Raw genomic sequence first — 144,179 nt, forward strand, 5'->3', positions numbered from 1 at the left:
ATTATTTTAAGGGGAAGTCCATTTATTCCTATACTCTCAGGTGTTTTTAATAGGAATGGATGTTGGATTTTATCAAATGCTTTTTCTGCATCTATTGAGGTGATCATATGGTTTTTTGCTAATTTGGTTATTAATATGGTCAATTATACTGATAGTTTTCCTAATATTGAACCAGCCCTGCATTCCTGGTATAAATCCTACTTGATCATGGTGTTTTATCCTGGGGGTGATTTTTTTGTAGTCTTTTTGCTAATATTTAAGATTTTAGTATCAATATTCATTAGGGAGATTGGTCTATAATTTTCTTTCTCTGTTTTCAACCTTCCTGGTGTAGGTGTCTGTGTCATAAAAGGAATTTGGTAAGACTCCTTCATTCCCTATATTTTCAAATAGTTTATGTAGCATTGGAGCTAATTGTTCTTTAAATGTTTGGTAGAATTCATATGTAAATGCATCTGGTCCTGGGGATTTTTTTTTTTATAGGGAGTTGATTAATAGATTGTTCTATTTCTTTATCTCAAAGCGGTTTATTTAAACAATTTACTTCCTCCTCTGTAAATCTGGGAAGCCTATATTTTTGGAGGTAGTCATCCATTTCACTTAGGTTACCAAATTTATTGGCATAAAGTTGGGCAAAGTAACTCCTTATTATTGCTCTAATTTCCTCTTCATTGGTGGAAACTTCTCCCTTTTGATTTTTAAGACTAACAATCTGATTTTCCTCTTTCCTTTTTCTAATCAGATTTACTAAAGGTTTATCAATTTTATTGTTTTTTTCATAAAACCAACTCCTAGTTTTATTTATTAATTCAATAGGTTTTTTTACTTTCAATATTATTAATTTCTCTTCATAATTTTAGAATTTCAAGTTTCATATTTGATTGAGGTTTTTTAATTTGATCTTTTTCTACCTTTTTAAGTTGCAAGCCTAATTCATTGATCTTCTCTTTCTTTATTTTATCCAAGTAAGCCTCTAAAGATATAAAATTTCCCCTTATTACCACATTGACTTCATCCCACAAATTTTGGTATGATGTTTCATTGTTGTCATTATCTTGAGTGAAATTATTAATTATGTCTATAATTTACTGTTTCACCCAATCATTCTTTAAGATGAGATTGTTTAGTTTCCAATTACTTTTTGGTCTATTTAACCCTAACTTTTTGTTGAATGTAGTTTTTATTGAATCATGGTCTGAAAAGAAAGCATTTACTATTTCTCCCTTCCTGCATTTAATTTTGATGTCCTAAAATATAGTCATTTTTTGTGTAAGTTCCATGAACTCCTGAAAAGAAAGTTTATTCCTTTCTGACACCATTCAGTTTTCTCCAAAGATCTATAATACCTTTTTTTTTTCTAATATTCTATTTACTTTTTTAATTTCTTTCTTATTTATTTTGTGGTTTGATTTATCTAATTCTGAGAGTTCAAGGCTGAACTCTCCCACTATTTTAGTTTTACTGTCTATTTCTTCTTGCAACTCTCTTAACTTCTCCTTTAGGAAGTTGGATGCTATACCACTTGGTGCATATGTGTTTAGTATTGATATTGCTTCATTGTCTATGCTACCCTTTAGCAAGATATAGTTTCCTTCCTTATCTCTTTTAATTGGATCAATTTTTGCTTTTGCTTGATCTGAGATAAGGATGGCTACCCCTGCTTTTTTGACTTCACCTGAAACATAATAGATTCTGCTGCAGCCTTTTACCTTTACTCTGTACGTTTCTCCCTGCTTTGAATATGTTTCCCGTAAACAGAATATTTTAGGTTTCTGACTTTTGATCCAGACTTCTATTCGCCTCTGCTTTATGCGAGAGTTCATCCCATTCACATTTACGGTTAAAATTACTAATTCTGTATTTCCTGCCATCTTATTATCCCTTTGGCATTCTTGTACCCTTCCCTAATTACTCTTTTCATTTTCCCTTTTCCTCTTCTACTTTTTAATGAGGTGAGAGAAGTTTCTCTGTAAACCAAATATGTCAATTATTTTCTCTTTGAGCCAACTCTGATGAGAGTAAGGTTTACACAATCTGCCTTCCCCTCTCTAAATTCCCTCAGATATTCTAGGTTTCCTTTGCTTCTTCGTGGGATGTAGTTTCCTTCTTTTTATCTCCCCTTTTCCCTTTTTCTGACATTATTCCCTTTCCATTTCTACTTCCCTTTTTTATGTTATATCAGCAAAATCAAATTATACATATACTCTTTATGTATATACACAACAGAAATACAGTTCTCAAGAGTTCTTTTTACCTTTTTCTACTTCTCTTGAGTTCTATGGTTGGAGATCATAGTTTTTTGCTTAGATCTGGTTTTTTCCTTAGAAACAAATGGAATTCATCTGTTTCATGAAATGTCCATCTTCTTCCATGGAAGAAAATGATCACCTTCCCTAGGTAGTTTATTCTTGGCTGCATTCCAAGTTCTTTTGCCTTTCAAAATATCAGATTCCAGGCCTTTTGATCTTTTAATGTGAAAGCAACTAGATATTGTGTGATCCTTACTGTGGCACCTCGGTATTTGAATTATTTTTTTCTGGCAGCTTGTAATATTTTTTCCTTAGTCTGATAGTTCTGAAAGTTAGCCTCAATATTCCTTGGAGTTTTTATTTTAGGGTCTTTTTCAGAAGCTGTTCGATGAATTCTTTCAATGCCTATTTTACCTTGTGATTCTATTATATCTATGCAGTTTTCTTTGATGTGTTCCTTTAAAATAGTATCTAGGCTGGGTTTTTTTCATCATAATTTTTGGAAAGTCCAATAATCCTCAGATTATCTCTCCTAGATCTATTTTCCAGGTCTGTTGTTTTTCCAAATAGATATTTAATATTTTTTTCTAATTTTTCTTTTTTTTGGTTTTGCTTGACTGATTCTTGAAGTCTCAATGAATCATTTCTATTTGTTCAGTTCTGATTTTTAATGAGCTATTTTCTTCATTAGGTTTTTAAACTTCTTTTTTTATATGTCCAATTGAGTTTTTAAATGAGTTGTTTTGCTCTATGGAATTTTTTCCATTTCCCTAGTTTTTTTTGAGTTATTTTCTTTGTCCATTTCACAAATCCTATTTTCTTAGGAGTCCTTCATCTTTTCCAATTCATAAATCCTACTTTTTTTGGGGGTTCTTTACCTTTTCCAATTCACAGATTCTGTTTCCCTGTACTTCCTGGGAGTTCTTTCCCTTTTCCAATTCACATTTCAGGAAGTTTTTACTCTCTTGCATCACTTCTCTTTCCTTTCCCATTTTTCTTTTAGCTCTCTTTTAAGATTTTTTATAGTTTCTTCTAGGAGATGCTTGTGATGGGGACCAGTTTACATCCCTCTTTATGGTTTTGTCTGGATATTGTCTGCTATTAGTCTCCTTGTGGTTGAAAACCTGCTCTCTTTCTGTAGAAGCTATCTATCATCCTTTTGATTTTTTTTACTCATTTTTAAAAAAGTCTTTAAGGTCTGCCTTCAGGGGAAGGATGTTACCAGTTTCCTCTGCAGAGTAGGTATAGGTACATGGACAGTAGCTATCCTGCCAATGGGCTGCAAAGAGGAGCTGAGCTGTGGGAGTGCTCTGGGAAAAGCTCTGCACTGTAAGTGACTCAAGCCTGCAAGGGCAAGCTGCAGAAGTGCCCTGCTAAGAGCCCCGCTGTGTGAATTAGTGACTTCCCTGGGGCTAGAGGCTGAGCAGCTAAAGTGTCACTATCCCAGGCCAAAGCCTGCTGTGGACCTGTGGATATTAGCAGTTGTCCAGAGAATAGCCCCACACAGTACTGGAAGTTTCTCTGCCCAGCAGAGCACAGTTGCACTGCACAAGTTCTATTGCCCCAGGCCAAGCCCCACACTGTGCAGATTAGTGGCTGCCCCGTGCTGCGCCCCCCCCCTGCCATGCAGATTTATGACTGCCTTGCTAGAGCCTTGTGCTGCAGCATGATGCTGCACAGCTGTGCCATGGTCTGTGCTGAGTTACTTCCAGTTTTGGCTAGGTATAGCTAGATCCTGTTAGGTTTTGGTGTTTTTTAGTATACCCTCTACCCTTGGCTTAATTTCTCTCCTGGTCTACTGCTTTGCAACTAAAGCAGAGCAGTTAGTATATGGCAGAGTTATCTCTGTAAATTTTCTAACCACAGAGGCCACCCCTGCCTGGTCTGCTCAATATGCTGGCCTCTTGTTCTATCCCTGTTTGTGCTGGTTTATTCCCAATGCTCAGGACAAACCTTTTCTGGTGATCTTCCAGGTTATCTTTGGCTGGGAAATTGTTGCACTTCTAATCTTTGTGAATTTTACCAGTTAAGTGCTGTTTTTAAGGCTGAATTTAATAATTGGTAGTGAGGGTATGAGAGAGGCTCAGAAAGTCATGTGTGCCTTTTCTCCCATCTTGGATCTGCCCCAAGACAGATGTCTTTAAGAAAATCAAGATATCTGGAGCACGGATCAAGAAGAGAAAACATAAAAATAATTGTACTTCCTGAAGAAAGCTCAACCAAAAAAATGATACAATAGTGCAAAAAATAATTAAAGAAAAATTTTGGAAGTCTAAGTTGGGGTCAAGATGTCAAAGCAATGTCAGAAAGTCTGTTTTAGCACTCCCAGTTTCCCTGTAAAACCATATGAAATAAAGCCTCTGAATAGAATCTGACAGAATGAAATCACTCTCCAGCTGAAGACAAGTTGAAAAAAAAAACTTCAAAAAGTATCACTGGGGTCAAAAGGGGTGAAAAGGTTATCTAACCCAAGTCAGATAGACTCTGGGAAAGCCAGTGAGATCTTAATCACAGCAAATCAGCAACTAAGACCTTAGTCCTGGCCCAGTAAAGGAGCAAATAAGAGGGGCAGTTTCCAATCCCAGCTCAGAAAGCAAACTCTGGTAAGCCAGGCTATTTCCTGAAAAAACAAAACAAAACAGGCAATGCTACCCATTTCAAACACAAAGGGCCCCTGTGCTCAAAGCCAAGGCTAAGAACTTCACAGCAAAATTGGTACATATCCCCTTTACCATAGGAGCAGAGCTCCATCTTAAAATAAAAAAAAATGGAAATGCCCAAAGAAAAGGGAAGAAAATGACCAAAAAAACAGAAAAAAAGCTTGACTAAAGAAAGCTACTATGGTGACAGGGCAGAACAAAACACAACTCAAAAGAGGACAAATGTCCAAATCTCAAACAGTGAAACAAATTGGTCTCAAGTCCAAAGAGGCTTCTTAGAAATCCTAATACAAGACTTCAAAAGGCAAATAAGAGAAGTATAAGAAAAAATGAGAAAACAAATAAGTGGTATGCATGAAAGAGGCAACAGTTTGGAAAAGAATGGAAAAAATAGTCTGAAGAAAACAACTCTTTAAACAATAGAATAAACCCAAGGGAAAAAGAGCTACAAAAGATAATTGAAGAAAATCACACATTAAAAACCAGAACAGGGCAAATGGAAGCTAATGACTGTCTGAGACAGCAAGAACCAGTCAAAAAAAAAAAAAAAAAAAACTAATAAGAATGAAAAAATGGGGAAAAAATAAACGAAAAATATCTCATTGGCAAAACAGCTGACTTAGAAAATTGATCCTGAGAAGGCAATTTAAAAATCATTGGCCTACCATGAAGGGCATGACCAAAAAAAAAAGAGCCTGGATAGTATTCTATAAGAGGTCTTTAAGGAAAACTGCCCCAGTATTCTAGAAACAAAGGGATAAACATTCATAGAAAGAATTCATCATTCTTCTCTAGAAAGAGATCCCTCAGGGAAAACCCTAAAGAACATTGTTGCAAAATTCCAAAACCATAATCACAAGGAAAAAAACTTCTGCAGGTTCCCAAACAAAACCATTTTAAATATCAAAGAGCAACAGTCAGGATTACCCAGGACCTGGCAGCTTCTACAATAAAGGATAGGAGAACCTGAAATACCATACTGTGAGAAGGTAAAGGACCTGGGATTACAACAAAGAATTAACTACCCAGCTAGATTCAGAATCATCTTTCAGGAGAGGAGATGGAGCTTCAATGAAGTAAGAGTCTTTCAATCATTTCTAATGAAAAAGCCAGAAGTAACCAGAAAATTTATTATACAAACACAAGAGAACCATGGAAAGACAAATAGCTTATACTCCCAGATGTGAAAACAATTTCAGTATATCTTGTGAATTGTTTGTTACTGGAGCAGACAGAGCGGGGCATCACATGGACTGAGGGTGTGGTTGTGAATGTTCCCTGATGCCATATATCAAAGAAAAAGACATTAAGGGGTGGGACTCTATTGGAAGGAGAGGAATGGGGAGTTATAATGGAACAATTAATTCACATGAAGAGCTGCAAAAGACCTGTTATAACAGAGGGAAAGAGAGGAAGGGGATGATCTTATCAGTTTGCACTCTAAGAGGGAATAACAATCACTTAGTTGGGTATAGAAATTTATCTAATCCTATAAAGAAATCAAAGAAAGACTAAAAAAAAGCTAGGGACAGCCCAGAAGGGATGGAAGAAACACTAGAAAAAGGTAAGAGAAGGGACAAAGCTTTGATAGAAGATAAAGTAGTTGGTGGAGTAGGTTAAAATTACTAGTAAAAGAAGGGGAAGGAGTTATAGGAGATAAATGGGGTGGACTAAAAAAATATGACTAAGAACTGGGTGGAAAGAGAGAACAAAATTATATACAAGAGAGAAAATAGGATGGAGAGAAATACAGAGCTGGTAATCATAACTGTGAATGTGAATGGGATGACTTTCCTATAAAATGGAAACATAGCAGAGTGGACTAAAAAATGGAATTCTACAATATATTGTTTACAAGAAACATATCTGACACAGAGAGACAAATAGAGAGTAAATATAAAAGGCTGGAACAGAATTTATTATGTTTCAGCTTAAATAAAAAAAGCAGAGGTAGCAATTCCGATCTCAGATAAAGCAAAAGTAAAAACAAAGATGATAAAGATTCACTACCATAAGTAGTGAATTAATAAATATACTAAATGTGTATGGACCAAGTGGTAGTGCACTAATTCCTAAAGAAGACTTTAAGCCAGTTACAGAAAGAAATAGACAGTAAAACTATTCTAGTGGGGGAGACCTCAATCTTTTCCTTTCAGAATCAGACACATAAAACCACAAAATAAATAAGAAACTAAGGAAATTAATGAGATCCTTTTTAAAAATCTAGATATATTAGACTTCTTGAAAAAAATTGAATAGAGACAGAAAGAAATATACCTTTTTTTTGGCAGTACATAACATCTACCCAAAAATTGACCATGTATTAAGGGCATGAAAACCTAACGATCAAATGCAAAAAAGCAGAAATAGTAAGTGCTTTATTTTCATACCACAATGTAATAAAAATATATTCAATAAATGGCTAAGGAAAGATAAATTAAAAAATTAATAGAAAAATAAATAATCTAATTCTAAAGAATGAGCAGGTTAGACAAAAAAAATCACAGAAATAATCTATAATATCATCCAAGAAAATGACAATAATGAGACAACATACGAAAACCTAAAGCTAAGGCAGTTCTTAAGGAAAATTTTATATCTTTAAATAGTTACATAAATGAAATAAAAAGATCAATGAATTAGACATGTAACTAAAAAAGCTAGAAAAAGAGCAAATTAAAAACCCTTAATTAAATATCAAATTAGACATTTTGAATCTCAAAGTAGAGATTAATAAAATAGAAACTAAGAAAACTATTGAACTAAAAAACAAAACTGTGTTATTCTTATGAAAAAAACTAATAGAACAGATAAACATTGATCTGATAAGAAAAAAGGAAAGGAAAAACCAAATTACCAATATCAAAAATAAAATGGTGAACTTGCCCACAATGAAAAATAAATAAAAGTAATAATTAGCAGCTATTTTGTTCAACTACATGGCAGCAAGTATGACAATATAACTGAAATGGAAAAAAATATTTATAAAAATATAAATTTCCCAGGTTAACAGAAGAGAAAAAAATTACAGACTAATCTCTCTAATTCTGCAAAAAATTAAATGAAATATTAGCAAAGTGGTTACAGCAATTTATCAGGAGGATAATACACTGGGACCAAGTGGAATTTAGACCACAAATGTAGGGCTAATTCAATATCAGGAAAACTATTACCATAACCAACTATATCAGTAACTAAACCAAAAGAAATTGTATGCTAATTTCAACAGATGCCAAAAATGCTTTATATATCTAAAAATGCAGTATCTATCTAAAATTTAGAGCAAGGACTATTTGTAATGGAGAGAAGCTGGACACATTCCCAATAAAATCAGGGTAAAACAAGAATGCCACTATTATTCAACTACTATCACCCCTATTATTCAACACTAGACTAGAAATTTGGCATTAGCAATAAGAAAAGAAAAAAAAATTAAAGCAATTACAATAGGCAATGAAAAAATAAAACTATCACTCTTTGAAGATTATATGATGATATACTTAGAGAATCCTAGAAAATCATCCAAGAACCTATTGGAAACAATTTACAGCTTTAGCAAAGCTGCAGAATATAAAATAAATCCACATACATCATCAGCATTTCTACCTATTACTGGCAAAGCCTATCAGCAAGAGATAGAGAAATTCCATTTAAAATTACTGTTGATGATAAAATATTTGGGGGTCTACCTGCCAAGAGAAACTCAAGAACTATATAAACACAATTTCAAAACACTTCTCACAAAAATAAAATCAGATCTCAATAATTGGGAAAATAGTAATTGCTTATGACTAGACTGAACTAATATAATAAAAATGACAGTTCTGCCTAAATTGGTGTACTTGTTCCATGTCTTACCAATCAAACTGCCAAAACATTATTTTATAGAACTAGAAAAAATAATAACAAAATTCATCTGGAAGAACAAAAAGTCACAACTATTAAGGGAATTAATAAAAAAATACAAAGCATGGTGGCTTAACAGATTCAAACCTAAAACTATATTATAAAACAGCAGTAATCAAAACCATTTGGTACTGGCTAAGAAATAGAGTAGTGGATCAGTGGATTAGATACACACAACACAATAATCAAAGCCTATAGCAATCAAGCATTTGGTAAATTCCCAAACAAAATGGATTATACCATAAACAAATTAGGAGAACAAAGGACAATTTACCTATCAGAACTTTGGAGAAAGGAGGAATTTATGACAAAAAAAAAAGAAAGAACTAGAGGAGAACATTATGAAAGGCAAAATGGACAATTTAATTACATTAAACTTAAAAAGGTTTTGCACAAACAAAACCAAAAAAAAAAAAAAAAAAAAAAGCAAGATTAACAGGGAAAAAATCTTTCTGATGACAAAATTAAAGGCATTTATAATTATATTAAATTGCTCTAAATTGCTGATTTAGACACTAACACATTGTTGGTGGAATTGTGAATGAATCCAGCCATTCTGGAGAACAATTTGGAACTATGCCCAAGGGTCTATGAAACTGTGCATACCCTTTGACCCAGCAGTGCCATTACTGGGTCTGTATTGCACAGAAATCATAAAGGAGGGGAAAGAACCCATATGTGCAAAAATGTTTGTAGTAACTCTTTTTATGGGAGCAAAAAATTGGAAAAGAATGGCTATCCATCAGTTGGGGAATGGCTAAACAAGTTGGGGTACATGAAGGTAATGGAATATTATTGTTTTATTTAAAAATGGTGAACAAGCTGATTGTATAGAAAGACCTGGAAATATTTACATGAACTGATGCTGAGTGAAACAAGTAGAACCATGAATACACTGTACAAAATAACAGCAAGAACGTGCAATGATCAGCTATGAAAGGGTTGGTTCTTCTCAGTGGTTCAGTGATCCAAAGCAATCCCAATAGATTTTGGATACAAAATGCTATCTGCATCCAGAAAAAGAACTAAGGGGACTGAATGTAAATCAACACATGCTATGTTCACTTCTTCTTCTTTTTCTTCCTTTTTTTTCTTGTAATCTCTCCCATGGTTTTTCCCTTTTGCTCTGATTTTTCTCTTCCAACATGATTCATAAAGCAGTGTGTTTAAAAAAAGTGAACTTACTACAAGAACAAAAAAAAAAAAAAAAAAAAAAAAAAGAAAATTGTCAAAGTCATAGGAGGAGAAAGTAGAAACAGAAAAAAATATACCAAATCCCCAACTAAGAGATCATACAAGGAAAACAGATAGAAGTAGCATTGATATATTTTAAAACTCTCAGATAAAAGAGAAATTTTTACAAGCAACAACAAAAAAAGCAATTCAAACATGCTGGAGCTATAATAAAGATTGCATCGAATATATAAGTAGTTATAATAAAAATACAAGTCCTGGTTTACTACATGTCATCAATCAAAACATTAGAATTGTGTTGAAAATATTTTGTTCGGCAAGATTAAGTATAATATTAAATGGAAAAAAGGGCAGATTTTCAGGATTTTATCTCAAACCAGAATTTAATAGGAAATTTAACATGTAAAAGCCAACATCAAAGTCTACTTTCAAGAGACTCAATATACATCCCCACACATGCAAATATATCTCTTCTAAATGCTAGTCTGTTTGTAGGGTGGGGAAAGGAAAGGGGGGAAAAAGAATAAAGTAAAAAATGCAGAACAAAGAAGAAAAGAAAACCTACAAAGAAGCAAAGATGGATAGTTAGGAATACAATATTTTCAGTCTTACATATGCTTACTTGAAATGGAAATTTGTTAACATATTTTAAATCTTCCCAGATGTTGTACTGGGAACATGATAATTTTTTTCTTTGCCTCTCTTTTTCTATTTTGTCTTTTCTTATTTGCATTTAAGTTTTAAATAAATACAGGAAAAAGTAAAAAAAGGTAAAATAAAAGTCTATGTCCATATAGAGGGATCAATGATACAAAATATTAAAATGAAACAAGTAGGATTTCATAAATCTTATACATGATAATTTTAGTTACAAAGAAGCATAAGGAGAACAGGATGTTTGCTGTTTTTTTAAGTGATAAATATTTGACTCATAACATAAGGCAGATTTAATCACTCTATGAGGAAATTATTTTCCTTGCATAAGTTAAAATGACATATTCTGTGATAAGTGCAATTAGGTACATAATTTTGTGCATAGATCTGAGTTATCAAAAAGCCAAGGCATAAAAGAAAAGAGATGCTCACCTCCTCCAGTATCATGAAGGATATATTCTGGAAAGAATTTTAAGAGAAAGATTTATGAACCTCCAAAAAGTAGAATATACTATTTTAGAATTTCAGAATACTATAAAATTTCCTTACTGGGTAATCAGGACAGTTTACCCATGTACACCAGAAAAGAAAATGTGAATGAAATCTCTTTGGATCAGATCTTGGCATGAAGTAGACAATCAGTCCATCAGGTTAGCTTATTTGTATAGTGCTTTAGAATTATAAAACTTTTTGTCATAATACACAAGGTAAGTAGTTCAAGCATAATCCTTTATATTTTATAGATGTTGAAACAAAAACTCTAAGAAATTAAGTGACTTGCTTATGCAAATTATTTTTAGCAAATCAATATGTAGTAATTAAATATTTTGTGTGTCCTGCATTTTTGATTTCCTTCACAAGCTAATTGTACAATATTTCAGAGTCTGATTCTTTTTGTACAGCAAAATAACGTTTTGGTCATGTATACTTATTGTGTATCTAATTTATATTTTAATATATTTAACATCTACTGGTCATCCTGCCATCTAGGGAGGGGTTGGGGGGGTAAGAGGTGAAAAATTGGAACAAGAGGTTTGGCAATTGTTAATGCTGTAAAGTTACCCATGCATATATCCTGTAAATAAAAGGCTATGAAATTAAAAATATATATATATATATATATATATATATATATATATATATATATATATATTTTGTGTGTGCAGGCATTGGGGAAGTGACAAAAACTAGTCTCCTCTCAAATACTATATTCCAGAAGAGAAAAAAAAAACCAAAAATAAAAACGGATACAAAACATAAACTAAACAAATCCAAATGTATGTGTAGGGATGTAGCAGGGGAGGAGGAGTGAAGACCACTAGCAGCTAGGAAGAATACATCATTATATCCTTTTTCACTGTTATATCAATATACATTTATCCTTATAAAAATAAAAGAGGATTATATGTCAACTTTAAATCTTATGCAACTTTTGCACATATACATTAAAGTTAATGAGGTAGTTGCAAACTGTCCATTTTGAACTTTTACTTTTCTGTGCCTTTTTGGCAGTATCCCATTCATATGCCTCGTAGTAGTAGTAGTAGTAGTAGTAGTAGTAGTAGTAGTAGTAGTAGTAGTGTGTTTGTGCATGCATGTGTATATTTATGTATATCTAGATATGTATATATCTGTCTATGTGTATGTGTGTGTATTTCAATCTCATGTCCAGTGAGGCTTCACATTTTGAAGGTCTTTAAAAACTAATAAGAAGAATTCTTATTTTATTCAAGAGGCCACGGTAGTGTGAGGAGACACTTGAGGTAGCAATTGGGATTTGGAAGTACAAACAAGAAGTAATAAAGACATAAATTAACATCATAGCTGTTGAGAGAGGCAGATATAGACATATCTATATCTACATAACTCCACTGGATTTCATTATTATTTCTAAGCTGATTATGTGATACAGGCATGAACTAAGATTGTAGGTGTTGAGAGGATATGTTTATGTATATATTTACACAAAGATACATATATTTATGTGTATGTGTGTGTGTGTTTGTGCATGTGTGTATGGGAAAGGGAGAGAACTTAGAAATGATCTGGATAACATACTAGGCAAAGTGAATTAAAGAGTTATTATGAAGATATCAAAAAATCCTCCATACAAAAACAAGCTCAAAACAATAAAATCCTAAAGGCTGAAAGAGAAAATGGTTATCTAGTGGTTAGTTAACAGTTGCAGTTGTAGTAAATAGTTCAATAAACATGAAAATGGGGGAAAGAAGGGAAGCATCAGATCTAGTAAGCATTTATGGATGGCTGTTTCTAGGAGGTTGGCTAAGAAAAGTTAAGATATAGAGAAAAAATGGATGGTAAAATTAGTAAAATATTTGTTATTGTTTTCTTATTTATTTATTTATTTTTGCTCTTTGTTTTCAGGAGGGAGAAAAACATTTCTGAAGTTAATAAGAACCATCAGATGAAGAAGAGATTGAATATTTGATAGACAAAAGAAAAGAAATGGTCAAGATTGCTATTTGCTGGAAAAGATGGGAAGGGAGGAAAAAAAATGCAATAAGTGTACATGAGTAGAGATTGGCTTTGACAAAGACTTTGTCAGGGAATGGGGGAAGCTGTAGAATATTGAAGAGGTAGTGAAAGAAGATTAAGATAAAGAGAATCGGAAGAAAAAGAACTCATGCCTAATATTCTTAGTAAAATATAAGATCTTCAGCCAGAAAATGGGCAAAATTTATTGCTCTGTCCCCCAAGAATTATTTTTAAAGTCATATATATATAGTGCTTCTTCATTTTTCAAATGCTGTGTATTGGAAAGATTTAAAGATTACACATCAACAGTAGGTATTTCCTTATGTTCTTTTTCCTTATGTTCATTTTAATGCATTTTATACCCATTCAAGAACTACAAATATTACTATACTAATTTATATTCCTAATCCAATCTCTTATTTAAGAAAATTTAGATCATGTTCACAATGTAAGACTTTTTGTCTTATGTGAAAACAGAGAAAAGAAAAATAGCTCACGTCAATACGTAAGGGTAGCAAAGAAATTAAACTCAGTCAAAACTGCCAACAACTCTAATAAATAATGAATATTTGGAAATGCTTTTATAGAGGAGGAGTTGAGGCATGCATCTCAAGAAAATATAAGTTTGGCATGCCGGATAATAATACTGATAGGTAGAAAACTACATGGCAAATAAAAGCTGGTAATTTAGTGTAGCCTGATTTACCAGTTTCATTCAAAATAGGCTAATGCTTAAAAGGAAAAAAATAATGCTAATAAGATTTTGAGTCTCCTTTATTCCTGCTGGAAATGAAACAACTTCTCAACAAGTTTGTCTGCTTAATGAAGTTCTAACTCACCAATGCAAATGCCAGCTAATTTTCACAGCAGCATTTGGGAAATGAATAGTTTATTCTTTTATATTAACACTGATCTGGAGTTTTAATAGAAGATTGTAGAAATCATGAGTTATTCCTTGTTGAGAGTTTTTTCTGTGAAGAGGTTGGCTGGGTTCAATTTATTTCACTATAGGAAATTAAGATTTACATAAGACATATGAAATATTTCTTGGAAAAATGGAAGCTATTAAAATATCTGGTGCTCTATACAAGGAAAAAAAAACCAAAAAAAAAAAAATCAGAAAGCAAACTGCAGGTTTAAGCAATGAATAAATTCTTAAAGGGATAGGTAAGTCTTACAGTAGATTGAAAGAAAAAAAAAGATTTGTAAAAATAGTTTTGAAAAACCTATTAAGACTGCAACATATTCTGAATTCAAAGTAATATATGGAACCAACAAAATGGATTGTAAAATTTTAAAAATCTTAAATTTATTAGGCTTTATTAGAATTACACAGAATTACAGAGAATAAAGTTCAGGTCCTCATCAGCAATGGCTCACCGGTACGTCTTTCTTGTTTTGTTTTGTGTTTTCCCTTCAACCACAGTTCCCATGATGAAAATTTCTTCATAGTATAATCTCATTTTATTTTCATCTTCATATTATGGATATATGTAGCCATTCTACCATCAATAAATTCAATGAAAAACATTTTTCAGAAAAGGCACATAAAGAATTTAGACCAACAAAGTTAAAAAAAAATTTGATAATTTCCAATTATTTCCAATTATTTTTAAAAAGCTCTTATACTTGAGACTGACATAAATGCAAGTCATGTGAAAGTACTTTAAAGAACACAGGCACACAAACTGATGGACAATCACTATTAGAGTAAAATGAAATAAGCTAAACACCATTAACTTGCTTACAGGCAAAAAACTATAGTAACAATTTTTCTGGGATGAGCAGATGACCTTTGTAATTTTGCTTGGAATGGCTCAAACAGATACATGGGAGACAAGCCTAAATAATGGGACAATATATTTTTTTTTAATCAAAGTGCAACATTTCAATGATATGTAACACTTATGAGTATAGATTATTATTTACTTCAAATAAGCATTTGTGTTCTTTGAAAATATAATTCTTCATATTTAAAAGAAATGAAACATTTTAAAATGAAATAAAACAGACTCAAGACACTTGAAGGAAATATGAATACCCTAAAATAAGAAAAAAGGGCAATTTCAGCATAGCAAGATAATAAAATCTGAATCTAGTTATATAGCTAAATTTAAAGCTTTTGCTGAATCAGTAGTAGACTATTCAAACTATCATGTATGCTAGATACAAGGAGTTTCCCAAAGGAAATACACAAATGAATGTCTCTAAATTTTTTACACTCACATTTTAGCCCACAAAAATGCTCTCAACATCTACTTCAATTTACGTATAAATAAAAGCTTATTCATTTAAAATGTATAAAAATTAATCTTGGCACCACCATTAAGGCAATGCATATATGCCAATCAGCAAATTTTAAGAGTGAAAACAGGTTGAATGAAAAAAAAAATCAGGTGTAATACTAAGTATAAGGCTTTCTACAACATATCAAAATATAGGAAATACATTTTAGTTTTGCAACTGAAACCTAAAAGAGAAGGCAGCATGCACCTTTAAAAAGAAAGAAAAAAGCTAAAATGTACAAGATTCATTTAAATAATCAATCCAAAGGCAAGTATATTCATCCTCTTTTAAGAGCATTTCAATAAAACAACAAATTTAGAGGACAAACCAAGTTATTAAAATATTTTGTTCAATATTTGTACAAATAACATTCCTACAATTACAAGTATACATACAATCAAGGTAGTTTTTCAATGTTTCTTAATATTACTATACTTAAAAATTTACAAGACATGAACATAAATAAAGCTGTTTAAAACTGGCAAATACAGTACTGGTCTATCATTCAGCACAAGTTACTTTATATTTGTCACCTTGAAAACCATCAGATTAGATTTTTGTGAAGTCATTCTTCAAATCTAAAGAATCAACAGTTAAACTTATAAATATAGGTATGCACAGAATAATTTCCATATTTGCAAATATGCAAATATCATACACTGGAGCCTCACTATAACTTTGTCCTAGGTTCCATGCTTAAGGAGTCTGTTATAGGCTTAATGGTGTTACAAAAAGGTCCTTCTGATATTTCCAGTGAGGGAGAGAGGGGAACAATCTTCAATTTAGGTCCCTGATGGACCTGCTTTGTGAATTTCATGCTACAATTGGTCATACTATAGAGAGGCTCCTGTGTATACAGCTCCAGATTTAATTACATTTGGCTTAAGAAACTTGATTTACCATTAAATTTAAAAATCTTAAAAGAGACCACAATCCTTTAGATTATTTTTTATGATGACATCTGTTACAGCATCAAACACAAACTGAACATTCTTAGTATCTGTGGCACATGTGAAGTGGGTATATATTTCCTTTGTGTCCTTTCTTTTGTTGAGGTCTTCAAATTGACACTGAATATATGCTGCTGCTTCTTCATATGTATTGGAACCTTAAAAGGGAAAAATAGAGGAAAAAAAATAAAAAAAAATCAAGTTAAAAAAAAAGTGTACTGCTCAGTAATGCTAATCCATGGCAGTCTTTCATAGTTGATCATTATACAATATTGCTATTGCTGTTACTATGTAGAATTTTCTATTAGTTCTGATTGCTTCACTTTGTATCATTCTAAAAATCTCATTTTGTAAAACCATAATCCTGTCAATTCTTATAACATGATACCATTTCACTACCCAAATTCAACCTGACTTTAAAAAATATTACAATATGTTTTTTACAAACAAAGCAAAATTTATTTCACCTTAGTATTATTAAGAGAATTTTATGCAGTGATATCTATATAGTGATGCACACTTATTCTCTCTCTGTTTCTTTCTCTCCTTCTCCCTCTACTTCTTTCCCTTCCCCCTCTCTTTCTATCTCATTCTAAATTGCTCTATGAGATCAGTAAGGAAATTTACATCCTTTCTTATAGATCAGGAAACTGAGGGCAAAAAATAAAGTTATTGAGTGTGTTTATGTATGTAGTGGAGGTAGAAAGTATGAAATGATCAGACCCACACTAAAAGAAAACTATTTATATATTTGCAACAGCAAGGAAGATGGGTTGCAATGATAAGAGTGGAATCAGGGAACCAATTAAAAGGCTATTACAATAGTCCAGATCAGAAGTTATAAGGGCCTCAATTAATATAATCACTATGAGTAGAGAGAAGGGAATATATTCTAGACATGTTCTGAAGGTAGAAATAAGGTTTGGCAATAGATTGAATATGTGGAATGTATTAAAGTAGATACTATGGCTATAAGCCTAAATGGCTGGAAAGTAAGTGGCAGCTCTCAAAAGAAATGGGGAAATTGGGAAAGAAAGGGTATGGGAGGAAATAATGAATTCTAATTTGAACATATTAAGTTTGAGATGCCTATGAAACAACAAAATTGAGATGTCTAAAAGGCAGCTGCTGATATGGGACTGTAGCTCAGTCAAGAGACAGGAGCTGGATACAGAGAAATGGGAGAGTTTATCATTGAATTCATGGAAGGGGAAACGTGTGTATGTGTGCACGTGTGCGTGAACGCATGCAAAGTACAAACTGAAAATAATTTTCTGAAAAAAGCCAATTTCATTATCCATGATACTTATAAGTGATTTATATACTAAAGACACTAATAAATCACTGATAAGTAATGTTACATACACCTTATTTTATGAGTTAAATCCATAAAACAGAAAATATTTCTAGCAATTTAATTTCTCTATCTTTCTAAACCTCTCTTTTGCTATGCCCCAATATATGTTCTATATTTCAGCTACTCACTTTCTGCTGTATACCTCCAGCACCTTTGATTACTACCTACTCAAATTTTACTCACTTTTCAAGATAATTTTAAAAATAGCACCCTGTCCCTGAAACCTTCCTTAATTTCCAGGGGAATACCCATTTAAAAATGACTTTTTCTTTTTGTGACTTTAACAAAATTATTTGTACTCTTAAAAACTCACTTTGGATAAGAAGGAACAAGGAAGACCTGAATTAAAGTCTACAGTATAGCTATGTAATCCAAAGCTAGAAACTCAGCCTTTCAATCAGTGGTCTAGGAAAACAGTTCAGGGAGATAAATGTTGGTAGAACATCACTGGTGGAAGAAATTTGTAAATTTTCACCTAAAGTGAGCTACAGTAGTGATGAAATCATAGGTCTAGATCAAAAATAATAATAAAAAAAAATAGACCAAGTAATGTGTTAAATCATAGGATGGTCAACTTCTTCCATTGCAGATTTGCAAGTATTATGCATTTTACAATCCTAAATAGTTATTTGGGCCCTGACTGAGAGACTAATTAGCCAGCTTGGAGCTACACAAACCAACCTTTTCAGAAAGTGCATTTGGACCTAGATTTTCTCAACTCAGAAGCTAACAAACAAATTTTAATCCACTATGTGACATGGATTTTCATCCAATACAAAAAAAAAATTCCTTAACAAATATTGGTTTTATCTGAATGGATTAAAAGTAGGAGTTTTTGTAAGAACAATATCATGTAAAAGTGTGACTTTCCATTGAGGGACTTTTCAGTTATACATAAAGACTAAGGCAATTGACAGGTTTTCCAAAGAAAGTAAAATACCTGAATATTCAGGATAGCAGATAGTAAGAGGACTCCTTTTAATTTTTTCTTCAAAGAGATCCTTCTTGTTCAGAAAAAGAATAATAGATGTGTCTGTAAACCATTTGTTGTTGCAGATGCTGTCAAACAATTTCATACTTTCATGCATCCGATTCTATTGTAAAAATAATATAAATGTAATTATATCAAGAGTAACAACAATTTCATAAATGTATTAGTTTCTAACATTTAGCGCTTCATTATGTGATTAACAGAAATTCTTGTTAATATATATTACTGCCACTCAAAACTAGCATCTTCTCATTACCTATTTGAGATGAAAGTAATGAAAATGTGTTAAAATTGAAAATGCTCAACTTATAGGCTTTACTTGAACTATAATATATTTTTGAAAATTATGGTTTGGTAGGTTAAATATACATAAATAAAAACAAATTTTCTTGACCTCTATAATCTGCATAATGCAGGTAGCTCCACAATATTCCTTATGTTGGTGAAAAATTTATCACACACCTATTTTTTTTACCTACTTCCTAAATTCATCCTTATTTCCAAAAAAACCTATGTGATGGCTTCTGGGGGAATATCCATTTTGCCCATGTTATTTCAATATGAACAATTAAAATTTTCTAATTTAACATTATGTTGCTAATATATATTGATTTTTTATGCTACTTTGAAGTAAAAGATAAGAAATAGGACCTTTGCTCTATGAAAAAGTTACATCTTAATGCGTTGCCATCTTTTGTACCACAGATCTGGTGTGTTTACAGATATGAATGCAGAATCTTTTTTGTCTTAAGTTACCTTGTAGTTAGAAAGGGGAAAGATAGAGGGAACAAACTAGACTTTCTTCCACCTGTGGGAGTTGTAAATATGTCTGGCTTGTAGGAGGTCATCATGTTGGATCACTAAAGATATTTAACCTGTCAAAACTATATCATGCAACCAATATTCCTTCTGTGGTAGATCTTTTAAAAGATATACTAAAGATACAGCAAGATCTCTTAATGCTTATCTTTCAGTCATCAAGTAAAAAAGTAAAAATTTTCTTTTAAAAGCAATATTGGGTAAAATAACAATACTATTTACTTTGATATTTAACTCCTAAAAATGATTATACTTGCCATTTCTTCATCTTCAGCCAGAACCAAGTCATAATCACTTAGTGCTACACAAAATATGATAGCAGTTACTCCTTCAAAGCAATGGATCCACTTCTTCCTTTCTGATCTCTGTCCTCCCACATCAAACATTCTTCAAAAGGAATAACAGTTTGTTGACATGGTTTCAAAATATTCAGTAATCTCAGAAATACTGAATTGTTAACAAAATAGCTACAAGGAATCCTGATATAAATGTAAATTTTAAAAAATAGTACATTTTGTATTTTTTTAAAAGCTGAAATCATATCTTGTGCTGAAAGTGTGCAAGGAAAATTATATCACTTAAAAAAACTGTTTAAAATTAATTCTACTCATAGTTAAGTATTAGTGAACTCCCATTAATGACACATAACTATAGGAAAATAAAAAATATAATCTATGTCCAAAAAGATATTATAAACTAATTGATTAGATAAGACATCTTTAAAAAAGTCAAAACATTTAGAAAGGAACATAAAAAATTGTACAAACTATACATAATTCAAAATACCTTGCTTGATGTGACATTATTTATACAACAGAAATATAAAGACTTAATTAAGTTCACAATATCAATTAACAGACTTGGGCCTACAAAAAGAAATAGTTTTCTTGATACATCAGAGGATACAGGATGTAGTCTTTTCATGAAGTAAATGATTTTAGGTTAGGGCTCAATCTCATCTTTTTAGTTTATATAAATTATAATGTAATAAATTTCATAACTCTTTTTACATGGCAGACTGATTTATTATTTGGTAATAATATCAGATATGAATGCAGAATCTTTTTGTAGCCAAATCATTTGACATCTTTGGGTTTCATTTTTATCATCTATAAATGTGAAGGGGAATATAAACCACTGCTTAATTGATGAATGGTCAAAAATGTGAACAAGCAGTTTTCTGAGAAATAAATCAGAGTAATCATTGATTATATAAAAATGCTTTAAATCACTCCTGATTAAAGAAAAGTTAAAATAACTCTGGGGATACTTTACAAATATTATTTCATTTTATCCTCACCATAATCCTGAGAGATAGGTGCTAATTTTCTACCCATTTTACAGATTAAGAAACTGAAGCAAAGGTTAAAACTGGCCCATGATTAAGTGTCTGAAGATAAATTTGAAAATGAGTCTTCCTGACTCCAGGTCCAATGCTCTATTACTTTTCCACTTAGATGTCTCTGATTATATCAAACAGATAAAATCTCAAAAGTATAAATATGCATTTATATTTACACATACAGAGAGAGAGAGAGAGAGAGAGAGAGAGAGAGAAGTATTTAAATATCCATCCACTCAACTCCTAAGAGAAAAAAAAAATAAAAACTTTTACAAAAAAATTACTGGCATTCAATGAATTACAAAAAAGATTTATTTTAGCAACTGGATAAAGGTAGCTGTTCAAAGGCTGCCAACAAACAACCCAGTTGTTATGTTTAAATTTTATCTACCAATTAGTATAGTGTATAGTATTTCAATGTACTATATAAAATAATTCTATGTTTCATTAAAGCCTCAACTGGTAATTAGAGCTAATGAGAATTTTATGATGGAAGCATCTTACATTTTTCACTAGTTGATGAAGAGGAAAAAATCTAGGACAAAGATGACGTAAGTGATATTCCTTCAGCCCATAGGTCAAAGAACATAATGACTGAGAATAGGATATTAACCTTGGCCAGAAGGTGGTAAACAATTACATAAGTGAGAACAGTTTTTAGTGACTTGCATAGAGTAAAAGCTAGTTGGCTGAGGAATAAAGAAATTTCAAAGTAGAAAGACTGATTGTTATTTTGGTCTTGGCTCAGTGTGACTGCATAATAGGTACAAAATACAACCCAGAAATCTAAAATTATATGATATGTTTTATATGACATTATGCTTAAGCATAAGTACTTTCATCTGAAAATGAATCAAAGACATAAAGTTATTTTTTTTCCTTTTTAAAAAGAAGATGATACTTAAAGATGTTCAATCCTTTTGAGATTTTTTCCCAGTAATGGGGAAGGTCTGTGTTAAATCATATCTATTTTCTCATGTCCTTTATGACTTAAGGAATAAATATATTACACTTGGATTTAAACTTCTTACACAGAGATCAAATCCATAACTGTGTATAACCATTACAATGTGGTTATTTAAAGAGAATCAAGGTAATGTTACCACCTGCACTATTAGGTCAGAAAACAACAACTAGAATTATTCATATATGGATTTTCTATTGATTCAGGGAAGGAATGAAGTAATCACGATTCTATGGCCAACTTTTTTGAAATCTTGATATTTAGAAAATTCATTATTTTCATATTTTAATAAGGAAATAATTTTTATGTTTTCATATTGAGTATTTGCAATATAATAATCAAGTACCTATCTAAGGCTCTATGTTCCATTACTAATACCTAGAAAAAAATTAAGGAGTGAACTAGCATTCAGTAAATTTTATTATGGATAAACACTGGGGATACAAAGAAATCCTAAAACAGGGTCACACATTATAAGGGAGAGATAACATGCAAACAGTTGCATATGGACAAAATATATACTGAATAAACTGAAGATAATATCTGTTGAGATTTATTATTAGTTTAGGGAGGTAGAGGTGAGAAGGGAAGACTCTGGTGGTATGGGAATAATAAGTGATTGGGGGGGGGGAATGACATATTGCATATGAGGGACAGCAAATATGCCACTGTAGCTGGAATGTAGAATAAGCTTTTTGAGAGAAAGACTGTCTTTTGAATTTCTTTTTGTAATAAGTACTTAGCACAATGTCTGACACCGAGAGGAGCATAAAGTCTGGCAAAAGAACAAGGAGCCAAAAATTTCAAATGTAGAGAATGGTATAGAGTTAAAATGATTCACCAAGAAGTTGAGTTAGGAAAGGAAGGATGATGTAGCCATTGCAGGGATCATAAACTGCAAAAGGCCCAAGGGGTAGAGAATAACTAAAGGCCTAAGGTAAAAGTGAGGGACAGGATTAGGAATAGTAAGGCACAGAGAAAGACGACCTAGGTGTTCTTTTGCTATTTTCTTATTAATCTTTGATATCAACTTCCCATTGATCATTTCTGTTCTGTCATTTCCAATTAAAAGGTCATTCTCCTTGATAAACAAAACAGAAAAGACAGGAATTGCATAGCTCTAATTATTTTTGTTATCAATTATCATTCTGTCTACTGCAAGGAAAGAAGAGAGCCCTTCTTTGATTTTCTTTTTCTTCCAATATAATTCTTTTTTTCTCTTGTCCTTAGTCTCTCCCAGCCCTAGTCTCAATTCTTTCTGAGTTAGTATCTCTAAGACAATTTTAGGGGTATAAAACTATACTAGGAATTTGGTCTTGCTTCTGAGTTTTGTACATTCTTTTAACAATGTTAAGTTTTTTTTTTTTTTTTTTGTTGTTGTTGTTGTTGTTGTTGAGATGCCTCTGCCACTACATGGAACCTTTCGAATAAATCTCATTTTTCTTCCCTGGAAAAATGATTCTCTTTACAACTTCAGAATTTCACTCTTTGATGGCTCCATTCATTCCTGGATTGATTGATACTAAAGCACTTCAATCCCTGAGTATGTTTACAATAAAATATTCTTTTCCAAATCTAGAGTGCCTGTTAGCCTGTGCCTAATTGTCCTCTTCCCAATCATTAACTTTAGGATGGCATCAAAACTTCCTGCCAATTTTTTCCCCTCCCATTCCAACAATCATTCCCTGTTACTTTAAATTAAAGAATAAAGTAATTGATGTTTGTGTTCTGACCTTCTTCAAGCAGACAGACATTTTGACTTTTTAAGTCAATATGAATTTACTAAGTACTGAGGGGGACAAGATCAGATTTAGAGGCATTAAGAACTTTAACAATTATCATACTAAAGTACAATAAAGCTTACTGAGGTCATCCAAGAATTTTAATATTAATTTTTTTTTTAAATGACAGCCTGACTACCAATTTCTAAGTTATTGTCAAAATAATCTCCTAGTCTAGAAAATCCAGAAAACTACAGACTTCAACAGTTTTTGAGAAAGACAATTTTAAATACAGATTGAATAGTTATATGTATATATATCTTAAGAGATGGAAATACTTTAGAAAACATTTCATTCAATTCATCATGTAAAATATGAGGAAACTGAAGTTTGACAGGGTAAACTGTTTTTACAAAGTCTCGGAGTCATTTTCACCACCAGGACTGGAAGCCATATCTTCCAAGGGTATTCTTTAATATTGTCATCAAAGTCCAGCACTTAAATCAATAAAGAAAGGCTCTTAAAAACATATAAGAAAAATATTATCTATGAAAGTATGCCTGTCTGAATTATGCAGAACACAGAGGAAAAAAACCCGATAATTTGAACAAAGAAAAATCAAACCTGATTTCAGAATATGTAACCTAGCCATTTAGGAATACAAAAAGTTCATAATAAATTATTATTGTTATTATTTAATTATGCTCCATAAATTTTATGAGCATTTTACAAGTAAAAAAAAAAAAAAAAAAAAAAACCTTCTCTCAAGTCTATCATATAACAAAGCTGTCCAGGAAACCAAACAAACAAACAAAAATAAATTGACAAATAAATCAGGGGTAAATACAGAATAAGACTTTAAATCTGAATTGTCACATCAATAACAAGTAATATCTTATATACTTTATTTTAAAAAGAAAGGATTATCAAAAAAAAGGAAATGTTTAAATTGTGATGGTGAATATAAAAGAAGTTAGTGATGAATGAAAGTCTAGTTGGGGAGAATGGAACATTTTAATTGCCACCTAGAAAAAAAGAAAAAAAGATTAAATATATTTTTAAAAATACAAGGAAAAGTGAAATCACAAAGACTCAGTACCATTCTCATTTCTTCATTTGCATGCAAAGATAATGGAAAGAGGTGAGGCTCTAAACACTTAAGGAAAATCTGTGTTTTTAATAACTATTCATTTAGAGGTATGAATGGGTGGGGTAACATTTTTATGTTGGCAAAGATCAGGGTTGTGGGTGAATGTCTAAGCAAGTTCCTGTGTATATATACATGGCTAGGGTAGATATTTCCTTAGGTTTAGCTACAAGATTGACCTAAACAGAAATAAAATAGATCTAATGTTTGTATATTAAATGTCTATCAGGTACACTAATGAGTACAAAGCCACTGTTTTAAAGTCTACTACTAAGGATAGGATAGGGGGCTGGGAGTAAGACAACAAAACATATACACAAATGAGTAAATGTAAAGTAGGAAAAAGTAATTTGTATGACTGAGGGACAATAATTAGAATATCAAGAAAAAATATTGAAGGCAAGAATTTCAGAGGAATAGGGGGAGAACCAAAAGTTAATAACTTGACTAGTCAAAGAAATGGATCAGTACCCTAAATTTCTTTGTTATAGATACTTAAAGGTTTAAATTAAGAAGTAGGCAGATCTCAGACTCAAGAGGACCTTAGGTCAATGCCTGCTACCACAGATTGATTATATGATCCTCATTATATCACAATCTCTCATTACCTTCAGGTTGTCAGTATACAAGAAGTTGGTAGAGTTGACATTTCTCTGAGAATGGTCTATAAAAGAGTATGAACTCTTTGCCAGCCAAAACTATGGATTAAATAAAACCATCCTAAATAAATATTTCAAATGATTTATTTTTTATTCTTAATATTTCCTACATTTCTATGGTCAGTATTTCTTATATATAATTAGAAGACTTATTTAATTCAGAAATAATCTTATATGTAGACAGATATATATATATATATATATATATATATATATATGCTTTATATGTATATACATGCATGCATATATACACACATGTACACATGTATAATCATGTTTGTCCTGGATGACTCTGGGCAAGTCTTAACTTAACTCTGTTTGTCTCAGTTTCCTCATCTGTAAAAAGAGCTGGAAAAGGAAATGGAAAATGACTCTAGTATCTTTGTTATGAAAATCCTAATCATGAAGTATGGGACATGCCTGAAATGACTGAAGAGAATTAAAGAGAACTGTCATCAAATTCAATTAACACCAGATACTGATAAGTATTTTGTTCAACTTAAATATACTGAGTCTTTCCATTGAGGACATCCAAAATATACTTTCATTTTTTTTCTTCTTCTCAGATCTACATGATACTTATGGAAAACTGACACCATTACTTAGTCAAAAATAATAATTTATTATTACCAGTTCAAAAATAAGACTCAAAATAATTCAAGAATTCCTAAATAACCCAAAATTATCCTTAAGGCATTAAATTACCCTAAATACATAATATAAGATGCTATCTCATCTGAAATACATATTTTGTCTACAAAAAATGAATTATCATTTAATATAGCAGGTTAGTTTGTAGTTGCCTGGTAGACATGACAGAACTTTAGAAACTCAGCCTGGCTATAAAAATGATGACTCAAATGTGAATTTACAAAACTTAAACAAATCAAAATTTAAAGCAAATGTTACATAACAGATTTGCTTTATGTTCCAATATTTGAGTCAATAATTTCTCAAAGTTAACAAGTGATTAATTTTTTTCAATACATGTAGTAATCAACATTTTAGATATCTTAAAATTATGAGAAAAATAATTGGGGATGTTTATCTTTGTTTGGTATTAAAGAACCAAAGACAAAGAATCCCAGAGATACTTAGTGGCATATAATGAGTGAAAGTCTTAGGTTTTCTGACCATAAACTATAAATTGACAGCAATAAGTGAAAGTGATATTCTACACAAATCTGCATCAATAGTTTCTTCCTTACTTTAATGGACCTGTGATTATTGTTATTCTCTCTATCTGCAAAGAACACGATCCATCTATAACACATTTTTATCTGTTTTTTTTTTCATTTCCAACATTTTTTATTTATTCTTGAAGTTAGTAAACAATGATTTTTAGAAGGCTAGGAAATATTCTGGAGCCTCATAACAATTCTAACACTTTGGGGTCTGTGCCAAAGAACTCCATAATGGAAATCACTTGTAGTGATTACTAAAAGAAAAAAAAAATCTGGCAATAATCCATTTTTTATCTAGAGGCCAGATACCTGCAACTTCAATCTTGTTTAACAAGCTCTTAGTAACAAATAAGTGAAAAAATGATTTTTGAATCTTGAATAAATTATTTTTTCAAATGGTGAACTTTTCCAATAGTGTTGATTTCAGCTCACTCGTGCATTTACAATTTATTTAAGATATCTCCTTGTGGCAAATTCTCCTCAGGGAATATGCCTGAAGTGCTAGATACTTTTTCTAAAACTCTACCCCTAAAACTCAGGGCAATACATAAAACATAGACCAAAACATCACAACTTTCCAGTATTAAGACAGCTTTAAGATTTTTGATGGCTTACTAATGTTTTACAATTTATAACAAATTTTGTTAAAGAAAGGAAAAGCTGAAATTAGAGAGAAACTAACTTATTAAAATCTGACAGGATGAGAAGTGACAGAAAGATTGCCAATAAAAAAAGATAACAGAAGAAATAAAAAAAGTTGCATTACAAAATACAAGGAGGACAGGATGTTAATGATAAATGAGTAATCCAGAAAATGCTAAATTAAATTTAGTGTAAATAATCTATTTCTTTAGATTGATATAAAATTTGCTTGGTAAAGAGACCCAAAAATGATTTAAAACAAAAAAAGTCCCATTTTGGAGAAACTTTAGTTATTAGAAAGCTTAAATATGCTCAATATCTCAAACCCCCCCCACACACACACATATAAAAAAAAAGATGAACTGCAAATGAATATACAGTATGTATTTTTTTGGTAATCAAGTAAACTAAACTATTGGGCAAAATTTGCCGGTGAATGTGCCTGTCACCTACAATGTTCTGTACTACAACTAATTTTAGAGTGTAGGACTTTTCCAAAATTATTTGGTGATTGTTAGGTTTTCTTCTAGCTGAGACCATGTATAAATTGTGTTATTATTACTTGAATACTAGTCTTGGACTTTCAAGAACAGTTTCACAATCTCTATATACAAATATAAATCTCCTCTAAAGGGATGCTTTTATATTATAAATACTTTTTTCCTTTTTCTCTCTCTCTCTCTCCCTCCCTCCCTCCCTCCCCTTCCTCCCTCCCCTCCCCTTCCCTTTCCTTCCCTTCTCTCCCCTCCCTTCCCCTCCCTTTTCTCCTCTCCCCTCCCCTTCTCCTTCCCTCCCCTCCCCTCCCTTTCTCCTTCCCTCCCTTTCTCCTTCCCTTTCTCTTTCCCTTCCCTTCCCTTCCCTTCCTTTTCCTTCTCTTTCTCCTTCCCTCCCCCCCCGCACAGGTTTTTTCTCTATCCACACCGCTTCTACACTAGACCTGGCCTCTATTACTTCATAACTGCACTATTCCAATAACCCTTCTAATTAAGACTTTTTTTTTGTTCAATGTCTTTACTAATTCCAAGCAGCTTGCTAGGAGACTTTCCTAACATGTAGATCTAGTTGTTTCACCCATTCTCCAACTCAATATATTTTTAAGTTCCCTATTAAATTGAGGATCAAGAATAAACTCCTTTATTTAGCATTTAAAGATCTTGCCAAGAGGCAGAGCAAGTTGGTAGAGAATTGACAGGTTTTTGAGCTCTTCCTGCCTTATCCCAGATCAACAGCAGATCAAACTGGGTTTTGGAAGCAAAAGAATGGGTTTTGGGGTGATAGAATCCACAATATTTGGAGTGTAACAAATTTCCAGCAGAAGATATTTTGGAAGAACTTCAGGAAAGGTTTGTCTCAATGTGGGTTGCAGCCCTGGGCAGACACAACACAGCAGAATGCAGCAAGACCCAGAACAAAGTAGCCTGTGTGTGCAGGGGTAATCTAGTGGGAGGCTGCTAACCAAAATACAGCAGAATTTTCTATTCTGTCCTGGTTCAGAAGCCAGTGGAATAGCAGACCAGCTGTGAGATCTCCAACACAACTACAGAAGGTGAATAGTGAGCTTCCAACAGTAGCATAATGTGAGACGTGGCCATATCCACCCAGCATAGGAAGGAAACTAGCAGTACCAATCCCAGGGAAGTATGACATCCCTATCACCTATAGAGGAAGCTAAGAAAAATATCAACTTTGCACCACTATACTAAAAGAAGACCTCAACCTTTAAAAATGAGCAAAAAAGCCAAAAAGACTCCTGACTATAAATAGCTATTATGGAGACAGGGAAGAACAGACACAATGGTCAATGACTATAGTAACTTAGTGTTTGATAAACCCAAAGACCACAACTTCTGGGATAAGAATTCATTATTTGACAAAAATTGCTGGGGAATTTGGAAATTAGTGTGGCAGAAACTAGGCAATGATACACATCTAACACACTATATATACCAAGATAAGGTCAAAATGGGCTCATGGTTTAAATAGAAATTTCCTTTCAGAAAGAGGGATACTATAAATAAATTAGAAGAGCAAAGGATAGTTTAACTCTCAGATGTGGAGGAAGGAATTTATGGCCAAAAAAGTATTAGAGTACATTATGAAATGAAAAATGGATAATTTTGATTATATTAAGTTAAAAACTTTTTAGAAGCTTTTTTTATTTTCAAATCATATGGAAGATAAATTTTCACCAATGACTCTTGCAAGACCTTTTGTTCCAATTTCCCCCTTTTCCACCTACCCCCTCTCTTAGATGGTAAGTAATCCAATATATGTTAAACACAGTAAAATATACGTAAATTCAATATAGGCATATGAATTTATACAATTATCTCACTGCACAAGAAGAATTAGATCAAAAAGGAAAAAAAATGAGAAAGAAAATAAAATTCAAGCAAACAACAACAAAAGGAGTGAAAATGCTATATTGTGATCCACACTCAGTTCCATTAGTCCTCTTTTTGGGTATAGATGGCTCTCATCATCACAAGATAACTGGAACTGGCTCAAACTGTCTCATTCTTGAGAAGAGCCAAATCCAACAGAATTAATCATCGTATAATCTTGCAGTTCCCTGTACAATGGAATCCTTGTTCTGCTCATTTCACTTAGCATCAGTTCATCTAACTCTCTCCAGGCCTCTCTAAAACCATCCTATTAATTGTTTCTTACAGAACCATAATATTTCACAACATTCATGTACCATAACCTATTCAGCCATTCTCCAACTGAAAGTTAAAAACTTTTTGTACAAACAAAACCAATGCAAAAAACATTAGAAGGGAAGCCGAAAACAGGAGAAAGGAGGGGATTTTACACCCAAGGGTTCTGATAAAGGTCTAGTTTCTAGAGAACTGGCTCAAATTTATAAGAATGCAAGCCATTCTCAAATTGATAAATGGTCAAATGATATCAACATAAAATTTTCAGATGAAGAAATTAAAGCCATTTTTAGTTATAAGAAAAAAAATGCTCTAAATCAGTACTGATAAGAGAAATGCAAATTAAGACAACTCTGAGGTATCAATATACACTCAGATTGGCTAAGAGGACAGGAAAAGATAAGGATAAATGTTTGAGAGATGCCATAAAACTGGGACATTGAAACATTGTTGGTGGAGTTTTGAAGTGAGCCAACCATTCTGGAAAGCAAATTGGAACTATGCCCAAAAGGCTATCAAACTGTGCATACCCTTTGATACAATAGTGTCTCTCCTAGGTCTATATCCCAGTAAAAAAGGGAAAAGGACCCACATGAGAAAATATTTGTAGCAGCCCTTTTGACAGTCACAAGAAACTGAAAACTCAGTAGATGCCCATTATTTGGAGAAGGGATGAATATGTTATTGTATATGAACGTTATAAAATGTTCTTGTTTTATAAGAAACAATCAGCAGGATGATTTCAGAGAGACCTGGAGAAACATATGAATTGATGCTAAGTGAAGTGAGTAGAACAAAAATAACACTATATTCAGCAAAACCAAAATTATGCAATTATCAATTCTAATGTACTTGGCTTTTTTCACTCATGAAGTGATTCAGGTCAATTCCAACATATTTTGGGATGAAAAGAGACATCTGCACCCAGAGAGAGGTCTGTGGGAACTTCATGTGTATTGCAACATAGTATTTTTACTCTTCTGTGGTTTGCTTTTTGTTTCTCTCCCATTTTTTTTCTTCTTTTTGATCTATTTTTTTTTTCTTGTGAGCATGATAAATGTGGAAATATATATACAGAAGAACTTTACTGTGCAACATATTGTATTACTTGCTATCTAGGGGAGAGTGTTGGGAAGGGGGGAATTTGGAACACGGTTTTTCAAGAGTGAATATTAAAACTATAAACTATTAAAACTATATATTAAAAACAGCTAAAAAAAGATCTTGCCAATATGGTTTCTGCTTAACATTTCAGGCTTTAAACACATTACAATTGAATAGACACTATGATGTACAACACTGATTTTCTTTTTGTTCCTTCTACATACCAACTATTTACTGCTTATATTTTCTATACACTGGATATCTTCATATTTGGGATGTTGTTTTTCATATCATTTGATTCTTACAATCCCTGGCTTCTTTCAAGATCAAGCAGACACACCAAATCCCATAATAGGCCCCTCTTTGTTTCTACAGCTTGTGTTAACTTCCTCTTCAAGGATGTCATCGTTCTACTCTATATTTGTCTTGTATATACCTATCTACCCATATGTTGTCTTTCATATTAAAATGTAAGCTTCTTGAGGGCAGGGAGTGTTTTTGCTTTTTCATTGCAACCCTAAAAACCAGTAATGCTCCAACATAACGCAAGTCAACTAATTAGCTGACCAAAATAATGGTTTTGGGTCCATGCCATGAGACTGTTTTATAATGGAATCTTCAATATATTAATATTCCACTCAATGAATGAGAGGCTCCTGGAAACATTCTTAGTGCTAGAGACTTTATAGACATTTACCAAAAATACTAAATATATTCTGAAAAAAAGGACACATAACATTAAATACACCATTTGTTTTACTAGAATCTAAAATTGGTCTTTTTAAAAATAAAATTGTAACTCTAATATGAAAGAATTAATAAGAACAACCTGTGATTGATTTGGAAACAAATGAAATAGAGCAGTCCTGATACTGCACACCTGTCCCTAGAACTTTATGATCATGTGAATATAATTTCTCATCTCACTTGAAATACACACCTTAATTTTCCATGAACTTGAACTTTTCAAAAGATAAGATAAAGAGAATAAAGTGAATAGAAGTAACACATAAGAATTTTTTAAAAATATGACAAAGATTTAAATGGGAAAAATGAGAAAGTCAGAGGGAAAATTAAAACATGAAAGTTTTAACATAAAAGAAAAAGGTAGCAATCTGAAAGGAAAAGATGAGAAAAAAACACACCATTCAGTTTTATGAATAAAATGAAGGCACATTTGCATATTTAAAAAAAAGCTATTTTGGGATTTTACAAATCCAGTAGCTTTTCTATATCTTTTGTAGAGATCTTTTTTTTAAACTGATATAAATTATATAGTGCTTTAATATTTAATAGGACACTCCATTTAACCTTGATACTTAGTTCCCTTATCCACAAAAAGAACATTTCATATCAAATAACAATATAAACAATTAAAAATGACTAGCATATCAAATAACAGTGTAATATAATACTCTGCAAGAAGACTAAGAAATCACAAAGGTAGAGCTAATTAACAGATATATAGCCAAAGAAAGGAGAAATGGCTCCAGAGAAATTTTCAAATTTTTAATTATTTCATATCATTCAATAACTTGAAATTTAATTATTTAAAATAATTTAATAACTTGAATATTTTGTGAATACATTAATTTTCACTAAAGACACACACACACATATATATATAATATCACAATTTAGTAGCATTAGCATTTCAATTTTTGTTCATGAACTTTATAGAAAAAAATTATTTTTAAATCTCTGCCCCTAAAATTAAGGTAGGTAGGTAGAAATTCCATATCTTTCTGGCTAAAATTTAAATATCACTCCCAGAATGTTTACTTCTTATATTTTTTCATTGGAAACACATATTTTTTCCATTTCTGAGAAAACAATTTACCACTTCTCAACATTTAGGTCTTTAAATAGTTGTACTTTTAAGCTTTGTATTTCTTAAGCAATGAGTTTTATATTTAAAACTTATACATCATGCATATATTATATACTCACTTAAAATGAAGATCCTTGAAAGTAAAATGTGTTTCAACTATTCCTGTTGTTTTCACTCTGGTTCTGAGAACATCTTGCTGTGTTGGGATATAATTTGGATGTGCTATTCTGTCCAAGTCATTCAAGTAGCTGGGGGAAAAATATGGTAAGATAATCATACCAATAAAGATGGACTAGCAGCACAAAAAAAAAGACAAAAAAATTAAGTAAAACATTTTCTAAGTACTTGTTTTGAGATGTTAAGCAATGCTCAAATTGAGACTTAAATATTTATGAAAATTCCTACTGAAGTAAAATGAATTTTTAAAAAAAATAAGTAAAAAAAAATACATTTCAAGTAGAAACAAAAGCAAAATCCAAAATAATATGTAAGTCAAATAAAAGCAACAAGTTCAATTTTACCTCTCATTTCTAAATGTATTCAGGGTTTAGCAAGAGAACATCTGATAACAACATATTCCTTTAACAGGATGGAAAAGCTTTGACGCAGACAGATTGGACAATTATCTGATGCCTAAGTACCAGTCCAAGTGTAGAGTGGCTCATAACAATATTCTTCATTCAATTAATTCACAAATTATTTCCTGGTATAACAACTTTCAAAAAGGTACAAAGGGACTGTATTCTGTAATAGGGGAATATATGCCCACATAAATGAAATTATTATTCTTTTAATTTTTGAGTATCACACCTAATTCACTGGTTTTTGTTAAAATGAATCTGCCCAACTTTTTGTGGCTATATATCTATGCAATCTATGTGACAGCTTTATGGTATGAGTTATGTTGGGTAACTTTTTAAATAAAAGGTTGTAGTAATTCTTTCACGAAACTTCTCTCAAACTATTAACACCACAGTCAGGTTCTGTTTTTTTTTTGTTTGTTTGTTTGTTTTTTCTATTTTCTATTTCTCTATCCAGTCAACTTTCTACTATTACAAAAGCAGTTCATTCAAGTCAACTAGCTCTTCTTGCTCTGTCATGGGATTCATTTGACCAGCAATGTTTGTTATGTGGTTATGTTTGTTAGGATATAGGTTAGTATTAACAGAATCTTTCTTTGAGAAATATAACTGTTAGCTAGGAAATAACAGGTAGAAACTAGAAGACACCCAAATAAATAGTTGTTTTTATCATTTTGTAACTCACTTTTGCTGGTGCCATTCTACCCACAAAATAATATTTTTCTTCTATTCTTTAAAACCTGCCCGAAACTCAAATCTTCCATAATTTTTTTTTTCTTTTGCTAATCAACCCAATTTAAAATGATGTCTTCCAAGTCATTCAGCAGCTCATTATATCTCTTACCTTTGTATATTGGAAAAAGCAGTAGCTCAGTTATATAACCATATTTCAGTACATTTTACTGAGACAGTATAACAAGCAAAGAAATAAGCAAAAACATGAATTTATGGAGAGAACGCTAACAAAAAAGACTTTATATAACAAACAAGAGAGCTTATATTTGATACTACAGATAGAAGGAGAATAATCACTGGGGGTTAGTGGTAAATACAACTAAGTGATATGATTAGATCTGTGCTAAAGGAAAAAAAAAAACAATATTTTGATGGCTATGTGGAAGATGGAATGAACTGAAAAGAAACTTGAAGAAAGGAGGAGACTAGGAGATACTAAACACACCAGAGAAAAGGTACTGAGAGATCTGAACTAGCGTGTCAATCAAATGAGTGGAAAGAGGATATATAAAAAAGAGATGTAATGGTGGAATCAACAAGATTCAGCAATTAAAGTGAGAAAGAGTCAAAGATAAGTCAGAGACTACAGACTTTAGTGACTAGGATGATGGTGTCTTCAACTGAAACATGGAAATATGGAAATGACTTGGAGTGAGCGGGAAATAAGTTCTGTCTGGTACATGAAGAAGTTGAGATGACTGTAGGATATCCTAAAAAGAGACTCCAAAGAGCGACTTAGGAAACTAGGGCTGAATATATAATTCTGAGAGTCATCCACTTAAAGGTCAATGATAAACTTGCTAAATGTAGAGACACACACAAAAAAGGGCTCAGACAAATGCTTTGGGGAGGATATAGGACATGGAATTGTGAAGTAACAAAGGAAAATAAGTAAGATTCAGACAGGTAGGAAGCAAATGAGGAAAGGTAATTATCACACAGAGCAGAGCATCCAGGAGGAGAGCAGTATAGTCTATAATACCAAATGCTACAGGAAGATGATGACTGAAAAAAGCCAAGTGATTTAATTGGTTATAACTAGGAAAAAACAGCTAAATAGTAGAATGGCTAGAGTTCTGAGGTTGAAGTCTAGAATACTTGAGGTCAAAACTGGTTTCAGATACCTACTATCTGACTTTGGGCAAGTCATTTTAATCCTGTTTGCCTCAATTCTCTCATTTGTAAAACAAGATGGAGAAGGAAATGGTAAAACATTCCAATGTCTTTTCCAAGGGAAAAAAAAAATCTGTGAACCTATGCTCTTTGGGGTCATAAAGATTCAAACAAGACTGAATAACTAAACAACAATAATTAGAAATCTCACTGAGTAAAATCAGTTGAGTAATAGGGCCAGAAAACAAACTGTAAGAGACTAAGAAGGAAGGGAAGATAAGAAAAAGTTGACTAACGAATGCAAATTGCTTTTTTCAAGAGTTTGACCTGAAAAGAAATATAAGATAATAGCTTCAGAAAAGTGGTCAAAAATTTTAAAAGAAAAGTAGAAAACCATAGATGAGAGTGTCCTTAGTCCAAATAATACAACTGATTAGGATCAATGGCAATGGGTATAAGTAAGGATTTGTCCATGTTAGCTGTCAATGAGAAGACTGGAGAAAGTTTTAAGACAAGGGCTAAGAATAAATGATGATGAGCATTTAAAATAGTTTATCTTCTTTTTTTTATTTGCATGGTAAAATCAGCATAGATTTATTCTATGCATCCTATGGTTAGATCCTTCCATATTCCTAATTTGATCTCATTTCTACACATTATATATGGAGTCTACACACAATATCCTGAGTTCAAATGTGGAAATGGCACTGTCATTAATAATGAGAACAGTCTGCTATAAAAAAAACTGGCAAATTTGTTATTGGTCACATTATTTGCTTTACTTCAAAAGCATAATCTGAAATTATTCTCAGATTTTCTGATTTAGTTGGGTCTCATGTTGAACACCTGGAGACATTTTGTTTTTCACTATTTCACTTATGTTTTTCACTATTTCACAAAGTAAAGCTACTCATAATTTCCCTCTGTCCTCCTTTAAGATTTTTTAAGTTAGCTTGTATTTAAACAGTAGTGCTGACCTTGTCTGCCTTGACCTCCTTTTGTGTAAGAGATAAGTGCTTGATGGCTAAACAGTTATATTTTTTTTTTTTGAGTTTTCCATGTGGTAACCTTTACAAGTAAACTTTTGGACTGATTATAGTCAGAAACATTATCTTTAGTTTTATCAATTTCACATTTTCAAAATTAAGTACTTGTTTAACTAGATAAAATTCTAGTCATTTTTCTTTTTAATTTGCATTGTAGTTTTCTTGTCTTTATGCTCCCCCTTTTTAGCAAGGAATAAAAAGGACAAGCTACATAATGAATCTATTTAAAAAAAAACTCACAACATATAAAGGCACCCACTATATGTTGTGTCATTTCTCTATGATATATGTGAGGACATGGATAAAAATCGAATGAGATGTCATGACATCCTTGATAATGAGATATGGCTGTACCATAGTAAGATATGACCTAAAAAGATAGAGGGAAGGTAGAAAAATGAGATCTATGTTAATTACAGATAGACAGGCAGTTACAGAATAAAATTTTATATTCCCTATTCTTATTCTTCATTAACTCTAGCTAATGAAGATGTAGTGTGTTTGAAAGTCTCTTTACTGGAACAGATACTCTGTTCAAGCATTAGTTGTTTTCTTGTACATAGACCTCAAATGATTTTCCCCTATGGTCCACTAGAATTCAATAAAAATGCCTTCTTTCAGGCTTAAATTAAATGGAATGGCATTATAAACAAGAGTTTTTATTTATATTAAATGATTTCTAGTCTATGAAAAAAGGATACTTCCGACCTGTTGGCTTAAGTTAACAATACAGCATAGTATTAATAAAGTCAACAACAAAATTAGGTTCTAGTTAAATACTTAAAGAAAAATGATGTTAATAATTCAATTTTGAATTTCAATTATTATCTTTAAAACATTAAAGTGAAGTAGACTTATTTTTTCCAACTCTAGGAATTTCAAGGTAAGACTCACTTATTTAAGAAATTGCCAGAGTATCTTCATCATATGCTACTTTTCCACAAATAGGGAAATTTCTTTCTTTGGGTCCAAAGTCCTATGTGAGTTCTGAGGAGACTCAACATTATACAATTTGCCCTGAAATTTGCCAGGTGTCTGACTGACTCACCAGTATCACCAGTAGTTATACTGGTATATTCTCTTAATGATCCTTTGGCAATAATACTTTGGCAACATGCCCAGGCATCTGTCTCTTCCTTGTTGGTTCGCTTCAGACCTACCCCTACTCTCCTATTGGAAAAGCATTTGAAATCCCATTTATTGACTTTTCTTCATGTCAAAATGAATTTAAATTGATAGTTACTTCCAAAATTTAGGTTACTGCACAGTTACTGACCTGTATATATTATAACCCACTATTCCAGCAAAGTTGAAATTACAATACTCTCCTCCTGTTGGGATCTATTTCCAGTGTTTAAAGGCTTGATAATACAGTTATTTAAAAGTTCAGAGACCACATAGCTCTTGGATTAAATAACAATAATTCTATAGAACCAACTGGACTTACTTAATTTTCAATTTCTTTCTCTTAGCTCCATAATTGAAAGTGCTAACTGCTGGAAAACAAAAATTGATTTAATCCTTACAGTGATCATACTTTGAAATTTTACAATTCAGTTTCAAACAAGGACAGTAGAATGTGTATGCTTATATACTTTAATGGATAGATGAAAAACGATTCCTAAACCTTCAACATATCCATGTTAAATACCTAACAAAAATATACTGGTCTTTGGAGACTGTTCATCCTTTAGAAATTCACTTATCTGGGCCAACTTAATTTAATTCATATTGATTACAGTATTATTGTGTCCTTTGACCATACCAAATAGTGGCTGGAGATACAAAGTGGTTGATCTCTAAGAACTTAAGTTCTTATAGGGAAAAAAAAATAGGGGAAAAAAAGGACAAAGTGAATGTATGATACTTGTAAAGGGCTGAATCTCTGAAAAAGGTGTGCTTGAATCAGACAAGAGAGCACTTAAGACTAATTACCTATTCTATGTGAGATAATAGTTCTATATACATAGTTAGATGAGATGATGATGTGATGGCTCTCCTCACCATTGGTGCTTGCTAAATGTTTTGGCAGTGAGATAATTGTAGGCAAGGATTGGAGGGCTGGGGGAGAGAAGTCAGAGTCACTTGGTAGCAGGATGAGGAGGAAAGAGGCTGGAGACTCTGGACTCCAGAATCCAGGATACATCTTTTGGCAAGCTATGTGCCTCCTTTACTTCTCCCCATGAAGACCAAGGACTATGATTTATCCTGACGGCTGATCCTGAGGCCCTCCAGGGAGCTAGCTCAGACATTATAGATACTAGCAAAATATATGGTTCACGCAATAAGTGCTAAATAAGGTCTGACTGCTACATAGTAATGTGAGGCTAAGTAGTCAAGAAAGGATAGGTAAAGGAGGTGAGAATAGAACTGCCCCTTGCGTATAAAGGATGGGAAAAGCATTCTAGATAAAAAGAATCGCATGGTGTCTCAGAAAGATTGTTAGCAGCTCTTGTAAGCCCAGTTTGTATTAGAACCAGAATCAAAACTCTGGCATTCTAAGCTAAATGATGTGTTGACTACTACATGATGAAAAACATAATTGATAAAAGAATTTTGGATGATTAATCTGATAGTGGCAAACAAAGACAGGGAATGATCAATCAAGAGATTTATAAAACAGAGTTGTCCCAGATAGTTCTTACACATTAATATTGATACACAGTGTAATAATTTTTATACATAGGTGCTTAAATCTTAAATTAATGGGGCTCTAAGTAGTAAAGAACCATTCAAACAATTTTTTGGCAAGAAAAAATAATGATTCTTTAAAGTTATTAGGTAATGTAGTTAGGTGGATAAAGAGCTGCCTTTGGAGTTGAGGGGCCTAGGTTCAAATCTTGTGTTTAATATAGTGACTATGTGACCCTGAGTACATTATTCAAACCTCTCAGTGGTTCAAATAATCTAAAACTACAAATTGGAGAGCTAGTTGTCCATCTACATTGATGGACAGGATTTCTTCTCTAGGACTTCCTTACAACCATGAAATTACAGGAAAGGAAAAAAAAAAACCTCTTAATAGGGAGGAACATACTATATTATGTAGTATGTTTCTATATATGAGAGAAAGGGATGAAATGTTAAATCCCTTTTAGAAAAAGATAATATTGTTAAAATATTTAAAAGAATCCTCTTGTATGTTGTAAGTATTTAAAAAAAAGACAAAATCATCTGCTTTGTAAATTTGTGCATCTTGATATGAGAAAACAGTTGTAAAAAATCACAAATTTATGAAGTACAAAAAAACCCAACATCCCTTAAATTTATTCAACTAAAGAGTTGCTCTAATTCTTTAGAATTTATAAAATTATGTTTATACCTCAACTTTTCAATTACATTTCTATTATAATAAAGTATTATTTTTATTTTTCATGGTATGAAAAAAGAAGGAGTGAATCTGAAGACTTTCACCAAAAAGTGCTTAAAAGTTATGGGAAGGATCCATAAGGGGATATGAAAAAGTGACTGTCAAATCACTAACTCTATTTATCTTGTAAAATTCAAGTATCAGTGAATATTGCTGGTTACACAGTGGATCTTTTCAAATTTCAATTGTTCTAATAAGTAAAAAATAAAGTTAGTATGCATAGAGAATTTCATTTAAACTCTAATTCTCTGAATTATATTATAGTTACTTTATTGAGAGTTGGGGAAAATGAAGATTTATTGACAGAGATTTAGTGAATCGCTGACTATTCACTATAAATAATGCAATAATGATATAAAGAAAAGCATGAAAAAAGGACCAGTCATCATGATTAACATTTATAAAGCATTCATTATAAGAAAGATACCGTATTAGCTACAGATATAAAAAGCTATATAAAATTCCTGTCCATAAAAATGCTGACAATGAAACTCGAGAGGACACAAACATTGAGTATCTTTTAAGTACTCAAAGAATACTATAGATGATGATTACTAAAGATGTTCTGAAATGATAATGTGTGGAATGAAGCAATCAAGGAAAGCTTCACCATTCACATAGCCCAAGAGTCATATAATCTATCACAAGCTATTTCTCATTTAATTGAGTCATTTGAACTCCAAAAATGTCAAGGAATGCCAATAAGAAAATGAAAACATTTTGGAAAGTTTAGCAAACACAGAGAATGTTTTCCCCCTTAGCAATACTAACCCCTGGGAAAATTTAAAAGGCAGGTAGGGTTTTATAACTGATTAAATTAACAGGCATAAGTTGAGGAGTCTGTTCATTAAATGACCATTTAAAGATTTTATTTCTATTGTCTCTAAAGTGGTCTACTGCAACATGTGATATACTCAAGACCATTTTTAGGTAAGCTGTTATTTACTGCTTTGTGAGGAAACTTAAGAGCACTTAATCTCCCAATTGAGAGCCTGGAACCTTTGAAAGAAATATCTCCTTCAGGTACACTTTGTTAGAGCGTGGTTTCTCAATATTAGGCTAGAAAAGAGTTTCTTCATTCATTTTGGATCATGGATATTATTAATCAAATCTACACACTCCTTTTCAGCAAGATGTTCGTTTTTCAATTCATAAATGAAGGAAATGCTAAATTTCAGTTAGTGGTTACTTAAAAGACATAACACCTCTCCCCACTTTAAATTGCAGGAACTCCAGAAAAATATTTCCAAACTCCTTGATTAAAAACCCTTGATCTAATACAATAGTACAGTAATCCGATTATACCTTAATTTCTCTGGCTCCAGCCAGACTTGTAAGACTTGCACATATATATGTGACTACTGGCATTGAAGACCATATTTGGTTTTTTTTCCTTGGAAATGTATCTTAAAAACATTCCCCTCATATATTTTTATTAAAAACACATACATTCACATTTTCAGGCATTTCTGAACAGAAAGGAAATAACTAACAAGGCCATACTGAAACATATAAAATAAAACATTAAAGACATTTTTTAAAATTTTGAATTGTGTAACAATGCATCTAATTAGTATAAAATTTAATTACTTGTTTAGAATTATTAATGATATTTTAATTCTGAATTTAAAATTACTTACTATGCTGCAGAATCATTAAGTTGATATTCCCGGGATCTGTTGAAACAGGCTTGTACACCACTATCTTTCCACAATCTTTTGATAACACCTGCAAGTTCTGCTGTCATAAAACCTTCTTCAGCAGCACCAGCAAGAACAAAAAGTTGTCGGGCATCATCCTAAACAAATGTAAAAGGTAAGGGGAAGAAAGAAACTGTTATAAAACAAAAATAACCAATTCATTCTGTTCTAAAAAACAAAACAAAATTTAAAAAAGGGTGGCAAATGTGCTCTTCCTACACATTATTATGTATTTACATTAAGAAAAAAGTTAGAAGTAAAAATTTACAGAATCAGAGAATGTCATTGCTGAAAGACATCATACCTAAAAAGAAGATTGGAATTGATCTGTTTCTACACTCTTTTGCAGATAGAGAAAGTGAGGTGCAGAGAAAAATAATTTGTCCAAGATGTCTCCTGGGTAGTAAGAGAGAGAACTACAACTCTAACCAAGAGTTCTTTCTATGACATGATGTTATTTTTCTTGTAGAACAGAGAGCATAGCAAGATATGTTTTCTGTCCTCAAGATAGTAAATAAGTCAATATTCATATAATTTCTATATTGCCTTCAAATGACAAAGAGCTTTCTACCAACCTCCCAATAAAACTTTTTGAGGTTAGAATCACATAAAAAAAAAACCTGGTAAGGAAATTAGAGCTTAGAGAAATCTGAGACTGATCCATACTAGCACAGGTAACCCATGTATTGCAACTTTTTATGAAGACATTCTGTATCATATCTGACTTATGTGGGCACTATAATAGTTATTTTGAAGACCTCTAATAATAGATATTTTGTGGCCCTAGTCCTTCAGGAACTGCCAATATTTGGGGATAATACTAATAAATTAAGATGCATGTTGGAACTTGAAAGATAGCAGTGATAGCACTGAAATATTTAAGGACCCAGGTAAAAAGATAAGTATTCTAAGCAGAGGTAGGAGCAGGAAAAACATGGAAGAACACTTTTATTTGAAGGGTATTGCAGAGATTAAAATGAACAAAGTAAAGAAGTTCATTCTTTCATTTCAATAACAATTCATTTAACTAAATGAACCAGAAATTTCATTTAGGGGAATAGTAGGATGCAATATTGAACAAGTAGATGGGACTGGTTTACTTGAGCATCCTGAAAGATAAACAAATTTAGATTTGGAGATTAATTTATTTTCCTTATTTGCAATCAAAAAAAAAAAAAAACTCCAGATACTTTTCACTATGAATTAATGAAAATGAAGGATGAATGGAAAATAATTGTAATTATTTTAAAACATAAGTAAAAATAGCCATTTTACCTGAGTATCTAGATATTTTCATTAATTTTATACATGTATCCATTTTTTGTTTGAACTTTTAAATTTTCTCAATTTTCCTTTTTCACTTCACTATACATAAAATGTATATGTAAGGGGTGAGTGTCTATGTATGTGTGTGTATACAGTAGAAAATTGTTTGTTATTAGGCTTCATTATTAAATATTTATGGGATTAATTTCCTTCTTGGCTTTAACATAATATTTTATTACAATGTTCAAATCACGATCAAAATCATGCTGTCTCTAATTAAATAATCAAGATCTTGAGACAATATCATATGATTAATAGATACAAGCAGAAAAGAGAATGTAGATTGTATAGTGTGGTTGTCTTCTAAGTTTTTAATTATCACGTGAAAGTAGATTTAGAAGTGTTCTGTTTGGCTCTAACAAGCATAATAGGAAAAAGTACAGAATAGACAAAGAAATGAATAATTTAGTTTTAATGTCAGGACAAACAAATTTTCTATTAAGAGATCCAAAAGTAGAATAGACTGTCTTACAAAGAGAATAGATATTTGCCCCTAGGTGTTAAGCAAAGGTTGGGTAACTATTTTTAGATGTGTTATGGTGTCAATTTCATTCACATTAAGTACCTAGATAGTCTCAGAAGTCCTGTTTTATACAAAAGTTGTGGTTCCACAACTAAATGTTTTGATTTTACTTGTAAAATGTCATTATGCTTTAGGACAAAGAACATCTATATACATGGTGCATTTTCCCTGAATATATATTAGAAACTTTGTGATGGAAAATTTTTTGGATTGACTTGATTTTTGCTAACACCAAGATATATTTTAGATGTTTCATTAAGAAGCAAGAAAAAAAATGATATGTATATTTTATCACATAACAGAGGATATTTTCTATTAAAGGTGATAACTTTTTAATCATCTCTTATTTTATTTTTTATTTTTAGAAGTATTATTTAGAAGTAAATCTTCTAAAAATTGTATATATTTTTACAAGTAAAAATGTTATGCTATGATCCACACTGAGTTCCCACAGTCCTCTCTCTGGGTGTACATAGCTCTCATCACCACAAGATCACTGGAACTGTCCTGAGTCATTTATTCCACTGATTGACTACCCTATTTCTGAGCCAGTACCAAATGGTTTTGATGACTGCTGCTTTATAATTTTAGGTCTGGCACAGCTAAGCTACCTTCATTGGCATTTTTTTTTATTAATTCCCTTGAAATTCTTGCCCTTTTGTTCTTCCACATGAACTTTGTTATTTTTCATAAATTTTTCATAAATCTATAAAATAATTTCTGGGGAGCTGAATTGGCATAGCACTAAATAAGTAGATTAATTTAGGTAGTAATTGTTATTTTTAATATATTAGCTTGGCCTATCCAGGAGCACTTGATATTTTTTTGCAATTATCAATCATATCTGACTTCATTTGTGTGAAAAATATTTTGTAATCATGTTCATATAGTTCTGGCTTTTGCCTTGGCATATAGAGTCCTTAATATTTTATATTATTAACAGTAATTTTAAATAGAATTTGTCTTTGTATCTCTTGCTGCTGGACATTGTTGATAATATATAAATTGCTGGTGATTTGTTTTGTATCCTGCAACTTTGCTAAAGATGTTAATTATTTCTAGTAGTTTATTAGTTGATTTTCTAGGATTTTCTAAGTATACCATCATAGTTTCAAAAGAGTGATAATTTGGTCTTCTCATTATCTATTCTAATATCTTTAATATCTTTTTTCTCTCATTGCCAAAGCTATCATTTCTAATACAATATTGAATAGTAATGACGATAGTGAGAAACCTTATTTCACCCCTGATTGTACTGGAATGGTTCTAGTTTGTCCCCATTACATATGCTTGCTGATGGTTTTATTTTTTATTTATTTTTTATTTATTTTTTTAATAGCCTTTTATTTACAGGATATATACATGGGTAACTTTACAGCATTAACAATTGCCAAACCTCTTGTTCCAATTTTTTACCTCTTACCCCCCCCACCCCCTCCCCTAGATGGCAGGATGACCAGACCAGTAGATGTTAAATATATTAAAATATAAATTAGATACACAATAAGTATACCTGACCAAAACGTTATTTTGCTGTAGAAAAAGAATCAGACTCTGAAATGTTGTACAATTAGCTTGTGAAGGAAATCAAAAATGCATGTGTGCATAAATAGGGATTAGAATTCAATGTAATGGTTTTTAGTCATCTCCCAGAGTTCTTTTTCTGGGCATAGCTAGTTCAGTTCATTACTGCTCCATTAGAAATGATTTGGTTGATCTCGTTGCTGAGGATGGCCTGATTCATCAGAACTGGTCATCATATAGTATTGTTGTTGAAGTATATAATGATCTCCTGGTCCTGCTCATTTCACTCAGCATCAGTTCATGTAAGTCTCTCCAGGCCTTTCTGAAATTATCCTGTTGGTCATTTCTTACAGAACAGTAATATTCCATAATTTTCATATACCACAATTTATTCAACCATTCTCCAACTGGAAACATTCAGTTTCCAGTTTTTACTCCTACTAAAAAGGGCTGCCACAAACATTAGTGCACATACAGGTCCTTTCCCTTCTTTATAATCTCTTTGGGATATAATCCTAGTAGTAACACTGCTGGATCAAAGGGTATGCACAGTTTGATAACTTTTTGAGCATAGTTCCAAACTACTCTCCAAAATGGTTGGATTTGTTCACAACTCCACCAACAATGCATCAATGTCCCAGTTTTCCCGCATCCCCTCCAACAATCATCATTATTTTTTCTGTCATCTTAGCCAATCATGACAGGTGTGTAGTGGTATCTTAGAGTTGTCTTAATTTGCATTTCTCTGATTAATAATGACTTGGAGCATCTTTTCATATGACTAGAAATAGTTTCAATTTCTTCATCTGAGAATTGTCTGTTCATATCCTTTGACCATTTTCAATTGGAGAATGGCTTGATTTTTTATAAATTAGAGTTAATTCTCTATATATTTGGAAATAGGCCTTTATCAGAACCTTTGACTGTAAAAATATTTTCCCAGTTTATTGCTTCCCTTCTAATCTTGTCTGCATTAGTTTTGTTTGTACAAAAACTTTTCAGTTTGGTATAATCGAAATTTTGTATTTTGTGATCAGTAATGATCTCTAGTTCTGCTTTGGTCATAAAGACCTTCCCTTCCACAGGTCTGAGAGGTAAACTATCCTATGTTCCTCTAATTTATTAATAATTTCATTCTTTATGCCTAGGTCATGAACCCATTTTGACCTTATCTTGGTGTACGGTGTTAAGTATGGATCAATGCCTAGTTTCTGCCATATTAGTTTCCAATTTTCCCAGCAATTTTTATCAAACAGTAAGTTCTTATCCCAAAAGCTGGGATCTTGTAAACAACATATTGTAGGGTTCTGACTTTTGATCCAGTCTGCTATCTGCCTCCTCTTTATGGGGGAGTTCATCCCATTCACATTTACGGTTAGAATTACTAAATCTGTATTTCCTGCCATCCTAATAACCCCAGATTGTGCTTTACTTATTCTTGCCTCCCCAACCCTCTTTCCCCTTTTAAACTTGTGTACCCCTCTTGTATCACGATGCTTATCCTCTTTATAATCCTTCCTCCCCCTTTGAGGTCTTTCCCCTTCCTTCCCTTATTACTCTTTTCTTTTCCTTTTCCTCTCCCCGTTTTAATGAGGCAGGAGAGAATTTTCTCTAAAACAAATGTCAATTATTTTTCTTTGAGCCAACTCTGATGAGAGTAAGATTCACACAATGTTCCTCCCCCTCTCTAAATTCCCTCAGATATGATAAGTTTCCTTAGCCTCTTTGTGGGATGTGGTTTCCCTCTTTTTATCCCTCCTTCCCACCTTATTCTGCCATCATCCCTTTTCCATATCTACTTCCCTTTTTATGTTATATCAGTACAATCAAATTTTACATGTATTCTTTTTGTATATCCACAACAGAAATACAATTCTCAAGAGTTATTTTTACCTTTTCTGCATCTCTTGAGTTCTATTCTTGAAGATCAAATTTTTTGTTTAGTTCTGGTTTTTTCTTCAGAAACAAATAGAATTCATTTGTTTCATTAAATGTCCATCTTCTTCCCTGGAAGAAAATGCTCAGCTTAGCTGGGTAGTTTATTCTTGGGCTGCATCTCAAGTTCTTGTGCCTTTCGAGATATCATATTCAGGCCCTTCTTTCCTTTAATGTAGAGGCAGCCAGATCTTGGAGTAATCCTTATTGTGGCACCTCGGTATTTAAATGGTTTTTTTTTGGCTGCTTGTAAAATTTTTTCCTTAATCTGATAGTTCTGAAATTTTGCCACAATATTCCTTGGGGTTTTTATTTTAGGGTTTCTTTCAGAAGGTGTTCGATGAATTCTTTCAATGCCTATTTTACCTTCTGATTCTATTACATCTGGGTAGTTCTCTTTGATGATTTCTTGGAAAATAGTATCTAGGCTCTTTTTTTCATCATAGTTTTCAGAAAGTCCAATAATCCTCAGATTATCTCTCCTAGATCTATTTTCCAAGTCTGTCGTTTTGCAAGTAGATAATTCATGGTTTTCCAGTTTGTCATTTTTTGTTTTGCTTGACTGATTCTTGCTGTCTCAATGAATCATTAGTTTCTATTTGTTCAGTTCTAATTTTTAAAGAATTATTTTCTTCATTAGCTTTTTTTACTTCTTTCTGTATATGTCCAATTGAGTTTTTGAATGTATTGTTTTGGTCTGTGGAATTTTTTTCCATTTCACTAATTTTTTTTTTTTAGTGAACTGCCAATAAAAAGTATATCCCTTTCTATCTTCATTCAATGTTCTCCAAAGATCTATCATACCTAACTTTTTAAAAACTCTATTTACCTCCTTAACTTCTTTATTTTGTAGTTCGATTTATCTAGTTCTGAGAGCACAAGGTTGAGATCCTCCACTAGTAGAGTTTTGTTGCCTATTCTTACAACTCTCAACTTTTCTTCCTTTCCCTCCTTCCCTCCTCCCCTCCTCCCCAGTATTTTGCTTCTGACCACCACTTTCCTCAAAATGCCCAGCCCCTTTAAAGCGCCTACCCTTTTCTTATATCTTTCTCCTACTAATTCTGTTTTCCCTTCTATTTGTCTCCTATTTTCCCATTTTCCTTTCCCCTTTCCCCTCCCACTTTCCTAGAAGGTGAAAAAAGTTTTTCTCTGAAACCAAATATGTCTAATATTCTTTGAACCAAATCTGAGGAGAGTAAGATTCACACAATGTTCATTCCCTTTCTTTCTTTCCCTCAATTATAATAGGTTTTCTTTGCCTCTTCATGAGATGTAATTTCCTTCATTTTACTTTCATTTTCTTCTTTTTCCAGTGCAATCCCCTTTTTACCTCTAGCTTCTTTTTCATATTATTATAATAGAATCAAACTATACCCACATTCTCTAAGCATACCAATAATATTCAGTTCTCACGAGTTCTTTCATTTTTACCTATTTTATGCTTCTCTTGAGTTCTATATTTGGAGATCAAATTTTTGATTCAGCTCTGGTCTTCCTATCAAAAATAAATGAAATTCATACTATCATTGAATGTGCATCTTCTTCCCTGGAAGATAATGCTCAGTTCAACTGGACAGGTGATTCTTAGTTGCAATCCAAGTTCCTTTGCCTTTGGGGATACCAGATTCCAGGTCCTTCGATCCTTTAAGGTGGAAAGTGCTAGGTACTGGTAATCTTGATTGGGCCTCTCAATATTTGAATCATTTCCTTCAGGTTACTTGCAGTATTTTTTGCTTGTTCCAATAATCCCAAATCTTAGCTACAATATGCCTTGGAGTTTTAATTTTGGAGTCTCTATGAGGGGGTGATTAATGAATTCTTTCAATGGCTACCTTACCTTTGGATTCTAGGCCATTAGGGCAGTTTTCCTTGATGATTTCCTGAAAGATGATGTCTAGGCTCTTTTTTTCATCATGGTTTTCAGGAAGTCCAATATTCCTAAGAATGTCTCTCCTACATCTATTTCCCAAGTCAGTTGTTTTTTTAATGAGACATTTTATATTTTCTTCAATTTTTCCTTTTTTTGGTTTTGCTTGACTGATTTTTGATGTCTCATTGAGTCATTCATTTCCTTTTATTCAGTTTTAAATTTTAAATTATTTTAAATTTTAAATTTTATTCAGTTTTAAATTTTTTAAAAATTTTTATTATTTTCTTCACTTACCTTTTTAAACTCCAATGAATTGCTAAATGAGTTGTTTTATTCTATGGATTTTTTTTCCATTTCACAAATTCTGTTTTTCAAGGAGTTGTTTTCATTTTCCATTTGTCAAATCTATTTTGTAAGAAGTTATATGCTTTTCCCATTTCATTAAATCTATTTTGTAAGGAGTTTTCTTCACATAATTTCTGTGTTTTCTTTTCCAAACCCTCTTGCAAAGTTCTCCTTTCCTTTCTCCCTTTTTCTTCTAACTCTCTTTTAGGAAGAATTCTAAGAGAGCCTTGTAAGATGGGGATCAATTCATATCATCCTTTGGGGCTTCAGTGTCTTCAAATTTGAAATCTGTTCTCTTTCTCCATTAAAAAAACTATCTATACCCAGAGTTATTTTTGCTTTTTTGCTCATTTTTTAAAAAGGATGAGTTCTGCTTTTTGGACAAAGGGGAGATTGTCCAAGCTTCTTCTACACTAATAGTAGTTGTATTGGGTCAGTGCTAACTCCTGGTGCTGTGAGCATGGTCAGGTTATGATATTATGGGGTTCAGGGGCTCACTATTTTCCTTTGGTATTTGTATTGGATGTCTTAGAGTTTGTCTGCTGATCTATTGGCTTGTAAACAGGACAGAATAGCCAACCCTGTTGTAGCTGTCTCTGCGCTGCCTGCACTCAGTTTTCTGAGTGGCTGCCTGCACTCCACCTATCTCCCTCCATGCCTGATTGAAATAGACCTTTTCTGAAGATCTTTCAAGTTATCTTCTGCTATAAATTTGTTACACTCCAAATATTTGTGAGTTCTGTTGCTCCAAAACCAGTTCAGAGGCTTAATTTGCTGTTAATTTGAGGGATATTGGGAGAACTCAGAAAAAGACATGTCTCCTCTCCACCATCTTGGCTCTGCCCCCATTTTATCTCTTAATAATGAAAGTTTATGGCAATTATATGAACATTTCCAGAACACAGAAGGTTTAGTATATTTTTAATATATTTTATCAGATTTCTTAAAACAATCTGCATTTCCTAAGTCGGTGTTTAAAATGCAAACAATGTTAAAAAATATGTACCAACATTTAAAGTAATTTTTCCTAATTTAATACTTCAAATATATTTGACTTTATATCTAATTTAAAATTAACTATACTGTCTGTATTTAATAGATAGTCTTCAAAAACTGCGATAGCAAAAATAATTCATCACCACATGGCCAATAGAGGAAAAAAAAAAAAAAACAACCTTCCAGACTTTTTTAAAGTCAGTATCAGATTCTTGGCCATTTATTAACTTCAGTTAAAACAATTATTGTTTGAAAATGAAAACAGGCATGATTATAGCATTCTATTCCTGTCTTGGAAGTACTATGGATTTGACTATAATTACACAGTTGAAATAATTTTTAATTGATTATTTATTTTAATTCCTCACTTACACATATTGCATTTAGTAAAGGAATAAATGCTTTGGCCACCTTCAAAAAGCTTATTTCTTAGCTTATTTAAGAACTTAAAATCCAAAATCCTCATAGGTATTTACTTTAGTCTATATTCTGTATTTTTTAAGCAAATGGAAAAATATGCTTGTTTAAACCCCTCCCCCCCAAAACAAACAAACAAACAAACAAAAAATCTGTGCTAACACAGAGAAAAGAAAAAAAGTTTTTGATGTAGATGGATAGTGAAACATATTAATTGAAAGAAAATAGAACCTTTTTTCTTGACAATACATAAAGCTCACCATTTTTCCAGATGTGAAAAAAAATGTGAAAAATCATCAAGTCTTCCAGATGGAATCACAATACATAAACATATGTCTCCTTTAATTTTTTTAAAGGAAATCTCAAGAAGAATGCATGCAATTAGCCACCACAAATAATACATCATTAATAAACCCAAAATAAAAAAAAAATTCCTTAAAAGTTCATATTTCCGTAATCGCTAACAAAAGTGAAGTAAAAAGAAATTATTTGTTTCTATCCAAAATAATCACTTAATATAATCTAAACTGTAACTTATTCATATAAAACACTCCAATTTATTTTAAAGGCTCAAATTTAAGATGTAAGGTGAGATTGTATGGGAAAGAACTGTCCTTCATTTATAATAGTTTATTATTATTTTCTCAATAGCTGGGGTGCTAAAATTTGTGGCCTATAATATAGCATTTAAATCTAAAGCAGCATCTCAGAAACAGAAGGGGAACTCAAAACAGTTTTCACTATACTTATTAATGACATTTGTCCTCTTTCTTTGACTATCCAAAAGCAAATAATTCTCCCAAAATGATGTTAAATCATCCAAATAGCAACAGATTACTAACCATATAATCATCTGTAAGACACTAGAATCCAAATGAATATGCACTTTCAGACATAACATTTAAATTGGTTATTATATGTGTGTGTGTGTATGTATAGACACACATTTTAATAATCATTGGCATTGAAAACAAATGGGGAGAACTGGAGGAGAGTTTCCAAACAAGTCAATAGGACCTTATATTCAGTATGTTTACCATGTAAAGGAAATTTACAAAAGTATGTAAAAATGTAGAGACTATTTCTAAAAATAGAAATAAATGAAAAGTATACAGAGGATATGCTCAAATAAATTAGTTTTTCCAGAAACAGTGACAAATCTAATTGGTAAAAAGTGTCGTTTAGGAGACAGGACACTGCCCTCAAAGTTAGAAAACCAGGTTCTAAATCCATATTGCATATTCACAGGCAACCTATTCATTTTCTTCTTGCTCAAGGGAATGCTCTAAGACAGAGGTGCCAAACAGAAGGCTAGCTATTCTGCCTGAAATACTGTGACAACCAGAAGTAAATTAGGAAATATTTTAACAAAATAAATCAGAATTCTATACAACATAGATAATGTGGTTTTCTAAGTCAATATGCAAAACTAGAAATACTTTATCTTTTAGTGGTATGCCCTCTCTCTACTTGAGTTTAACACTATTGTTCTAAGAAAATTGTAGAATTAAGACAACTCTGAGATACCACTACACACCTTTCAGACTGGCTAGAATGACAGGGAAAGATAAAGCAGAATGTTGGAGGGGATGTGGGAAAACAGGGACACTAATACATTGTTGGTGGAATTGTGAATATATGCAACCATTCTGGAGAGCAATTTGGAACTATGCTCAAAAAGTTATCAAACTGTGCATACCTTTTTATCCAGCAGTGTTACTACTGGGCTTATATCCCAAAGAATATAGAAGGGAAAGGGACCTGTATGTGCACGAATGTTTGTGGCAGCCCTCTTTGTAGTGGCCAGAAACTGGAAACTGAGTACATGCCCATCAATTGGAGAATGGCTGAATAAATTGTGGTATATAAATATTATGGAATATTATTGTTCAGTAAGAAATGACCAATAGGATGATTTCAGAAAGGCCAGGAGAGACTTACACAAACTGATGCTGAATGAAATGAGCAGGGACAGGAGATCATTATATACTTCAACAACAATACTATTTGATGACCAATTCTGATGGACCTGGCCATCCTCAGCAATGAGATGAACCAAACCAATTCCAATGGAGCAATAATGAACTGAACCAGCTACACCCAGCGAAAGAACACTGGGAGATGACTAAGAACCATTACATTGAATTCCCAATCCCTATATTTTTGCCTGCCAGCATTTTGGATTTCCTTCACAGGCTAATTGTACAATATTTCAGAGTCTGATTCTTTTTGTACAGCAAAATAACGGTTTGGTCATGTATACTTATTTTGTATTTAATTTATACTTTAATATACTTAACATCTATTGATCATCCTGCCATCTAGGGGAGGGGATGGAGGGAAGGAGGGGAAAAATTGGAACAAAAGGTTTGGCAATTGTCAATGCTGTAAAATTACCCATACATATAACTTGTAAATAAAAGGCTATTAAAAAAATTGTAGAGCAATTGACCATCTACATTGGTAGAATCTCATATGAGAGTTTCTTTACACCAAGGAAATCATAACAAAAAGTTGAGTTAACTAGGTAGCATGTGGATAGAATGCTGGGCTTGGAGTTGGAAAGAACCAATTTAAATCCAGCCTCATATATTTACAGCTATGTGACTCTCAGAAAAATCACTTAACTATGCTTGTTTTAGTTTCCCCATCTATAAAACGGGGATAAAAATATCACTTATTTCTTAGGTGAGGAACAAATGAGAAAATATGTATAAAACACTAAGAATAATGCCAGTTCCATAGGAAATGCTGTATTATTTTATATTATATAAAATTATATTGTAAATATAGTTATGTGATATTTATAATATATCACATAGCTTCTATTAAAACACATTCACTAAACTAAGTTTTACAAAGGTAAAAATTTCAATTTATTATGATAGGTGATGAGTTAAGTTCTTTTTTAAGATTAACATGAAGAAAAAAGGTGCCTGAAGAGTAATATTTCAAAATCTGGTAGGAAAAGTTGAGAAAAGAATAAAGAATATTTTAATAAAAAAATCCTAGAAAAAATGAGAGGAGTAGAGAGATGAGAATCTACATGTGAGGTCATAAAAATCAGTAACTAGAGTAGTGTCCATGTAAATAAAAACTAAAATTATTGTAGTGGGAAAAAATGGTAGGCTCTCATGATAGAAAATATAAAAAATATAAAAACACTATTAATTATTCTTTGCATACTTCTAAAAGACTGCGTGACCTATATAGTAAATTCCTGTCTCTAACATGCACTACACATGAACATGGCAAGATAATAATTAAAAAATAAATCCTTGGCAGATAAAAAACAGACATCTGTTTAACAATTCCAATTGTTAATGTCACATGACACATAAAACTGGGAGATAAGCAGCATGGAAATCATAGGCTAATATATATTTCTAATCCTGCTTATTAGTTTGAATATGATTTTGGGTGAAATCCCTTAATATCTCTGTGACCCAGTGCTATGATGGGGATAGACTAAATGAACTCTAATTTCTTCTGATTTTAAATCAATAAATCTATTATGTTATTGTAGGACCTGCATTAACTACCTTCTTATTACTGTGCCCATCATATTCTGTATGCTCTACCCAAACAAATTCTAAACCTTCCTACTTTATTTAAAACTTAAGGTTGTCTGAAAAGGTTGAAGATAAAAACATAATTACAACCATAGATCTAAAACTGGAAGGAATCTTAGTGGCCTTTACAGTAGTGTTATTATATAGGTAGATCATTATCACTGAAAAAGTTATCAAGTTTGCCATTTGCGAGATAAAATTATAGCAGAGAATGATTATTAAGTTTCTAATGTCATGGTTTTTAAGAAATATTTCATTATAAATATCCCCTTGTCTATTTTTTTACACATTATAGTACCACTGGAGGTATACCTCTGGAGAGGACTGATGCTTAAAATAAACTCAATCAACATAGAGATTGATTTTCTCGTGGTACACATTCAAAGGATTAATTAGGAATTCAGCTTCAGATATACACAGATAAATACAAACATATAAATTAATCCATACATAAGTTTACTTCATATGAATTTTGACAAAATATAATATGTAAAAATATGTAACTATAATATGCAACTGCACATATGCACTAAATTTTAGACTCTAGTTTTGATTTTTGAGGAGGATTTTTTTTTTTTTTACAAAATATAACATCCATCACTATATGTATGAATTTCATAGGAAACACAGAAAGGTTTTGTTCTGGAAAAATGATTTGTGTGTTGCATCAATTTTCCTAAAAACCTTTCCTTTCTTAATTATTATGACTTTTTTTGCAATTCTATCTACACTCATGTTGAAAATGTGTCAGAGAATTGTTTGAAAGAAAATTTCCATTTTATATGTGGCAAGCTCACTACAAAATATCTTAGTGCTGTACTATTTCTTCCTTAGACAAGGTCCCAGAACTCTGTCCATAATGGATAGAAAGTTAAATTCTAGATCAGTAGGACCAAGGCTCCAGGTACATGAGAGAGCCAATAAGCATTTATTAAGCATCTATTATAAATGCTGTTTATGTGATACTGAAGCCTAAAAATTTTTAGCCCATGTGATCTAAGACTATAAATTCAAGGATACTTGTTGATCTACAAATGGCAAAATATAACTTTCCTTAGTAGGAATTTTCTATACAGATGAAATCACAGGTCTAGATCAAATCCCAAAGAAAACATACCTTGTGGGGACTGAGATAAGGAATACTTTGTTAACAAGGTCTTTGCCTGATTAAAAATCAACATTAGATAGTTTTATTAAAATTTACTATGAGATATTACCACTATGCAATTTGCCCTTTCAACATAAAATGATCAATGCATCAGGCTTACTAGGTGCTGGGGGAACAAGTACAATGAATCAGACAACACTTATACACAAGTAACTTTAATTTACTTTTTATTTTACCTAAGTATATGCAGAATAAATACAAAGTAATTCAATACAAAAGGTAGTTTAAGAGAGAAGGCAGTAGTTGGAGAGAATCAGGTAAGATTTCCCATAGATAAGACAACATTGCTATGTTTTTGAAGAAAAACAAAACATATAAAAATTATTTTTTAAATCTAGTAGGGTGTTATCAAATATGATTGCCCAATGATACTTACCGCCCTAGCAGAATCTCCGAAGTCAATCTTTAATCTTCCCATTGCCCTAATAATAGCAATAATCGACTGAATGGTGTTGCTGTAAACAACTGCTTTATATTGTTTACATTCTTCTTCTGAATAACCAGCTTCATGGATAATTCTAAAAGAGAAAGAATAATAATTTATTTCTTTTACCAAAAAGGCATATTCCAACTAGGAATCTCATAATGATTCTTAATTCCACTTACTTCATTTGTTTTACAATTGTACTTTTCCCTGATTCACCAGCTCCTAAAAATAAAGAGACACACAATTACAAAGGGTCTTTGTAAACTAATGCAGGCAAGATTAGAAGGGAAACAATAAACTGGGAAAACATTTTTACAGTCAAAGGTTCTGATAAAGGACTCATTTCCAAAATATATAGAGAATTGACTCTAATTTATAAGAAATCAAGCCATTCTCCAATTGATAAATGGTCAAAGGATATGAACAGACAATTTTCAGATGATGAAATTAAAACTATTACTACTCATATGAAAGAGTGTTCCAAATCACTATTGATCAGAGAAATGCAAATTAAGACAACTCTGAGATACCACTATATATCTGTCAGATTGGCCAGAATGACAGGGAAAGATAATGAAGAATGTTGGAGGGGATGTGGGAAAACAGGTACACTGATACATTGTTGGTGGAATTGTGAATACATCCAGCCATTCTGGAGAGCAATTTGGAACTATGCCCAAAAAGTTATCAAACTGTGCATACCCTTTGATACAGCAGTGTCTACTGGGCTTATACCCCAAAGAGATACTAAAAAAGGGAAAGGTACCTGTATGTGCCAAAATGTTTGTGGCAGCCCTGTTTGTAGTGGCCAGAAGCTGGAAAATGAATGGATGCCCATCAATTGGAGAATGGTTGAGTAAATTGTGGTATATGAATGTTATGGAATATTATTGTTCTGTAAGAAATAGCCAGCAGGACAAATACAGAGAGGATTGGCCAGACTTACATGAACTGATGCTGAGTGAAATGAACATAACCAGGAAATCATTATATACCTCAACAGTGATACTGTATGAGGATGTATTCTGATGGAAGTGGATTTCTTCAACAAAGACAAGATCTAACTTAGTTTCAATTGATCAAGGATGGACAGAAACAGCTACACCCAAAGAAAGAACACTAGGAAATGAATGTAAACTGCTTGCATTTTGTTCTTCTTCCCAGGTTATTTATACCTTTTAAATCTAATGCTCCCTGAGCAACAAGAAAACTGTTTGGTTCTGCACACATATATTGTATCCAAGATCTACTGTAATCTATTTAACATGTATAGGACTGCTTGCCATCTTTGGGGAGAGGGTGGAGGGAGGGAGGGGAAAAATCGGAGCAGAAGTGAGTGCAAGGGATAATGTTGTAAAAAAATTACCCTGGCATGGGTTCTGTCAATAAAAAGTTATTTAATTAAAAACAACAACAACAACAACAACAAAAACAAAGGGTCTTTGTACAACAGCTTTTATTATAAAACTTAAGTTGGCTTTTTTAATTTCAAAAAATGCTTTTATTTTTGAGAAAGCTCTCATATAACAGGCCATTTTAAAGGAAAGAAGAAAGTCTTTCCTTTAAAACGTTGTAATTTTAAGCTATCCTTAATATCTTTTCTCAAAATGCTATTTCTAAGTCAGTTATTTTTAGTATATTATTTGTAACTGAGGCAGCATAGTAAATAAAAGGCAGACCTCCGAATCAGGGACACATATTATTTGATCTGTGACAACTCTGATTGCTCTAAGAAAATACAAATTTTAATAGAATGAGTTTCCACATCTGGGAGTTCCTCATCACATTACTATCTTATTTGTATTTATATTTTGTAGGATATCTAAATCTTGTGAAATCTATTGAGGTACTCAGGAAGGAGAAGAGAATAAAATACTAAAGCAAAGGCAGTAGAAAGACAGAGGAAGATTAAAACTTCCTATTAATTAGAACTATCTAAAATGTGTGGATAAAGAAATAGGGGCAATATTTCTCTGCTATTCTAGGATTCTAATTTGTTCCATACAAAATATTATTTTGCAATTATATATCCCAACATTTAGAGTAGTTTATTTTTTATTTATTTTTAACATACATTGCTTTATGAATCATGTTGGGAAAAAATTAGAGCAAAAGTGAAAAACTATGGGAGAGATTTAAAACAACAACAACAACAGAAAAAAGAAGTGAACATGGCATGAGTTAAGTTACATTCAGTTTCCTTAGTTCTTTTTCTGGATGCAGATAGAAATTTCTATAGAAAGTCTATGAAGATTGAGAGTAATTTAAAAAAAAAAAACATACTTTAGAATGACTCTATAATATCAAAATTATAATTACAATCCCTTAAATCCTGAAGGTAAAAGGTCAAACCTGGACACCAAAATGCTCCTCAGGGGAATATATAAAGAAGGAAGTACAGTACAAAAACAGGTCTTTGATCTTTATTACTAACTCTCTTGATAATTCAAGGTTTAATTATCTTTTTGTAGCTCATATAGTCTTTGCACACACAAGCCTCCTTTTTTGCCATTTTGTTAAAAGGTGAAGCAAAAACTAAACTCAGAAAAAGATAATGGTGTCAAACATTTTACAAAATAAGCAGGGGAGAGAAGTTTTAGCTATGTGCTATGGGTTTGGGATTAATTGGGGATTTAATTATCCATGGTATTCCAGACATACAATTGCAAATAATTTACAGTTGATATGAATGCCTGGAGAAAAAAAAATAAACGAGTTGTTATTCAATATTTTAAGAAATTACATTCAATGTTTACTCTCCATGAAGCAGGGGAAAAAAACCCAAGAACTGGATCTACAACAATCACATTTACAGCCTCAGCTTTCTAAAGTTTGTGCCAATGCACACAGTTCCAAGATAAATACCCCATTACTTATTAATCAACAATTGTGTATTTGGCATCGTGAAAATCACAATCTCAATCTTTACAGTTTAGTAAAGATAACTATTTTTCAGCATTTATGGGGTAAATAACTATAGTCATCCATCATGGTCAGCTTTTATCAAGAGGCACACATAACAATAATGCTTCTTGAGCTTCCTAAACATTTCACAGATTTTCTGGCTACCACTCTGTTGCATCATTAAAAATATAAGAATGCACATCAAATATTAGTAAGCCACTGTGGAAATAATCCCATAAATCTGGGAACACTTCAAAACCTGCCATATCCACTATTATAGAGTAGATGCACCTTCTGAAAGAGAACACACAAACCTCTAAATTTTGAAAGCCATGTACACCACTGAGCGCGTAAAGAATTACTTTAATATCGATGTTCAAAAAGTATTTTCACAGAATCATTCAAGAAATTTTCTTTGAAGCTTAATTTCCTGTTTACTTATGAAGGTGATATGTGACATTGACTAATTTACTTGACTGTCAAATAGGTTGAATGTCTACATGCACTTTATGATCCAATAGCTTTATGATCCAATCTTATTGACTGGTCTTGTTTTGATCTTGAAATAGCAGTCTTTCAAATGTAATCAGCAAAGTTCTAAAACATCATTTTCTGGGTACATTTCATAGTAAAAACAGACAATAAAAGGTTAAACCCAAATTGTTAAAGTTCCAACTTTGGGCACTATAGGGAAAATATAGAAAAAATACTCTAAGATCATAAAGTGAATGATTTTACAAGATATTTTTTACTTCAAGGATACATTCACATGACTGACCTTCTTGCTTCCTGAGATTATGAGGAGTTTAATGTTCTAGAATTACCCTTTAGTCAAATATCAATGAAATCTAATTTTGGAAATACCTTTTTTCCTCTCAATTTTCCTATTTCAGGTGAGAAACTCCAATCTGAGTTCAAAATTAACACACAAAATAGAATAAAAATGCAATAAAATTTAGCTACTATTCTATTTAGAGGTATATTGTGTAGCAAAATCATTTTTTTTTACTAATTCATAAACACACACATAAATTTGAATATATATCCACATATATATGTATATGTACATACATACACAGATCATATTTTAAGAAGCTTTTCAATAATAAATTCATATTATGAACATTTGATTATGAAAACTTTTTTAATAGGCCCAGCTTCCCTTATAAATTACTTTTTTGAAGAATGGACATTAATGATTCACTAAGGAATAGATATCATAACATTATAATGAAAAAAATGCAAACATTTTTGTATAGCTTTCCTTTTTGTTAAATTCCCTATTGGACTAATTCATACCTTCTTTAGTCTGGCTATGTGAAGAAAGGAAATAAATGGTTCAAAGTAAACTCAAGTAAACCTTTTATTTTAAAAGACTTTTTCTTATAGTTTTGTCAGAGGAAAAGGGAAGATAACTCATTTCAAACTCAATAAAGTGAATTTAATTTGCAGACCCCAAATTTCTTTCTTTCCCAGTGTCTATTCAGTTTTAAGGAAATAATAGACAGACATACTGCTTGTATTCTACATTGTTTTCAGGGCATCTTCTTTAATTCAGCTACCTACATATAATTAAGATCATTTCTATTCACTGTCTTCCAAAAAAAAAAAAAGCCCACATAATCTTCAATTATTATTTTCAGTGTGATATCTGTGACAGGGTCAGTCTATGAAACAGGAAGAGATAAATTTAAAGTCCACCTCTCATACATACTGGTTTTATGACTCTGACAAATGATCTAACTTCTCAGTGTTTTGGACAACTCTAAGAATCTAAGTTGCTGAGAATACCTAGGGATAATTTTTTTTTTTTTTAAATCAAGACCTTTAAGGTAATATGAAGGGATGATCTTTTGAAAAACAAAGTTTCCTATATTTTCCCAAATCCACAGAGAAAAATGAGAATGGCATGGTATAAATACTTCATAATGTATGTGATTAATGATACTATAAAGTGAAGCTAAGTTGTTGTTAATAGTTAAATCATATTTTAAAAGTTTACTTAGAATAAGACTGGTTCTTAATTATGTCACATATTTTAGCCAAGACAAACCAAATATGTTAAAAACTTTTCCCCTAGGACACAAATGTGAACAACTGTAGTACACATTATAGCTACAACTAAAGGACGGAACTAAGAAAAAAATCTAAACACTCATGGTATAGGTTTTGTAGGGAGAGTAGAATTACTTAATATTCCCCACTCTCAACTCTCCCAAGCAGATCTGCTACAAGTCTATAAGAAATAGTCTTAGAGAGTTTCCAGGGGTATGAAGCTGTAAGGGATTTGCTCATGATCACATAACCTGATGTGTGAGATTGAATCCTAGTCTTCTAGGATTTCAATGCCAGTCGCTTCCATCCATTATGGAGGCTTAAAATAAATATTACTCAAACACTTTAATATATTGTAGATAGAAGAGTGAATTAGTCTCACCATCTAGAAAGTAATTTTGAACTATGATGCCAAAGTCACTAAATTATGCATGTTTTTGTCCTAGCAATCCTACTATAACTACTACCACTTATGTGCCAAACAGTCAAAAAAAAAAAAACCCAGGAAACCAACGGGGTGCCTATCAGATCAGAAATGGTTGAACAAATTATGATATATGAATGCAGTATTATTGCACTATATTGCAATGATGAAATAAATGGAGAAACTAAAAAAAAAAAATCACTTGCATGGACTAATGCAGAACAATATGAATAGGGCCAGAACAATTTATTCAGTAAGATTGCAAAGAAAACTACTGTGAAACATTTACAGCTGGGTGTGGTATTACATGTCTGTAATCAATGCTATTGGGAAAGGAGAAGCTGGTGGATTGCTTGAGCTCTGGAATTCTGAGGTAACAGTATGCTCAGCCAACTGGGTCTCTACAAATAAGCATAGCAAGAATATGAAGAATTTCTTGCTTTTTAGAGTCATTAGGCTACCTATGGAGAAGAAAAAAGACTAGAATGCAGCACTTCAAACATTCTGTATCAGTCTGTATTTGCACTGGGCCTGTGAGCGGCTTTTGAACTAATCTAGGAGGCACAAAGAGATTTCCAAAACAAAAACTTAAGATTTGGGATCAATATAATAAACAATCAACAATAATTTCAGAATGCTAAAGATGAACCACACATTTTTCCTCCTGAAAGAAAAGTGATAAATTCAAGAGACAGAATGAAACCTGGTCTACATGTCAATTTGTTTGGCTGGACTGCTTATCTATTACTAACATTTTTTTTTCAGATGGAGTGAAAAATTGTAAAGAGAGAAAGTAGAACAAGAGGACTACCTGCTCGCCCCTCAAAGAGGATCACTGAAACATTTTTTTTAACACCAAAGAAAACAGAAGAAAAGCCAAAGGGAAATTCGGATGAGAACACCTTTAAAATGTTGGCTGCATTTCAAAGCAAAAGCATCAATGTGAAGTTTTGTCTTTGATCATTTTCTGGTCTTTTATAGATAGAAATGCTTGTTTTATTATATATTTAAGTTGAGAATTTAAAAAAATAAAATTCCCAAGCTAATTTGATCAAGAAATACTTCTGAATTTGAAACATAATGATTGAATCTATAAATGGAAAGCTCCATATGCCAGGTCAACAGTCACTGCAGGGGGAGATACGATGTAGCATCAGTGGAGGGGTGGCAAGGCAGTTATGATAGAAATAGAAAACAGTGGTTTGAAAAATTAAACTACAAATTAAGTCAGAGTTGCATTAACCACAGTCTTATACTGCTTCTTACATTTTTAGGGAAGCTGAGGCAAGAGTTATAAAAGGCCAATGTTCTTTGGTCACTGAAACTCCTAGCTGGGGTACAACATTAAACTAGACCAGTGTTGGGGCCTCTTTTTCCAGGACTGCTCCCTTTCTTCTTAGAAAGCAATGTTAGTAGTATGGCAGAAATGAGGCATTGTTCACCCAAACCTAACACTATATACCAAGATAAGGTCAAAATGGGTTCATGATCTAGACTTAAAGAATGATATTATAAATGAGAAGAACATAGGATAGCTACCTCTCAGACATGTGGAAGAGGAAGGAATTTGTGACCAAAAAAAAGAACTAGAGATCATTAATGATCATATTATTATATTATATATTATATGATTATATTAAGTTCAAATGTTTTTGTACAAAGAAAATTAATGCAGACAAGATTAAAAGGGAAGCAATAAACTGGGAAAACTTTTTTTTTTACATTTAAAGGTTCTGATGAGGGCCTCATTTCTAAAATATACAGAAAACTGATTCTAATTTATAAGAAATCAAGCCATTCTGCAATTGATAAATGGTCAAATGACATGAACAATTTTCATACAAAATTGAAACTATTTGTAGTCATATGAAAAGGTGCTCCAAATTATTATTAATCACAGAAATGCAAATTAAGTCAACTCTGAGATACCACTACACACCTCTCAGAATGGCAAAGATGACAGGAAAAGATAATGACAAATGTTGGAGAGGATATGAGAAAACTGGGACACTTATACATTGTTGGTACAACTGTGAACAAATCCAACCATTCTGGAGACCAATTTGGAACTATGCTCAAAAAGTTATCAAATTGTGCATACCCTTTGATCCAGCAGTATTACTACTGGGCTTATATCCCAAATAGAGTTGAAAGGAGGGAAAGGGACTCACATGTGCAAAAATGTTTGTGGGAGCCCTTTTTGTAGTGGCTAGAAACTGGAAACTGAGTGGATGCCAATCAGTTGGAGAATGGCTGAACAAATTATGGTATATGAATGTTATGGAATATTATTGTTCTGTAAGAAATGACCAACAGGATGATTTCTGTAAGGCCTGTACATGAATTGATGCTAAGTGAAATGAGCAGAACCAGGAGATCTATAATGATTATACACAACTATAAGAAGACTATACTATGACCAATTCTGATTGGCATGGCTCTCTTCAACAATAAGATGATTCAAACCAAACCAAAAGTTAAGTAAATTTACAGTAGAGTCATCTACACCCAGAGAGAAGACTATGGGGAAAAAAAGTTCACAAAGTAAGGATGAGGCAAATCATAATAAAATTAACTCAAATGATTTTTCCACACGATTTAACTGCAACTAGTCATTTCCACAAGTCAAAGATATATGAAGTTGTGTAGAACCTTGGTATTCTTCAATGGTTTTTCAGCTGTATCCAATTCTTTCTGGCAAAAGTAATTTGCTATTTCCTTCTTCAGCTCATTTTACTGATGAGGGCCTGAGGCAAACAGTGTGAGATGACTTGCTCAGGCACACACTGTTAGGAAGTATCAAAGGCTGGATTTTATTCAGGAAAATGAGTGTTCCTGACTCCAGGTCTGGCATGCTATCCACCTATTCACACATACATGCATGCTTTTAGTCATTCCAACAGCTAGTGGTACTCTGACTCCTCTGTCCTCATCATACTCTATTTGAACAGAAACCTGAAGTTATTTCAGTTGTGGAACCACTATCAAATCAGACAGCTCCCCATAACTTGGACCATCTCTTTTCTGCTACTACTTACTTCTTCCCACTTAGGGACATCCATGACATAAAGCTTTTTTCATCATATTTCACTATGATGATCACATATGATCATCATATTTCATCAGATTTCACTACCTCAGGAACACACACATACTCTGTTTCTCTCTGTCTCTGTCTCTCTCCTTCTCTCTCTCTCTCTCTCTCACACACACACACACACACACACACACTTATTCTCTGTGTCTCTTGTAATACAATTACTTTAGCAAAATTTCTTCCCTATTTCTGTCCCTCTAAACTTCCTTCATTTTACTTGAGTTAAAAAAATTCTAATCATGAATGATTAATTTTAAAATCATTCTAGTAGTGAAATATTTTTATCTACAATGGGAGAGATGAAATGCTTTTATCTATCTAATAGAACAGGAAGAGAAAAAGAAATCAGTATTTACGAATACCAAGAGTTCATCAAAATCTCCTTCACAGTCTCCATAAGTAAGTCTGTTTTCCTTTAAAATTCTCAAAATTCAGATTTTTTAAAAACATTTTTCCTCTTCTGGTTTTAACTACTTCAATAGGAAAAATATAGTTTTTGTATTTAATTGAAATTGTATGGCATTCTCCATATATTACTCAAGAACTATTGAGGGGGGTGCTGACTAGAAGACCTTTGTGAATATACTTTCCCAAAGCAATAATATTTATGTGACATATCATTAAGGACTGCCTTGAATATATATCACAGTAACTACAGAAACCAGAATTCCAACATATCATTGGAAACATGAAGAATGGAAACTTATATAGATATGACAAGACATTTATTTTTTTTTAAATGGGGAAGAGATAAGACTAGGTCTTTCTATATGACTGAGGCTGCAGATATGATAGCAGACATTCATGTTAGTTCAAATACTGATAAATCACAAAGGCCTTCTCTATTTTTAGAAAGTGGAATGATTTGTCCTTCCTTAAGACAATGTGGTGGTCCCTCTGTTTCCAGAAGCTCACCATCTTGGTACTTGACTTAATATACTTATAATTGACTTAATTATGATAGGTAGAAAAAATTGAATTAAGTACTTAGGCTAGTTTTGAAAAACATGGTCTGTCTTATTAGGTTAAAATATGAACTCTAAAAAAACATTCACTTTTCTGGTAGTTAATACCGAATGGAATATAAATTTTTGTTTAATATATTTTATATCATTACATATTTCCTAAATACATATATATTTTTATACATTCATTTCCAGAAATTTTTTTTACTTTCAACTTCTCTCCATCCCTCCTGTCCCTAGCCACTGGAGAAGCTAGTTATTTAATACCGATTTATGATGTAATGTGATATGATATTGATATGTGAAGTCATGTAAAACATGAATGGAATTTACATGTTTCTATTACTAACCATGTTTCAGAAAAAAAGACAAAACTCCTTCCACCCCAAAAAATAAAGAAAAGAAAAAGTAAGCAAGTTACAAAAAGCAAACTTTAATCTGTGGTCAGAGTTCATCAGTTTTCTCTCTGGAGAGAGATACAACATTTCTTCAGCATGGGTCTTTTGGAAATGACTTGGATTAAAACCATGATCTTATCTTGGATGGTTAAGATTTCACAGTTGATCATTCTTACAATATTGTTTTTTTTTTCACTTTGTTCAGTATTTTGATACTCACTTTACTTGATATGAGTTCATATGAATATTCCCAGGTTTTTCTGAAACCATTCAGTTCATCATTTCTAACAGAACAACAGCATTCCATCACACTGCTATACAACATTTGTGTTCAGCCATTCTCCATCTGAGGGGAATGCAAACTTCTGAATAAATAATAGGGGTGATACACATTCTTATTTTATTCCTGATTTTATTGGGAAGGTTACAAGCTTACTCCTATAACATATAATGTTTGCTGCTGGTGTTTGATGAATATTATTATCATTTTAAGAAAAGTTCCATTTATTTTGATGGTTTATAGTGTTTATAATAGAAATAGTGTATTTTCTCAAAGGATTTTTATATTTCTGATATAATCATATGATTTTTATTATTTTGGTTATTAATATGTTCAATTGCACTGATATCCTAATAGTCTCAATATCATTTCCTAAAAATAAATTTGCTAATAATTTCAAGTTTCTTGGTATTTCTAAAATATTTAGGAATAATGTTCATTCTTTTTTTTTAATTTTAAATTTGTTCTTATATTTTATTTTTAGTTATTTAATAGCCTTTTATTTACAGGTTATATGCATGGGTAACTTTACAGCATTAACAATTGTTGAACCTCTTGTTCCAATTTTTCACCCCTTACCCCCCACCCCCGGCCCCAGATGGCAGGATGACCAGTAGATGTTAAATATATTAAAATATAAATTAGATACACAATAAATATACATTACCAAACCGTTATTTTGCTGTACAAAAAGAATCAGACTCTGAAATATTGTACAATTAGCTTGTTTTTTTTTTATTTAATAGTCTTTTATTTACAGGTTATATGCATGGGTAACTTTATAGCATTAACAATTGTCAAACCTCTTGTTCCAAGTTTTTACCTCTTACCCACCACCCCCTCCCCGAGATGGCAGAATGACCAATAGATGTTAAAAATATTAAAATATAAATTAGATACACAATAAGTATACATGACCAAACCGTTATTTTGCTGTATAAAAAGAATCAGACTCTGAAATATTGTACGAATTAGCTTGTGAAGAAATCAAAAATTCAGGTGGGCATAAATACTTAGGGATTGGGAGTTCAATGTAATGTTGTTTTAGTCATCACCCAGAGTTCTTTCTCTGCGTAGCTGGTTCAGTTTATTACTGCTCCATTGGAAATGTTGGTTGATCTCGATTGCTGAGGATGGCCAGTCCATCAGAACTGGTCATCATATAGTATTGTTGTTGAAGTATATAATGATCTCCTGGTCCTGCTCATTTCACTCAGCATCAGTTCATGTAAGTCTCTCCAGGCCTTTCTGAAATCATACTGTTGGTCATTTCTTACTGAACAATAATATTCCATAATATTCATATACCGCAATTTATTCAACTGATGGGCATCCATTCTTTCCAGTTTCTAGCCACTACAAAAAAGGCTGCCACAAACATTTGTGCACATACAGGTCCCTTTCCCTTCTTTATAATCTCTTTGGGATATAGCCCAGTAGTAACACTGCGGATCAAAGGGTATGCACAGTTTGATAACTTTTTGAGCATAGTTCCAAACTACTTCTCAGAATGGTTGGATTCATTCACAACTCCACCAAAAATGCATCATGTCCCAGTTTTCCCGCATCCCTTCCAACGATCATCATTATTTTTTCCTATCATCTTAGCCAATCTGACAGGTGTGTAGTGGTATCTTAGAGTTGTCTTAATTTGCATTTCTCTGATTAATAATGACTTGGAGCATCTTTTCATATGACTAGAAATAGTTTTAATTTCTTCATCCTGATAATTGTCTGTTCATATCCAACTTGACCATTTTTCAATTGGAGAATGGCTTGATTTTTTATAGATTAGAGTTAATTCTCATATATTTTGGAAATATGATGCCTTTATCAGAACCTTTGACTGTAAAAATATTTTCCCAGTTTATTGCTTCCTTCTAATCTTGTCTGCATTAGTTTTGTTTGTACAAAAACTTTTCAGTTTGGTATAATCGAAATTTTCTATTTTGTGATCCAGTAATGATCTCTAGTTCTTCTTTGGTCATAAAGTCCTTCCCCTTCCACAGGTCTGAGAGGTAAACTATCCTGTGTTCCTCTAATTTATTAATAAATTCAATCTTTATGCCTAGGTCATGAACCCATTTTGACCTTACCTTGGTGTACGGTGTTAAGTGTGGATCAATGCCTAGTTTCTGCCATATTAGTTTCCAATTTTCCCAGCAATTTTTATCAAACAGTAAGTTCTTATCCCAAAAGCTGGGGTCTTTGGGTTTGTCAAAGACTAGGTTGCTATATTTGTTGGCTGTTTTGTCCCTAGAACCTAACCTATTCCACTGATCAACTAATCTATTCCTTAGCCAATACCAAATGGTTTGGTAACTGCTGCTCTATAATATAGTTTTAGGTCTGGTACAGATAAGTCACCTTCATTTGATTTTTTTTCATTAATTCCCTTGAAATTCTTGACCTTTTGTTTTTCCATATGAATTTTGTTGTTATTTTTTTCTAGGTCATTAAAATAGTTTTTTGGGAGTCTGATTGGTATAGCACTAAATAAATAGATTAGTTTAGGTAATATTGTCATCTTTATTATATTTGCTCACCCTATCCAAGAGCATTTAATATTTTTCCAATTGGTTAGATAAGACTTAATTTGTGTGAAAAGTGGTCTGTAATTTTGCTCATAGAGTTTCTGATTTTCCCTTGGCAGATAGATTCCTAAGTATTTTATACTATCAGTAGTTACTTTAAATGGGATTTCTCTTTGTAACTCTGACTGTTGGATTTTGTTCGTGACATATAAGAATGCTGATGACTTATGAGGGTTTATTTTATAACCAGCAACTTTGCTAAAGTTGTGGATTATTTCTAATAACTTTTAGTAGAATCTCTGGGGTTCTCTAAGTATACCATCATGTGTGCAAAGAGTGATAATTTGGTTTCCTCATTGCCTATTCTTATTCCTTTAATCTCTTTCTCAGCTCTTATTGCTCAAAGCTAGCGTTTCTAATACAATATTAAATAGTAGCTTGTGATAGTGGGCAACCTTGTTTCACTCCAGATCTTATTGGGAATGGTTGCAGTTTGTCTCCATTACATATGATGCTTGCTGATGGTTTTAAATAGATGCTACTGATTATTTTAAGGAAAAGTCCATGCATTCCTATATTCTCAAGTCTTTATATTAGGAATGGATGTTGGATTTTATCAAATGCTTTTTCTGCATCTATTGAGATGATCATATGATTTTTGTTAATTTGGTTATTAATATGGCCATTTATACTGATAGTTTTCCTAATATTAAATCAGCCCTGCATTCCTGTTATAAATCCTACTTGATCATAGTGTATTATCTTGGAGATGATTTTCTGTAGTCTTTTTGCTAATATCTTATTTAATATTTTAGCATCAATATTCATTAGGGAGATTGGTCTATAATTTTCTCTCTCAGTTTTCAACCTACCTGGTTTAGGTATCAGTACCATGTCTTTGTCATAGAAGGAATTTGGTAGGACTCCTTCATTCCCTATTTTATCAAATAATTTATATAGCATTGGGGCCAATTGTTCTTTAAATGTTTGGTAAAATTCACATGTACATCCATCTGATCCTGGGGATTTTTTCTTAGGGAGTTGTTTAATTGCCTGTTCTATTTCTTTTTCTGAAATGGGACTATTCAAGCAATTTACTTCCTCCTCTGTTAGTCTAGGAAGTCTATATTTTTTGGAGGTAGTCATCCATTTCACTTAGATTATCAAATTTATTGGCATAAAGTTGAGCAAAATAACTCCTTATTATTTCTCTAATTTCCTCTTCATTGGTGGAAAGTTCTCCCTTTTTATTTTTAAGACTACTAATTTCATTTTCCTCCCTCCTTTTTCTAATCAGATTTACCAAAGGCTTTTCTATTTTATTGGCTTTTTCATAGAACCAACTCTTAGTTTTATTAATTAGTTCAATAGTTTGTTTTTTTTTTTTTACTTTCAATATTTTAATTTCTCTTTTTAATTTTAGAATTTCCAATTTAGTATTTGATTGGGGGGTTTTTAATTTGGTCTTTTTTTAGTTGTTTTAGTTGCAAGCCCAATTCATTAATCTTTTCTTTCTCTGTTTTATTCAAGTAAGCCTCTAATGATATAAAATTCCCTCTTATTACCGCTTTGGCTGCATCCCACAAATTTTGGTATGACGTCTCACCATTATCATTATCTTGAGTGAAATTATTAATTGTATCTATAATTTGCTGCTTCACTCAATCATTCTTTAAGATGAAATTGTTTACTTTCCAATTACTTTTTGGTCTATTTACCCCTAACTTTTTGTTGAATGTAGTTTTTATTGAATCATGATCTGAAAAGAAAGCATTTACTATTTCTGCTTTCTTGCATTTAATTTTGAGGTCTTTATGACCTAATATATGGTCAGTTTTTGAATAGGTTCCATGAACTGCTGAGAAGAAATATATTCCTTTCTGTTTCCATTCAATTTTCTCCAAAGATCTAACATACCTAATTTTTTTTAATATTCTATTTAATTCTTTAATTTCTTTCTTATTTGTTTTGTGGTTTGATTTGTCTAATTCTGAGAGTGCAAGGTTGAGATCTCCCACTATTACAGTTTTGTTGTCTATTTCTTCTTGCGACTCTCTTAACTTCTCCTTTAGGAAGTTGGATGCCATACCACTTGGTGCATATATGTTTAATAATGATCTAACCGTTGTTTATGCTACTCTTTAGCAGGATGTAGTTTCCTTCCTTATCTCTTTTAATTAGATCAATTTTGCTTTTTGCTTGATCTGAGAGAAGGATGCTACCCCTGCTTTTGACTTCACCTGAAGCATAATAGATTTTGCTCCAGCCTTTTACCTTTACTCTATATGTATCTCCCTGCTTTAAATGTGTTTCTTGTAAACAACATATTGTAGGGTTCTAACTTTTGATCCAGTCTGCTATCTGCCTCCTCTTTATGGGGGAGTTCATCCCATTCACATTTACAGTTAGAATTACTAAATCTGTATTTCCTGCCATCCTAATAACCCAGATTATGCTTTACTTTTTCTTGCCTCCCCCAACCCTCTCTCCCTTTTTGAACTTATGTACCCCACTTGTATCATGATGCTTACCCTCTTTAGAATCCCTCCCTCCCCCTTTGAGATTTTTCCCCTTCCTTCCTTTATTACTCTTTTTCTTTTCCCTTTTCCTCTCCCCCTTTTTTAATGAGGCAAGAGAGAATTTTCTCTAAAACAAATGTCAATTATTTTTTCTTTGAGCCAACTCTGATGAGAGTAAGATTAACACAATGTTCCTCCCCTCTCTAGAATTCCCTCAGATATGATAAGTTTCCTTTGCCTCTTTGTGGGATGTGGTTTCCCTCTTTTTATCCCTCCTTCCCACCTTATTCTGCCATCTTCCCTTTTCCATATCTACTTCCCTTTTTTATATTATATCAGTAAAATCAAATTATACATGTATTCTTTTGTATATCCACAACTAGAAATACAATTCTCAAGAGTTATTTTACCTTTTCTGCATCTCTTGAGTTCTATAGGTTGGAGATAAAATTTTTGTTTAGTTCTGGTTTTTCCTTAGAAACAAATGGAATTCATTTGTTTCATTAAATATCCATCTTCTTCCCTGGAAGAAAATACTCAGCTTAGCTGGGTAGTTTATTCTTGGCTGCATCCCAAGTTCTTTTGCCTTTCATCAGATTCCAGGCCATTCCGTCCTTTAATATGGAGGAAGCCAGATCTTGCGTGATCCTTATTGTGGCACCTCGGTATTTAAATGGTTTTTTTTTTGGGTGCTTGTAAAATTTTTTCCTTAATCTGATAGTTCTGAAATTTGGCCAGAATCTTCCTTGGGGTTTTTATTTTAGGGTTTCTTTCAGAAGGTGTTCGATGAATTCTTTCAATGTCTATTTTACCTTCTGATTCTATTACATCTGAGGCAATTCTCTTTGATGATTTCTTGTAAAAATAGTATCTAGGCTCTTTTTTTCATCATAATTTTCGGAAAGTCCAATAATCCTCAGATTATCTCTCCTAGATCTATTTTCCAAGTCTGTCGTTTTTGCAAGTAGATAATTCATGGTTTTTTTCAATTTGTCATTTTTTTGGTTTTGCTTGACTGATTCTTGCTGTCTCAATGAATCATTAGTTTCTATTTGTTCAGTTCTAATTTTTAAAGAATTATTTTCTTTATTAGCTTTTTTTACTTCTTTCTGTATATGTCTAATTGAGTTTTTAAATGTATTTTTGATCTGTGGAATTTTTTTTCCATTTCACTAATTTTTTTTTTTTAGTGAATTATTTTCTTTCAATTCACAGATCCTTCTCTTGACGAGTTCTTTGTCTTTTCAATTCACAAATCCTGCTTTCTAGTGAATTCTTTATTTTTTCCAATTCACAATTCTTACTTTCCTGAGATTTTTTACTTTTCCAATTCGTATTTCAGGAAGTTTTGCTCTCTTGTAAGGCTTCTCTTTCCTTTCCCCATTTATCTTCTAACTCTCTTTTGAGACTTTTAATGGTCTCTTCTATGAGAACATCATGAAAAAGAGGACAGTCTGATGGCTGTTTGCTATTTGCTGTCTCTTCAGGTTTGCTGACCTGCTCTTTTTCTGCATAGAAGTTGTCGATCATTCTTTTCATCTTTTTATTCATATTTTAAAGCCTTTAGGGTATGCTTTCTAGGCAAGGGGGTTACCAGCTTCCTCTGCAGAACAGGAGAGAAGTAAACCAGTTTCTGGCTCCGAGGTATGGGAGTGCTCTGAGTGAGAGTTTTCCCTTCCCCCAACAGGAGGTGGATTCAGCTCTGGCAGAGCTATCGAAGTGCCCAGTAGGGCTGTGTGGGTTAGCAATTGCCCTAGGCTAGAGACTAAGGAGTGAAAGTGTCACTGCCCCAGGCCAGAGCCTCTTGTGGGGCTGTGGTATTAGCAGTTGACCATAAACCACCAATTCTACAGGAATTCTGCCCAGTGGTCTCTGCTCCAACATCTCTGCCCCAATGTCTCTGCCCAACAAATAGGCCCTGCACAAGCTCTATGGCCCCAAGCCAAGGCCCCCACTGCACAGATTAAAGGGTAACCTGGGCTGTGCCCTCCTCTTGTGCAGGTTCGCAACTGCCCCAAGGAAAAGCCCCATACTGCGGGTTTTGGGCTGTGAGCTTGTGCTGAGATCTGTGCTTTCACTTTCGGTTTGAGGCTCTCCTTGGAACCTAATTTCTCTCCCAGTCTATGCTGATCTCCCCCCTAGCCCTGGAACAAACCTTTTTTGGCGAGACTGCAGATTTTCTTCGGCTGGTGAGTTGTTGTACTTCTTATCTTTACGAATTGTAGCAGTCAAGACTATTTTTGAGGCTCGATATAATATTGATAAAGAGGGTTAGAGCTTAGAAAGTCGCGTGTGCCTTCTCCGCCATCTTGGCTCCGCCCCTCCAATAATGTTCATTCTTAAAATAAAATAATAATTTTTCTAATATAAGATTCCCTAATAAATTCCACTTGGTCATATAGGTGATTAATCTTTGTGACATGTTGCAATAATGTCCTTGGTAGTGTTTTATTTAAAAGCTTTATGGTAATAATCATTACAGAAATTGTCCTATACTTTTCTTTCTCTATATTTACTTTCCCTGATTTACATATCAGAACCATGTTTCAGTCATAAAAGAAATTTTATAGTACTCCTTTATCAGTTTTTTCCACAAACATGGAGATATGAGCAGTTATATTGATCTATTGTTTTTTCCCCCACTGAACTCCTTTTGACTTTAGAGGAGAAAGTGAGGATTATGACTTTGCCCAGCCCTGCCTCTAATTCACTTACAAGTCATCACCCTTTTGATTCCATAGGTTCCCTTCAAGAACAAAGAATGAACAATGCCCTAATTTTCAAGTAGTTTATATAATATTGGGATTAACTGTTCTTTATTATTTGATAGAATTCACTTATAAATCCTTCTGATGTTGGACATTTTTGTCTTGGTGAGCTCAGCGATAAATTATATTTTTGAATGTTCACTTATTTCATATAGAGTCAGTTATAATGATACATAATTGGGCAAAATAGCTCCAAATAATTGTGTTGATTTCATATTAACTGGTAGTGCTTTCACATTTTCATTTTTTTGATACTTGTAATTTGTTTTTCATAATTCACCATTTTTCCTATTAAAAAAAACAACAACAAAGCCAACTCCTAGTTTTATTTCTTAGTTCATTTTTTCCTTTACTTTTAATTTTACAATCTCTCCTATATTTTTCAAATTCAGCTCAATTCACTGATCTTCTCTTTTACTAATACATGCAAATTCTTCCTAAGTGTTGCTTTGTTGTAGAACACAAATTGTGGAATCATATTTCATTGTTGTCATTCTTTTTAAATAAAATTATTAATGGTTTCTATGTTTTATCCTTTGACCTATTTATTCTTTAGGGTTACGTTGTTTAATTTCCAATTAAGTTTTCATCTATGCTTCCATGACTCTTAACTAAATTTAATTTTTCAGTATTGCCTGAAGAAGTAGCATTTACTATTTCTACTATTGTGAACTTGGTTGTGAAGTTTTTATGTTGTAATATGTGGTCAATTTTTGTGAAAGTGCAATGTACATCTGAAAACAGGTACATTCCTATACCCATTCAGTTTTCTCTAGAAATCTACCTTATCTAACTTATTAAGATTCTATTCATCTCCTTGACTTCTTTCTTATTTATTTTGTGGTCATATATATCCAGCTCTGAGAGGGGAAAGCTGAGATCCTACAGAAGGGGCGATAATATTTCCTCTGATAATTGATTATATTTTTCATTTAAAACTTTGGATAAAATTGTATTTTATACTTATATCTTTAGTATTGATATTACTTTACTGTCTATGATCTATTTCAACAAGGTAGAATTTCCCTGGTTATGCCTTTTAATCATGTCTAGTTTTGCTTTTGTATTTCAGAGGTTGTGATTTCATTACTGGTTTGTTTGTTTTAATGAAGCTGAAGAATATTTCATTCTGCTCCAGTCATTTATTTTGACTCTCTGAGTGTTTCTCTCTTTCAAGAATGTTTTTTGTAAATAACATTATAATATTCTGGTTTCTAATCCATTACATAATAGATTTCAGTTTTATGAGTGAGTTCATCTCACTCATTCACATTTTCCTCCATACTATTTTTTTTCTTTTCCTTCTCTAAAATCTGTTTTACTTCTTACTACTGATTCCTTTTAGCCACTCTCCATTTTATCTTTTTTCTTATCTCCTTTTATTTCTCTGTATTTTTTCTTATCTCCTTTTATTTCCCTTTATTTTTTTCTTATCTCCTTTTATGTCATTTTATGTAAGAGATTTCCTTAAATAAGTGGTTGTTTCCTTGAACCAATTTTGATCTGAATGAGGTTTGTGTTGTCACATACACATGCAGCCTTTTCCCTATCATTAGAGAAGTCTATATAAAATGCCACTTTTTCATGAAAAAATTTTCCCTATTCTTCCTCTCCTTTACATCATCCCAATATAAATGAGTCACTCTCACACCCTCTATGAACATTCCTTTTTAACAGCTATAATAATAATAAAGGTCTCAGAATTTATGTGTACTATTTTCCCAAACAGAAAGGTAAAGAGTTTGATTTCATTGACTTCCTTAATATTTTTCATATTTACTTCTTATACTCCTCTTGAGTTATATTTGAAAGTGAAATTTTCTATTTAGCTCTGGTCTATAATCCTATATCAGGAATCAAATTCCTGCATTATATTAAATATATATATTTTTTGCTTATTATGCTGTTTTGCTTGGTAGGTTACAGGATTTTTTGCCTTCCAGAATATCATATTTTAAATCATCCTCATCTTTAACTTAGTAGCTGATTAATCTTGTGTGATCCTGTGACTCCATGGTATTTGCAGGGTTTCTTTCTCTATGCTTAAATTAGTTTCTCTTGTTGGGATTTCTGGAATTTGGCTTTAAAATTCCTGGAATTTTTCATTTTGGGATTTCTTTTAATCAGTGGATTCTTTCCCTTTTTATTTAACCCTCTGGTTTTCTATCAGAGAAGTTTTCCTTCATAATTTCTTGAAAAATGATTTCCATGCTTTTTTTTTTCAGGACTTTCAGGTAGTCCAAAAATTATTAAATTAATTGTCCTTGATGTATTTTCCAAGCCACTTTTTTTTGCAATAAATTATGTTGGTGGAGCCAAGATGGCAGAGAAGACATATGCTTCATTCTGAGCTCCCCTTCTACCCTGAATATTGATTACCAAATCCAGCCTCTAAAATAGTGCTTGAGTGGGAGAATCCACAAATATTGGGACTACAACAAATTACTAGCCAAAGATAATCTGGAAGATTGCCAGAATAGGTTTGTCCTGATTGGGCAGGAGGAGGCCAGTGCAGGCAGGGAGGCAAAACATCAAGACTATCACACTAAGTGTTAATTTAGTTATTAATATGGCCAATTATACTGATAGTTTTCCTAATACTGAACCAGCCCTGCATTTCTGGTATAAATCCTACTTGTACTTGATCGTGGTGTATTATTATATCCTGGGAATTTACATGTAAATCCATCTGATCCTGGGGATTTTTTCTTAGGGAGTTGATTAATAGCTTGTTCTATTTCTTTTTCTGAAATGGGACTGTTCAAGCAATTTATTTCCTCTTCTGTTAGTCTGGGAAGCTTATATTTTTGCAGGTAGTCATCCATTTCACTTAGGTTATCAAATTTATTGGAATAAAGTTGGGCAAAGTAACTCATTATTTCTCTAATATCCTCTTCATTGATGGAAAGTTCTTCCTTTTCATTTTAAGGCTACTAATTTGATTTTCCTCTCTCCTTTTTCTAATCAGATTTACTAAAGGCCTACCCATTTTATTGGATTGTTCATAAAACCAACTCTTAGTTTTATTTATTAGTTTAATAGTAATTTAATTTCAATATTTTTAATTTCTCCTTTTAATTTTAGAATTTCAAATTTAGTATTTGATTGGGGGTTTTTCATTTGGTCTTTCTCTAGCTTTTTTAGTTGCAAGCCCAATGCATTGATCTTCTCTTTCTCTCTTTTATTCAAGTAAGCCTCTAAAGATATAAAATTTTCTCTTATTACCACTCTGGCTGCATCCCACAAATTTTGGTGTGATATCTCATTGTTGTCATTATCTTGAGTGAAATTATTAATTGTGTCTGTAATTGGCTGTTTCACTCAATCATTCTTTAAGATGAGATTATTTAGTTTCCAATTACTTTTTGGTCTATTTACCCCTAACTTGTTGTTGAATGTAGTTTTTATTGCATCATCTGAAAAGAAAACATTTACTATTTCTGCCTTCTTGCATTTAATTTTGAGGTCTTTATGTCCTAATATATGGTCAATTTTTGAATAGGTTCCATGAACTGCTGAGAAGAAATATATTCCTTTCTGTTTCCATTCAGTTTTCTCCAAAGATCTATAATACCTAATTTTTCTAGTATTCTATTTATCTCTTTAATTTCTTTATTTGTTTTGTGGTTTGATTTGTCTAATTCTGAGAGTGCAAGGTTGAGATCTCCCACTATTACAGTTTTGCTGTCTATTTCTTCTTGCGACTCTCTTAACTTCTCCTTTAGGAAGTTAGATGCTCTTCCACTTGGTGCATATATGTTTAGTATTGATATTGCTTCATTTTCTATACTACCCTTTAGCAAGATATAGTTTCCTTCCTTATCTCTTTTAATTAGATCAATTTTTGCTTTTGTTTGATCTGAGCTAAGGATGGCTACCCCTGCTTTTTTGACTTCACCTAAAGCATAATAGATTCTGTTCCAGCCTTTAAGCTTTACTCTGTATCTCCCTGCTTTAAATGTATTTCCTGTAAACAACATATTATAGGATTCTGACTTTTGATCCAGTATGCTATCTGCTTCCACTTTAAGGGAGAGTTCATCCCATTCATATTTATAGTTAAAATGACTAATTCTGTATTTCCTGCCATCTTGTTTTTCTTTTACTTGCCCCCCCCAACCCTCTTTCCCAGATTTAAACTTATGTGCCCCACTTGTATCACACCACTCACCCTCTTTAGGATACCTCCCTCCCCCCTTTGAATCTCTTCCCCTTTCTTGTACCCTTCTCTTATTACTCTTTTTTCTTTTCCCCTTTCCCCTCCCTCTATTGAATGAGGCGAGTGAGGATTTTCTGTAAAACAAGTATGTCAATTATTTTCTCTTTGAGGCAACTCTGATGAGAGTAAGATTCACATGATGTTCCTCCCCCTCTTTGAGTTCTCTCAGATATGATAAGTTTCCTTTACCTCTTCATGGGATGTAATTTCCCTCGTTTTATCTGCCCTTACCCCCTTTCTGACATTATCCCTTTTCCATATCTACTTCCCTTTTTTTATGTTATAGCAGTAAAATCAAATTATACATGTAGTCTTTTTGTATATCCTCAACAGAAATATAATTCTCAAGAGTTACTTTTACCTTTTCTGTTTCTCTTGAGTACTATGGTTGGAGATCAAATTTTTTTTTTTTGTTCTGGTTTTTCCTTAGAAACAAATGGAATTCATGTGTTTCATTAAATGTCCATCTTCTTCCCTGGAAGAAAATGCTCAGCTTAGCTGGATAGTTTATTCTTGGCTGCATTCCAAGTTCTTTTGCCTTTCAGAATATAAAATTCCAGGCCCTTCGATCCTTTAATGTGGAGGCAGGCAGATCTTGGGTGATCCTTATTGTGGCACCTCAGTATTTAAATTGTTTTTTTCTGGCTGCTTGTAATATTTTTTCCCTAATTTGATAGTTCTGAAATTTGGCTACAATATTCCTTGGAGTTTTTATTTTAGGGTCTTTTTCAGAAGATGTTCGATGAATTCTTTCACTGCCTATTTTCCTTTTGATTCTATTACTTCTGGACAGTTCTCTTTGATGATGTCTGGTAAAATAGTATGTAGGCTCTTTTTTATCATCATAATTTTTGGAAAGTCCAATAACCCTCAGATTATCTCTCCTAAATCTATTTTCCTGGTCTGTCATTTTTCCAAGTAGATATTTCATGTTTTTTTTTCCAATTTAATATATATTTTTTTGGTTTTGCTTGACTGATTCTTGCTGTCTCAAGGAATCATTAGTTTCTATTTGTTCAATTCTGATTTTTAATGAATTATTTTCTTCATTAGCTTTTTTTAGTTCTTTTTTATATATGTCCAATTGAGTTTTTAAATGAATTGTTTTGCTCTATGCATTTTTTTCCATTTCAGTAATTTTTTTTTTTTGTGAATTATTTTCTTTTTCCAATTCACAGATCCTACTTTCTTGCGAGTTCTTTGTCTTTTCCAATTTACAAATCTTACTTTCTTGTTCACAGATCTTACTTTCCAGAGATTTTTTTTTTTTTTTTTTACTTTTTCCAATTGACAAATTCTGTTTCCCTACACTTCCTGGGAATTTTATTACCTTTTCCAATTCATATTTCAAAGTTTCTCTTTCCTTTCCCCATTTTTCTTCTAACTCTGTTTTGAGACTTTTAATGGTCTCTTCTATGAGAGTGTTATGTAAAGGGGGACAGGTAACATTCCCCTTTGGGGTATTGTCTGGAGACTGTTGGCTATTAGTCTCCTCAGGGTTGCAAACATGCTCTTTTTCTGTATAGAAGCTATCAAACTTCCTTTTAATTTTTTAAAATTTATTTTTAAAGCCTTTAGGGTCTGCCTTCAGGACAAGAGGGTTACCAGCTTCCTCTGCAGAGCAGGGAGAGATATAAACCTGCTTCAGGCAGCAATGTATGGGAGTGCTCTGAATGAAAGTTTCTCTCTCCCCCAACTGGAGGTGAATCAGCACTCCAGAGCTACAGAAGTGCCTAGTGGAGAACCCCCGCTATGTGGTTTAGCAACTGCCCTAAGGCTAGAGACTAAGCAGTGAAAGTGTCACTGCCCCAGGCCAATGCCCCTTATGGGGCTGTGGGTATTACCAGCTGACCATCGAATAGCTCAGCTGGGACCAGAAGTCTCTGCCCAAAAGTCTCTGCCTAGAAGCAAATCACCCTGTGAAAGTTCTACTGCCCCAGGCCAAGCCCCCCACTGTGCAGATTAGAGGCTGCCCTGGGCTGTGCCCTCCTGTTGTGAAGGTTCACAACTGCCCCAAGGAAAATCCCTGTACTGCAGTTTGGGGCTATAAGTTTGTGCTGTGATCGGTGCTCTCACTTTCAGTTTGGGGTGTGGAGGCACTCCCACCCTGTCTGCACAAAGTTCTCTCCCTGCCTGCGCTGATCTTCTCCCCAGCCCCTCAGGACAAACCATTTCTGGCAAGATTCCAGATTATCTACGGCTGCTGAGTTGTTGTACTTCTAATCTTTATGAATTAGAGCAGTCAAGTGCTATTTTTGAGGCTGAGTTAGTGAGGGTATGAGAGGAGCTTAGAAAATTGCATGTGCCTTCCTGCCATCTTAGCTCTGCCCCCAATTTTATCTTATTTCTAAGTCCAATTTTTCTTGTGCAGCAAAATAACTATATTGATGTATACATATATTGTATTTAACATATACTTTAACATATTTAAAATGTACTGGTCCACCTGAAATCTGAGGGAGGGGGTGAGGAGAAGGAGCAGAAAAGTTGGAACAGAAGGATTTGCAAGGGTCAATGCTGAAAAATTACCCATGCATATATCTTGTAAATAAAAAATATATAATAAAAATAAAATATGTCACAATTTCTTCTCTTTTCCTCCATTCTTTTGGCTTTCTTTCATTTTTTTCTTTAAGTCACAGACTCATTTGCTTCCACATAACCAATCCAAATTTTTATAGATTTTGATTAATTTATTTAGTATCCCTTATTTTCCATTTGTCTCACCTTTATTTTTAAAGTGTTATTTTCTTCACTATTGCACCTGCTTGTGCTTTGCTTTTTCCTTTCTTTTCTTTTTCTTTTTTCTTTTCTTTTTTTTTTTTTTTTACTAATTTTGTTATCTACATGATTTTCTTCTTTTGTTGTCTTTTTAGTTTTATTTTCTACTACTCTTATTTGATTTTGAAAATATTTTCTAAATCTCTTTCAGAAATTCTTGCTGTTAACCTTCTATTTTTAATTTGAATAAATTAATTGAATAAAATAGCTATAAGCTATTTTAGCTTCCTGAGTATTCTTCTGGCTTTGTGTCTTGATCTTCCCTATTACCACAATAGCTTTGGATTAGCAGGTTCTTTTTTGTTGTTGTTCTTTGCTAATTTTTTCCATGCAATGTCTTGATTTAGAAGTTTATTTTAACATTGGGATTTGTTACACATATATTTGTGGGGTAGATGGTCAATGTTTCAAGCTTCAAGCTTGTTTCCACAGAGGTATTCAGAATTAGTTCTGGGGGTTTGGAAGCTTTTCATACTTCTAATGTGGTATAAGCCAGGAAGAGGTATAGTTACTGTTCTCTTTGCACTCTGTTCCTTATGCAGGAAAGAGCCTCTGTTCCATTGAAGTTTTCATTTGTACTACTCCTCAGGATTCCTACTCACTTGGAACTGGAAATGAAACTGTTCCTCAAAGTCCCTAATACCTTGTGACCAAAATATCAGGGCTTTTGCTCCTTCTTGACCAAAAGTATTCCTCTACACATTTGAACTGTGACCTGGGAAAAGGTACAGATAAGTCAAGTGCCAAAAAACATTTGGTCCTGCATATAGAGCTAGCACAAGGGTCTGCTGTAATTTTTTTCTCATCAGTTTCTAGGTTTTCTTCCTAGACTTGAGACCTTCTGACATTGCTGATGCTTCCATCCACATGGGCTTTAGGTCAAACTCTGCCATTACAAAAGATTTTTCTTCTTAATCTCTTAAATTCTCTTGGATTGAAATATTGTCTGTCTAATATGTTCTTGGTTCTGCCACTGTCAAATTCAGTTTCAGGCATTAGTATAGGATAGAAGGGGTATATTGGGAAGTACAGCTGAGTGTCCTCATTTTTGTCATCTTAACTCTATCCCAGAAGCCTGTAACTAATGGAATTTTGATAGCTCGTTGAACAAAGAAAAGGATACCCAGGAAATGAAGTCAAATGGCTCATGGATATAGGATAAAGTTTGGAAAAATTGATTAAAGAAAATCAGAACAATAATCATTAAGTTGGAAAAGATCATTAATGGTTTTTATATATGTAACTGTTACTTCAAAATAGTCTGGTCAACCTAAATCATCCCTGACCTCTTACAATCTTGCTAATTTTAGAGACTTCCTGAGAGTTGCAGAGATATCACAACTTCCTTTACAAAACCATTCCAGAGCTTAATAACTTTTACAGTCAGGAAATTCCTATTTATATTCAGTCTAAATTCTTCAGTGTACAACTTAAGTTCATTTCCTCTTGTTTGGTCTTTGTGGGCTGTGAACAACAGCTGGTCATCAAAACAAGTATGTAAAAATTCATAGGATAGTAAATCCTCAATTCTGTTTGTTAGGAATCATTTCAGATTGTATTTCTAAAAAAATGAAAATTGAAAAGCAACAATCTTGCTTTACACATTTGTTGTAGAAAACAAGAAGGAATAAGGCCTAATGAGATCTTCCTATTCCTCAAGTATAAAATACAGTTTTAGAAAATATTTTAAAATATTATCTATTGTTAAATTTCAAAGTTTATGTCATCTACGTACCTGCTATTTTTGCTTCAGAAACCAAAGTACTATGTTTCTTTGGATTGAAGTACCTTTGAGAAATTATGGTGATAGAAGAAGTGCAATTAAAAATCTTTTGTTTATTAAAGATGGCCACTGCTCAGGTGAATTAAAGAAAAGTTATAAGGATGACATATCCATGATTTGAGCAAAGGATTTTACAAAGTTTTTCACAGAAACCTTATGAAAAAGATTGGGAAATGTGGTTTTAATGAAACTACAGTCAAGTGATATGATTGAAAAATATTCACAAATGGAAAAAGGTTAATTACAAGGATATTCTCCAGTTAAATGCAATAGGGCAGTGTCCTGTTCCATTCAAATACTGAATGAATCTGAAGAAGACATGATTATCAAAAAAAACAAAACAAAACAAACAAACAAACAAACAAAAAAAAACAGACGGCACAAAAAAGGGAGAAGTAAGCTAATTTAGCTTAAAAAGCAGAACAATCAAAAAGTTGGAGCTAAAAGCTGAAACAGGATAAGTTAACAATGCCACATATATTCTATATTTAGTAACCAAATTTCAAATTTAGTACAAGACAGGAGTGATATAGTTTATCAACATATTTTTCATGTCCATGTGAAAAATATGAGGTAAATTTAAAAGTTTTGTTTCAGTCTAAGATATGATGTGGCTGCAAAAAAAGTTAATGGAATCTTTGAGATTTTGATCACTTAAAAGTTATATCAAAAGTTATATCAACTATTTTGAAATTCTGATTATTTCCACTGTGTGAAGAAAAAAAAATAAACAACTAACCAAAATCGTTTGCCACTATACTATTTACTGATGATAGCATGCTGACAAAAAGCAGCTCTAGAACATTAAAGAGCTGAAAAAATGAGATCAGCTTAAGACATCAATCTATCTATAGAATTAAAAACAAAAATTAAGATTTGAGAGTTAGATGGATGACTCAGAGGGAATTGATTTATCGCATAAATCTTTATGATTATCAGCATAAATGAAGTGGGAACATAACTGAAATGGAGTAAGCTGAATTACATTTCAGAAACTTCTTTGTGCTGGCAAATGATTCCATATTCTCTTACAGTAAAGGCTCTCATTTTTAATACCCATATTCTTTTTATGATTTATGTCTATGAGTTATGGAATATCAACCTCAGAAGAAAGAAGTTCAGCCAAGGAACAATGGAGAAAGACATGATGGGTGAAAATTTGTTTTCAATTCATATGGTATCCAAATTAAGGGAGTATTATGAAAATGCAACATAAAGAGCATATGAAGTATTAGTCAATTATACTTTAATGGGTGGCAAAACTCAGATTTCTTTCAATGCAACTGATATATCAAGAAACAATTTAAGAATAGCACAAATTTGCTTCTGTGTGATTTGTTCCTCAAAAAGCTTCAAAAACACAATATCTCCACTCCCATCCACATGATATACCTTTCATTAAGAGTCCTCTTGGCCAGTCCAACTTGCTTATGCAGATCCTGAGATTCAGGCTGAGCACCAGGTTATCTAGTCACTGATTATTATAGTATTTTTGTATTCCTTAACCATTTGTCATGTATTAAAATATGCTACCAATAGCTTATAAGGTTCTGAATTTTTTAATGTGTTATTGATGAAATATTTGAGCACTATTCTTTTTTTTCCCCATAAACACTTTTTTATTTTAAAATTTTGCATAGTGAGGAACTTTGGGAGGAGAGGAAAGGAACACACATATCCTGTTAAGAAAATCTGCAAGTATTTTTAATTCTGGATGTCATTTTAAATAAAGATAATGCATTGACTACTTGGAATGCAGCAATGTAATAGAAATGTTTCCTAAATCACTCACTGTCCCATTACTCTATAGGATTACTGTGACATTTTTAAAAATGGGACAAACTGAAAAGTTTACATTTCCCACCTACATTTTGAAAAAATTTCCCCAGGATAGAATGTTAGTTCTCTTTAAATTAATGTAGATTTTACTGAAAAGGTAATATAATGTTCCAGGGCTTAACACAATTGTTATAAGATGGACTTTTTCTAGGAAAAAAAATCACTAACACAGTAAATAAGCCATTAAGAATAAATTCCACTTTACCTTCATTGAACAAATACATATTATCTACCATGGACAAGTAACTGTGGAGAATAGTTACAAGCACAAGTGAAAGAGGAAGAACACTTACAAAGTAGATAGATTCAGAAAGTAATTAGTACAGTCAAAAGATGTAAAAAATAACATATAAATAATGATTCAAGGAAATAAACAGGATTAGCCTAGGAAATGGGAATCTTTGGGTTAAGCAGAAGAAAAGAATGAATTAGAGCCATCAAGTATTTGAAAAGCACTAATGCATAGAAAAGCTTAGACCTGTTTTTCTTGAACCTATAAAGGAGAATCAGAATCAGTGAATAGAATTTGTAAAAAAGCTGAACTGACTTAATATTAGGAAAGACTTCCTTGCAATTAAGAGTTGTTCAAAAGTAGAGTGAGCTACTCAAAACTTAAGGAATTTGCATTTCTTCACCACTGGTGATCTTTGGGACAGACAGATTGCCACTTGTCATATATGTTGGAAAGGAATTATTTTTCAGATACAAATTGAAAAAGACCAGTTTTGAGGTACATTCCCAATCTAAGAATACACACAAAATGCAGCAGAGCTAAGGGAAAGTTTCATAGAGGAGCAGAATAAAAGGTGGAGCTGGAGAAAAGGAGATTTCAGGTAAAGAAAAAGTTGTATGAGGACAATAATGAAGTGAAGAAATTTACAAAATGATTGAGAAAATAGCAAGCATGACCTCATTTAACATTCATTTAAAATCATTTAGTAAATGCTCACAGGAAAGACACAGGCAAGAAAAAAAATCAGTGAAATTATGAAAAAAAGGACCAAGAAAAAAGTTTAATATTTATTGAGCTATTTTCTTTAGTTCATAATATCTTATTCAGTGTGCTACATTTTGTAATCAATAACAAATCAATACATATTTATTAATTAAGTACTTATCATGTAGCAGGCATTGTAAATAAAAGCAAAGCAAAAACAAAACAAACAAAAATAACCTAAATAGGTTCTGAAAGATTTTAAAAGTTTCAGAAGTTTTTAAAAAAATCTGAAGAAAGTTTAAAGCAAAATATAGTTATCTGAATATCCCCGGCATCTTACTTGGAGTGAGGGTAACCTAAAACATATAACCTACTATATATCTCTTAGATAGAATGTAAAGCCAAAAGATGTTGAGACTATCTCATCTCCTATCAGTTATATCTCTTACTCTGGGATAATTAAGTTCCGCTGATTCTAGAAAGATCATACTAACTGATTTCCTTAGATCAACTCACCATTTCTGTGATTCTCCAACCAATTCCTTTCCCAGACACCATTTCAAAGTATAAGCTACTCAAAGGTAGAGGACTAGCACATTGCTTTCTTCCTTAGTCTGAGTTTTTTTTCCCCATGCTTTTTCTATCTTCCTATCTTTGCAAAAGTTTCTCTATCTATGCCTTGGTGTCGTTGTGGTTTTGTTGCTTCCAGCATGAATCCTTCCTGTGTAATGCTTGGTACTATCATTGTGACTTTCACATCTTTGTTCTCCATGATGCTATTTCCACTTCTTCTAGAAGTTTGTTTAAAATTGTAACATTGGGGCAGCTAGGTGGTGCAGTGGATAGAGCACCAGACCTGAATTCGGGAGCCCCTGAGTTCAAATCTGCTCTCAGACACTTGAGCCTGGGCAGGTCACAACCCAATTGCCTCAGCAAAACAAACAAAAAAGAATTTTAACATTAGTGTTCAAATATGGTAGTTCCAATCTCCTTAACTGGGAAAAGGATTTATTTTAAAATTAACTGCAAATTTTTTTTTTTTTTTTTTGGGTCTTGCCCTTTGGTTGTTTTTCCAGCTTCATTCATAAACATTCCTGGAATGTCTTTGCTTCGATAGGTCTTCCATCAGACTTTCTGGTAACTGATTTTGTTCTTAATTTATCTTCTGTATTTTATGAAGCGATACTGTTAAAATCTCACACCATCTTTTCTATATGAGATTTTTATAAGCCAATTTACAAGCCCTGGTTGCTATTACTCAGTTTCATCAAAAATATGACTTCCAATTATGACAGCCTGCTAAATTGTCCCTCATCTACTTTAGCAAAAAAACAAACAAGCAAAAAAAAAAGTGTTTTAACCTCAATGAGTATGGATTAGCAAATACATTGTAAAATTCAAGTTAGTGACTTTTTCTACTCTACATTAAGACAAAAGTCAGTCAATAGCCTATGCACAATAGAAAAGATGGCCACAAAGTCAGCACTAAGTGGACAAACAAGCCTTTGCCCCTCAGTGCAACCAGATGATGACCTGAAACAACTGTAACCAACAAATATTTCTGCCTGAACAAAGAAAAAGAAAAAGACTTTCATAAAGAACACCTTAGAATGGTGATAAATATCAAAAAGCTGGTCATATCTTTGATCTTGCCATCACCCACAAAATGTACCATCTCTGAATTCAAAAATCCTGATGTCCTATCCTTTGGTAATAATTTATTGCCTTTTTTACTTCTCCCTCTGCTTTGACTTAAATTGCAACTTCCAATCCCTTAGTCCATCAATTCTCTCCCAAGCCATCTCCCTTGCTCTAGCCACTCTCTCTTTTTCTCCCCATCTTGACTCTTTGATGAATCAATTCAACTCTACTGTCTCTTCTCATAAATCCTTAGCCCCCTTATTATATAGATAATTACATTCAGTCAATCTTTAGCCTTGGCCATTCTCTGGCTTACAAATGTGCTTACAAATGAATGAAAGTGGAAAAAATCAGGAAATCATTCTGAATAACCTTAACTAAATATTCACTGCTACTATATAATTCTTATATTTTCTCCACTATTAACTCTCTCCAAATTAATTCTTCAAAATCTTTTCATCCTTGTATAAATCTTAAAGGTAAATTGGAAAGAGAAATATTAAATGTTCCAATAAGGATAAGCTGTTTATATTCCTATGTAGAAAGATGACTTGTAACTCCTAAGAACTTTAATTTTATTAAGTTAGTTAGAAGGAGAGAAAGGAAGAGAGAGGAAGAGGAGAGGAAGAGGAGAGGAAGAGGAAGAGGGAGAGGGAGAGGAGAGGGAGAGGAGAGGGAGGGAGTTCATGGATCGATTATGACAGAAGGCAATCTAAAAAACTAAAATAAAATTAAGGGGCAAGAAATACACACTTCTAGAAAGGAAAGGGAGAGGTAGAATGGGGTAAATTATCTCATATGAAAGATCTTTTACAGTGGATGGGGGGGGAGTAACAGAAAATCTTCAAACCTTGAATCTCCTCAGAATTAGATCAAAAGTGGGAATGTTATACAACTCAGTTGAGTAAATAAAGCTATCTTAGCCACAGAAAAGTAATAAGAGAAGGTGGGGATATTTGAAAGAGCATAGGACAGATTGGAAGAGGTACTGGTCAGAAGCAAAATACTTCTGAATTGGAAATAGTAAAAGGCTGAGAGAAAATGAGAAATGAAAATATATATATATATAATGGATATGAATCATAATACTAATCATAACTATGAAAAGATTAAGGCAAGTTTCTCTGATAAAGACTTCATTTCTCAAATACATAGAGAACTGTATCAAATATATAAAAATGTAAATTATTCCCCAACTGATAAATTGTCAAAGGATATGAATAAGCAGTTTTCAGATGAACGAATGAGAGCTATTTATAATCATATAAAATGCTCTAAGCCACTACTGATTAGAGAAATGTGAAATAAAAGAACTCTGAAATACCACCTCCCATTTAACAGATTGGCTAATAGAAAAGGAAAAGGACAAATGCTGAGAGAGATGTAGAAAAACGGTAACACTAAAACACTGCTGGTAAAATTGTACACTGATCCACATTCTGGAAATTTATTTGGAATTATACCAAAAAGGCTTAAAATATATACCCTTTTATCTAGCAATAGCACTACTAGTTCTTTATCCCAATGATATTTTTTTAAAGGAAAGGAACCTGAAAAACTTTTTATAACAGCTGTTTTTGTGGTGGCAAAAAAAAAAAAAAAAAAAAAAAAGGACATTGAATTGGAGAATGACAGAACAATTTGTGGTATAGGATTGAAATGGAATGTTATACTGTTCACCAAGATAAGGTCAAAATGGGTTCATGACCTAAACATAAAGAATGAGATTATAGGATATGAACAGACAATTCTCAAAGAAATTGAAACTATTTCTAGCCATATGAAAAGATGCTCCAAACCATTATTAATCAGAGAAATGCAAATTAAGACAACTCTGAGATACCACTATTCACCTGTCAGACTGGCTAGAATGACAGGCAAAGATAACGCAGAATGTTGGAGGGGATGTGGGAAAACAGAGACACTAATACATTGTTGGTGGGATTGTGAATACATCCAACCATTCTGGAGAGCAATTTTGAACTATTCTCAAAAAGTTATCAAACTGTGCATACCCTTTGATCCAGCAGTGTTACTACTGGGCTTATATCCCAAAGAGATCATAAAGAAGGGAAAGGGACCTGTATGTGCACGAATGTTTGTGGCGATCCTCTTTGTAGTGGCCAGAAACTGGAAACTGAGTAGATGCCCATCAATTGGAGAATGGCTGAATAAATTGTGGTATATGAATATTATGGAATATTATTGTTCGGTAAGAAATGACCAACAGGACGATTTCAGAAAGGCCTGGAGAAACTTACAAGAACTGATGCTGAGTGAAACAAGCAGGGCCAGGAGATCATTATATACTTCAACAACAATATGATGATCAATTCTGATGGACCTAACCATCTTCAGCAATGGGATGAACCAAATCAGTTCCAATGGAGCAGCAATGAACTGAACCAGCTACACCCAGCAAAAGAACTCTGGGAGATGACTAAGAACCATTACATTGAATTCCCAATCCCTATATTTTTGCCCGCCTGCATTTTGGATTTCCTTCACAGGCTAATTGTACAATATTTCAGAGTCTGATTTTTTGTACAGCAAAATAATGGCTTGGTCATGTATACTTATGGTGTATCTAATTTATACTTTAATATATTTAACATCTACTGGTTCTCCTGCCATCTAGGGGAGGGGATGGGAGGAAGGAGGGGAAAAATTGGAACAAAAGGTTTCGCATTTGTCAATGCTGTAAAATTACCCATACATATAACTTGTAAATAAAAAGCTATTATTTAAAAAAAAAAAGAAATGGAATGTTATTCTGCTATATAAGAAATGATGAGTAAGATTCTTTCAGAAAAACCTGTAAAGACTTGCATAAACTGCTGCCAAGTGAAATCAGCAAAACCAAGTGAACAGTGTATACAGGAATATTAATATTTTATAATGATCAACAGTGCATGTCTTAGCTGTTCTTCACAATATGATGAATCAAGACAATCCTGGAAGGTAGAGGAGGAGGGAGGGGTACTATCTACCTCCAGAGACAGAATTGATGGAATTTAAGTGTAAATCAAATAATTTTTTTAAGCTTTTTTTTCCTGCTCTGTGTTTTCTTTCACAACATGATTAATATAGAAATATATTTTGCATGCCTGCACATATATAACATATATCAAATCACGTACCTTTTTAATGGGGGAAAGGGAAGAAAGGAGGGAATTTTTTCCCTCAACTCAAACTTTTTTGGAACTCAAAATTTTTTTTAAAAATCTAATATTAAATATTTATTTTACATGTATTTTTTTAAATGTCTCCACATATACAGCACATAAACAATTACCATTTTTATAATTTTAGGTTTTAAAGAGTTATCTGGGACACTGAGATGACAGTACTTGTCAGAGACAGAACTTGAACCCAAGTTTTCCTGACCAAAAGCAGACATTCCCTGTGAAGGTTTTCTGGAGGCAGCCTTAGTCTCATTTGAAATAAATAATTACTCCAAAATCTCAGCCAGCTGATAAAAATTCAGATCTTTTATTGTGTCCTTCAATATACCCGGTTAGCTCAGGCCTATCTCTCTGCTTGGTTCCAAGAGATCTTGCAGCTTTGTCCTTGGCTTCTGCCTCTGCTTTCTTCAGCCTCCAGCCAGCACCAAGTTGGAAGATGCAATGAATCTCTTGCCTCGAAGATAGGGCTTGTGGGTTCCAAGAGCTCTCTCGGACTCCAAGTAAAACTCTCTCGAGCTCCCAGAGTTTCTAGTAACTCCTCAAGTAACTAACTCAAGTACTTAACTCAAGTAAGTACCCTCCAGTAAGTCCCCAAGCTCCAAGAGCTCCCTCTATATATGTGATCTCCCAAAAGTTAACTCCGCCTTCTGGAGGGAGAGGGACTCTGAGTTATCTCCCAGAGTGCTCTCTGGCCCTAACCCTGAACTCTCCCAAATGTGTTTTACTCCCCAGCGGAGTTAGATCTTAGATTGTAAAGATTTCTGCCTCAAGAGCCAAGCCTTGACCCTGCAATGAGTGGTTTGTTTGGAGCTATAGGGGATGCTACTTTTCTAAGGGTGATTGGCAGGGAGGGGGGGAATCTAAGTGGTCTTCCTTTTTCATCCCCCCCCCAGATTTGAATTGTTTTCTCCACAGACTCGTAGGCATGACTTCTTCCCTGAAGTAGAAGGGGCTATGAAGGTCCCAATTTATTCCTTAGAAGCCCAAACACTCACCACTACTGAAGGGAAGAGGGTGGGCCTGGTAAGTGACCCTGGGATAGGACATCAGGCCAATTGGACCCTGAGAGGGGGTGGAGCTGGGAAGGTGACAACTAACTCTGGGTATACCCCTTCCTTCCCTCAGGAGCCCAACTCCCCCACCTCTGGGTGCTAGGTGTTTTTGACGGGGGGGAGGGGAGGTGATCATTAAGGAAGGAGGGAATCTGGAGTTCCAGCTTATTACTGTCTGAGGGGTCTCAGGTGTGGGAGGGAGAGACAGCAGGACTATTGAACCCAAGAACCTCTCAAATGTGTGAACTCCATTGAGTACTTAGATACTTATGAGCTCTCTAAAGGTGTGAACACAAGCATTGTTTCTATCAGTTCCACTTAGTACCCTGTTTCAAGTTCTGGCCCAAAATATCTCTTTCTAAGATCAAATCAATCACACTGAACCATGCCAAACCAAATAACTAGTGACTCTATCAACTCCAATGTCTTAACACTTTGTAAAGATTCCAACAATTCCCTCTCTCCACTACACCAAGCTCTCCTAAGTGTTTCTACTTCTGTGATATCAATATTTCAGTAGATTTGAGACCTCATCAATGTGGATCTGTGGGTTGATGAAAATAATAAATAACTATTTTAAGCATTAATCTAATGGCTTATATTGAAATGGGAAAACACTACAATTAAAAAGAGGGAGTCTGAATGTAGTATTGAGTAGTAGAGAAATTTATTTGGTGATTATCTGAACAACCAGGCATCAAGTATAAAAAAATGTACAGAGAACTAGAAGACCCCAGTTCAAGACATTTCATACCAGCCCAGTACGACACTAATCCAGTCACTACCCCGACCCTGGTTAACTAAGACTTAAATAACTCTGCTCAGTATTTACTATTTTTGTGATCTTGGGAAAGTCATTTCACTTTTCAGTTTTCACCTCTGTAAAATGAGGAGCACAGACTACTTCCAGTCTACTAATTAACTAGTACATCATTTTCAAGAATGTAACTAATATTCTCAAGTTGTTTTAAATCACTATATAAATTATGTCTACCTCCAGGATCCATACCTGAAAATAACTAGCTCTATCACCTTTCCCCCAGCAGCAAAGCATTAGTCTGGAAATGATACAAGCCTCTGTTAAGTTGAAAGTAAGGAGTTGGTTATTACTTCCTAACCATCATGTTTTTTAAAAAAACTAAAACCATTTTCTACATCATGTTTCATTTCTACAAATATTTATTGAACACCTATATTCATGACATGAGCTCTAACCAGGCAGTCGAAAACAAACTGGGATCACATTTGAATGTGCTCTTGGAAATGCAATGCACTTAGCATTGTGAAAACAGAGGTTTTATTCTGGATTCTCAGTTGCTTAGTTACTATTAGATTCTTGTAAATTTTTAATATGCTGTCTTTTCCGGTTTTATTTATCAGAGAGGATAAAATATAGTGTCAAAGTTACAAATATATTCTGCATTCAAAAAGTACATGTATAAGTCTTTACATTTGACATTTTGAACACATTTTCATACTAGATTCTTTAAAAAAAGATGCTTTCTCAGACCAACCTTGAAAAGACCATTGTATCTATGATGCATTTAAAGTTGAGATGTGCTAATGTTATACTGTACAATTTTACTATGCAATATGAAGAAAAAGACAATACTTTTTAACAATGAGCAATGTTTCTACATGAAAATGCATTCACAATTGAAGAATACACCAGGAACACATTTCTTTTTCCTTCCTCCTAATTCTAAACTATCAGGATTTCTCCTGGGGATGGTGGAGAATTGCCCTGTTCTACCTGGCCAGGCTGAAAATGAGATTAGCCTAATATGGTTTCAGGATTTGAGCTAGGAAGAGATAGGTCAAGTTTTTCTGTGTAACCACACAAGTTAAAAAATGTAAAAAGGGTTTGTTGAAGACATAATAAATATACCAGTAGCAGATTAATCAACAAAGAATCTAAGTATCAGATTAACATGAGTGAAGGGAAGAATGAAATCTGAATTGTGAGCCAATTAATGAGGGATGATCTCTAAAGGGCATTAGACAATCCCTGGATCTCATACACTTTCTAGTTTTAAAGTTACAGCCAACATAATTGGCCTTTATGTATCCAGACAGTCTGAAAAGGACTGGTGTTAGAGACAGCAATGAGCAGGAGTGGTGGAGAGGGAGATGAAAGAACAGAGTGGGAAGGACTAAGAAACTGAAGGTATCATGTGATTGTGATGTTTCTGAAACCGCCCTGCTCTGCATCCAAAAGGACAAAGCCCATGCTATCCATTCCCAGCTCATACTCCTGTGGTTGAAAGTTTTCATCCTAGTTATGATCCTTTGGTCCAACCTGTGGCCATATGGCAAAAAACTTGACTATATGTCATCAAGTCAAGAGTCTTCATCACTGTGATTGTGAAGGCATAGCATATGTCTTTACTCCTCTGTCCAATACCTATACTTGGGCAGAGACAGATACAGTTCTCCATAAAGGGAAAAGGGGAGGATGAAGGAACAAAATATTTGTACAAACATATTTATATTAATTCTTTTTTTTGTGGTGACTAAGAACTGGAAAATTAGGGGATGTCCATCAGCTGAGGAACAGCTTAACAAGTTGTGGCATATGTGTGTAATGAACTATACTATAAGAAATGATGAGAAGAATAATTTCAGAAAAAAAATTGTAGGTACATAAACAAAAACTTTAGAAAACACAAGATTTGGAAACTGATTGCATAGATGGAGAGAATAAATAGTGTAGGGTAACACTCTGAATGTGAAATCTGAGTTATATTCCCACAGTGGCAAATAAGGGCAATTCAGTAGAATGTAAGCTCCTGGAGAGAAGAAGCTACCTATCTTTATGCTATCAGGATCTGGTAAGTACAATAAAATTGAATTAATGAAAGGAAGTGTCTTCTGTGACATTTGGGGATAAACTGGGTGTTAGACTGACTTACTTTACTTTTGATGATGATAAATAATGAAAAAAATAATTATATGTGATTATTTTTATTATCTCTTCTCTCCTTTGGTTGGAGAAAGAGACTTAATTAAGTAGCTAAATAGGAAGCCATGTTGCCAGATATGTTCAGGGATCAAAATGAAAAGGACATGAGGGTAGAATGGAGTTAGAAATGCAAGCAACAATTTGGGCAACAAGTAGTGTAACACTAGATTGGTTCCAAAGATTGTAGATAACTATAGATCAGCAAGGCCTAAAGCTCAAGGTAAGATTTCTTTCAGAAAGTACTGAAGGATCAGAACTTTCAGCTGATAGCAACATTTGGAATTTTTTTTTTTTAATCTAAGCTGACATCTCATTTTATCTAAACCCCTGTGGACTGACGTCATCACCATCTTCCCCTCCTTCCCCAGGGATTCTCTTTCATGAGGCCCCAAGCAAAATAAGATATAGTGTGGCTATAGTGTGGCATACAGAAATTTTATGATTATTTAGAGAGCATTTTTCTATGAAAGATTTTAGGATAGTTAGAAAGTGAACAAAAAGAAAACCATCAGGGAATAAAAGGGACTTTAAATTCTTAACCACATTCTCATTTTTCACTTAGTTCTTTTTGGAAAATAAAGTTACACATCAATCAAGACATACATAGCTACATGGTGGGATTCTGCACATAAGAGACTTAAATAAGATTCATCTATATCATAGAAGAAAAATCACCCTCAGGCTATCCTGATCATTTTGTTTATGATATTAATGTGGACTGTGGGGGTGAAGAGGTTAAAACCACAGAGCAGAGAGGCTGAAGAGGTGGCTGGAGGCCCTTAAAAAGAAAGAATGAGAGGTAAATAACACTTATAAAACATTTACTGTGTATCATATATTGTGATAAGAGGTAGGGTATAATGAAAAGCAAAAACAATCATTGGCCACATGTGTATATCCAAGACATACAGTATGTAAATGAAGAATATGAAATATCAGGGAGAGAATTAATGAAGTCTTTCTACAATAGGTGAGATTTGGCCTGAATCTTGAAGGAGGGCCAAGAGTAGAAAAGGAAACTGAACAAAGAGAGGAAGAACACTCTAGGACATGGAGGATAACTAGTGCAAAGTCAAAAGAGTTGGGAAATGCAGTAAATTTTAAAATAAATTATTTTTCTGATTAAGGACTAGCAAGCAGGCAATTTTGGTGGATGGTAGAGTATTTGGGAGAAAGTAAAGTGCTTAGAAGGTAGGAAGGGGCTAAGATGTGATTGAGAGAGGGGTAAGAGAAAAGTGATAAAATGCAAGTTCAAAAACAGAGATTCTACCTTCTCTTCCAATCTTTCTTTTTTTATACCACCACTCTTGTCAAATAAAACATGGCCTTAGACAGACCACAAAGAAGCTAAAATTGGTAGGAAACAAACAGGGTAATGGTCTCAGAAAAAGGATAGAGGTAGGTGGGGTGAAGGGAGCACAGCATTTGTTAAGAACCTATTCTGTTCCAGGCACTATGCTAAATACTGTACAAATAGGATCTCAGCTGATCCTCACAACAACTTTGTAAAATAGATGCTATTAAATCCCAAATCAAATGGGTAGGGTGTGTATGTGTAAGGAATAAGTAGTTGCTGTGACCACAGGCTGGCTTTTTCTCTCTTTCTCCTTTCCTCCCTTCCATCTGCATCCCTCCTTCTTTAACTCTCCCCCTCTGTCTGTATCTCTCTATGTATATTTCTCTTATGACATATATTGATGACTATCTCAATTAAGAACAAAAACAGGATTAGAAATTATATATAAATATAAATTGTGAAGAGTCAATAAAACAAAGCAATTTCCTTTTGTAATTATGATGTCATTTAAACAAGATACTTCTTGTTCTTCTAATCAACACCTAATAATAAAGTGTTAATTTAACCTTGTTAAGAGGTTAACTTCCAAACGGAAAATAAAGATTTTAAGGAACTACCAACTTTTTAATTACCCATACAGTTGGGAACAGTTTTTTTTTTTTTTCCCACCTGCCTTTCCATGACAAAATGTCCAGTGGTTCAAAAATGTAACTATTTTTACTCATCTATTTAATCTGAGAAGAAATTCTTTCCGTTTAAATGAACAGCTTACATCTTTCTAATAAGTTAATATACTGAATAAAATACAAACTAGTTCAAGGATATATACTGTCTAAATACATGACAAATTTAGATAATGCATTCTAAATGTCTTTTTTCAATACTTTTATTCATTAAAATTGAAATTCAGACTTTAAAAAATGTAATCAACTTTTAAAAAATTCTTTATCTACAAAACTGCAGGCCAAGATACATTATACCCCACATTTTGAATCTGCCCAAAAGGCAACTATGGCTCCAAAATCTCCAGATAACCATAACAAAATTCCAAAAAGATCACACATATGGAAAAAGTAAAATACTATTTTAAAGGAATTTTTAAATTTTTTTCCTCTGCTGATTTTGTATTTTTATTTTTATGTCTTAAAACCTAATGACTAGTTTAGGGGATCTATTATATGTTTTTTAAGACCAATTTTGATAGTGAATATAATTATTTAAATATTTCAGTAAAGACTGTTTTATACTTACAGCTATATAAATCTTACTTGTATTAATTAGTTTTACCTATATTTAATGGATTTCTTTCATAATTTCTTTCTGATTTTTGTTAGTACTATAAAATAGACTTTTATGTATTTATTTTATACCCTTATGGAGCTCAGAAACTATTAATCATCTCAAATAATTTAATCATTGATGCTCTGAGATTTTATAATATTTAATAATATATATTATATTATATAACATAATATACAAATATATTATATGTGTATATTATTTATAACATATGAATATAATATGTTATATTATGTTATACTATATATTATGATAATATATTATAATATATAATAATGGGATATCAGCTCATCTACATGTAGGAATACATTTAACTCTTCCTTTGTCAATGCTTAGGCCTTTTATTTTGTTTTCTTATTATTCTTGCTAATGTTTCTAGTACTACATTAAGTAATACTGGGTAGAGAGTACACCCTATATTTAAATGGGAAAGGGTTTCTTAATTATACCTTGTATTAGTTCTTGGTATTAGATAAATGCTAATAATAATAATAATAAAAACTATGGATGGGAGGGGGGAGAAAAATCACTGCATAAAATATTTCTACTAAGATTCTTTATAGGTCTGTGCTATAATATGAATACATAAGACTAAAAGCCATTCCCTCAAATGTGGTTGAAGAATATGAACAACCTTTACGAAAAAAAAAGAATTACAAAAATATTAAAACCATATGAGAGTTCCCAATTAGAGATATAATATGCTTGCAAACATAATTTAATTTGTTCCCTACAAGCCTCTGATAGATTCTCATTTTACAAAAGAGAAAACTGAGGCTGAAAGAGACTAAGTTAATGGTCTTAAAAAGGACTTATGAACCAAAAATAATAGTATTTACAATAATGAATGAGGGAATCAAAGACAGGAAGATTCGTATGAACAAATGCAGACTGAAAAGCAGAAATGAAAGAATACACATAGCAAACAATGCAAATGAAAAGATCTCTAAAACTAAGTCAAACTGAATAACTGGAGAAGCTATGGAAGATCCTGGAGAAAACAAAAAAGGAAAGCAGAAGCAAGGAAGGAAATATGGGAAGAAAGTGCTAGTGAGTCAAAGCAAATAACACAGGGCAGAAAGGGGAAAACATTGTAATAGCATTAATAAACTATAATGTTGTCTGGTAGGAAAAAAGGACTCAGAAAACCTTTATAATGCTCTCACTGGTGTTATTCTAATCAACTCCACTATTTATATTTCGGCAGAATTGGCATGTCTGGTTCATATTAATCAAGAAGTCTGAAAAGTGACTCTATGTAACAAGAATAATAAATGTAACAAACGTGCCAAATTGTTGACAAGCTGTCTCACAGGTGAATAGTTAATGTGATAGCATTTGATAAAACATGTCTCCTTGAAATTAGTTACTTAGAAGATAGGCAAAATAACAGTAAGCATATTTAGAAACATAATACTAGTAATACCAACAGAGAATAAATAGATATACTTTGTAGCCTTAAAAGAAATCCTTCAAAGGTGAGAATCAGGGAACTCCAGCAAACTGAGTCCTCCAAGATCAGGTTGATAAAATTATAGGATATAGAGGTGAGACCTTTTCAGACTTGAGCATCCCTCATACAGAAATAGGATATTGACGATGATGTGCTGAGAGATCAGCTATTCTCTTTATGATCTAGATTAAAAAGTAAATTGGTTCTAAGCAGAGACATGGACAAAAGAGCCAGCTTTAGGAAACTGTCTTTTCACCTTGCCCTTGGTCCTCTTAGAAAATACATAAAAAATATGGTGGAAATTTGACAGCATCTAACAGCGTCCACCAGCTAACTCAAGTGAAGTCCATGAACATAATTTAAAGTGCAGAGACTGAAGATGACTATTGAGCAGGAGATAACATATACCATAACTCTTAGTGTTCTTAGGCTATTATGCACAGGTTCCAGCTTTTTATAGAATGCTATGTTGTTACTCTAGATCAGGATGCTAGCTAAGCTAAATGCTGGAGGCAATTGTAATTTGAGCCACAATAAAGTAACACCCACAAATGATTTGGAGACCAAGATTGATAATCCTGCAACACTGTGCAATCCTGCATAAATTGCCTCTCAGCATGGTCCAATGTTCCCTCTGTGCATGAATGTCTACTTGAGAAGTCTAAGTCCATCCTCCATATTGAAGCTCTATTAATGAGAGTCCTCTCCAGAGAACATTAAGGTACTGCTCTTCTTACATAAGTTCACTACATGACTTTGTTATGAGCTAATCATAGTCCTCTAAGTCCCAGCTTCTTAAACTGTGGTTTGTGACCAAACAAGGAGTCTCATAATTGAATGTGTAGATTGTGAAATTATGATTTATAATCAGTAAATGTTTGATTTGTATACCTATTTTATATACTTATACACATAGGCTCATGTAAAAATTTCTCCAGTGAAGAGGGGTTGCAAGTTGAAACAGTTTTGCTCTAGATGACTTGAATCAACAATTTTAAAAAAGTCACAACAAACAAAACACCCGGGCTTATCAGCTGATAAGCTTTTAGTTTTAGGAGTGTTAATCTTTTAAAGTACCTTGAATGTGAGAAAGTCATAATCAAGTGAATACAATCTTCAAGTATAAACTAAGAACAAGGAAGGATAGTAACCCAGAGAGACATTAAAAATTATGACTTTCACTTACACTTCAAAGTTTTCTACCTTTTTATATGCTTCATCTCAAAATTCCCATCAACTGTCATCATACTTAGTACAGCAGTCTGACTGTGAGGTGGTTGTTTATATGCAATAAGCATCAGAAATAGACCATGAACTTGATATTGAATTGGAATATTTCTTTCACAGAAAATAAAATGCTCAATACCATTATCTTCAATTAGTCTCTAGTATCTTACAGGAAGGCAGTTAGGAATATAATATACTTTTTGAATTAGTATTCACCAAAATCTACATTAAATGCCCTGGGTGTTTTTAAAATCTTAACCATAATAGCTCTATGAACTGGAGATATAATATCATTATTGCCAAATATAACTTATGGACTTAAAAATGTAATGGGGTGATCAAGGAATTTTAGCTCAATTGTGTGTCAAAATCAGGCTGTGGACATTACAGGAGTATGGGGGGGGGGTACGCTATTTCAATTATGAAGGACCTAACCATATATTTTAATAGGATACTGACCGTTGGATGAAGGTGACTGATGACTGCCAATCAAATTCTCTATATTAGACTCTACCCATTTACTGAACTGTGTGAAATCTGTAAAAAGTTACATAAAATTTAGCTCATTTAAAAATCTAATACCATACTGATCCACAAACTAGAAAGAATGCACAGCTTAATATCCTTTAATATTATGACAAATTTACTTTAAAATAAAAGGCTAACTTTTTTGAAAAGATTCATGAAAGGGAATGAAAAAAAAAACTAAGTGGTCAAATTGAAGTAGAGATGTGACTTTCTGACAAAACAAAACAAAAGTTATTTTAAAATGCAATCAATAAAAGTTACTCTTTAAGAGAAAGTAACTAAGATATGCTATTTTTATCTTTATCAAAATATTTTTTTTGGGGGGAAGACCTTTTTAATCTTAAAGGCTTTCAACATTTCATTTAGGCACTACTGGGAAAAAAATATGTATATTATCTAAAAAATTTCTTAAACTTAACTCAAAAGGTAACTGCTATGAGTCAGAAGAAAAAAAGCATTGCCTTAGAATCAAGAAGACTTAGGTTGGAATTTCTCATGTAACAGAGACAGGGTGATCACAGACAAGTCACTTGGTCTGTGTCTCAGTGTCTCATAGTATCAAACAAATCTACATCAAATAAACAAAATTAAAGGCCTGAGTAAAATAATAGTAGGTAAGGTAGGTAGTTGTCTAGGGTACAATATGCAGCAAGGCTCAAAGATTTTTGAATATTCTGCTACCCAGATGGTATCAAAGGAAGAAGATAATTTTGCTCTAAAACTCAATTACAGCTATTGATTTTCATTTGTGTGATTCCTTTCAGGTTTTATGTCTTTGAGCTTGTATGCCAGGATAAAAAAGAGCAACAAGAGACAAAAAGGCTTAAGGAAAGCCCTTTTATGAGAGTACTGAACTAAACAAGCAAAGCGAAAGGAGGAAGACAAATGTAAATAATCAGAAAAGACAACACAAAACTCTTTAGACAGGTAAGGTAAATAAAGGACAGATTTCAGAGGCCCAATTCTAAATCAAAGATTTCAAACTGAAGTTGCTAATTTGTTAAAAATTTCTACCACTAAAATCTAAATCTTTGTTTCTTTTCACAAATTTTACCAATTAAATACTCATCAGAACAAAAGGAATATTAAGTGTTATACAATACAGACGGCTCTTGCTTTATATTATGTGCACATCTACTTAAAACTACTTTACTTAATGAGAATTTGCTCCTTAAAGTAGGGAAGGGATGAAGAAAGAAAGGAACACAATGATGGAGGGATAATCACAGGGGAAAATTCAAGGGTATTTGGGGTCAGGAGACAGAGAAATAATAAGAAAAAAAGAAGGAAGATATGATGCGGTCTAAATGACCAGATCTAGAAGAAGAGCACTAAGGGGGAGGGGAAACATAAATGTTGGGATTTGACAGAGACAGGAGAGGGTGGGTAACAAAGAGGGGTGGGGAACAGATGCAGTCCCCCAACATTGAATAACAGAAGACAAATGTGAGAGGATAGGACATAGGCTTCTTTATTTTGCTTTCAATTAAAGGTTTGTTCTGTTTTGATTTTGTTTGTTTTTAGTGGAGGAGTAGGAACCCTGGCAGTTTCAAACTGAAAGGCAGGGTCCTAGAGTGAGTACAATGAAGTTAACATAGCTGTTTTTTTAATTAAAATTTCTTTTAGAATTCTTTATAGAAAGTCAATTTGCATAATGTAAATTTATGCCTGTACTGTTTTATGAAGAGCCAAGCACAATTCTAGGCAGCAGGGTAGCTAGTGCTAGGCCAAAATTCAGGAAGATTTGTATGAGGACAAATTTGGCCTCAGACACTAACTATGTGACCCTAGACAAGTCATTTAATCCTGTTTTCCTCAGTTCCTCATTGGATGTAAAACAAATTGGAAAAGGAAATGGCAAACTTCTCCAGTATACTTATCAAAAAAAAAAAATCCCAAATGGGATCAAAGAATGTGAGACATGACTAAAAAATGACTGAACCAAAACAACAGCACAATGTTGGTGAGGGGAGTCACATAAGTGTTGCTCAAATTAAGCAAAAGATAACCTATGCGTCAGATACAAGACCCCCTTCCCAATTAACTAATCAGAGACATCATCAGGTACAAAGAGAAAACATTTATTTAATCCCTGCAGGGAGAGGCCCAGACATACCTGGAGCCATCCTAATTCCCACCCTGTGCACCTGGAACCTGATCATCTTCAGACTTGTCCAGGGTTTAAAAGCAAAAGACTCAAGTTTTCTCATTAGATAGACTAAAAGGACAGAACCATTTTTTGACCAATGGTCACCAATGCTGACTGCCTCCCACAGGTCATATCACTTCCTGCAACTTCCTTTATCTCAGGGTTCAAGTTCATTCCTTCAGAGATCAAATGACCTCCCCAAGGTCCCAGAGTTCTGGGAACAGGGATCATGTGAAAATATTGAGATCTACTTCTTCCAATCAGTCCCTTTCACCTATGCTTACCATAAGACCAAAGATCTGGAACTGGAAGAGATCTCAGATGCCAAACCTTAATTTTTCCAGATGACAAAACTAAAACTTTAAAAGATTATGATTTGCCAAAAATCATACAATTATATAATAATAAGCATTCAAGGTGGGATTTAAACCCAAGTCCTCCAACTGTAGAAGTGTAGCTTGTTGAGAAAATAGCAATAAGGAGGTTCCCCTCCCCCCTCCCCAACCTTAGAGTACTATCATTCTAACAATCTGTCCTTCAATGGTTGTAAAAGTGTTCTGGCCTAGAAATGTAATAATTATTCCCTTAGAATTTAGGAAAGATATAATAGTGATCCTCAGACTCTCTGACCTTAGAGTGCTATTGCTCTGACAATTTGTCTGTCATGGACTCTAAAGTCTTCTGGCCCTGGGATAGTCATAGATCTACTGGTCGGTGATAGATAATCAAGTTCCAGAGACCACTCCTCAATTATACTTTTAGGTCATAAAATTAGCATATCAGTGACATGAAAAACTGGATAAATATATCTCCTTGCTTGTAGGTTTTGCTAAATTCTTTTGGAATTTAGCTCACTTCAATTGAGCTTAAAATGACAATAAACTTTGCCCCCTGACTCGGGTATGGGTTCAAGTCTGCAAATTCTTTTGGGGCACCTCAGGACACCAGTCTGTGACCCCAATATTTTGGAGTCCCTTCTGAGACTCAACACAACTCAGAAGCCTGTACTCTTTTCACTATACCCTACTGCCTACTTGTCCTCCTTTAGAAATTTAGGGTATTGATTTGATGAGGTTTAGATCTGGAGTACCCAAGTGAAAATGAGGTCTAGTGGCAGGTACAGGGAGTCAAATAGAGCTCCCCTGCAACCCCTTTGGATTCGACATAAGGGTGGAGATTTAAATGAGGTCTATTGGTGGCACAGGAGTCCCTTGTAAAGGATTTTACAGACCCCAAAAAACTAGATTGATAAAAGACGTTTACTATGGACATAGGAAGCAGGGTTAAAGTCTAGTTAGTAAAAGGTGTTAGGTAAAGAGAAGAGCGCACTGGAAATATTATTCTAGTGGACAGAGACCCTTGGCATGCCAGGAGTAAGGCTGGCATGTTTGGAACCTCTGCAAAGAGAGGACTCCGGTTTGTCTCTTTTATAATGAGAGATTTAGCTAAAGGGGCCCGTGGTTGGAGTCCCAAGTTGCCTCAGATCCCATGGAGTCTGAGACAAGTCCAGATCTCCTATTGGAATTCAAAAGGGGGTGCTTTTGACCAGGATTTGTGAATCAAAGGTCCTAGCTTCCTGAATTGATAATGCATCAACTAGGAGGGGTTGGGAATCAGAAAGAAATAAATCAATCTGAAAGGACTAGTTTCTTAAAGGGACCACAACCCACTTGAGATTCAGGAGTCTGAATCATGAGAATAGTTCTTTAGTCAGGGTTGAGAATTACTTAAAAGTAATTTTAAAAACTATTTCAAAGAAAACATTTCCATGTTGAGTTGTTTCATAACATATTAATAGGCTGCCTCCAAGGAAAACTGGGGAGTGGGTGTGGGGTGGAAATTTTCAAGAAACATTCTGCAGCAATGTTACTTAGAAGGCCAAAGCTTTTAACTTTGCTAAACCTCTTCACCTTACAAGTAAGAAAACTTATTTTTGAAAAGATCGTAACTTGCCCAAAGTCACCATTTTTGCCAGAACCAACATTAGAATGCCAAGATCCTCTGTCACTCCTATTGCCTCTGAATATTCCAGCTAAATATCAAGGAAATTCATCTAATTGTTTATCATTACAGGATCTGTGTTGAATGAACAGGTGCCATTCATTACTCCAAATGTATCCGTCTTAAAACCCAGAAGAACAATTGCAAAATACTACATATGTACTGTAACTATCAATTTTGAATAATAACAAATAGCCATAGAATACCATTCCTAGAGACCATCTCTCTGGAACAAATAAATAAATAAATAAATAAAAACCTGAGGAGCTGATCTTCTTGGAAACAAGGAATTATTTGTTCATTCAATTCTAGAATTCCAGGCCTTTGACTACAAAAACAAAAGGTAATCAATCAGTCACTTAGGTGAAATGGTTTGCTATCTCAATCAAACATTCCTGCCTTCCTAGTCAGCAATTTGCATTTATCAAAGGCTTATACACCCAAAGTTTAAGCAGCCAGATAGAATTAAATGGGTAATTCAGATCCTATAAGAAAAGCTACAGCAGTGATTCCCCAAGTGGACTGACTATAGGGCCATTTGCTGGCTGTGGCAATGAGTTGTGCTAAAAATTGTACAGAATTCATACTTGCAATCATATGCACATGCATAACTCCTCTGTAATGCTGCCAGATTAAACATTGATCATTCCATGTATCCCTCACTGCAAAGAATAGAATTGTACCCTGAGCCAAAAATAAAATAAAATAAAAAAATACAGACCCACTTGTCTATAGGAAATTGGCAGGTGTCTCAGAGTAGCAATCATGAAACTATCAAAAAGGCTAATTTAGTCCCACTTGTGCCACTATTTATCCCACTTACTCTTCATGTCCTCTCTAGTATTACTTAAGGTCTATAAAGGGAAAGCTATGATTAATGTTAGATGTTATGGAGAAAAATAAATCCTTATTAATTTGGGGCTGTTTCCAAGGCTGCCCCAAGTGACAGGTCAGAAGATCTAATTCACACCCTCCCTCCCTCTACCTTTTAATACTAGTATTATCTTAGGTATGATCTTAGGTAAATCACATATCTCTGAGATTAGATTGTTCACCTATAAAATAAGAAGGTTGAACTAGGAATCCTCTAAGGCTTCTTCTAAATTCAAATCTATGATCCTCATGTTTGACACCATTCTAAAAGTGTTTCAGTAACTAAGGCTGCCCCTAAGGTGACCTGGTTGCTTCATAACCTTAGGATAATGCACTCTGTTGGAAGAAGCAAAATACTATTGTCTACATACATGAGTGCGAAGACTCACGTAACAATTCTGGAACTCTTTTTGGTTGTCTTTGAAATCCTATGAGCTGCAATGAAACTAAGAGTAAACCTGAATACTGCCAATAGAGTCAGCATTAATGTATAGGGTGTATATCAGGTGTACAGTTTGATAAGCTGTAAATGGTTGATCACATGACATGAAGGCTGGTTCTGTGGATAAACTTTCTCAATTTAAGAGATGACAGCTGATACAAAAGGAAAATTTCTATGGAAGCATATGCTGGCTCAAAGAATGAATTCAATTAGGCTGAGATCTAAGTCCATAGTCAAGTTTTCCTGACTTCCATTTCTTAGTTAGAAGAGAGAATTTCCAGAAAGGATGATTTCAAAACAAGCATTCTAGAATAGAGGTGTCAAATTGCAATATGCATTGAGACCAGGCCAAATTAAAATATAACTGGGAAATATTTAACAAAATAAATAAAAATACCATAAAACACAGATAATATTAATTTGTGGTCTCTTAAATCAATCTGTATTGCACAAGAACCTAAAATTCAACACTGGTTGTAGATGATATAGAATTTTGGGGCCATGTTTGCCCAAGAGTGTCTTCATAGTAATACCAAGTTCAAGAGTAAGAAGATTTGGCCTTAAAAAAAAAAAGAGGAGCTTCTGAGAAGCATGCCTCTTGAAGAAAGAGGATGGCCTGTGGAGTCCATGAAGCTGACATTTCTAAGAGGAACCGAAGTCACAACATGGAGAAAATATTCTTCTGGATAGTACCATGGGTTATCTACCCTGAAAATAAAGGTATGAGGAAGAGAATTCCTTTTCTATCACCAAAATGTGTTTCCCTTCTGGACAGTTACCAACATCATAGGATAAGAGTTTGGGAGGGTCTCTGTTGAATCAGGTACTAAAGCTAAAGCTTCTATATAATGCTAGGATATGGCCACTTTACTAATTCTCTCTAAATGAATTCTGGATAACAGAATAAGACATTGAGTTGTAAAGCACTTTAGGAATTCATGAGAAGTAGGAAATTGTTTTGACAGGTTATGGGCTACCATGAATCTTTTAAGTTTCCTATATCAGCACAGGGAGTGTACCACTGAGTCATCTAGGATGTCAACATGCAAAAAAATTCCACACTTTTACACTATCACACTGCCTCTATGAGTAGGTGCCCAATAAATATTCATGATCATCCTTGAATAAACTATATAGGAAGAGAAATGAAAAATAGAGAAATACGGAGGCGTTCCTTAGAACAAAATGATTTTAATTTGTGAGCCAACATGACTGAAACAACTGCAGGACTCTCAAAAGAAACAACAAAGTACAAAGAAAAAGTTTACAAAAGTATATACAAGGTAACTTTAGGATGAGGAAAACAGAAAAGACTACTTAGGGAGCTAAATTTTCAGAGGTAAGAATTATAAGAGGCAAAGGTGAAAGGGGAGGAAGGTGAAAAGGGGGAAGGCGTCATCAAGTAGGTCAGTCTGACTAGACTATATAGTGTGATAAGAGTATAATATGCTTGGAAAGGCAGGTTGCAAGTAGGTTGGGAAGGCCTTTAAATACTAAGCAGAGTATTTGACCCCAGATATGATAGGGAAGCACTAGGTTTTATGGAGTAGGGAAGTAACAGAGGCTTATTTTTTTGGAAAATCACTTTGGCAAGAATAAAGGAGGAACTGGAAAAGGCAAAAACTGGAGGCAGATATAGCAATTATGCCAACTGGAATATCTCAGAAACGAGGTGATAAGGGTCTCAAACAAGAGTGATGGCTGTTGTAAAGGGAATAGATTTGTGAGGTGTGTGAGAGGTGGAATGAAAAAGACTTGGCAAGCAACTAATTGCATATGTGAGATTAGAGAGAGAGTGGGAATTCCAGAATGACTTCAAGATTGCAAAATAAAATGACCAAAAGAATTGGGATGCTTTCAGAAGGTTATGAGGTGTAAGGAACTATACTGAGACTTGTTCTAAACATCTTACAGGATTGTCAGTTTGAAATGTGCAATAGGTAGGTGATAATGTAGAACTAGTTCTCAGAGAGTTGATGAAAATATCAAGAGAAATAATGAGAGAGAAAATGAAGACACAAGATAGAAGGACTCCAAGGACTGTTCCCTAGTGAGTACAGTTTGATGATCCATCAAAGAAGACTAAGAAGGACAGTCAGAAATAGGTAGAAGAACCAGAAAGCAATGTGCCAAAAATCTACAAAGGTGAAAATGACCACTAACACTAATAAATGCTGTAGACAAATCAAGAAGGATAAAGACTGAGAAAAACCCACAGGATTTGACAATAAAATGATGATTAGTAACTTTGGAGAGGAGTTTCAATCGAATGAGTTCAGATTGATGGATATAAATGGATATGTGTATATATGTGTGTGTATGTATGTATATCTGTATGTGTGTGTATCTGTGCATCTGTGTGTGTATATACATATACACATACATACACACAGAGAGCTTTCATTTACTAGGCTCAAGTATTCTACAAGATTCATTAAAGAGAAAATAATGGCAAGACAAACATTCTTTTGGGCTTTTTAGAAATGAAGGACCTGCACAAAGGCATCAGCCCCCTTCTGCCACTTAAGCCTATTAATTACTTTCAAAAACTTTCAGGAATCAAAATTAGGAGGTGGTCCAAAGTAACAACATAAAAATTGTGGATCACCATCCACAATTATGATTATGATATAAAAGAATTATGCATAGAGAAATCCATCCTCTAATTTACTTCAAAAACTATAATCAAAGAGGAAAGTTTTTCAAAGTATTAAACATCAGTGAATCAAATATATTGATCTAATTTACAAATGGGACAGCAAAAGTCCAAATTTTGCAGTTAGAATAGCAAAATAATATTATGTAAACATATATATACACACACACATAATCTATACCTATGTGTTAAGCTACTGGAGTGGTTTGACATTTCTTTCTCCAGCTCATTTTATAGATGAGAAACAGGATTCAGTGATTTGCCCAGGGAAACAAAGTTATTTAAATGTAACATTTGAACTCCTGAAGTCCATTCTTCCTGATTCCAAGCTCATTGCTCTATTCACTGTGACACTTAGCTTCCCTTCTCCCCACAGCATAGATAGGTAGATAAGAGATAGATTGATTTAGACATGTATACAAAAATAAATAATATATACACTCATATGTACATACATACATATACATGTAGCCATCTGTGTGTGAGAGATAGAGAGAATGTTTTGTTAAAATGGAATCAAATCATACCTACAATTTTAACTTGCCTGCAGTAAGTTTAAAATCAAATGTAAAAAAAATAATATGAAAGAATTTTAAAAAAGAATAAAAACTTAAGATAGACTATAGAATGTCTTAAATTAAACTTAATTTTGCATACAAATAAAATAAATTCAACGAAGTATAAGGGTACTCCATTATTGACATGAGATATTCCAATTTTTTTAAATCAATTTAAAAACTTCTGTATTTTAATCAAAAATTGAACTAGAAACTCACCAAAGACAGATTAAATATCAATTTAACCCATTATCACAACAAAATCAGTATTATATACTATATTATATGAAGTATAATCATTGTGTTAGAGATAATAGCTTTTGAACTTTATTTTCAATTTTTGCAGGTCCTCTTTAACCTGTAGTTCTGAACTTTTGGTAAAATTCTGGTATATAAAAATGAAATGAATACACAAAAATGAAGAGAATATTTGTGACACATCAAATAGTTGTAAATGGGGGGGGAGGTTGAGGGAATTAATCACTTTCAAAAATATTCCTATAATTTATGATTTCAATTTAACTAGTTCCCAATACAGGACCTACACAACAAAAGCTATGTAATGTTCAAGTATCATTTTATTTGAAAGAAAGGAAATAATTTTAAACTATAAATTCTAAGTTCTTTTTAGTATATGATGCAATAAAACTTGGGCATATCACTTCGCACCTTCCCCACCTCAGGTCTTTCATCTATAAAGTAAAAAAATGAAAACTGGATTACTCTATAAGAGATTCTGATGATATATTTACTTGTACAAATTTAAAAGAAATGAAGTAATTGTGTTAAGTGTTGCTTTGCCAGGATTTCCCAATTTTGATCTGGATCTCTAGGGAAGTCATAGGTTAAAGTCAAAGGAAGCAAATAAGACTAAGATTGCTACATTCTAAGCAGCAATTTGTTGGTTTTAGTGATAAAAAAATGTACTTAGGAACAAATTTACTGTAATTTTTATCTACTTTCTACCCTAGTTGTAAAATCCAAGAGAAAACTGACACCTTTTTTTTTCTTTTTAGTGAAGATGGGGTGTAATAAACATTAATGCACCGAAAAATAATGTTGAGGCAGTTGACAAAATTAAGAACCACTAGAGTATACAAATGTTCCTTTAAAAAAATAAATTTTACAAAGTTATGTTCTAATAAATGTGTGTGAGAGACAAGAGAGAGATTGATTTGTTAAAATGGAATTAAACTATATCTATATTCTTGGCTTGCCTGAAGTCAGTTTAAAGGCAAACACATACATATACATACACACATTCACTAAAAGTTAAGACTAGCTTTTCAAGGCAGCTAGGTGTGCAGTAGATAGACCAGCCCTGAAGTCAGGAGGACCCCAGTTCCAGTCTGGTCTCAGACACTTAACACTTCCTAGCTGTGTGTCCCTGGGCAAGTCACTTAACCCCAATTGCCTCAGGGGGAAAAAAAAGGAGTGGCTTTTCTTCTAGTAAAATATAGCAATGTTAAATTGTGGCCCTTCTAAGTAAAAAAACCCCAGATATCAACTAGTTTTCCTCTTAAGAGAATCAAACAAATGCAATGCAAAGATATTTGTTCTCTTTTAAAATGGGTTCTTCAACTAGTTCTGACTTTAAAGAAAAGGGCATTATTTTTTCTGACACAAATATTGAGAAATCTTTTCAATATGATAACATAACAAATCAAACTTAAAAAATAAAGGCCTAAACCATAATCAAGAAATGAATAAATGATGTACTTTCTTGGATTATATTGTCATGTTCCAGTCAATTAATAACACATAAAATAAATTAAAATTTAGTGTAATTTTATATATTTATAAAATCTATTCACTTAAAAATTCTATTTATAAGAATAAAATTCCAAGAGACACAAACATATATCTTAAACCTCCTATTCCTGGGAGAGACTTATTAGCAAGGAAATGGACTTCAATATTCAATTTAATCTCTGCATTTTTACATATGGAATAAATGGGGATGTTTTCTTAAGTTTAGTTAAAAAGCTCCATTTTTTTAAAAAGGAGAGATTAAAGCAAGCAAAAAAAGAAAAAGAAAAAAACTAGGAAATGATCTACCAGTCAAGTTCAAAACCAAGATTTAAATCTCAAAATCAAACCTCTCTCTCCTGACACCTTCACATAGTTAATCAATTGCTAGTTTTAAGTTGGCAAACTTTCCCTGATTAATTTTTAGTTCATATCATTGCCTATACTATTGTATAGTTTTCTAATTTTCTGCAATTCAACATTCACACACATGCCAAACTAATATTTCTAATAGCAAAGACCATCAGAAAGAAAAAAAAGAAAAACAGATGTCATAGAAAAAGTGATAAATGATGCAATTTTCCTTCAAGTCACAAGGATAAAAACAAACAAACAAACAACAACAACAAAACAAAACACAAGGCCATCAGAGTATCCACTTAGTGAAGATCAATTCTAGTGAAGAATTCACCTGATGGATATGTTTTCCTACAATAGAACAGAAAGTATGTTCCTGGTGTATCTTGAAAAATCCCAGGTATCTTTAGGAAATTATAACCAGACAAAGTTAAGTACTCAAAATTGTCAGTTTAGCCTCATTTAGTGTGAGATAAAATACAAACTGCTTAGCCTGTCTCTGTTGTCTCATTTCATATTACCGCTAGGGACTATCAGCCTGTCCTCTTTTTTCTGTCCTCTCTCCTCTAAGCATTCTCTCACGGGATGTTCTATATTCAGAAGAACATATCTTAGGTTAAAGATCCTCTTCCTTTATGTTGCAGGCCAGGTGCTATTTTCTCCATGAAACTTCTTTCCTCAATTTCCTCAGCTGAAAAGGATCTCTCTCTTTTCATATATCTTATTAGTGTGTGTCTAGACTTCTGTAACCACAAGAGGAGAGAGGAAGAAAGATTAGCAGTCCTAGAGTCATCATATTTGAGCCTGAATTTCCTTTCTGCCACTTACTCTTATGGCCTTAGATAATCACTGAACTAATTTTCTTGGGCTTCAGTTTCTTCAATTATTTTTTTAAAGAATCAGAAATTTATAGCTAAAAGAAACCTGAAAGCCCAAAAATCCAAATCAATCCCTTATTTTACACAAGAGGAAACAGGTCTAAGGACATTAAGTAACTTTCTTCTTACTCTAACAACTGCAGAGGGTTTTAGGAGGCTTAAATGATGAACAGCAAACCTTAAAAAGTTGATAAAAATCTGCTATTATAAAAAGTAATTATATATCTCTGTGGAACAATTAAAGAATTCTGGACCTCAAAGACTGAATTCAAATCTAGCCTCAGACCCTAGTTCTGCAATTCTGGATAATTGTTCAATCTCTTGTCTCCCTCAATTTCCTCATCCATAAAATGTGGATAATAACATCACCTTCCTCACAGATTAGTGTAAAGTGTTTTGCAGATTTCAAAGTGGTATTTGGATGCTTTTTTTTTATTGTTTCAATTATAATCTTTCCTTCTAGTATGTTGATTTGTATACGTACCTTATCCTATGTTCTCAGCAGACTGGAACTCCCATAAAGGAAGAATATTTCTTTTCATCTTTATACTCCCAATGCCCAACACAATGCACTGCAAATATTAGGCATTTAATAAAATTTTGTTTGACTAATTTATTAGATAGAAAATTATGCTGGCCAGATGTGTTCCTTATGAAATCACTTTATGTTGCCTGCTAATACATGTGGATCCTTGAATTGGAATGATTAAACTACCTATGAAAATTTTAGCAGCTAATAAAATTAGTGATCAGATTTTGACAGTCTGAAGTGAAATCAAAGCCTGTATTCAAACATTATAGAAGGATAAATTTATGAAATCATTGAACTACTAGTCGAGAAAATGTTAGGAGACCTTTAGGCACAATAGTACTCCAGCATCACTATTAATACAAGTAAAAAAGAAAAAAAAAAAGAAGGAACATAGAAGGAATTAGCCATAATTCTGTTCAGAAAATAGGAATCCAAGGCCAGAACAATAGAACAATAAAAAAAAAAAGAGTTATGGAAACTCATTCCCACCCCACCAAGGTAATGAAAAATTATTTCAGAATATTTACATGTAATTAGCACAAAATATTTAATCTCGTATGATTTTCTGAACGACTATTAATTTACTGGTTATTTTCCCTGTCACCTGCTGTAAAGATTCACATTATTTAAACATGCTGCAAATTAAAGAAAACACTGATTTAATAAACACATTTTAATACAAAGTTTTCTTAAAAAGCATTAGCCCCCAAGAGATGGCAAAAACAAAAGGAGCACTCTGGTCTTAATTATCTCTCCATTTTACAACTTCACTTCATGAGGGGGCAACATGATAAAAAAGAATGTTTGATATGGAGGTAGACTGAATTGAAATCTCAGCTTCCATATGTATTACAAACATGGCCTTGGGAAAATGAGGATCACTGGAGGCCTAAATTTCTTTTAAGTCCCTTTTAGCTTTCAGACTATCAATCTATCATTAGTACAATTAATTTGAATGATAGCTTATATTTCTACAATATTATGCAATTTAAATGCCTTATATATTACTTATCTAATATGCACAATTCAAATATTAATTCCATTTTCAGACTAGAAAGCTGAATTACAGAGAAGTTAAGCAGAGAAGTGACACAACTAAGAACCAAGAAATAATAATAATCTTTACTTACAGAGAACTTCAAGTGAAGAGCTTGAATGTTAATATTAACCAAACGAACATTGTGAGCATTTTAAAGTTTATGAAATTGAAGCTTAAAAAGTAATTTGTATCAAAAGGTTCTTATTTCAGGTCCAGTACTGTATCTATTATTTGTTCGTTTTTTTTTTTTTTTCCCCACTTGTTTGCCTCTTCTTGACCTCAGATGAGGTTTTCTTGGCAATGATACTAATTTGCCATTTCTTTCTCCAACTCACTTGAGAGATGAAATAACTGAAGCAAACAGGATTAAGTGACTAGCCCAAGGTCATAGAACTACTGAGGTGCTGAGGTCAGATTTAAACCCTGGAAGATTAGTCTTCCTGACTCCAGATCTAGCACTCTGTACTGAGCTACCTATGCTATATACTACAATGTTCAAAAGTATATATAGCAATTTCAGGACATGTTCATGAGAAATTAAGGCCATTTTTTCCCTTTTTTAAAAACAAATAAAATGTTCTTCCAATTGATTTTAAGTTTGTTTTAGTGAAAACCTTTAAGATGGGCTTCTAAAAGTGACAGCTGAGCTGGGCCTATATAATAATTTCAGAGCAACAATCCTGAAATTTGAAAGAGGCTTTTTGCTTTGCATGTGCTCTCTAGAGCATCCACATCAAAAGATGATCACTCCCACAAGACAAATGGACATTAAGTTTGCATCAATTTTGTACACATCATATATATCTTGAACTTATCAGTACCTTTATATCAATCTGTCATGCTACATGAACTTAAATTTTTTTTTTTTTTTAACTCTGAAAACACAGGCATTAGCAAGAAAAAAGGGTGGCTATCTCAGTCTTAAAATGTTCACAGCTTGCTTACAAAATGATTTGATTCATTATAATTTTTAATCCTTCAAAGTTTGATACTTTTAAACATGATACAGGGGAACTAACCAAAAGCCTTCATTTATTTTATAGCTCATTTAAACAAATAAAATAAATCTAAAAGTTGCCCATGCAAATATTCTTCCATTGAGCCATTTTTTAAAAGAAAAAAAAAACTTCTTTACAGCCTAACAACCTCCAGAATGAAAATATTAAATTTAATATGTTTAAAGGGAATAGGACTCTTTCATTAAAAAAAGAAAAACAAACAAAAACAACAACCTAACTACTTAATATATCCTTGACTCATAAACTTTGTTCATTTTTTCCTTTGCATTTCACATGAGCAATTTGCTCTCCAACATGGTGAATGGGAAATATATATATAAGTTCCAATATAAGTTAATTACTTAAATGGGTTAGAAAGAGAAAGGAAAAGCGAGGAAGAGGAAGAAATGGGAGGGGTAAATAGATAAGAATGAATGTTTCATTTGGAAAATAACTACACTATTATTCAAAGCGATCTTTTGCATTTTTTCTACATAAAACAATAACTGAATATTAAAGTAATGGCTATCGAAAAATTACATCTTTGCAACAACAAATATCAGCCTTCTAATGCTTTAGAAAGATCTGCTTTAGAAACTTAAAAACAGCAATATTACCTTAATACTTAGGAAATGGCCTTTTGAAGTTCAATATCTAAAGTACGTTTGTAAAAGCAAGGTACGTAGCTTTGCAAAGACTCAGTCTCGCCTAAAGACTGAAAACATCATTGTCGATTTTTAAAAAACCCTTTCACTGTAGTAAAAAAAACAAAACAACAACAACAACAAAAACTAAATAAACTTTAAAAGGAATGTTTTTTAAATGTACTCAACTATACACTATGTAATCAAAAACTGATCCTGCCTTTTTAATAGGGATGGCATCAAAAGATTTTGGAGTAAAGTAATATTGCTGTTTTTAAGTTTCTAAAGAAGATCTTTCTAAAGCATTAGAAGGCTGATACACACACACACACACACACACACACACACACACACACACACACACACACTCCACACCAACCTCTCCGCAAGTTCTCTTAAGCACATTAAGGAGGGTGGAGGGAAATGGGGTGGGGAAAATCGAGCACTGGCTTGCTTTTGCCCTACACTACAGCAACAAACAGATCTTACTCCTTAGCTCTGTGTATATTCTGAAGTTCTTTAAAAGGAAAGGAAAAAGAAAAAAAAAAATGTGCACTGCTCTCCCCCTCCCCTGCGTAAAGGAGTCTGCATCTTTAAGAACATATTTCAATACCTCCCTCCAAGCTGGCTTCTGGAATCCACCCAATCTGTGAACACGATGAGCAAGGAAAAAAGGCAGTGTAGACTAACTCTCCCCTCACCCTCATCCCACCCCACCCATTACCAGCCTCTCCACTGAAAAGGATCAACTCAGCAGAATGGGATCATCTGGTGATTCACACCAAAGCCACATCCTTCGGATCCGTCTCCCTCCCCCAAACTGAGATATATAATACTACAGTAGTCGTAAGCAACACCCTCAGTTCATGCCATCCTCCCAATGGGTTTTTTCTTTCTTACCCAGCAGAAGCAGCTTGACTTCCCGGGCGGCTTTCTCGCCATCCTCCCGCAGGTTACGGTCAATCATCTTACTCCGTTCCACCGCCGCCTTGTCCTCCGCGCTCAACGTACAACCCATCTTGTGGAGCGTCGGGAAGGACCGTTCCTCCCTCCACCTCCAACGTCTATTTCTTCTTCCACAATCCCAATTGCCAGGCTCCCTCGCGGTCGCCTTTGGACTCGCTCGTGGGCTTGACAACAGGAGAGGTTCCACAGCGTCCCTCTCCGGGAGCTCTCCCCACTCTCTAACCCACTGGCGAAAGTAGAAGTCTAAGAAGAGAGTGCCAGTAGCATCCAGGGGAGGATTCTCAGGCCCTGAGCTCCCCTTCTGAGAAGAGCACCTCGGTTCCCTATGACCTAGACTGAAGGATGAAACGCAGGGGATACTGTTGCTGCTGCCAAAACTGATACATATAGTATCTACCCTTCCCAAAGCGCAACCGCCACCGCTACTGCTCCGGCTGCTGTAGCTGTACCTCCTCGGTAGTGCAATGCGCCCGCGTACTCTCACCCCAACCCGGTCCTGGCAGCAGCCCCGCCTCTTTCCCTTCCCTCCACTCCCCACGGCGCGCACCCGCACACGTGCACTCGGACAACACCACCCTCTGCAGGACGCGCGCGCGCCCCCGCATTTCCTTTCCCACCCACTTCACTCCCCCGCCCCCTTTTTCCGAGGCCAGAGCGCAAAAGCTTGCGCCCCTTGTGTCCCGGGTTCGTGCTAGACTTCCCAGCCCAGAGGAGGAGGAAGGTCTAGTTCTGGGAAAACAGCAACTCCACCAATGTAGGCGTCTGCCCCTTTCCCTCCTCTCTTCCATTACTGTGAGAAATGGGTTTATTTCCTCCTGGGTTTTTTGCACTTCCCAAATGCAGACCTGCCTGTTCAAATGCAGTGGGGTGGGGGAAGCTGCCAAACTTAGAAGCAAAAGAAACCGAGTCCGTGGTGTCTGAGCATGCCCAGCTCCGTTGCTAAAGCCGCAGGGGAGTTCTCAAAGTGTAGATCCCATGTCTGTTGGCATTTGAGGCCTGTGGGAAGGAAATGGAGAGGAAGAAAGAAAGGAGCAAAAGCATTTGCTGGAGATATACTCTCCACCCCCATTCCCTCCCTACGTAGGGAAAGCCAGAGAAAAAATGTGGGAGAGACATTTAGGATAAGTGATACCACCAGTAGTGATCTGACTAGTATTGTTCTAAATAAAACGGCTACAGAAAGCAAGATTTTCGTGTAAACTAAGAAAACATGGAATAAAGTGCCGATAAACACAGGCACTATAATTCAACTCCATCAGAAACTATGATGCATGATGTACCTTGAAGTCCTCTGCTTTATACACTTATATCCTCCCCACTTCGTCCCCAGAATGGACTCTCCTGTCTCTAGTTCTTCCGATATCCTTCTTCCTTTTCAAGGCTCAATTAACTGCCCACCAAGCCATCTAGGTCTATTTTAAAAGGCCCTCTCTATGAATTTCCACCAGGACTTTCTTTGGACTTCTTCATCCTTAGTCTGTTTTAACTTGTATTAGAGACACATGGGTATTTGTCTTATTTACTCTTGATTGTAATTCTCCTTGAGAGTTAGGACCATATCTGTTAAATGCTCTGCATATTGTAGGTGCTTAATAAATGCTGAATCTGTGTAATGGTTAGTAGAGGATTAATAAGCTGGAAGCATCTGACTTCTGTTTTTACGTTTTATGTTGGAAAGTCCACTGAGTTAAAGTTCAAGGAACTGCATTCAAATATTACATCTCTTACTCTCCACCTCCTCATAGAAAACATGACCATCTACTCCTTTGTTTATCAGGGAAATGTAGAGTTTGGACTAGCTACTTCTAAGATCTCTTCTAAAGTGTAATACTATGATCCTGTATTCCTGAGAGTGCCATTTTCATAAGAACTTAATAAGCATTTATTGAATTGCATAAATATCAATTTACCCTGCTATTCAGTTAGGTTATTTTTTTAAAAGAAGAATCATATCTAGTAAATTATGTTTCATAAGCACAAAGACCTGGTATAGTCCCTTTCACATAGTAGGTGCTCATTAACTATTATTGACTGGCTCCTCCAAGAAAACAAATTTAACAAGCACTTGCTGTTGAATGGGAATGAGAATGACAAAAATGTTTTCTGATAAGAAAAGAAAATTAGTTGATTTCTTTGTAAGGTTTTCTTTTCCTGCTGAAACAACAGTGGTGCTATTATATTAAGTTTCTTTCTCCTTAAAAAAAAAAAAAAAAAAAAAAGAGGGTGGGCCGAAATTAATGATATAATCAAAATAGCTTTAGATCAGATCTCCAAAGAAAGCTGACTGGCAGAAGTGGCATGGAACAACATGTGAATACATGTACAACTATAAGTCAGCCCAACTAAGCTTATGAAATGACATCTATAGTCATGTCTCAAGTCCTTCCTAAAAATGCTTGCAACACCAACAGGAACAAGTTCCAGATTTTTCTTCATTTATCAGCCTAAATATATGCCTAAATATTATCAAAATTTATACTCATTTTATTCTGTCAAGTTAAAGAAGGCAATTCACAATTACTTCACAGATACATTTTCTCCCAAGAAAAGCATAAAAATAGCAGCATCCTAAATAGATATTATCAAACTAAATGTTCATAATATTCAAGTTAAGTGCCATGAAAAAAAAATAGGATACTAAACATGCATCACTGTTGTCCTATTTGCTAATAGTTATACTGAAGATGCATGCAGTGTATCTATAAAAAGGTACATAAAGTGTCTATAAAGTAATATAAAGCTACAGAAATATAAAGCACTTCTTTTATTTATCAATGTCACAGTTCCTGGAACAATAAATATGAAAAAAATAACAGCAGGATATAATGTGTCCTGTCACCCTCCCTATTTGTACTTCATTGGGGGAAAAAAGAAGAGAGAAGGAAATGATAGCAACTCTAATAATAGCAGAGTAAATAAATGACAGTCAAGATGATATGCAAGTGCCCTGAGACTACTGTAATAGCTGTGAACTTCCGAACTTCCTCATTTCTGTTAAAGGTATTACTTCCTTCCAACTAGATTTGAGTTTCTTGAGAGCAAAGTCTGTTTGTTTTTTTTTTTGGGGGGGGTTGTCTTATTTTGTATCCCCAATACTTGATACAGTATCTGGTACATTGTAGATACATAATATATACTTTTTCTTGATTTGATATTCTGAAAATAACATTTTGCTCACCATTAAGTCTCTGAAAATACTATTGATAACGTTTATAACAGGACCAGTGTGATGAAATGACTTGTATGAGATAAAAGAAGGAGACATTGACGTAGGGGCTACTAGCTATTCCTACTCTGAACCATTATAGTGGTTGATATAGCAGTACAGAAAAGCAAGCATATGTGAAAATAAATCACAAATTCCCATCACCCATTTGCTAGAAATGTTTTGGTGATAAGACTTGTTTTGTATCAATATTATATTGATTTTGGGGGGCATATTTTAATCTTTGGCTACTGATTTTACAAGATCAAAAGTATACATTAACACAGATATTATGTAGGTATAAATTTCCCAAAATGTATTTTTGCCTTTAAGTTTTAAGTTCAAGATTCTAGTCAGTCTGTCAACTAATATGGCCTCTTCTCCTTCGTAGCCCTATGTTCAATGTAACTTATTTGGAGAAGATCACCTGAATAAGAGTGAAAGGTGAGTTGTTGTTCAAAATTGAAGGATGAAAGTTGGAAAACCTGAAAAGATTGGAAATATACATTTATTTTATTCTATTTCACTTTATTTTGGAGGCAGATGAGATTGTGATTTGCCTAGTGTTACATAACTAGAAAGTTATATGATGCTGAATTTGAACTCAGGTCCTCTTGATAACAATGATGGTGTTATATTCAATGTATCATCTAGTTTCCTCAGAAACAAAATTCCAGAAATACTATCTAAAAATGCTACATGGCACAAAACAATCAGTGATGATATTAGAAATGATTTTGAAAAGGAGATAGAATTACTTTGAATTTGATAGCAAAAATGCATTAGACCAATTTTAAAAAACTGTTACCTTCTATAACTATTATGAACAAACATTCTTCCTAACAAAAATCTTCATAATATTTATTTAAAAATAAACAGGCCTCATCCCTTCATAAGAAAAATGGTTTTAATAGTACCACCTTTTAGTTCAGTTTTGAGTTTGGGATGAAAAGAGACAATTGCAAGTCATTGAACATTTAGCAAAAGGAGGTTTACTTAGTCCTAATCCAACAAGGATATGCAACAACACAACTTTTTTAGATGTAGTCCCAAAATCACCATATGAAAATGTGTCTGGTCCACAGAAAAGTATGTATTGTTAATATTTAACAACCAGCTCTCTGGGGGAGAGGGGAAGAATGTTTGCATGACACACTTTTAAATTTAGTATGACCTGTTAACATTTTCTTCATCTTTTTATCGTTTAGATATCAACAAAACAAAGAATTAAGCTCTATATTGTAGTGTAGTGTTTGCCTATTTCCAAGGCATAAATGCTGAACATTTAATAATCAAATCTCTCTAGCCAATTTAAGCTGCTCTTAGTACACCCCAAGAGATCTCCCAAGATGTTATTGATTTCAAAATCTGCATTCTTTTGAGCACAGCACCAACAGGTAAGACTCTAATACTATATGTGGATAGAGGAAAGGAAAGGAAAAAGAAAAGGGAAGGTGTTTTGGCCAGCTTTTACAAGCTCTTGGCATATAAGCCCTTTGATCTTAAAGGGAAGATGGATGAGGCAGGAGACTCATAGGGTGTAAAAAGAGCTCCAGTTTCTTATGCAAAGCAGCCTTATTGATATAGGTTTTTACAAGCGTGATCAGCTTGTGGACAGTAGGCAATCCCCAATCATCATTCAAATAAGCAGCTCCTTGGCATTGCATATGTATGGTATCTACCAATGGAGAAGAGCCAATCCAGCAATTCAGCAAGTCGCTCACCGGCAAGAGGCCCTATTCAGGCATCCCTGTTCACAGAGCCACTGGCTGTGACCCTCCAGCTCACCTGTTCCCTCGATGATAAATTAATGCTCTTTGCTCAACAAGGGCATTTCTTCAAATGGCAGAAAACTTATTGTGTATCAAGGGTCAAAGTGGCCTTGGTACTCCCTCTCAGAAGAATCCCATATTCTTGCAATTCCCTCTTTTTATCTTTTAGATAAAAAGTCCTTTCTTGAGTCTCATCCTCTCTGAAAGGATGATGGAGAAAGATCTATAAAAGCATCCTAATATTATAGAGCAACAACAAAGCAGTAACAACATAACAACACACAGGGAAATCCATGATTCTAATTTTAACCACCTTGAAAAAGGCATTATCAAACTAATGTATGATTTTTTTCAGCAATTTTATCTGGATTCACATTGTAATTGAGCCTGAAGTTTTAATAACTCTATTTCTGCTCCTATTTCCAATGATACGTCTCTTTTTTCTAATGGGATTAAGGTCTGTTTCTTACTTTTGACAGGAAGTTCTAGTGATCACAAATACAGTCTGATTTTCAATTTCAGTATAAAATTCCAACAGGTAACATTGTAAAAATCTAATGTTTCTTTGGTAACACTTACAGAGTCTCCCCACATAAATATATACTTCCCTCCTAGACAGGCTTTAGTATAGAACTGGTATCCAATTCTCATGCCACTTCTCCAAGAACCAGGTCCCAAGGTGTTTTTCCATGTTTCAATCTGCCAGCCCAATTCTTGAGTGACAAAAATGTGTCCCATGGAGACTTGTGCTTTCTAAGGGGCTAACCTGATGATCCATTATTTACACATACTGCTGCAACTCTCTTGCTCAGATGAGGGTGTCGCTATGAAAGGGCATCCCCTGCATGCCCAGCATGTGTCACATGGTACCTCACTCTCCATAAGACAATCCTAGGCCATGATAGGTTCAGCCCACCTTTTGTCCTCTGTTGTCAGTCCTGATTGTATGTAATACAAACCTATATATACAGAAAACCTCTATCTAGTGGTCTTGGGGGCACATCTTCTTCTCCTGTTGGATGGTCACTTTTTTCCCCTTCTTTTCTTCTTCAGTTCTATGGACAACTCTGAGATGTCTGGTGGGTATCCACTGCTGAAGGTTTCCTTCTGTGGAGATACAAGCATATCCTGGTCCCACATTAGAACCCTATAGGGTCCCTCCCATCCTTCAGTACTCTTTTTCATTACTATGGTCTCATTCTTAGGGGGCCTTCTTAATGAAGATGAGGGTGTTATCTTTGAGTGATTCTCTGTCTATATTCACCAAAGAATATTTCATAGCTGAACTTAAATCATTTGAATCAAATTTTAAGTAATTTATTCTGCACTCTGGTTTATATCTTTCTGAGTAACCCTACCTCCATCTCCTTGTTTTTGTTTTTGTTTTTTTTTTATTTTTTGATAAATCTCTTGAGAGTCTGATTAGTCCTTTCTGCAATGACCTGTCCTGTAGGGTTGTAAGGAATCCCAAAAATATGATGAATGGAGAATTCCTGTAAAAACTGTTTTAATATTTTTGAGATGTATGAGGGTTCATTATCAGTCTTAATGGTGTGTGGGATACCATAGAGGCAAAGCAGTGAAATAAGTGATTTATTACATGTGAATCAGCTTCCCTTAGTTGAGAGGATGCAGATACAAAACCTGAATAAGTGTCAACTGTAACATGAATTCATGTTTTCCCCATATGTGTAACATATATTTCTCATGTATCATTTGGCCTGTCACCTTTGGGGTTAATCCCCAGCCCTACAGGTCTTTGAGAGTTATATGTTGGTATATATATATATACAGATAAATTTGCTTTCTCAATATCTACATATGTATATGTATACATATACATATGTAGATATTGAGAAAGCAAATTTATCCCTGTCTTCAGGGTGAAGAGGGATATAGTAAAAGCAATCTTTAATATCTATTATCCATAAGGACCGTTCCCTGGGGATCATGTTTGGAGATGGCAAACCTGCTTGGAAAGAATCCATGTTTTCAAGACTGAGCTTATTTGTCTCAAATCTGTTAACATTCTCCATTTACAACATTTTATAACAAATACAGGGGGGTTCCATGGGCTATTTGTTTCCTCAATATGTCCTAATTCTAATTGCTCTTGTACTCATTGATGTAGAACAGCTGTTTCTGTTTTCTCTTTAAACAGGGTCCATTGCTCCACTCATACCAGTGTGTTGGAAGCTTTAACAGCAATAACCTCTCCTAAAAATTCTGTGGTGATATTTCATCCCTAAATTAATGTAATATATCTCTATCCCATAAGTTAATATGTAAGCCATCTATTATTAAAGAAAAAATGGTTCGTGTCTTTCCATCTTTTTGCCAGTTTACTGGTTCAGTGGACATCAAAGCCTCCTTACTACCTCCTACCTCTGCCAAGGAGGCCATTGAGAAGCACCCACCACAGTCCCATCAGCTCCAGTTTTTATTAACCCTTCAAACCTTTGGTTATTTAAAGTAAGGGTTAGTACTGGCCAAGTTAGTGTGATAGCTTTTGTAAAATATATTTGTACAACAGCCTCTGAATTTGGATCCATCTGTGGGATTGATTCACAATTATTATCTTCTGTTTTAACTGTAAGTTCAGATGGAATGACTATTCCTTGAGCTATACATTTTCCCTTATTAAGATATGTTTCAATATTGTGAATGTTACTCATAGTTACAGATGCAGGCACTTTCTCATATATTTGTATGACTGGGATAGCTAATGAAAACCAGGATAGTGGAGAATTTAAAACAAGAATTTTTAGTTGGTTTTCTCTTTGATACTGTTGAATGGGCACTTCATAAACAGCATGGGGGACAGACAGTAATAACAATTACCCTAGAGTGAGTGTCCCTTGGCGTCTAAAGTTGCCTACCTATTCCTTCATTACAGATTTATATCTGTCCCTACTTGAGTTGTTATTCCCTAGGTTGGTTTTGGGGCTCCAGTGCCGCTAAATTACTCAAAATATAACTTTGTATTTGTTCTGGAAGCAACCTGAGTGACAGTCAACTGAGTCTGTTCTAAAAAATTCTGTCATGCAGAGCACTCCCTGGCTTGGGAATCACACTGCCTGTGAGAATGCTTTCCAATGATTGGAGTACAAAATTTCCCATGACATTGTTTCAAGTTGTAACATATGAGTTCAGTCCTTAAGCTGGATTAGAACTTTAAAGGGAAGTGGTTCATGTTTCTATCTTTTCAACCCTGGGTTAAAAGGATCATCCTCCTCTATAACAGGATATAATTCTTCCCACCCCTTGTATTTTTTCCTTGATCTCTAGCCTGTTGCAAAACTTTTTGAAGTGAAGATAAAGAATTTAACTGATTACCTTTTGCTTTTGATCTGCTAAGTGTTGCTGCAGTCTTTGTTTTATATTTCTGATCCTGCTTTTCCTCAATTCTTATTTCATTTTTTACAATAGGAGAGAGAGCCTTTGAAAGGCTGTAGGTCTGGATAGACACAAAATTAAGGCAGGTTGAAGGTGGTGGAGAGGGGGAGGCCATTCAAAGTCATTTTCCTCAGGCTCAGGAGAGGGACATCTACTACTAAGAGATGGCCTGCCTGTGCTCCATCTGTAAATCTCCTGACCTCCTTTTCTGGTTCTGATTACATACTTTGTTTAATGAGATTATTTTGTATTTTTCCTGGGCATTGTTTATCAAAGGTAGTGAGCTGTTCACCAAAACCAACCCATCTATCACAATTATAACAGCCTTTCTCAGGTAACCATGAAGAAACTTTGTAAGCAACGTCCATGAATGTCCGAATGTCTCCTGATTGAATTATGCACCCCTGATTTTTTAAACATTTTTATATAATCCTAACATATTCTTGCCTGTCTGAAGGGAGTAGGGTGTCTATTTTATGCCCCATTAGATTACTTAACCGTTATCTACCGCACTCTGCCTGGTACAGAAACAGTGTAGCTCTCTGGGTTCTCCCTCTGGAGTCACTGTAGAGGTGTCTTGACTATGTAGCAGTGTTTGACTGGGAACTGGTTGCTCTGGCACCCATCCATGTTCTCGTCAGTGCCTGTTCAGGTGCCAGTTGTTGTGGCTGGCTTTTAAGAGCTCATGGCATATGAGCCCTTTGATCTCAGAGGCGAGATGAATGAGGCAGGGGACGGATGGGTGTGAAAAGAGCTCCAGTTTATTATGCCAGACAGCCTTATTGATATATATTTTTGCAAGCCTGATCAGTGTGTGGACAGTAGGCAATCTCCAGTCACCATTCAAAGAAGCAGCTTGTGGGCATTGAGTATGCATGGTATCTACCAATGGAAGGAGAGCCAATCCAGCAATTCAGTAACTTGCTCACAGGCAAGAGGTCCTATTCAGGCATCCCTGTTCATGTAGCCACTTACTGTGACCCTGCGGGTCACCTGTTCCCATGATGATAAATCAATATTCCTTGCTCAACAAGGGCATTTTTGCAATGTGGCAGAAAATTCACTGTGCATCAAGGGTCGAGGTAGGATTGGTACTCCCTCTCAGGAGAATCCCATATTCTTGCAGAAAGGAGAAGGAAAGGAAAGGAGAAGGAGTGGAAAAGGAGAAGGACAAGGAAGAGAAGAGAAGGAAGAAGAGGAGAGGGGATGGAGGGAAAGGGAGGAAAGGGGAAGGGAGAGGAAAGGAGGGGAAAGGAAGGGAAGAAAAAGATTACAAGAGGGGAAGGGAAAGAAAAGACGTGAACATACATGTATGCATGCTCACATAGACAGAGACATACATAGATACAACTGGTAAAAGAAGCCATTCTGTACCTCATTTCTTACTTAGATTTAATGACTGATTAGTTCATTAGGTGTTGCTTCAGTCAAAATGAGACCTGTTGAAGGCCTTAACTTAAAAGGTCTCCCATTGAATCCAGAGCCATCTTCACTTGTCCTGATCTATATTTTGCCACTAGAGTCATATATCTCTGGAAGAGAAAGTGAGGCTAATGACTTTTCACAGCTCTCCCTCCCTTAAATTAAATTCACTTCTTGTCATGACATTATCTATTTGATGGCATGGTCCTCTTTGAAAATGAAGGACAAACAACAGCAGTAACTCAAATGCACTTCAAAAGTTCACCAAGTATGATGGGTCTAGATACAACATGACTGTTTTTTTTTTTTTTTTTTTTAAGCCCTTAGGTAACTAGGAAGTCTAGTGACCAGAGTCAATCAGATTCCAGTGGGGATCTCCTTTTTAGTAAGTCATTCCCCTCTTGTAGGTGGGAAGAAACACTTCTAGTGAAGTTATCTTATCAAACATATCATTGCAGCTAGAGATAGATTAATACTTGCTCATAAAAAGGCTAATGATTGATAGATATACTCAGACTACACCATAAACCATCAAATTTGTAGAATGAAGCCAAAAATGGGATGGTTTTTGACATAACCCAAGAAGGAACTAAGATAAAAGTATGGAATTAAAAGATCCTGGATGATTGACATATACATGAACTCAATCAACAATATATGAAGAATGTCCAAAAAATGTTTGATTCACATAAATTCATTCATATAAATCAAATTGTGCTACTGACTCAGGATTCACACATTACCTCCAGACATTAAACAGAGAGGCAATTTTTAAGGAGTTTTAATTTCTTATTCAATAGAAATTATACAATTATTTCAGCATCCACTTTATAACTAGAAATTCATACTCAGATGAATAGAAAGAAACTTAAGGTGATTTTAAAAAAAATAACCTGACAAGTTCCCACACAACAAATATGAACTGAAATATATCCCTGAAAATTCATGTAATAAGCAGATCATCATTATGGAAAATATTATTATTTGTAATCATTGATCCATGAATATTTAATAATTTTAAAATAAAATATTTTAAATAGATAATATCAAATCACTAATAATTTCCAAACTACATGGAATGAAAAGTAGTCAAAATATAGAAATGAAAAGATAACTATGTAGGAAAGAGAACAAGATACATATTTTTTCCTTGGTCTTATCTGCTGCTAGATTTGTTGTAAAAAATTATTCAGTGAATATATAAGAAGTAAGCTTCCATCTTAACATTTATTCAGTTACCAACTCCTTTCAAAAAGTTAGCCCCCAACAATTGTTTCATATACATGCACTATAATTTAAAAAAAAAAACTAAATAAAAAAGAATTTCTCTTTTAATTTTTCTGTTAGCCTTTTAAAGTTAAGATAAAATATTATCCTCATTTTATATGTTATGAGAGTTAGCAAAAGGAATGGCAAAGCTAAGATCAGACAGAGTTCTCTTGATTCCTAGAAGTGTTCTTTCTCCCATACTAGGGCAATTATATATATATATATATACATATATGTAGCTCCATCTACCTCAATATATATTTCAACATCTATATATCTAACCCTAAGTATCTTTATATATGTCTCCAATTGTATTTTAAAGTTATTCAGTATTAATGTTAAAACATTAAAAACATTACCTAATGTATAAAACATTACCTAATGTATAAAACTGCAATGAAGGCACATTTAAAATAATAATGACTAATTCTTCCTTTTGTGAAACCCTCTAAATGACAAATTAAAGGCAAAAAGTGATCAGAAAACTTTAAGATCAATATAATAACTCTAAGTTAAAAGCCCCAGCTAAAATAAAGTGTAAGTGAATGATCAAAATGAATTCCATGAAGTTAATTTAAGACTTCTTAGATAGTTTTGAATAGGCTTTGAAGGTAAAGAGATGGATTAGTAGAGGTATCAGAAGATGGCATTACAGATGGGAGGGACTACTATCATCTTCATTCTAGAAACAATAATTCTATTAAAGGAGTACAACATTGGCTATATTGATATAGCTTTTTCTTTTCTGGTAACTATGTCATGCTGTTGATCCATGCTAAATTTATACAGATCATTGAAACTCCCATGTCTTTCTTTAAATGTCCAGACCAAAACCAAACCAAAACAAAACAAAACAACAATAAAAACAACAAAAAGTTTCTTGAAGGTTTTGAAATTTTTATCACAAGAATTTCTACTCTAGGACTTTGCTCTCAGAATTAGTAGCCCCTGGATTTATTCCTACTTTATGGCCATTCTTTTTTTCAGTACTGGAATCATGGTCAAAGTCTGTCATTATACCTGGAAATGTAATGTTCTTATTGGTTTTCTGGAGAAAACCAGTCCCAAGACCAATAACCTGAGAAGAGAAACAAAAATGCAAACAGTTCACACTCATTTCCTAGTGTTCCTTCTCTAGGTGTAGCTGATTCTGTCCATCATCGATCAATTGGAACTGAATTAGATCTTCTCTTTGTTGAAGATATCCACTTCCATCAGAATATATGCTCAAACAGTATAGTTGTTGAAGTGTAATGATCTCCTGGTTCTGCTCATTTCACTCAGCATTAGTTCATGTAAGTCTCTCCAAGCCTTTCTGTATTCATCCTACTGGTCATTTCTTACAGAACAATAATATTCCATAACATTCATATACCACAATTTACCCAACCATTCTCCAATTGATGGGCATTCATTCATTTTCCAGTTTGTAGCCACTACAAACAGGGCTGCCACAAACATTTTGGCACATACAGGTTCCTTTCCCTTCTTTAGTATCTCCTTGGGGTATAAGCCCAGTAGTAACACTGCTGGATCAAAGGGTATGCACAGATTGATAACTTTTGGGGCATAATTCCAGATTACTCTCCAGAATGGTTGGATTCGTTCACAACTCCACTAACAATGCATCAGTGTCCCAGTTTTTCTGCATCCCCTCCAACATTCACTATTATTTTTTCCTGTCATCTTAGCCAATCTGACAGGTATGTAGTAGTATCTCAGAGTTGTCTTAATTTGCATTTCTCTGATGAATAGTGATTTGGAACACTTTTTCATATGAGTGGAAATAGTTTCAATTTCATCATCTGAAAATTATCTATTCATATCCTTTGACCATTTATCAATTGAAGAATGGCTTAATTTCTTATAAATTAGAATTAATTCTCTAATTTTGGAAATGAGGCCTTTATCAGAACCTTTAAGTATGAAGATGTTTTCCCAGTTTGTTGCTTCCCTTCTAATCTTGTTTGCATTAGTTTTGTTTGTACAAAGGCTTTTTAATTTGTTATAATCAAAATTTTCTACTTTGTGATCAATAATGATCTCTAGTTCATCTTTGGTCACAAATTCCTTCCTCCTCCACAAGTTGAAAGGTAAACTATCCTATGTTCCTCCAATTTATGCTCTTGTTCTTTATGCCTAAATCCTGGACCCATTTTGATCTTATCTTGATGTACGGTGTTAAGTGTGGGTCCAAGCCTAATTTCTGCCATAGTAATTTCCAGTTTTCCCAGCAGTTTTTGTCAAATAATGAATTATTATCCCAAAATATGGAATCTTTGGGTTTATCAAAAAATAGATCGCTATAATTAATGACTATTTTGTCCCGTGAACCTAACCTATTCCATTGCTCAACTAATCTATTTCTTAGCCAATGACAAATGATTTTGGTGATCACCACTTTATACTATAGTTTTAGATCAGGTACAGGTATGCCACCTTCATTTGATTTTTTTTTCATTAATTCCCTTGAAATTCTCGACCTTTTTTTCTTCCATATGAATTTTGTTGTTATTTGGTATAGTTGGTATAGCACTAAATAGATAGAATAGTTTAGGGAGTATTGTCATCTTTATTATATTCACTTGGTCTATCCAAGAGCATTTAATATTTTTCCAATTATTTAAATCTGACTTTATTTGTGTGGAAAGTGTTTAGTAATTTTTCTCATATAATTCCTGACTTTCCTTTCGTAGATAGATTCCCCAAAATTTTATGCTATCAGCAGTTATTTTGAATGGAATTTCTCTTTGTATCTCTTGCGGTTGGATTTTGTTGGTGATGTATAAAAATGCTGAGGATTTATGTGGATTTAACTTTGTTAAAGTTGTGAATTATTTCTAATAGCTTTTTGGTAGAATCTCTGGGGTTCTCTAAGTATACCATTATATTATCTGCAAAGAGTGATAATTTGGTTTCCTCATTACCTACTCTAATTCCTTTAATCTCTTTCTCAACTCTTATTGCTGAGGTTAGCGTTTCTAATACAATATTGAATAATAATGGTGATAGTGGCAACCTTGTTTCACTCCTGATCTTACTGGGAAAGATTCTAGTTTTTCCCTATTACATATGATGCTTACTGATGGTTTTAAATATATGCTCCTGACTATTTTAAGAAAAAGTCCATTTATTCCTATCCTCTCAAGTGTTTTTTATTAGGAATGAATATTGGATTTTATCAAATGCTTTTTCTGCATCTATTGAGATGATCATATGGTTTTTGTTAATTTGGTTATTGATATAGTCAGTTATGATAATAGTTTTCCTAATGTTGAATCAGCCCTACATTCCTGGTATAATTCCTACATGGTCATAGAGTATGAATGGGATGACTTATTCAGACTCTCTTGCCAAGCTTCCCTTTCTTTTTCCCATTTTTCTTCTAGCCCTCTTGTGAAAGCCTTTTAAATTTCTTCTATGAAAGTCTTGTGTGTTCGAATGTTTGTGGCAGCCCTTTTTGTAGTGGCTAAAAACTGGAAACTGAATGGATGTCCATCAGTTGGAGAATGGCTGAATAAATTGTGGTATATGAATATTATGGAATATTACTGTTCTGTAAGAAATGACCAACAGGATAATTTCAGAAAGGCCTGGAGAGACTTACACGAACTGATGCTGAGTGAAATGAGCAGGACCAGGAGATCATTATATACTTCAACAACAATACTATATGATGACCAGTTCTGATGGACCAGGCCATCCTCAGCAACAAGATCAACCAAATCATTTCCAATGGAGCAGTAATGAACTGAACCAGCTATGCCCAGAAAAAGAACTCTGGGAGATGACTAAAAACCATTACATTGAATTCCCAATCCCTATATTTATGCACACCTGAATTTTTGATTTCCTTCACAAGCTAATTGTACAATATTTCAGAGTCTGATTCTTTTTGTACAGCAAAATAACGTTTTGGTCATGTATACTTATTGTGTATCTAATTTATATTTTAACATATTTAACATCTACTGGTCATCCTGCCATCTAAGGGGAGGGGGTGGGGGGTAAGAGGTGAAAAATTGGAACAAGAGATTTGGCAATTGTTAATGCTGTAAAGTTACCCATGCATATATCCTGTAAATAAAAGGCTATTAAATTAAAAAAAAAGAAAGTCTTGTGTGTTGAGGATCAGGTCATATCCCCCTTTGGGGATTCATCTGGAGACAGTATGTTTTTAGTCTCCTCAGGGTTTAAAGTGTGCTCTCTATCCATATAGAAGCTATCAATAGTTAGAGTTCATTTAAATTTTTTGCTCATTTTGTCAAAGAAGAATCAAAGAAAATAAACCACCAAGAAAATTCAGTCTGCTTTATTTATTTATTTTTTTTGGGGGGAGGAGGGGCTGGATGGTATTACCGAGCTTCCTTTACAGACTTCAAGGCGTAGCAGCAAGGCACTCGCAGGACAGCAAAGGCTAAGCTGCATCTGTGCTCTGAGACTCTGAGAGTATGCCGACACTCTGGGTGGGTGTGGCTAGGTCCCAAGAGACACTAGCTTTTTCGGATTATAGTCTTTATACCCTGTGTTTTTAGCTTTTCTGCTTGATTACTGGCTTGCTGCCCGAGTAATGTAGGCAATCCTGTAGTAAAGCTCTCCGGGCAGAAATGGCAAAGATCACAACCCACCCCCTTCCAGTCTGCTCAGCTGTGAGCTGCCTGCCTTACTCTATCTGCTGTGCTGCTGCAACCTGCCTTCAGTTTGTGCCCAATCTAGCTGTCCTCACCCACAAACAAAAACAGACCTTTTCTGGCAAATTTTGAGGATATCTTCTCTTGGTAATTATTTGTGGTTTTTTTTCAGTCAAGCACTAATTCTGAGTCTTTTCATGAGATAAATTATTCTGAGAGACAAGATGGAGCTTAAGTAGATGTGTGCATCCTCTCTGCCATCTTGGCCAGAAGTCCATATGAAATATTTTAAACATATTTCTATATTGCCATATTGTGCAAGAAATAATGAGATCAAAAGGGAAAGAAAAAGCAAACAATCAAAAAGGTTAATATACTATCCTTCAATCCATATTCAGTCTCCATACTTCTCTTTCTAGTTGCAGATGGCAACTTAGTTTGCCAAACTAAGAAGCATAAAGTGGTTCTCCAAAGTTATCTTAATTTGCATTTATCTAATCAATAGTGATTTTTTTCATATAATTACAGATAGCTTTAATTTCGTCTGAAAAATTGTCTGGTTGTATCCTTTGACTTTTATCATTTGAGGAATGATTTATAATCATATAAATTTGAGTCTGGTATGGCTAGGCCACCTTCCTTCACAGTTTTTTTTAAATAATTCCCTTGATATTCTTGACCTTTTGTTTTTCCAGATGAAATTTCTAATTACTTTTTCTAGCTTTATAAAATAATTTTTGACAGTTTTAATTGGTACGATGCTGAAAAAGTAGATTGATTTAGGTATAATTTGTCATTTTTATTATATTAGTGGTAGTCTACTCATGAGCAATTGATATTTTCCCAATTATTTAGATCTGCCTTTCTTTAACTTAAATGTATATGAATACAAGTCATTCCTCAATTGATGAATGTTAAAAGGTTTGAACAGGTAATTTTCAGATGAAGTTAAAGTTTGTCTATATATTTTAGAAATGAAGCTTTTATCAAAAACACTCGCTATAAAAATTGTTTCCTAGATTTCTGTTTCTCTTCCAATCTTGGTTGAATTAATTTTGTTTGTGCAAAAACTTTTGAATTAATGTAATATATGACACTGAATAAGTAAATTGTTTTGGTGGCATTTGTCATTTTTATTTTATTAGGTTGGTCTACTCATGAGCAATTGGTATTTTTTTTTTCCAATTGTGAAGTTCTGACTCTCTTTGTTAACAAAAAGTGTTTTGTAATTGTTTTCATACAGTTCTCAGCTTTGTCTTGGCAGGTAGATTCCCAGATACAATTTCTTGCTGCTAGATTTTGTTGGCAATATTTAGGAATGCTGATGATTTATCTGGATTTATTTTATGTCCTGCAACTGTGCTAATTGTTTAATTGTATATAATAATATTTTTTGTTGATTATGTGTATATCATCGTATCATATGCAAAGAATAATAATTTTATTTCTTCATGACCTAATCTAATTTCTTCAATTTATTTTTTTCTCTTATTGCCTAAAGCTAATGTTTCTAGTACAATATTGAATAATAGTGGTGATAATGATCATCATTGTTTCACCCTTGGTCTTATTGAGATTGCTTCTAGCTTATCCCCATTAAAGATAATGCTTGCTGATGATTATAGATAGATGTTATTTATCCTTTTAAGAAAAACTCCATTTATTCTTCTACTCTCTGTGTTTTTTTTATTAGCACTGAGTATTGTATTTTGTCAAAAGTTTTTTCTTCATTTATTGAGATTATCATTCAATTTCTGTTATTTTGTTTTCCACTCCTGCATTCTTGGTGTAAATCCCACTTGGTTATAGTGTATTATCCTGGTTATAAGGTGCTATAACTTCTTTGCTAATCTTTTATTTAATATTTTTGCATCAATATTCATTAGAGAAATTGTTTTATAATTTTCTTTTTCTGTTTTGCCTCTTCTGGGGTTAGGCATGAGCTCCATATTTGTGCCATAAAAGGAGTTTGGTAGGATTCCTTTACCTATTTCCCTGAATATAATTTATAATACTGAAATTAATTGTCACTTAAATGTTTTGTAGAATTCACTGGTAAATCCATCTAGCCATAGAGTTGTTTTCTCAGGGAGTTCATTGATGGCTTGTTTAATTTCTTTTTTCAAAAAAAATGAAATTACTTAAGTATTTTTCCTCTTCTGTTAATCCAGGCAATCTATATTTTTTGTAATTATTCATCCATTTCACTTATATTGTCAGATTTATTCACATATAGTAGAGCAAAATAGTTCCTAATTATTGCTTTAATTTCCTCTTCATTGATGGTAAATTCACTCTTTACATTTTGAATACTTCTAATTTTGTTTTCTTCTTTTCTTTTTCTTATTATAGTTGTTAAAGATTTATCTTTCTTATTGTTCCCCTCAGAAAGCCAATTCTTAGCTTTCTTTATTAGTTCAATAGTTTTCTTACTTTTAATTTTATTAACTTCAACTCTGGTTTTCAGAATTTCTAATTTGGTATTTGAGTTTTAATTTTTTTCTTTTTCTAGCTTTTTTAATTGGATTCCCAATTCATTGATCTCTTATTTCTCTATTGTAAGCATTTAGAGATATCAATATTTTCCTAAGAACCACTTTCCCTACTTCCCACAACTTTTGGTTCATTTCATTATTGTCATTCCCTTGGATGAAATTATTGATTGTTTCTATGATTTGATGTTTGAGTCACTCATTCTTTAGCATTAGATTATTTAGGTTCCAATTAACTTTTGGTCTACTTTTCCATAGGCCTACATAATTTTCATTGCATCATAGTCTGAAAGGATGAGTTAATATTCCTGCCTTTATGTATTTGAGTATAAGATTTTAATGCCATAATATACAGCTAATTTTTATGTGTCTGTACCACTGAGGGAAAAAAAAAGATATAATTCTTTCTATCCAGGATATTACTTTCTAGCCCTATTCATTTTCCCCAGATGTCTATCACAGTAATATTTCTAAAATTCTATTTACCTACTTAACTTCTTTCCTAGTTATTTTATGGTTAGACTTATCTTGTTCTGACAGACGAAGGTTGAGATCCCCCAATAGTACAGTTTTGCTGTCTGTTTCTTCCAGCAACTCACTTAACTTCTCCTTTAAGAATATGATGCTATGCCTCTTGTTGCATATATGTTTAGTATTGATACTATTTCATTATTTATAGTGGTATCCTTTAAAAAATGAGGTTTCCTTCCTTATCTCTTAATTTATCAATTTTTATTATTGTTTGCTGAGATCAGGATCTCTACTTTTTTTTTTTAACTTCACCTGAACCATAATATATTCTGTTCCACCTTTTTACATTTACTTTGTATGTATTTCTCTCTTTAAATATGCTTCTGGTAAACATCATAATATATGATTCTGTTTTTTCATCCACTCTGCAATCTGCTTCTCTTTTATGGGAGAGTTCATCCTATTCATGTTCAGAGTTAACATTAGTCACTCTGTATTTCTCTACATCTAAGTTTTCCCCCCATTTATACTTTTTTCTCTCCTTTCACCCTCTCTCTCCTCACCATTGTTTGCCTCTGACCTCCACCTCCCTCAATCTACCCTCTGTTTTATCACCCACTTCTTTTGTTTACCTTTTTTCCCCTTTTACTTCTCCCTGTCTTCTGTCAGGTTCTTCCTTTCCTTTCCTCTTTCTCCTTTTACTTTCCTTAGACTGAGACAAATTTGTATACCACACTAAGTATGTATGTTCAAACTATACTCCTCCTTTTCCCTTCATTCCCTCTACTATAATAATTCTTCTGTGTCTTTCCGTGTTGTAATTTACCCCATTTTCCCTCTCTTATCCTCTTCTCCCAGTACAATCCTTTTTTCATTTCTTAATTTCTTTTTTATATCCTCACATTAATATTAATTTATATTGTATATATAAATTGTATATATAAATTGTATATATATTGTATAAATTGCTGGGTATTTATAAATTGCTGGGTTCTGGATAATCCTGATTGTGACTTCTCAAATTTTGAATTGTTTCAGTCTGTTAATAGATTAAAAAAAACAATTGAAGTATAGGCTAAGTTAAATTTTTCTAATTGTCTTAAACTTTTCCAGTCTTTTTGAATGACAGTTCTATTAGCTAATAAGATAAATATTCCTCCCAAACATGTATCAAATAGTAATTTGCTATTATATCTTTATCCAGATAAAGTTTTTTTTTCCTTTGACTATCTTTCCCTCATCTACTTCCCTCAATGCACAGTGGAATTAGCTTTAAGACCATGAAAATAGGAGTAGTTGCAGTTTGAGAGATGAAATATATGCCAGATATTATGTTGAGTGCTGAAGGTATAAATACAAGCAGGTAGGACAGTCACCATACAAAGAGCTTTCCTTCTAATGGTGGAGGGGGGGGAAGATATAACATATAATAGTTAATAAGAAATGGGTAGGGTACATGTTTAGATATGTATCTTGGACATGGCTGGGAATGATATGAAGGCCTGATTTCAGGCAAGATACATAGAAATCCTTTTATCAGAGTCCTGGGATGCAGAAACAGTGTCACTGTAGTGGAAAGAGCTTGAAGAGATGGATGTAGTAAAGGCCAAATAACAAAGGAATGGCCGGTATTGTGTGAACTTGAATGTAATAATTAGCAAATACTCTGATTTTCTTTTGCTCTGGAGCAATTTTTTTTATAATAAACTTTAATAACAGGCATCTCTGTCAAGAGTAATCCAAGAAACAATGAGTAATGTCTTTGGCAACAGGAAACTGAAGGTGACCTAGGAGCTAGTAGATTCAGATTCACCTTTAGGAAAAGTGAGTTTTTGATATATCTTTCTAGGGGAGCAGAGAGAAGAGCTGTCTTGAAGAAGGTCTGATTCTGAGCACCTAGTTGCATTCCTGAAATTAATTTGAAGGCTTGCTTGTAGAAAAGAGGAAGTTTGAATATCAGTTCCTGAGTTTTGATTTGCAAGCAGACAAAGGATTTGGATGACCTGGTTTGGGAAGGTGAGCCAGGTGTCCAGTTGAAGTTAACTATTTATTAAATTTGGCATTTATTCATTTTATTTTTGATTTTATTAAAAAACTAATCATTCTTCTCACTCCTTCCCTCTAACAGGGGTCCTCAAACTATGGCCCATAGATCAGATGCAGCAGCTGAGGACATTTATCCCCCTTGGCTAGGGCTATGAAGTTTCTTTATTTAAAGGCCCACAAAACAAAGTTTTTGTTTTTACTATAGTCCGGCCCTCCAACAGTCTGAGGGACAGTGAAGTGGCCCCCTATTTAAAAAGTTTGAGGACCCCAGTGTCTAGAATTACCTGTACTTTGCCCCTGTATGCCTGGGCTCTGTAGATAAGACCTTTCCCTTTAACTAGAACCAAGCCTCCTCTTCACTGTGGAGCCATTCCATATTTATTTAATTAAACTCCTTTTAAGTCCCCTTCGTTAGATAGGTGGCATTTTTCCACTGAATTGGGGGGGTGACCCAGAATTTAGCTAACTAAATTGGCTTATAGCCCTCCTTAATACTAATGAGGACACTGTTAGTGTCCACAAGATGATGCAAGAGTAGAGAAGTACCTCTCTGAGAATAATGAAAAGCTTGCCCTTACTTCCAGAGCACTCTCTTGTGTAGGATGACTAGCATCTCACTGGAAACTAGTATGTGATTGATGGTACTTAGTCCCTTATGGCTAAAGAGCTTTGTACTTAACCAGAAATGCTGCTTAATGGTTAAACATTATAATAGAGTCTTAATGAGTGATATGATTTTATGATTTTTTTTTGGAAAATGGAAAAAATTAAGGGAAAATACAAAATCAAAATTAGTATAAGGATCAAGCTATGATGACAAACATATCGTGAAGAAAGCCATCTGCACTTAGAAAGAGGACTGTGGGAACTGAGTGTGGATCACAACATAGTATTTGCACTTTTTTGTTTGTTTGAATTTTGTTTTCTTTTTTCCTTTTTTCCCCTTTTTTATCTTATTTTTCTTATCCCAAATAATTATGAAGTTATGGGGGTGGGGGGAGAAGAATTATACATGTTTTGCATATATTGGTTTGCTTGCTGTCTAGGGGAAAGAGAGGGGGAAGGGGAGGCAGAAGAAATTGGAAAACAGGGTTTTGCAGGGGTGAATGTTGGGGATTGTCCATGCATGTGTTTTGAAAGTGAAGAACTTTTATTAAAAAAGAGAGACAGAACAAACTTATCATCAAATTTTATAGGTGTAAGGGAACATAGAGATAATCTAACAGAAACATTTTACAGATGACGAAATTGAAATTAAAATTATACTTCACACAACCTTTTTTTTTCAAAGTTGACTCAACACATATTTATTAAACATATACTATTTGTCAGTCACTATACAAACTGTTGGGAATAGACATATAAGAAGAAAGAAAAACAGTCCCTTTCTTCAAGGCATTTATTTTCTAACAGTGTTAAGATAACAGATAACAGGAAGCTGAAAAGGAGAAATGTGGGATGATAGTAGAGAAAGTTGGGAAAGATGTGAGTTAAGTCTGGAGAAGAAAAAAGGCATAGGTGGCCTGAGAACTTTTCTTAAAATAGAAGTTCTTGGAGGAACTGACCAATCAGAGGGAAGGCTGTAGCGGTAAAATATACTACCAAGGTGAGGACAATTAGGAGTGGAATCTAGAGAATAATGAAAAAGGGTTTAAAGTCTAGTAGAAAAAACACTTTATTCCATTTAAATCTTATAATAAATTTCTAGTTCCACACATGGTGTGGTGAAAATTATCATATAAGCAGGATAATCTCTACACAGGGTAAGGCCTATCTACAACAATGAGATGGTGTTCAAGAGGCTCTGTCACTAAATGATTTATAACCCTGTGTCCTACTCAGGACTTAGCTAGTCTAGTCCTTAGACAAAAGAGATTCAGCAATCATTATCTTTGTACATGAAATCTCTCTAGCTTGAAAAAAAAAACCTTTCAGAGATTATTTATTCTACTTTCATGATGACTCAGATATTCTAACTCCTAGTCTGGGATTCTTTTTACTATATTGCATGGCTATTTGGACAATGGATATCTATTTCTGAATATCAGAAAAGGAAATACTACAACTGGGATTATACTATTTGAGCAGGATTAGATGATTGATTTGATGTGAGATATGAAGGACAAACAAAATACCTCCAAGTTATGATAATATTGGAAATTATTAACTTGAAGGTGTAGGGAAGAAGAAAAAAATCTCAATTTAATTATTTCCATTGTAGTAAAAATATAGGAGGTTTTTTTAGACATATAATTTTCTTTAAGCTTAGTTTTCAGCACTTAAAATTCAGGTGTTACTGAAACATTCAAATAGAGGTGCCCTGCAGGCAAGTGGGAATAGAAGGTTGGACAGGAAATGAAAGATGAGTGCCAGAAACACTGAACTGAAAATCATCTGCATACAGAAGAGACTTGATGTAAGATTACATGAGGAAGAACATATCTAAAAAAGAGTGCCATAAAACCTAGAACTCTTTGGGGAATATCAAAAGACAGAGGGAACCATCAAATAGAGGCAGTGCAGTTAGAAATATGTAAAGATGTTACTTAAGATGAAAGAATGTCTCAGAAATGTGATGTGGAAAGAATATTGAAAAAGAGAATGTGATCAAATATCAGATATAGTAGAAAGTGGAAGATAATTATAGACCAAAAAGAACACTGGATTTATGTAAGAAATTTTAGCCCTAATAGGAGAGAAATTCAAAAGGCTTTTATGAATGAAAGCTTTGAGGAACTATGGGTAATAGAGTATCCATTTAATGATATTAGCCATGAAGAGTAGGGGAGAAATAGGATAATAGTTAGAAAAATGTGTTTAATATGATCTGATTGTTGCTATTGATTTAATCTAGCCCTCTTCTTCTTTTCTCATAAAAATTTAAAAAATGACACAATCTTTGCTAAATTCAATAGAATAATTTTAGACATGACAGACATATAAAAACTTAGCATGCCAAATTGTAATTAGGTGTCTACATCTTATGCATTCCTTAATGTATTGGTCAGATGAACAAAACTATGTAAACAAATCATGTACAAAGGAAAGACAAGCTGATAATAGAGAACGAGAGGAGAAATATTCCTATATTCCTCTGATTCTTTCCAAAATAGATGTTATTTTGAGCATTGGAAATGCTTTTCAAAGTTATTTATGGTACATGTATACCAGTTTACCTAATATATTCACAATTCTCAAAGATCTCTTAACCTTCATATTTAGTATAAATTGCTAACAATATATTTTAATTGTTTTCTTGCCTTAAATAATAAAACAAACAAAAAGAATTTTCTGCCTAAGATTGAATTTCAGAATTTCTGAACATTAGTCTAAATAGTTAGACCCAATACAATATAGTTTTTCTAGTAATCTGCCTAGCTTGAAGTTTGCAGCCAAGTCTAACTTACTGGTAAAGAGGGCTGTTTTAGAAGTCAATTTTTTTTTGTTGTTGTTGATTCATTGTAGTGGCTCTAACATTAATCATCTGCACATGCAATATAACATGTATATACATGTATACATATATATTCATACACACATATTCCTATGTGTATATATAATAACAACGTTTCTTATAGTTTTACTCTTTACTGGTTCAGTTCTTTCTTCTCTCATTGCAACGATCAGAAGAATAAAGGAATCATGGGTGGCAGACCTAACTTCTCACCTTGTCCTTGAAAAATTTTCACCCCATGTCCCTCTTACTATTGCATTCTGTTCAGTTTTTTTTTTTTTCTTCACTGTTCTTCTTGTCTCACTGTCTACTATCAGCTTGCCTTTCCTTTGTACATATTTAAGCAGTAAAAGTGACATATTTCTGTTTATCAACTCAGCAGGAGCAATAACAGAAGGAGTGAGGAAGGGAAGAGGGTAGAAAACAGGTCCAAAGTAATGACAATATTAATATCATTAGTATTATTATTAATTATAATAATGGTATTAACATATGTATAACAAACATTTATAAAACATCAGCAATGGTTTTAGCTTCTATGTAGATTGGGGATGGTAAATAATTATTTATTTTTTAAAATGATGTTCCCAGAGGGATGAGTCAAAGGAAAAAAATCCCAGATTTTCACATAGATAAAATCACATGTCAAAATACAGAATATTGTATGTGAAATTATTCAGTGTCTAAGCATATGACTATAATAACATGCAAAGTGGAATGATGATTAATTAGACATCCAATGGAAGTTGTGTCCTTTTTTTTTTTTTAAACAGAATTGCCAAGGCTGAATAACAAGGAGGAGAGGCAATTGAACTTTGCCTTTGAGGCAGTGGCTATTACTCACCCTTAGAAATGCCTGTCTCTGTCACAGGGGGCCACTGTAAGATCATAAGTTCAAAGGGAACTCACCTGAAAGCTTGAGTAATGCACTGGCAGATAAAACAGGCAACTGATTCGATTGATCCAACTTTTCCTCATATACCTTATTGGGATAAATTCCTTTATTATATAACAATGCACCTAAATGAATATATGAGGTTGGATTAAAAAATGCTGTTGAAGAGGCAAGCACAGCAATAGAACTCAACAGTCAGATTGGAAGCATTATGCCCCTTTCTGAATGATTCTCTTTTGTCTCTAACTCTCTCCAAAAATTGATCTCATTCAGAAATATCTATGTTTTGGCAAGAAAAAAAAATCTTGATTTAATTATTTCCACTGTAGTAAAAATCTAAGAGGTTTTTTAGACATATAATTTTCTTTAAGATGTGCCATCATTCTTTTTGCTTCAGTAGGAAACTTGGTTGAAAAACATTCCTGCAGTTCCTCAGAGGAATCCTGTGGTCTGGTGCAAAGAGCACAAGGCTAAGAGTCAGAACTTTATTTTGGAGCCAGCTCTGCTACTAATTAGCTGTGTGAATTCAAGGAAGGAAGTTACATTTGCTATAGCTTAGTTTCCTCATTAGTCCAAAAAAAAAAAAAATAGGGAGGGGTTATAATATCTGTCCAACAGACTTTATAGGATTATTATAATCCTATATATATATATATATATATATATATATATATATATATATAGGATATAGGATTATTATAATCATTGCAAGTTTGTATTCCCAAAACCAGACAATATAGATGAAATATATTTGACTTCTTTCTCAAAGAATTGTCACAATTTCATTTAGAGGAAAAAGTGCCACAGCACTCAGACTGTTCTACATGAAAGCCAAACCTTCACCACATTTTTGAAGCTGGGGAGGAAATGCAGGACTATTCCAATCTGAAGTATTGAAAACATAACTTTTTGTTTGTTTAGTAAAAAGAGCACACTGAATTGTATAAATGAATGGTTATTTTTATTCACAATAGAAACATAAAGCTAAGTGGAAATACATTATAATTAAGTGAGTCTTCTGTAAGATAATCATAGAGTATAAAAACATCTGCCTTTGTTTACTTTGTGCTTACTATATTTTAAAATCTTTTTCTGTATTTCAATTTCTTTTTACTAGAAGGGGAAGGGGGTTGAGACTTTAAAAAAATAACAAATTCAGTACAATCTACAATCTGCAAGGCATTGGGAATACAAATATGAATGTGACACATTCTCTATTTTAAAGAAGCTCATAGTGAGATTGTGAGGAAAGAGGAGGAAAGACATGAATAAAAATGATTTATGCAAATAAATAAACTCAATAGGTAGGTAAAACAAACCACTGTGAGAATTTTTAAAAGATACCAAATACTAGAAAGAAATCAATTAATGAACAGACATTTATTAAGCTTGTGTAATTTATTTTGTAAGACCTAATATTTGATAGGCTCAGTAGAATTGCAAAGACAATAGTGTGGTTACTGCCCTCAAGAACCTGAATTGCCAACTAAGGAGAGAACACATATATAGAGGTGTATATATAAATATATTCTAAGACTAGAAAGACTAGTTCTGGTTGATAGGAAATGGCCCTCCAAGATAGACATGTTTTAACAATTGCAAATTGAAGTGCATAGCAAAATCTGTTCAAATGTAAAAATGAGAAGAAGCAAGACAAAAATGGGATGAAGATTGGTTCATTTATCTGTACACCCAACAAAAAAGTGAGGATCCAACTAACAACAGCTGAGTAAATCAGTTAATTTCTGTTGAGTTGTGAATAGGTAGACAAATAGGTATGCCAGACTCTTCATAAATTAAATTCGAAGTCCCAAATAAAAACTTATTTTCTTATTAACTCATCAATTAATCAAAATACTTCTCTTATTAACTCCCCATACCTAGAGCATAGAATATCTTCAATTTAATAATAATTATTGTTATTGTTATTATGGTAATAATATAAATTTCAATTATTATTATTATTATTATTAAATATTTTATCTATAATTTTAGAAACTTGGGTTGAATCCAAACTAAAAAGAGACTTACATGTCATAGCCAACTGGGAGTATAAAACTATTTGAGATTTAATGGGGAATTACTAATAATTTCTGAGAGAGAAGCAATGTAATCAGAGGCATTATAGGATTATACATCTAAATCGCATATTGTAGATCTCATTTTTCTTGTGTAGCATGATAAATATGGACATATGTATCGAAGAATTACACATGTTTAACATATATTGGATTGTTTGTTGTCTAGGGAAGGGGGTGGGGGAAAAGGGAAGTAGAAAAATTTGGAATACAAGATTTTGTAAGGGTGATATAAATTTTTTTCCCCTTTACCCATTGAAAGGGGGCCCTGAAACTGTGTCCCCTTTAATATGTAAAAGAAGGGTGATTTGGAATCTCAAGCACACCTCTGGGAAAATCCTACCTTTGCCAGACAAAGCTCTCCCCATATTAAGTGGTCACATTCAGTAAAATATTGTGGCCAGGGAAGGGATTGCACCCTCTATTGAGTTGAGGATTAGTCCAGAACCATTCCCAGTAGTTCAAACTCCCAGTTAAGTAATCTCTTTTCAATTGGAGATCTAGGCCCAGGGCACTGTCAACATTGAGTGAATCTCATTCAATTTTGAATTGAATTGAAGCCCCAGAAGGCTAATAAAAGACAATTCTGAACTCTGAATCTTCCCAGATGTCCTAACAGACTATGCCCATGCGCAAAGATATTCTCTTCTCAGTGTAACCCACCTTTGTTATATTCCTTGCCCATTAAGAAGTCTGTCTTCCTAGCAAGCTGGTTTCTCAATGCCATGCAGATTTCAAGTTTATGAATTCTTTCATACAGGACCTTTGCCTCTGACCAGAAGGGATCTCCCACCCCAATTCTCACACCTCATAATTTGCACCTCATCAAGTGTGAATGTTGAAAACTATCTTTGCATGTATTTTGAAAATAAAAAGTCATTAAAAAAAAGTATAGGCCTATTCTTCATTTATGATGTCTATATTTGCAGGAGAGTGAACTTTAAGTCTAAGTGAGAATTTTTTTATAGCTATTGTTTTCATTGTGTTATCTTGGTTATTTTTAAAGAACTAATTATTTCTTGGCTAATTGTTAGTGGGCATTCATGTTTAGAGTTAAAACTGAGTAATCCTCTGATACCCTAAGGTAATAGCTGAATTTTGCAATCCACATATATGAATACAAGTTGGGAGAGGGGGCTAAGGCATTGCACATATATGGATATATGTATATATGTGTAATACACATACATATATATATATATATATATATATATATATGAATGCATGTGTATGTTATAGTGTAAATATACATATATTCAATTGTTTCAGCATATCTTCAGTGGAAGAGGTAGAAGGAAAATTTGAGGAACAAGAATAAATGAAAGTCACCATTAATATTCATAAAATGTTTGTATAACATGAATATTTATGTATACATATACACAAATATCAACATATGTGTACACATTCAGATTATACACATTCCCTTTGCATTTGTTACTCAGAGAAATCAATGAATCAATCAACAAGCATTTACCAAACACTTACTGCATATATGTCTGTTTTAGTTCTGATGCCTGAAAAGAATACACTTCTGATCAAAATTTGCTCATTACAGAATTTTTGGTCAATTAAGAAAATTGAGAGTGTATAAAT

General features: G+C 33.4%; 1 protein-coding gene across 2 annotated transcripts; it reads right to left on the bottom strand.

Annotated features, from left to right (window-relative positions):
- Positions 1 to 14,439: 14,439 nt before the first annotated feature.
- Positions 14,440 to 115,954, bottom strand: GNAI1 (G protein subunit alpha i1). Of its 2 annotated transcripts, none has more exons than XM_003771463.4 (8): positions 115,387 to 115,954; positions 55,644 to 55,686; positions 55,414 to 55,555; positions 41,302 to 41,459; positions 32,936 to 33,064; positions 19,820 to 19,949; positions 18,693 to 18,846; positions 14,440 to 16,553 (listed from the first exon to the last, which is right to left on the bottom strand). In XM_003771463.4, exons 1-8 carry the CDS (start codon positions 115,502 to 115,504, stop codon positions 16,363 to 16,365), a joined length of 1,065 nt encoding a protein of 354 aa, XP_003771511.1. In that variant the 5' UTR covers positions 115,505 to 115,954; the 3' UTR covers positions 14,440 to 16,362. The 2 variants fall into 2 exon arrangements, with proteins under 2 accessions (XP_003771511.1, XP_031794539.1); XM_031938679.1 differs by lacking the exon at positions 115,387 to 115,954 and adding an exon at positions 115,100 to 115,208.
- Positions 115,955 to 144,179: the final 28,225 nt, after the last annotated feature.

The sequence above is a fragment of the Sarcophilus harrisii genome, chromosome 5 (assembly GCF_902635505.1).
Source record: "Sarcophilus harrisii chromosome 5, mSarHar1.11, whole genome shotgun sequence".
NCBI classification, from domain to species: Eukaryota; Metazoa; Chordata; class Mammalia; order Dasyuromorphia; family Dasyuridae; genus Sarcophilus; species Sarcophilus harrisii.

Excerpts from the sequence above, each read along its gene's own strand:
- GNAI1 (XM_003771463.4), bottom strand. The coding sequence starts at position 115,504 with ATGGGTTGTACGTTGAGCGCGGAGGACAAGGCGGCGGTGGAACGGAGT. Across the intron at positions 41,460-55,413 it reads TCGGAGATTCTGCTAGGGCG|GATGATGCCCGACAACTTTT; the intron begins GTAAGTATCATT and ends ACATTTGTTTAG. Across the intron at positions 18,847-19,819 it reads TGGCTGAAGATGAAGAAATG|AATCGGATGCATGAAAGTAT; the intron begins GCAAGTATAATC and ends TTTTTACAATAG.